General features: G+C 62.3%; 6 protein-coding genes across 8 annotated transcripts; 3 read left to right on the plus strand and 3 right to left on the minus strand.

The window, feature by feature from the left end:
- Positions 1-6,328: 6,328 nt before the first annotated feature.
- Positions 6,329-71,573, plus strand: ASIC4 (acid sensing ion channel subunit family member 4). Of its 2 annotated transcripts, none has more exons than XM_037398726.1 (10): positions 6,329-6,987; positions 66,363-66,507; positions 66,674-66,801; positions 66,893-67,052; positions 67,469-67,525; positions 67,622-67,775; positions 68,202-68,293; positions 68,614-68,693; positions 69,043-69,147; positions 69,424-71,573. In XM_037398726.1, exons 1-10 carry the CDS (start codon positions 6,334-6,336, stop codon positions 69,541-69,543), a joined length of 1,695 nt encoding a protein of 564 aa, XP_037254623.1. In that variant the 5' UTR covers positions 6,329-6,333; the 3' UTR covers positions 69,544-71,573. The 2 variants fall into 2 exon arrangements, with proteins under 2 accessions (XP_037254623.1, XP_037254624.1); XM_037398727.1 differs by lacking the exon at positions 6,329-6,987 and adding an exon at positions 41,129-42,815.
- Positions 71,574-77,518: 5,945 nt separating this feature from the next.
- On the minus strand, positions 77,519-82,785 carry CHPF (chondroitin polymerizing factor). Its single transcript, XM_037398532.1, has 4 exons — positions 82,403-82,785; positions 80,684-81,248; positions 80,305-80,487; positions 77,519-79,802 (listed from the first exon to the last, which is right to left on the minus strand). Exons 1-4 carry the CDS (start codon positions 82,711-82,713, stop codon positions 78,540-78,542), a joined length of 2,322 nt encoding a protein of 773 aa, XP_037254429.1. The 5' UTR covers positions 82,714-82,785; the 3' UTR covers positions 77,519-78,539.
- Positions 82,786-85,409: 2,624 nt separating this feature from the next.
- On the plus strand, positions 85,410-90,745 carry TMEM198 (transmembrane protein 198). 2 transcript variants are annotated; one of them, XM_037398707.1, is made up of 5 exons: positions 85,410-85,532; positions 87,505-87,755; positions 87,863-88,438; positions 88,674-88,882; positions 89,327-90,745. In XM_037398707.1, the coding sequence occupies exons 2-5, from the start codon at positions 87,566-87,568 to the stop codon at positions 89,471-89,473; spliced, it is 1,122 nt and encodes a 373-aa protein (XP_037254604.1). In that variant the 5' UTR covers positions 85,410-85,532; positions 87,505-87,565; the 3' UTR covers positions 89,474-90,745. The 2 variants fall into 2 exon arrangements, with proteins under 2 accessions (XP_037254604.1, XP_037254605.1); XM_037398708.1 differs by having other exon boundaries at positions 85,412-85,532; positions 88,674-88,864.
- Positions 90,746-90,849: 104 nt separating this feature from the next.
- OBSL1 (obscurin like cytoskeletal adaptor 1) lies at positions 90,850-106,401 on the minus strand. The gene is given in 37 exon segments (XM_037398706.1): positions 90,850-91,450; positions 91,580-91,684; positions 91,857-92,018; positions 92,111-92,264; positions 92,428-92,540; positions 92,893-93,159; positions 93,442-93,708; positions 93,803-94,072; positions 94,231-94,497; positions 94,580-94,855; positions 94,988-95,263; positions 96,060-96,341; positions 96,611-96,886; positions 96,974-97,249; positions 97,473-97,748; positions 98,079-98,351; positions 99,083-99,155; positions 99,157-99,356; positions 101,764-101,787; positions 101,790-101,816; positions 101,819-101,863; positions 101,866-101,993; positions 101,995-102,025; positions 102,158-102,280; positions 102,283-102,342; positions 102,345-102,382; positions 102,384-102,425; positions 102,514-102,670; positions 102,673-102,742; positions 102,745-102,794; positions 102,920-102,957; positions 102,959-103,014; positions 103,016-103,131; positions 103,134-103,226; positions 103,585-103,845; positions 104,052-104,321; positions 105,089-106,401. Coding segments are annotated over 37 exon segments (6,945 nt in total). The 5' UTR covers positions 106,173-106,401; the 3' UTR covers positions 90,850-91,031.
- A 2,411-nt stretch (positions 106,402-108,812) lies between these two features.
- Positions 108,813-111,149, plus strand: INHA (inhibin subunit alpha). The gene is made up of 2 exons (XM_037398258.1): positions 108,813-109,210; positions 109,880-111,149. The coding sequence occupies exons 1-2, from the start codon at positions 108,844-108,846 to the stop codon at positions 110,611-110,613; spliced, it is 1,101 nt and encodes a 366-aa protein (XP_037254155.1). The 5' UTR covers positions 108,813-108,843; the 3' UTR covers positions 110,614-111,149.
- Positions 111,150-111,714: 565 nt separating this feature from the next.
- On the minus strand, positions 111,715-116,301 carry LOC119152944 (gap junction gamma-1 protein-like). Its single transcript, XM_037398747.1, has 3 exons — positions 116,217-116,301; positions 112,806-114,004; positions 111,715-112,678 (listed from the first exon to the last, which is right to left on the minus strand). The coding sequence occupies exons 2-3, from the start codon at positions 113,977-113,979 to the stop codon at positions 112,671-112,673; spliced, it is 1,182 nt and encodes a 393-aa protein (XP_037254644.1). The 5' UTR covers positions 113,980-114,004; positions 116,217-116,301; the 3' UTR covers positions 111,715-112,670.
- Positions 116,302-116,660: the final 359 nt, after the last annotated feature.

A 116,660-nucleotide genomic window follows, 5' to 3' on the forward strand; every position in this document is an offset into this window, starting at 1 on the left:
CCCATCCTGCACATGGAGCCAACACCCCATTTGCTCAGCCCTAGCAGAGGACACGCATCCCCGGGGCAAGGCAGCAGATGGAGGTGCCCCAGCCCTGCAGGGCACAGCCGGTGCCACCCCAGGGGACCCACGCACCCCTTCGCCCCTTCGCTCACCATATAACACAGAGCAGATCTGTGGTCCCCAGATCGGTCCTGCACCCTGGGCACAAACCTGGGAGCTCCAAGGAGGGCATAGTGGCCCCAGCAGTGTACAGGCAGGTCCATGCCCGCCCAGGGACAGGAGGGGGGCACTTGCCAACCACCCTGTGTGTGTCCCCCAGCTGCTTCCCCCCTCCCAAGCCACCCTGGCTTGGCCAGGCATTGCATAAATAGCTGTTTGTGTCTCCACTCGGCCCCTGCGTGGGAAATAATATCGGCTGATGGAACATAATGCCCTGCTTCACATGTTCAATTTTATCATTTTCTGAGGCAGGCAATCTTCGTTTAAAGCTGAATGGGCTGGGGAATGTTAATGAAGCGCCGGCGCTGCTCTGCACCGCGCTTTATCTCTTCGAGAATAATTTGGGTGAGCTCGGAAATAGAGTTCCCAGTCCCAATTCAAGCGGCAGCAGCACCGCGTGCCGATAAAAGTGTAATTCCTGGCCAGCGCATGGCCCTGAATACATGACAACTTAACCCTTGGGGCCCCACAGGGAAGGTGCTGGCCACAGCTGCCTGCCTGCATCAGGCCCAGCTGCCCTGCGTGCCCAGCTCTCAGCCCGGGCAGGATGGGGTCTATCACTCCCGCTCGCCTGGGCCATGGAGCGAAGTGTGCAGCTTGGGGAGGCGAGATAAGAGGGCAGCAGCAGTGCTGGAGGAAATCAGTCTCCCTGGACAGACAGGACCCCACAGGCGGATGGATCTGTCGCAGTGCCAGCCTGCAGGATGCCTGGGGATGGGGGCTCTGCTGGGAGAGGGATGCCCTAGATCGAGGGATACCCAGGCAATGGGGGTCATGGAGGGATGGGGAGAGGCAAGGGGGTAGGAGCTGACCTGGAAGACCAGGCTGGAGGGAGAGGGCAGGGGACATGAGTCCAAGGGAGTAGCCCTGCATGAGCATCCCATCCCAGAGAGACTGGCAGAGCAGGGCAGGTGTTCATGGGCCAAGGGCATACACCTGCCCCAACAGCTGAGTGAGGGGCTCCCCTTTCCTGGACCCAAGTGCTGACTGAGGGGAGCAAGATGAATTTGCAGGAGATGTTTGCTGGTCTGCGGAAGGAGAAATGCAGGTTGGCAGGAGCAGGCACCTTGTGCCCCAAGAAGAAAGTCTTCAGTGGTCTGCCTGGTCCTGCTCTGTGCCTGGCCATGGGGCTCCCACTCCTGCTAGCCGTGGTCAGGACACAGGGTCCCTGTGGTCCCTGCACAGGGTGACTTGGGACCCTACCCTCCTTGTTGTGTGCATAGCTCCCTTGGGCTCCAGATGCAGTGGATGGGTGTTCCCAGGGTAGCACAGCACCCTCCAAGCAATGGTCCCCCATGTCCTGAATCATCCCACTCCAAATATGCTGGGAAGAGGGTCTTGGCTCAGTGAGGGGTCAGCAGAGCCCTTTGGGCACCAGCCTGGGCCCCCTCTGGCAGGACAGCAAGTGAGTGCTGAGACAGACCCTTCCCCAGGGAATGAGCAGAGTGGGCAGGTTTCCAGCACCGTTAATCAGGGCTGCGAGAGCCGGGATTAATGTGCACTCCAAGGCTCTCCAGTCCCAGCTGTGATCCAGCCCTCTGCTCTCAGCCAGAGCCGCCTCCACCGCTGAATTATCAGCCTGAGTAATTAAGTGGAGAGCTTTGTTTTAATGCAGACATCTGATGCCTTCGCACCGAGGAGCACAACAACTGTCATGGGTGTTTATGCTCTGTGCAACACATCTGGCTCACAGGGAGAAAATCCATCTCTGCTGCTGTGCAAGATTAAAGGGAATGCGGCCTGGGTGCGGAGACAGGAGGGATGGCCTCGCAGCCAGCATGCCAGGCAGGATTTGTCCCTGAACATTGCCCCACCAGCTAGCTCCTCAGACCCTGCCAGCAGGAGACTGTGGTCCAGGGCTGCCCAGCAAAGCACGCATCCCCTCTGCTCCTCAGCACGCAAGGCAGCATAATACATTGTGAGATGAGGGATAATTATGGGCTGGGAGATAAATGGAAATAGGGCAAAATAAAACATGGGTTTATCTGAAGTAGATGGTGCCTGGCTCACCTGATACCTGCTGCTGATAAGAGAGCTGGCTTTCAGGGGAGGAGGGATGCAGATCTCAAACCAGCTGCTGTGCGAGGCAGAAAATAGTTGCTTTGCACAGATTAGCGGATTAGCACCAGTGTGAGGAGCTGGAAAGAGGCTGGTGCGGGAAGAAGCCAGGCTGCAGTGGGAGAGGAGATAGCGGGAAGGAGAGGCTGCTGCTGGGACCACTGCGGATGTGCCTCACTTCATAGCTTCCTCTATCACCCCAAAAGTGAGGGCCATGGGGGAATCTGATGATGCCACAAAAACATAGGTCTTTTTCTCTCTGCGTGGTCCCCAAACCACTGGTGCTTTGCTCATCACACCCACTTGGGACATCTGAATGGTCTCACACGTATTTAGTGCCTTTCTTATGGAGCAGCTTGGCTGGCCAGGTGTTGGGGTGAGCTATACCTTCATGAGCCCCTTCTCCATCAGCTTCCCCTGGCATCTCGTGGCTCTGGGGACCCCATCACTTTGTGGACGCTGTTGACAGAAAGACTCCCTCGCTTTCTGCCCCATGGCAGGGCTAATTCCATGAGAGAGCCTGCCATCGCCTCCAGCCCCCAGGTCCTTGGCACTGCTGGGACAGGGGAAGGTGCTGTCAAAGCTGAAGGGGACAGCAAGAAGGACTCCTTGGTGAAGGGAAAGGCGGCTCCAGCCAGGAATGTAACTGCTGCATGTGGTGCTCCCAGTGTGAGCATCAAAGGAACCCTGTCGGGAGAAACTGTTCTCAAGGAGAAACCTTGTGCTCCAGGTGGTTTCCAGGGGAAAAAAACCCCCACTCTGGGCAGCTCCCCTGCTGAGAAAAATATGTCAGTATTTGGCCTGGGACCTCTGACCCTGCGCTGATCCAGGCAAGGAGCAAATGCCATTGCGGTTGAATGAAGCTGCCTGGCTGAGGCTTGTCCAGCTCCGAACACATGGGCTGGCACAGCTCTGCTCCCAGGCAGGGCTGCCCGGGGCACCGGGCGCTGGGAGATGCTGCTCCTGGGCACAGGGACACTCGAGGGCCTTTGTCAAAATCTGGTGACAGAAATGGAGCTAGGGAAGTTCGGACAAGCGACACAAAATCAGCCAGCTCTCAGGGAGCCCGGGGTAATTTGAGACTGGGAAATTCAAGCTGAAGCAGCAGGAGCCGTACGGCCACCTCCGGGCAAGCAGCCTGATTTATTGCCTGTATGAGCCGAAATTGCAGCCCATGCTGGGCAGAGAGGCAGGACCAGATCCCCCGCCTGGAGGCACTCATGGCAGAAGATCACAAATGCTGTGCAAAGGAGATGGACGGGAATGGCTTGAGACATCCCAGCCAGTCGTGCCTAGCTGGGCATGACAGCTGCTCACCCTCAGTGCCGCTTCCCAGCCAGAGCTCTGAAGGCAGAGCCCACGGCAGGAGCAGGAGAGCCCTGAAGCTGCAGGATGGCCCTGAGCACACAGAGGTGGTGGGCCTGAACAGATGGAGTGGGGGCACTGGGCTCTCTATGGGCACTGCCCCATAGGGCTGCATCCAGCTTGTCTGGATGCAACCCTGGTGCTCCCAGCACAGCCACCCTGGGAACCAGGTCACAGAGCGGGGGCTGTGGCACATTCACCTGGAATGGGAGAAGAGGGGCTGCCCCTGCTGGTGCTGTGTACACCCATGTCACAGGATGCCACCATGCTCCTCCTTGTGCCCCAGCACCACCCTCGCTTCCTCAGCTGCACCCAGCCCGGGTGGGGGAAGTCTGTCCCTACCAACTGGAATTAATTCCCTGAGATGCTATATCAAATGATTCAGTAAAAGCCTGATATATCACACTTCTTGTCTCCTTTCCATCAATATATTTAGCAATTTTACCCCAAAGAGGCAATCAAATTGGACAGGGCAGATTTATTCTGTGTGAGCTCTGAGCACATCTTTATTGCTCCCTGTTCCCTTGCTCTTGAGGTCCTCAGAAGCACTTTTCTCTTAATATTTGTTCTGTCCTTTTACTAGGAATGAAGCTCTGTTGATGGGCAGTGATTGCCTGGGCTGCCCTGCCTTCCTGTGATGAAGATTGGTACCTTACCAGTGGCTGCCTCCCGATACCCTCCTCTCCTGTCCTTCCTCAGCAACATTATTGACTAGGAAAGTTCATTAACAAACCTCTTAATGACTGCAGCCACACCAGCCCAGCCCACGACCCTAACCTCTCTCATGGTTTCCTTTGGTGGCTGATTGCAGGAGGAGACATTGCAGGATGTTTTCTGCATCTCCAGAGCCACGTGGATGCCTGAGCCACTTCTGAAACCCTGCTGACTCCCCTTGCCAGCAGATGCTGTCCCTGCATGGGCTCTCATGCCTCCTGTTTTTGGGGACTGACCACTCCAGGCAGGCTGTGTTGGCCAGGCAGTGCAGGGGAGGTCTAGGTCACCGGTGGTGGAGAGCTTTTGGGGGTTCCTGGGAGCATCCCTGAGGCCGCCCGGCCCCTGGCAGCGCTCCGTGTGCCGGTGTTTGCTGTGCTGCCTGCTGTCCCAGCGCCGGCAGCCTTGTGAGCCAGGCTGGAGCCAAGCCAAGGCGATGCCGGGATTAGGCACTGCCTCCTACAAATGAGCTGTTAATTATCATAATCTGGTAATTGAGAAAAATCTAATTATGCAAAGCTAATGGATTTAGAGCTGTGCTGGGGAGCACAGGCCAGGGGAGCGCAGCTGGGCAGGGCCAGCATTGCCGGCACCGGGGCCTTGTGGTGCCTTTTGCTCTACTCTGGGGCCCTGCTGGGCGCCTGGCCAGGTCCAAGCATCCACAGGAGAGAGCCCAGCCCTCTTGCTTTCTTCCAGCCTCACAGAGCCTAGACACTACCTCCTCCCTGTGCCCAGGCATCCTTGCCTCTGATTAACCCATCTGCCCTCCCAGGAGGTTCCTGTGCCCAGTGTCGGGAACAGCATGGGGGAATGCAGTCCCTCCTCCCAGCTTGGGCAACCACCCCCATCCTGACCTGTCTCGTCCAGCCCCATGGACGCAGCTCTGCTCCGCAGCTCCTTTGCTCCCACTGCCAGCAAAACAGCGCTGTGCGATCTACCCAGGTGGGGGTGTGTGTGGCAAGCCTGGTAGGGAACAGCAGTATCTTTTACTAGACTGAGATGGTTCAGAAAGGGAGACAAGCTTTTGGGCACACAGGTGCTTCTCAGTGCTCACAAGCAACTGTTTTCCTCAGCTATATTGCTGGCCTCGTAAAAGATTTTGCCTCTTCCTGTGCACCTCAAGGACAAGGGATGCTGAGCTGCAGCAGACCCAGCACCGCACCAGAGCTCCTGGCCTTAAGACACCATGCTGGAGAGCCTGGCAGCATCCCCATGGTGGCATGCGGGGTGGTACCAGCACCCAGCACTCCCCTGGGGTCTGTGTCACTGCCCTGCTAGTGGCCTGCCACCTCCCACCTTTGCCCTGTGCTCACGGGAGCCTGACCCCTCGCAGCTTTTGGGGAGCTCAAAGGAGGTGCTTGGGTCCAAGGGTGCAGGAGCTGTGACAAGAGTGACACTTGGCACCTCAAATCCTTGGCCAGCCCAATGTCTCAGAACTGTGCTTCTGCAAGGCTGGTGCAGGGTTTGGGGTCCCCCCACGTTCCTGTGGCCAAAGAACTGTTGCCCCTGAGTCATGCCTGCCCACTCACACCTTCGGAGCCCAGGCCATGCAGCCCTGCCTGGGCAGCTCCTACATGTCCTGGCAGGGGGATGTGAGGATTTGCCTACCCCTCCCTCCCTGGGGAGCCCACGCTAAGTGCACAGAGATGGTGGAAGCGAGCAGGACTCTAGCTAATTGCCCGCACCCCCAGGGGACAAGCGGTGAGAGTGCCCCAAGCTTTCCAGGATGTTTCAGCCTCTGGCTCCAATTCCTGCAGGATGCGGCAATCGCTAAGTACGTCTGTGGTCTGGGCACTCAGAGAGCTTCCCGCTTGGGCAGGGTGTGGGCAGCACCATGCCGTGCTGGTCCCACCCGGCACTGGCACACGCCGGCTGCCGCACAGCCCAACCCACCCACCCGTCACTGCCTGGTCATCTGCTCCTCAAACCGCCCCCAGCGCCTTGGGCTCAGCTGGAGAGGCAGAACCGGGCAGCAGCATGTGGCCAGAAGAAGCCGGGAGGCCCCCCCCATGCCCCTGGAGTCCCCCCCAGCCCTCAGCATCCCTTCCCGTGGGGGGCTGCCCTGCCAGGCACCCAGCATGTGATGCCCCGGTCCCGCAGCAGCACCCATGCAGCCTGGAGGAGTTTGCTGGCCGCTCCACCCTCCACGGCATCCAGCACATCTTCCGGCACCAGCGCTACACTGCCCGTAACCTGCTGTGGCTGCTGGCCTTCCTGGGCTCGCTGGCCCTCCTCATCCATGCCTATGCCAAATGCATGGGCTTGTACTTCCAGTACCCTCACAACACCCAACTGGAGGAGGAGACGGAGCGCAACAAGACCTTCCCTGCCGTGACTCTCTGCAACCTCAACCCTGCCCGCTTCTCGCGGGTGTCTGGCCATGACCTGTACTGGGCAGGGGAGATGCTGGGTCTCCTGGATGGGGCTGGCCAGCCCTTGGTGCCAGAGGGAGCAGAGAGGAGCAGGCTGGAGGCCCTCCTGGGGACGCTGGCCATGACCAAGGAAGAAAAGAGCCACCCCTTTGACCTGGAGGAGTTTTATGGGCGCGTGGGCCACCAGCTGGACCTGGGCGAGATGCTTGTCCACTGCACGTTCATCGATGAGGATTGCAATGGCAGTGACTTCCAGACAGTAAGTGCCCAGTGGCAGGACATCCCGGGAGGCAGGGAGGGCTGTACATGGTCCCTGTGCTGGCACCCACAGCCCAGGACACTGCTGGGGTACTGGCAAGGGGATCCTAGCCCCTGGTGACTGGGGATCAGGGAAGCGGAAAGCTGCCAAGGGCCAGTTTTTGCAGGCTGTTAGGCTGCCTGGTGTGACATGGGGTTTGTTGGGGCTGGGGCGGAGCCCTGTGCACAGCAAGGATGTGCTGAGCTGGGCTGGGGATGCTCCAGCAGGACTTGTGCTGTGAAACTAAGCTAAGAGGTGCCGGGAAAAGGCGGGCTGGGGACCCCAGCCCTGGAACTCAGTCAGCCTGGATCAGCCCCAGCAGTGGCAGGCTGTGATCTGCAGCCTTGCTCCAGCCTGACTGGGAAGCCTGGCTCCCTACCCTCCCGTGGACTCTGGGGGAGAGCCAGGTTCCCAAGGGCTTGTGGAGGGAAGGAAGGTAAATCCCTGCCTGGAGGGCTTTGGAAGGGAGCAAGGCATATTCCATTTTAGCAGAGCAGGGACCAGGGGATGGGCTGCATCCAGGCAGTAGCATAAGACAGCAGAGGGAGGCACAATCCTGCCCTCCCAGCCAGCACTGGGATTTGCCTGCAGGCACCAGCACAGGGAGGTGACCTAACTGTAGTGTTATCGGAGCTGGAAGAGCTACAAAAGCTTATGAAAGTCCCAGTGATGGATGCCATGCAAACGCCCTTGCCTCAGATGCTTAGCACAGGTTTGTTTGCACAATCCCAGCTCGGTCAAGGGCGAGAGAGAGCCACAGTCCCATTGCACAGGTCCAGGGAGCCACCTGAGCCCTGCTGGGATGGGGAGAGCTGGCACACAGGGGCAGAACCAGACAGGGCTGTGTGAGGCCAGCACCCCACACGGGAAGCTGGCACCCCAGCCCTGCTGTGCTTCTGGCTGGTGGGCAGCCTGGGGCACCGAGCTGGCACCCGCTGCCATGCTGGGCTGTCCTGGCTTGGCAGATGCAGAGCTGTGAGCTGGGAGGGTCCCTGATTTAGCGTGATGGCTCCACTCATCACACAAATGAGAACAAAGCAGGGCTGCCACGCAGGGCCCTGCGGCCAGGTGTGGGGCAGCTGGTGGGAGACACAGCCACCCACCAGGCGGGTGTTGCTGGCGAAGGGGGACCCACAGCCGCCGGCGTGGGCCATCTCATACGGGGCCATGGCCTTTACCACAGCTGAGCTCCTGCCACTGTGCCACCCTCCATGGTCTCCCCACAAGCTGTGGAGAGCCCGGTGCCCAGCCAGATGCCGCAGGGCTTGGGCACATGTTAGCCCGCTGCATCAGAGCCAGGCAGGCATTGCGCAGGGTTGCAGGCAGGGCAGAGGCAATGCCCAAGAGGGAACCACCTCCTCCCTCCTGCTTCTTTGCCCACCTCCCCCCTCCTGCTTCTTTGCTCCTGAGTCAACAGCTGAGGATTACGGGGCTGTAAACAAGGGGATCAATGGTGCTGATGGGAACATTTCCTAGTAATAGCTCGGCCTGTAAAACACAGATCAGGGGGAGGAAGGGGAGGCTCTGCTCTCACAGCTGTTAACCCTTCCCACCTGCAGCCATGCGCTGGCTTCTTGGTGGTGAGGGCTTGGTCTGGGGCTCACTGGGGCTGGGCTGGGTGCTCCAGGCCAGGCAAGTGCTGGGTGCTGCTGTGCCCCAGGGGCAAAAGTGCCAGCAGCTCACAGGGCTGTTGCCATCCTGGGGACCTGGGTGACCAGCTGCAGGCCAGGCTGATGTGCCTTGGCTGGGACAGGCACCCTGAGCTGCTGGTCACATGGCAAGGTCAATGTCTGCTTGGTGGTGGGATGCAAAGCCAGCAATGCTGGAGGAGGTGTCCTGACCTCTGTGACTGAGGGGCAGCTGGCCTGTGCTGCTCGGAGATGGTTGCGAACAGGCAAGTGCCATCCTAAGGAGGAGCTGCCAGCACTGATGGGAAACGTTAACGCCGTCGTAGAAGGATACTCAGCTCTCCTCTGTGGTGCTTGGGAAGACAGGGGCTGCTGCAGGCAGATGGAGAGGTGGGAGCAGCCACTGTGGCATTCCCTGGCTCCTGAGCAGGGCAGAGAGTGCTGCCAGCCCAGGCTGCAGGGCTTCAGACGGGTGAAGAAGCCTCTTTCTGCTGGTTGCAGGGAAGGGTGCCCATGTGGATTTCCTTCACCTTCCTTCGGCATCTCCCAGGGCACCTCTGCTGGGGATTCCAGCCCTGCCTATTCTCTTCACTACCATAACCCTAGGAGGAATGAGTACTCCAGCAGGCTCCAGGCTCAGGCACCAGCCCTGCCCCGAGCTTACCCTCCTTCCCATGCCACAGCTGCCCACCTTGCTGCCTGCCACCCTGCTGCCCACATCCATGCGCAGGCAGCCCTGAGCACACCACAACCCTGGCCCACACACCTCCCTGCCCCATCGCTCTAGCATCGATGCCTGCATGTGCCCTGCACGTAACCCTGCCTCGGTGGGACTCCCTGTCACCAGTGCAGGGACACTGCCCTGCAGGCACACAGCCACACAGCTGCATGCCACATGCTGTCCCTACAGCCTAAGCAGGACAGTGGCTGGTGAGTACCTGGCACTCAAATGGATGCCTGTATCCCTCAGTGGACACAGCCTGGTCACGGTGCCCTCTACCCACTCTGCTCAGGGCTGGCAGGTAAATGTCAGCTTATTTTTATCTGCTCCCCCATGGGGCAGCTGTTCCTTCCATTTGGCTGAGCAGATGTACCTCCATTTCCCATCCCGCTGGGGACCAGGGTTAATCTCCCTTAAATTCACCTTCCCCGCTTCCCGGAGCTGCCCTCCCTGGGGCTGAGCAGTGGGGGATCACAGACTAATCCTCCTGAAATGAGCCGGGCTGCGGTGGGCTCTCACCATCACAACGCGGCGGCTTCTGAGAACATCACCTGCGGGTGGGGAAGGCCAGCTCCCCCACCCTGGCTGGCAGGGGCTGCCTCCTGCCCACAGCTGAGGCAGGCTGCACGGGGCCGGGCTGGCTGTGGAGGATGGAGAAAGCACTGAGGTCAAGCAGGGATGTGTTACGGGGTTTGCTTGGTGCTGGCTCACTGTGGGGCTGGGGACACGGGACTTGGAGGGTGACCCAGGCAGCACTGAACAGCATCAATGCAATGCGTAGCCAGCAGCACAGGTAACGGGGCTGCAGCTGAAACACCCCTGGTGAGCACGATCTGTGTAATTATATCTGTTTCTAGGGGTTTTCCTGGCCAGTGCAGTCTGAGATGCTGCCGAGGGGCTGGCGTGGTGGCCGCAGCCACGCACTGAGTGATGGTGTGTGTAATAGCAGGGCTGGCAGGTAATAGCAGCCTTGGAGTCCATCAATAACCCTGCTTTCTGACTGATGCTGCCCTCCCCTCTCCTGGCACAGCAGGGGATTAGTCACAGCAAAGCTTGCCACCTTCCCCACCGTGCTGGTACTGGTAGCGCCAGAGCTTTTGGTGGGACCAGTGCAGGTCACCCAGGCACCCTCACCTTCCTTCACTCCCACCTCTGTGCTTCAGATGTGAGGGGGTATTTTGGTGTTCTATTAATGGATTTACCTCCTTAAATTATTGATCAGAATTTATAGCCAGAGCTGCCAGTGTAACAACAGACTTTCTCAGGAATCGGTCTGTGATTCTGCACAGGAGATCGGGGGCAGCAGGGAGGGTGGGGGGAGAGCTGGCCGGGCTGGGGGCACAGCACAGGGCTGGGCATGGGGGGCAGCATGGTGTGGGGCTCCCCAGGTACCCTGCTCACCTGCCACCTCTGCTGAGCTGTCTCAGGATGATGCTCCCAGTGCTTTTCCTCTGTGAATGCCAAGCCCAGGCCCTTCCTTCCCGGCTGTCAGGTGCCAGCAGACCCTGGGCAGCCAGCGGGGATGGCACCGCTATCTCTGCCGCCCAGCCACTGCCTGCCTGCTCACACCCAGCTGCCTGCGGGAGCATCTGTGCTCGAGCTCACCTCTGTGAATTATTTAAAGCTTCCCCGGGTGCAGCAGGAAGACGATAATGTCGGAACCAGGGATGGATGGGGAGCTGGAGGTGTGGGGCAGCCAGTGGGGAGCTGTTTCTGTCAGTGCTTGGCGTCTGTGCCACCCCCTGGACAGGCCCCTCTGCAGCCAGGCTGGCTTTGGGGACGGGGCTGACCCCACCAGAGGAGCTGGCATGGGGCTACAACACTGGAGCTGGCAGAGGAGATGTGACCAACACAGGAGAGGAGCGTATTGCCCCCACCCATGAACACCCAGGACTACCCCCAGGGGTGCAGGCAGGCAGATCATGCCCGCAGGCAGGGAGCTGAGGCAGGCAGAAGCGGCAGGGCCACGCAAGGTGCCCTGGTGCGGGGAGGGCAGGAGGGGCTGTGCAGGTGGGGGAGCCCCAGGTCCTCTCAAGGCTGATTGCGGATCCGCCTGGCAGGGGATGCGGAACCAGCCGAAATAGCGGATTTAATTATCTCCGTGGAGCAGCGGGAAACCAGCAAGTGGGGAGGGGGTGGTGGGTACACGGGGACGGGGAGTCTCAGAGGGGGGCCAGTAAGGGCTTGATCTAGCAGGGCCATGCCCCCCACAGCAGCCACCCACTGCTCCCACGCCAAGTCCCCTCTCCCGCCTCCCCTGCAGGAGGGGCACAGCCCTGTGCTGCAAAGCCACCCCCCTAGTCAGGGTACCCAGGCAGTGCTGGGGACCCCTCGGCCATGTACTCCCCTGCAGCCCCCTCCCCAGCCCCAGCCCTGCTCAGTATGCTGCACGCTCCCTCTGGGCACTGGGCAGGAACTCTTCATTTCACACATCGTTTCCTGCTGCTGCTGCAGAGCCACCTGCAGTCCCACCCCTTTCCCCCCTCGGCTGCCCCCCATTTCCACCTCCTCAGCATCAGCCCCTCAGCTGGCCCTGGGACTGCTCGGTGCACACCGATGTCTGTGTGCCCTGGGCACCGCCCGTGGCTACCACACCCTGTTTGTCCCTGGGCACCGTCCCTTTGTCACCACCTGCCCTCCCTGTACACTCAGCACTAATCCCTGGCACCATGCCCCATCCCCTCCGTGCTGTCCCCTTATCACTGCCTGCCATCCCTGTCCCCTTGGCTTCTCCAGTCCTCCCCCCTCTCCTCCCCCCCGGGCTTGGTCCCTCTCCTTGCCAACAGATGCTCCCCATTGCCAACCCAGCCAAATTACCCCTGCCTGCCCTGTGCTGAGCCCTGGCTGGGAAAATCCTGCCATCCTCCCAAGAGATGGGCCCTGGCATCCCAGCCAGCCTGGGCTGGGGGTGCTCCTTGTTGCCCTGGCTGCTGCAGCACTGAGGTGTGCCTGGACACGGGGGCTCACAGGTTTGGAAGAGTTAACAGGCAGGGCTGGCTTGCCCACCTCACCAGGCAGCCAGGCAGCAGGGGCTGGGAGGTGAGGGAGCGGCAAGAGAAACCGGGAGTGATCAATACCGTGTGCTGGAGCCGCGCACAAATCGCAGCTCGGGGCCATAAATCTCCCTCTCGTCACAGGCGATGAGGATGAGAGGGGAGCTTATCTCCCAGCCACCGCTGCCAGCCCTTCCTCCCACACGTGCCCCACCGCACACCGCTGCGGGACCGCCGAGCCAGCCGGGAGCGGCAGCCGCCCGCCCTGCCAGGACCCCCTGGCCCTGCAGGGGCCGGTGGGGCAGCGGTGCGGGGGCTGGCAGCTCCCGGCTGCGGGTACAGCCGGGCTACATCCCCAGGGAGTGCCTTTGTGGGAGCAGGCGCGCGGGTTCAGCTGAGGGCTGGAGGCCAGGGTGATGGGCTGGCTCTGGAGGAGACATCCCAGCTCGGCTGAGGCAGCCCTGGCTCTCTGGCTGCTCCTGCCAGACACCTGGGATGAACCACCCCGAGGTGAGCGTCTCCTGCCGGCCCCCCTGGCCTCGGCCACCTTGGCAGCAGGGCTCAGCAGCAGCATCTGCCGCTCTTCCTCACCCACCCCTCAACACAGCGGTGGGGCTGCGGCTGCTCAACTTTCTGCAAGGGAAGCGCAGCATAGGGGGACGTCCAAGGGCTTGGGGAGGGACAGACAACACCAGGGGCTCAGCAGGGTCCCCAGGAGTGCTTCCAGTGTTCCATGTGTTCCTTTCCAAGCCAGATGCTGGCTGATCCCCATCAGAGCACCAGACGCTCCAGGCAGGCTCGGACCATGGGCACGTGGCAAGCAGCCTGCCACTGGCGTCTGGCCGGGATCAGTTTAATCCGTCCAACCCGAGGAAATCCAGCTCAGCCAGTTCTGGAAAGCACTAGCGCCTGGAGCAGCAGGCAGGCAGGCTGTGCTCACAGCCCCATCCCAACCCTGGCCAGCCTCCAGCTGTCCCGGTACGGCATGGCTGGTCACTCGCTGGAGCTGTTAGGCCAGAGCTGCTCTCACTGCAGCTGGCTCCCTGCAGGCAGGCTGCTGCCCTGAGCATCCCCCAGCTCAGCCAGCACACATTCCTTGTGCCCAGAGGAGGGCACACATGCTGCCGCTTGCACTGGTGCATGCAAGCCCTGTCTGGCAGAAGCCCTAAAGCCCAGTCCTGTGCAGGCAGCGTTGGGCACTGGTGCCCTGGCCGGGGGAGGACAAGGACCCATCACTGGGTGCTGCTCAGACCCAAGCAGAAGGCAGTTCTGGCTGCCAGGGGCTGCCAAGAGCCTGGGCTGGCATGGGTGATGTGTCACTAGCCCAATGTGGCATTAGCCATGAGCTGAGCCCCCGAAGCAGGCAGGGCTGGATGCCAGGACCCTGTGCCTCCCCAGGATCTCCCAACCAAGCCTGCCCAGGAGCAAAGAGCTGTGCAGTCAGCAGCTGAGCCAGGATTGATTTATTGATCTGGCTTCCATAGGGGCGGGAGCTGGGAGGGGCTTGGGCTTTGATCAACCTCCCGCAGATGAGGCAGACATCAAAGGCTGGTGCGTGGGCAGTGGTGGACTCTCTCTAGGACAGTGGGGAAATCTGGTTCCTGTCCTGCTGGGCACAGCCTGTGCTGGTGGCCCAGATGCCCATGGGGAGCTGGGGCTGGGCTTGGGCAGCCAGAACCAGTGTCCCCACCCTTTCTGGTGGTGCTGGGGAGAGGAAAGGGCTGGCAGGGACCCAGGCATCCCTTGATGAAGCTGATCCCTAGGGAGGCAGGGGGTGCCATGAGGGTGGGCAACCAGCCTCCCTCTCTGTGCTGCTGGCACTGGGGCATCCGTCATCCCTGGGAGTAACAGCAGATTGGACTGCAGCTGCATCCCAGGGGATGACGGGCAGTGGCATTGGGCATCATGGGTCCCAGGGCTGTGCCCAGCTCTGCCCTGAGGGTGAAGGAGTGGGAGAGGTGAAGGGAGCAGGGCAGATGTTAGTGCAGCTGCTAAGCAAGGGTGACAGGTGGGATAAATGAGCACGGGCTCTCCAGGGGCCAGTAAATTAGAATCAATAGGAAGCAGGAATAATTTATTTGTTTGATATCGCCTGTTAATTAACTGGGCTGATGTGTGTGATGGGGAGTGGAATGAACCCCTCCACCTGCTCAGCTGGTGCCTCTCTGTGGGGCTGGGAACGGTATGGGGAAGTCCCATCCCCAGCACCACAGCATCCGTCCCTACTCTCAGCAGTGGAGCAGGACAGGGACAGGAGGGCATGGCATGTGAGAACTCCCTGCGATGGCCTGACTGCCTGTGACAGTGCACAAGGTGGGGAAGGGATCATGCATGGGGATGCTGCATGACTGGAGGGCCAGCATTCCTGGTTCCCAGCATCAACCCTGGCTCAGCACCCCCTCCCTGCCCTGGGATGCTGCAGAGATCAGGGGCTTGGGGCTGCAGGCGCTGCCAGACCTTGGCTCCTGCACCTCCCTGGCTGCTGGAGCACCAGTGTGGGCCATGTGCACATCGCTAGCAGAGCGTCCCTCCAACTGAGGCCACCTCTGCAGGCTGCCTCCACATCCTCCCTCATCTGCTCTGTCCCCAGAGCAGCTGGTGGACACCCTGGCAGGGTGGCTGGCTGGGCACTTGCCCACGTGTTGCCTGCGCTCCCAGCACGCGTCCTTGGCTCTGCTTCGCCCGCATCCTGCTGGACTAGCATGTGTCCTTGGCAGCTCTGGTGAGAACAGATGCAAGCACAGCTGGCTGGAGATGTGTCCCAAGGCAGCTGCACCCTTGCCGGGGTGCAGGCACAGAGCCGTCCCCAGGCCCCTGCCAGCGGGGGGGCTAGCCTGCCCCTGCTCCAAGGTCCTGCCTCAGCCCTCTGGCCCCGGGCAGCACTATCACCTCCCTCTGTTTTTTTTTTTAAAGAATAACATTTCTGCTAAATACTTTAATCAGATTAGTAGCAGTGTGTCTGCAGTGCTGTTAAATCAATGCTCCCCAACACATCTCGGCGGCTAGAAATCAATTACTGTTTAAGCCGTGCCTTGGTCCCTGGCCTGCGATCAATATGGGAGATGTATTACTCTCCCAGAGTCTTTCCCACTAAAACCCTTTCATTTGTATAACAGGAGCTCAGGCAATATGCTGGTGCCCTCCCCTCCCGCCTGTTTGCTGGGGACCAGGCAGCCCCATCCCAGCCCTGTGCTGGACAGCTGCTAGGGATTAGCTGGCTCAGGGGCTCTGTGCCACCAAGTTGGGACAGTCCCTGCTCCATGGGGAGATGTGCAAGACCGGGTGTCTCGAGCCTCCATGGCTTCCTGGCCCCTGCTCCAGTGTGGCTGGATCCCCTGCCTGCCCCAATGCCTGCTGCCCTGGTTTCTGCCCATCACTGCATCCTTGACCAGGGCACTGTCAGACCCAGACATCTCACAGAGAGGGTAGTGCACCACCACTGCCCCTTGTGCCCCTGCCCATTCCCCAGAGCTTTGCCCCCCTGCAGCCCCCTCTTTCTACAGGGCTTTTTACCCCCTCCTCCATCCTTGTCCCATAATTTGGAGAGTGAGCTCCATTATTCATGATAAGGATCTTTAATTAGCTGTGAATATTAACAACTTACTCTGTAATTAATCATGCTTTGCATGCTGGGGAGAGGGTAGCTCCTACCACCACCATGGCTAAGTATGGGTGGGGAGAACCGCTCCAGCAACAGGGGCAGCTCTGGGGTTTCACCCCATCCCAGGTGAGATGAGAGGCAGGGGGCAGGTGGCATGGGGTGCTGAGCTGAGACCCTGCATGTGGGGCAGGTGCCACCAGCCTGTCCTACAGCTTTGGGGTCGGCACACCTACCTGCGCCATGGTGGAGAGGAACTGGCCCTCCATAAACACACTGGCAGCTTCCCAGCTGGGGGTCCAGCCTCCTACCCCAGGCCAGGGCTGAGGGGTGCTGTGAGGCACAGCGGGGTGCTGCTCCCACCCTGCTCCCTGCCCCAGTCCTGCTTCAAGAGCTGGAGCAATCTGGACTGTGCTGGAATCATATCCCCCCGCCCAGCTCCTGGAGGTGCTGGGTGAGGGATGAAAAGTGGCTTTCAAGGCATCACGTCTTCTTCTGCCCCATGCAGTGGGCTCCGGCAGGCTCCAGGCTGTGTTCTGCCTGGGGACGGCTGAGCCAAAGCACCTGCCTGTGCACGGCAGGTCTGCATCTGCCAAATCGCAGCCTCACCCCTATGCAGCTGCACGTACCCTGCCTGAAGCAGGCAGGCATCGTCCTGCCTGCACATCGCCTCACAGCTCCTGCTGGCAGGAAATTTGCACAGTCCCAAGTCCTGCCTGGCTGCCGCAAATGTGGCTCCCACCTTCCCTGCACCAAGGGGAAAATGGAGGCACTGGGGCTGGCAGTGCAGGGGGAGCCCCCACGCCAGTATCATACGCCTGTCCCCATCCTGGCATGACAGGGACGTTCCAAGTGCTGGGTGGGATGCCAGGGCTGGCTGCCCCGGCTGCCCTGGCGGCGGGTGGTGAGCGCAGGCGCCTGCTGCCCGCTGGATTCCCCTGCCTGCCCATGCCAAGCGCTCCCACGAGGGCAGAGTTTGCTTAAACAGAGACAGATTTAACTATTTCCATTACAGCTAAATGATGAGGCCCATAAACTTTATGGCTCCGTGCGCGCAAGAGCAGCTCTAATGGCCTTCGCCATCTGGAGGAGACAGCTCCACGGGGGACCCGCCGCCCGCCCACCGCCAGGACCTGCGCGCCGAGCCAGCACCTTCCCGGCACCAGCAGTGGCGTAGGTCTGCCAGCACCGACGGGTGGTGTGATGCCACCGGTGCTCCGTGCAGGGCTGGCTGTGTTTGACCCTGCTGTGATCCTGCCATGAAGCAGATGAGCTGGATGTGGAGGTGGCCCAGTTAACACTAGTGCCTGTAGGGGTCTGCAGCCCCACCTGCATCCACACTGCAGCAGGGTGATGGGAGGGCACCCCGGGTGCCTCTTCTCCCGTTTGCCCCACTGCTCTGTGGGGGTGGGCTGGGGGTAGCTACTTGCTTTGGTCCTGCCTGCACCTCCAAATGCTGTGGCCTTCAGCACGCTCCCCGCCACTTCTGCGCTGGTGCCATGCCACAGGATCCGTTGCTGGCAAGCGCAGGCAGGCTGCCCGGCGAGGCTCTGTGCTCTGCCCGCCCGGCGCCCCTCAAAAGGCCCTTGCTGCTGCCCCTGCTGATTGTGGAGGGAGCGCAGGGGGGCTGTGGGGTGCCAGGACTTATGGCGGTATCGACGTGATCCATACAGGGATGCTGCTGGGCTGGCAGTCCAGGCAGGGTGCTGTGGGCACAGCCCTCTCCTCTGGAGGGGTGGAGGGACAGACAGGTGTAGGTGAGGACTCACAAACCATTGCTTCCATGCTGCTGATCTCTGATTTTTTGTGGCTTCCCATGGCAGCACCCCCAAGGTGCAGAGCATTCCCCCATGATCATGGGCTAGGCTTGCTGTGGGGCAGCAGGACTAGTGGGTGCGTGGCCGCACGGCCACTGCTGGCCAGGGCAGAAGGGCTCTGGGGCTGCCAGCTGCTGGCTCTGTGCTGCGAGTGAGGGCTGCTGGCACGGTGCTGCAGCAGAGGATTAGGTTTGGTGCAGGAGAGCCAGGCAAGATGCTTTGAAGTCTCATGAATATGAATCAGTGGCTTGGGGCGGGAGTGGAGGGTCTACAGCTAATCTCTCCCTTGCCATGGTGACAGGTGTGACAAACATCATGGTGGCCAGGAGGCGAGGGCAGAGAGCCGGCAGGGGACAAGGGATGGGGCTGTGCTGCTGGCATGAAGGTCATCCCTGGTGAAGGGAGGGCAGGTGGCTGAGGCATGCTGAGGTGCTGCACCCAGCGCTTTGCAGCACACCCCGCTGAGCCTCCCACATCCTTGCACCCACCCGAGCTCCCTGTCCCCCCACCCCAGCAGGGTGCTGTCCCCATGGATGCTGGCACCCTGCCAGGCTGTGGGTCCCAGGGAAGAGGTGGCAGTGCAGCCACTGGCAGTGCCTGGCTGGCTTGGCACTGAGGGTGCTTGGGCTTGCCATCAGTGGCCAGGCACGGAGTGAAGTGCAGGCAGGATGTGGCCCCTCAGGGCCAGCTGCGAAGGCAGCAGGCAGCTACCTCAGCTCAGCCCTGCTGGGTGCTTGGGCAGGGGTGCAGGCACAGCTGCAGCCAGGGGAACCACAGCTGGGGAAGGGAACCCCCCTGTCCCTGGCTCATGCCACCACCAGCCCTGCCCTATATGAGCCGTTAGAGCCCCCACGGGACCTGACTGCGTCCCATCGATCCAGGCCCCGGTGCCATCTGCTCAGCAGCGCTGTGTCCCTGCCTGCCATACCTTGGGCTCCATGGAGATGTCATGTTTGGGTCCACTCCTCCTGTGACAGCCTGAAGCCTTCGGTGCTCTCCTAGGAGACAGTAACTAGAGCGGACGCTTGTTCCTAGCAGGACGTGACTGGGGCTTGCAGAAGAGTCTCAGAGATCAATTTGGAAGTTGTTTTGATGCTCTCCTGGTTGCAGGATGGTGGTGGCAGTTGCTTGCTTAGCCCAGGGGACTGTGCATGGACAAGCACTGGCTGGCAATGCACAGTGGGGCTCAGGGAAACTGTTTGGGCTGATACAAGCCACACAGCAGGCTGTCAGCTTTGCAGCCCTGTGAAGGCTGTGGGTGCTGGCACTGAAGCTACTGTTTGCTCTGAGGGGTGCCTGGAGCTGTCCTCTCTCTCCCAGTACCCATGGCCTGGGATGCTGTGCCTCCAGAATGGGGCAGAGCGGTGAGCAGGGGATGACGTCCCCGTCCGGAGTGCTTGCCGGAGGACAGGCAGCAGAGAGCGAGGGTTGAAGCGACGTCATGGCAGGAAGGCACACAAATGCAGAGCAGATGTTTAATTATCAGCACAGTGTTTTTGGATCCCTGGAAATCTCTGCATCCAAATGTAGATATTTTATGAGAGCATACACTTCTGCTGAGAGCTGGAGCTGTAACACAGTGCCCACAAGCCAGTCACTCCACCTCCCCACAGACGGTGTATCGCCGGGCCAGCGCAGTTTGCCTCTGCTGTGGATGTGGCACCCATGGGGCTGGAGCTGGGCTAGCGAGAGCGACCAGGAATCGTGTGCAGCTTTTAGGGATGAAGCGCTGCTGCAGACTTGCAGCCCCAGAGGCACAGCCCTCTATCCATCCTACTGCATCCTGCTTTGCACGGACACGCTGGGGTGCAGCGCCTGGCTCCAGTGCCCAGTCCAGAGCCCAGCCAAACACAGGGGAAAAGAGGTGCTAGAAACTGCCTTCTCCTTATATCCATCACTTCTCACAGCTGGTCCCTATTGGCCCAGGCAACTTGTAGACATTTCTTCTAGTCCTTTGAGATCTTTGAGGTCTCTCTTTTATACTGTGAGAATTGCTGGGTGTAGGCGTGCATGTCATCCCTGCGGACAGATTGTCTCTCCCATATCTCACATCCCTCCCGTGGCCCTTGGCTGTTCTCTGGCATGCCTCAGGCAGGTGGAGGGCTTTGCTATCAGCAGAGCAGGAGCTGGGGGAGGGCACAGGCAGGGCAGGCAGTGGAGCCACCCAGGGCTCCAGGCTGGTCCAAGCTAGGCATACTGCTTGCCTCTTAGCTGCTGGAGGAGTTGGAAAGGCTGTCTGTCGTGCCGCAGGCCATGTGCCGCTGTAGGTCCCTCGAGACAGGGACGTGCTGCAAGCCCCTTGAGACACTGCAGCTTGAGGCTGCAGCCAGACATGGGGCTTTTCGGCACAGACCCTAGTGCTTTGTCTCTGTAGTAGCATCATCCAGGCAAGTGCTGGCTGAGGCCAGCCCGTCTCCCTGGCTGGGCACATGGGCACAGGGAGCCCAACTGTGCCAAATAAAGGAGTCAGCAAGAAAAAAGTACAGGCTGGTCCCCACCCACAGGGCAGAAAGTGTTGAAGACCCCTCTCCAGAATCACCACAAGACCTCTGCAGCCCAGGGGAGCCCCCCATGCCAGGGCTTTGCCACAGGAGTGGGTTCAGCACTGGGGCATTGGGCCACCCTGAGTGTCCCCAGCTGGTCCCGCAAAGCTGCTGGGGGGATGCCTGTGATGAGAAAGGGATTTCCAACAGCACATCAGGGATGCTGTTGGTCTCTCCCCGGCGTGGCCAGCTCATCCCAGGCAACCCAGCCTGCCCTCCCTGCTTCACAGTCACCATGTCCCCTGAGGCTGTAAACATTTTGGATTCCCTGTCTTGCCTGCTCAGGCACCTTACAGATTCAGGGCATGTTGCTGTCTTAAAATCTATCAGGTTTCCTGTCACCTCCCGGGTCCCATGAATCTGCAGGCTGGCGGTGGCGCTGGGACTGAAATGACCCTGCAGGGGAATGGCTCTGTGCACCCCCTGCACTACCTCTAGCTCCCAGTGCCACTCCTCAGCCTGCAGGTTTGTAACAGCCCCCAACCCATGGAAAACTGCTCCAGCCCTGCGGAGGGGAGAGCAGTCTCCAGCATGCTGGAACTGGCTGCTCTTCCCTGGCTCAGCCAAAGCTCCTAGGGACATCCTGGACCTTGGGTACCACCTCCAGCTGTGGCCAGCGCTGCGCCCTGGCTGCCAGCTCTGCCGGTGGGCTCAGAGCTGGGGCAGGCAAAGGGCCCATCACTTCCGCCAGCCTAATAAGCCAGGACTTAGAGGCCGGGACATTTTTCTTGCTGCTGTCATGACGCTTGGACACGCCAGCTGAATCCCTGCCCTCGGGGAGGGGGGAATTAGTGATGCTGTGCGTTCCAGAGCCCTGCCAGGCGGCACGGGCTACACACACAGCCGACAGCCCCAAACCCTCATAAATCTCCCTCGCACGGCCCATGGCTCACCTAAGTAGATTTGATTTGTCAAATATTAAAATTAATTTAGGAAGGAATGGTGGCCTGTGTGTGTGCCCTGCTCTCCGGCCTTCCCCCCGCTGCCACCTCTGCTCCTGCCCAATGCATCATCCCCAGCCCCACGCTCTCACCCGAGCCCGGGCACCAGGAGCCGGGATAAATCATCCTGCTGCCGTGCTCGAAGATGAGCCGATTGCTTGCTTGGCGGCAGGGGATCACAGGGGAAATCACACCGCGTGCCGCCCGCTCCGTGCCGGGGGCGGGGGAGACGCCACGCTTAGGCAGAGATTTATTTATTTGATTTTACTGGGCTGGGATTTTTTTTTTTTTCATCTCTCAAACGCCCACCAGGGAATTGCAGCCACTGGAATATTAATGCCACGCAGGACACCAGCTCGTTAAAATGTCACCTGGCTGTAATTTCTCCTGTGCTTATTATTCCCCAGGGAGCGCGAGCTCCCATCCCTCCCTGCCTGCGGTGGTCCCGGCACGCGGGGCAGCCCTGCCCGTCCCCTTTGCCGCAGCACAAGCACTACTCCATCACGTCACCCAAAATGTTCCTGGCCCTCTTCCACCACCGCAGAGGTGGGCTGCACCGCCTCCGGCATCTCCTGCTGAGCTGAGCCCCAGGGACCGATGCTGGGAGAGGCCTATGCCACCGGCCAGCGCCAGCATGGTGCAAACCCAGCCTGGCCAGCGCGAGGGACGAGGGGTGCCAGTGTGGGCAGGGTGGGGACAGGCAGGAGGTCGGCCAGTGGGCAGTGCTGGCATGGACTGGGGGCAGGGTGGCACAGGGAACAGCTGCCTTAAGGAAACTTTGGCTCAGTTCCTGCAAATTAATGTTTTTTTCCCAAACAGTTTCCTGGCGCTAAGCGCGACGCGGGGAGCAATTATCTTTAGTGTCGATGTTATTACCATAAAAATTGCATTGAGGACTTTTCTCCTCCGATTAGAAAGTTAACGATCATCACTGCCTTCATTGTTCCCCGCACCGTGCTCGCTCTAATAAAGAGTCTGTGCACTTTACTTTTCACTTAGCATGAAAATTACCCAGCTGCTGCTGTGCACGGCTGTGCAGCCCCCACGCTCACCTCCCAGTGACGGGCCCTTAGCAGGTACTGGTGGGGAGCAGCCTCTGGTACGCTGGGGCTGGATGGGCTGACCTGCAGGCTTCCATGTATGGCGAGGGCCAGGGGTCAGCTAGGAGCAGGGGTTGCCAGCATCAGGGCTGCCCGCCCCACGTGTGTGCCATGGGAGTACCTAAGGATCTTTTCCATGTGCTCTCCTCCAGGGATCTGCTGTCAACATGACCATCTGATGGGCATCCCCAGCCCACCAAGCCCCAAATCTGTGGGGTATCACCCCTGCTCCCCTTACCAAAGTCTTGGAGTGGCTGGGATGGGCCTTGCCATGGAGGTCGCATTCCCAGCATGAGCCTCCGCCACGGCTGAGCTGAGGGTCCCTCCCGGCCGTGCTCTCATTACCTCTCAAGGACAGGGGGTGAGGGGTGAGCCCTGCTGCTGCCAGCTGCTTGCCTGCCCTGGCATGCAGGCAGCACAGCATCGCTGCTGACAGCAAGCCGGCGCTGTGCCTGCCTGTGGACATCCAGGCTCTGGCACTCGCCGTCAGTCCCACTGCCTGTGATTTTCACAGGGAATATTTGTATCATTTTGCTCGATACCGGCATAGCTATTTAAATTCTCCAAGTGCTGTAAAAATCTTAGCTAATCTTCAGAGAGCTTTTTTTTTTTCTGAAGCTCTTCATTACTCCCTAATTGTTCAAACTTCTCTTCTTTTCCTTCTGATTAAAAGCAGATTTTAAAAGTGCAGTTCAGTTTCTCAGCTATTTTCAAGTCAAATGGATTCCATCCCCCTCTCCATGTATTAATAACCTGTTCTCGTGCATCCCCCAGTGAGCCAGTAAAAGCCCTTCTGAGCAGAGACAAGGTGACAGCAGTGCTCCAGAGGGAGCGATTGGAAGGGGGTTACAGCTTGGAGGGAGAGAGATCCATCCATCCAGCTATCTATCATCCACCCCGCTATCATCCATCTACCGGAGAAATAACATTTGCAATTCCGCTTTAGCTCTTCCTAATAATCATTAATTTTTTTTTTTTTTTTTGCCTTCCCAACCTGTAACAGGAGGAGATGCAAGGGTTTGGGGTGTGGGCAGCTCTGTGGGGCTTGGGGGTGTGAGAGGAGGGGGGTACGGTGGGGTAGAGGGGTGGGTTGCAGAGGCTGGTGTGTCTGCATGCTGGTGTGCAGGATGGTTGTTCAGCTGTGTAGCTAGATGAGGGGAAAGCAGGAGAACCCGGTGCTGGCCCCCAGAGCATCCTGCAGCAGGAGGGAGGGTGCCAGGCTGGAAAAGCATCTTTCTGAGGGGACTGCGGGATGCAGGGACTCTGTGGGTGAAAGGCAGGCATGGTGCTGCCCCAGGCTCTGCTCCTGCCCAGCAGGGTGAGCCTGGTGCCAGTCCTGGGTGCACATGGTTCAGTGTGGTCAGAGAGCACCCAAAGGTGCAGCATGCATCATCCTCTCACTGTCCCCTGGGACTGGCCCACAGAGTCCCACTGCCCCTGGCTGGTAATGCAAGCCCCACCCCTGCAAAGCCCTGTCCCCCAGCCCAGCTGGCCTGCCACTGGAGAGAGGACAGTGATGGATTGCAGCACTTACACATCTTCCCAGGGAGGAAATGCCAGGTCCTGCAGGGTTCCGTCAGCTGTCCGGCTGCAGCCACGCTGGGGAGCAGGTGCTGGTTTCCAATGAGCGGTGCAGAGGGCAGGAGGGAGAATCCTGGGTGCCGATACCCAGCCCAAGCGCCTTCCATCTCTTGGGCACCTTCCCTCCTTTTAGTTACCACCACACAACCTGCCTTGGGCAGGGAAGCACCATAAAGGTGCCTGAAGGAGACCCCAGCACGACTCAAGGGAATGAGCTTCTGAGGTTAATGATCCCGCTCTCCAGGGAGCTTCAGACCTGCCTTCATGTTGGTTTGCACCATCTTCAAGCCATGTGCTGCTCTTAGACCATCACATGCCAGTGCCAGTGATGATAACATTTTAGAGCTTGTGAGCCATCAATTTGGTCACCAGGGTTCCTCAGACCCAGGCTAAGACATTCCTCTGCAGCTCTCAGCTTTGATGTCCTGGAAAGGTACACCGCACCCTTGAATCCCCAGCCACATCCATGGCAAGTCCAAGATGTCCCCTGAGCCCTGCTGGAGAGGACTCCTCTTCAAAGGTCTCCTCATCCCTCTGGATAACTCAGGCCACCCTTCACGCTTCCCATGGAGAACAGCAGGGCAACAACAGGGATCTGATGGGGCTGAGAGGCAGGAGGGCCGGGGGAGTTACCAGAGGCTTGCATCAGCACTTGGGAGAGGCTGCAGGCAGGGTCCTCCACACCAGGGTCAAACCTGCAGGTGATGCCAGCATGCTCATGGCTGTGGCCATGCCATAGGTGGAGGGATGCTGGTGGCCCAGGCATGGGGAGAGCTGCTGTGCACCAGGGTACCAGCATCACCTCAGCTGGCCTGTCCCGGCAGATGGCAGCAGGGACGCATCACAGCCTGGCAGCGCATGGGGACCTGCCTCACACCCCGACCTTGGAATAATCTTCAGTAGGATTAAGAGCTTAAATGTATCTGTGTAATTGCCAGGCCCCTGCTGAGCTGGAGAGAGTGTGAGTGCCAGCACAGGGAGGCAATGCCCAGGCATGCCTCTCTTCCTCCTGCTGCCTGCTGCTGCCTGCTGCCACTGCCACCACTGCAGGCACCACTGGGAGCTGCCACCCCGAGCACGGGTAGCTGGGTGCAGGCAGGTGGCTCAGGAGGAGCGGATACTTGACATGGAAAGAGATGATGCACAGGCACCACTGGGGAATGGACTCCACAGTAGGCTCCAAAGGAGGACGCCGAGTGTGCAGAGAGCCCTGGGTGTGCTGCCCACACCTCCCTGGCACCCCTTTGGTCCTCACAGGCGCCTCTCCAGGCACCCCTCTGGCACCCACCAGCTCTACGCTCAGGGATGGATATGGGGCTGCCCCTGTGTACCTTGAGGAATAAGGAGGGTTGGCCAGGATGCTGGGGGCCAGGGGACTGTGTCCTGCACGGCTGAGCCTGCCTGGGTGGATGATTTAGAAGGATTTGTTCCCCTGCCCAGGGGGAGCAGGGCACATGCCTGTTGGCGTCTGGAACTGTGGGATGCTCAGCGTGGATTTTCAGCACCCATCTGCAATCAGATGTTCAGGCTTGGCAGAGGTGCCAGGGGGTCTCAGACACCCCTGAGGGGCACCCAGGCAGCACTGGGCTAGGGACACCCAGAGCACCAGTTTGGCCCCTGCCCAGCCATGCCAGGGAGGTGCCAGCACCCTGGTCCTGGCCCGTCCGGCTGGTGCAGGGCTTGGCACAGAGCAGGGAGCTGCCATCCCAGCCCCCTCCCTGTCTGCCTAATGGTCCCTGACATTTAAATGAGATTTAGTGCTCAGCCCGATGCTGAATATTCATGAGCCCATGCGGCCCTGACAGCCCGGCTGGGGCTGCTCTCATGATTAATAATTTGTTTTTCCCTTTACTGTAAACCTCACCTGCACTCGCTCCTTGCTCTGGCACTGCCAGCCCCATTGCTGCTGAGAAGCACCCATGCCTTTGCCCAGTGGGTCCTTGGCCTCCCTGCCTGCTGTGGGGCATCTGCTGCAGGGCCGGGCAGCCCCCCAGGGACCCAGCCAGGGGGTGAGTGGCATCTGCCAGGCTGGGAACCCCTTCATTGCTCTGAGTGGGCCAAGCCCTGCACAAGGGAAGCAAGCATCCTGCCTGCTCCTGGCATGGAAGCAGCCCTGGATGCCCAGCCTCTGCAAAGGAGCCCTGGAGATACTGCACGGGCCACCCCAGGGAGCAGTCTGCAGCCCACAGCAGTGCTGTCCCTTGCCGCCTCCCTGTGTCCCGAGCTGAGTGTCAGCACAAGCCCATGGTGGTGGGTCCTGGAGTAATTCCAGTTGCCCCCAAATAGAGACACCCTGGAGAGACACAACCAAGTCCTCTCGCTGTTTGCATGCTAGGCTCCATCTCTGTTGGCACCAGCCCAGGCAGTGCCGAGGCTGCTGGGCTCTCCTGGGTGGAATGGCAGTGGGCAGGCAGTCCACAAGCCCAGCATCTGGGACCCACTTTTGGTGCTCTTTGTGTGGTTTGTGGCTGGTGCAGGTGTTCCCGCTGCAAACCCAGCACAGCAGTGCCCAGCCCTGCCTCAGACACTCTGCCCTCCCTTGCATCCATGCCCAAGGTCACTGCTCCCAGGACCCTCACCTCCCATCTCACTGCCCGCCGGCTGCAGTGTGGAGGTGTGTGCAGTGACATGACCAAGCGGGACCAGCCCCAGGGAGGTCCCATGGGACCTGGGAGGGAGCCGTCTCCCCTCCAGCTCAGCAGCTTGGCTCCGGCAGCTCTGTGCAAATTGCATAAATATTCATGGCCAACCGAAGGAAATGTGACTGTCCCGGCTGATTATATGCGCCCGTCCTGAAGGCTGCAGCTGCTCCCCAGCTACTGCCGGCCAAGCACCTGCCTCACGGTGAGAGGCAGCGAGGGCACCCTGTGCTGCCCACCTGCAGCATGGCATGGGACACGAAGCTGCTGGCACCCCACACAGGGCTGGAACAAGGGCTATGGACTGGGGACATGCTTGTCCTCAGCCCTTCTGCAAGCTCAAGCCAAGGATGAAGCTTTTCCAGAAAAGGTCCCAAGATACCGAGGGACTTCCCAGGGTGTCCAGCCAGCCTGGCTACTGGGCTCAGGGACTCTCCTGAGTGCAGTCATGGAATGCCCATTCCCCGGTGACATGTCACACCCACTCTGGTGACACTGGCACATTCAGTGCTGCCTGTGCTCCCCAGTGCTTTGGGCAGATGTGGGCAGTGAGTAGGACAGAGCTCCCGGGAGGAGCCCAGGGAGGCAGCCCAGCTGGGATCCCCCCACGCTGCAGAGATTAATCCCCTGCAGACCTGAGCAAGGTGCTGGGCTAATAGCCTGATTTATTCCTTCCGTCTCTCTGGAGCACGCGAGGTTCCCCACTGTGTCCTGAACGACCTCATGCATAATACCATGAACAATCCTATTAACGCCGCCCTGCCACGCACTCCCTGCTTAGCGCCGCCACTCGCCAATGCAATTTCCCCATGATATATGGGAAAAATAATTGAACTATATTTGAAAATATATTGAAAATTACAGCTCGCACCCGGCGGGATTTATAGGGGCCATATTTCACAAAACCACAGCCCTGCACACCAAGGCACCCGGTGCTCCCAAAGAGAGACCCATGGTCATGGTGGGTGCATGCCCAGGGCAGACAGCGGGGGGATGGGTCCCACCACCCTCATGAGGCTCAGCGTGTGCCCATGGGAGTCAGTGCAGGGCACAAGGGGGTTCTGGCACAGCCCTGTGCCCTGGGAGCAGGGTCAGGGTGCCATGGGAGTGGGCGGTGGGTGCAGTAGGCATGGAGCACCCAGCTGCGCCTGTAGCCGAGGCAGCAGCTGCAGCCACGGGTGCAGCCATGTGGGCACAGCTGCTGCCAGCCAGAGCTGGGCTGAACTTAATCCCCTCCCAGCGGGAGAGAGGAAACGCTCCTGGCATCACGCTGCCTGCTCAGCTGCATGGCTCTGCTCACCATGCCAGGTGGCCAGTTAGCCGGACACCGGTGTCCCCTTGCCTGCCACAAGGTGTCCCCTCGAGGGGCTGGTGGCTCCCTGGCCAGGCGAGCCCCCATGTTGAAGGAGGCAGGAAGGGGTCTGAGAGCTCTGCACAGAGCTTTGAGACCTGCAGCCCTCTGCAGCCACCCCTCTAGCCACTTCGGCCCTGGTGCTGCCCTGCCTGCAGGATGGCATTGCCCTGCCTGGCTCTGGATGCCCGACGGAGTGACGGTGGCGGTGGCTTCGTGCCCAGGGGACATGTCCCTTCCCTCCTCATGCCCACCTCTGCCTCTCACACAGCCCCCCTGCTCCCTGCCCACATGCCCCGGGCACCCCTGCCCCAGCCCCCCCAGCCTAGTTGCCATGCCAGGCACGTCCTTGGTACCGTGGGTGCTGCTGGCACAGGTGCCTCGGGGAACATTAATCTTTAATTTCCTGTCAAAGCCTCTCGCCGGAGAGAGCACGCCTGGTATGGGGGTGCAGCAGATGCCCACTCTGATCGGGGGCTGGGAAGCAGGCTGCTCCAGGACACAGGGGGCTCAGCTGGGGCACCCAGACCTCCACTGCATCCCGCAGCTGCACAGCCCTGTGCCCGAGGCGGGCAGGGGAGCAGCATCGGCAGATGTGCGCCCCTGCATGGGGAGGAAGATGAGAGAGGTAGTGATGCTGCCCAGATGGAGAAGCTCCCCCGGGGCCACTGGCTGCCCAGGCTGGGCAGAGTGCTGACCGCGGGAAGCCCACCTTCTCCCTGGCCCTGGCTGACCCGGCTGTCCTCGTAGCTGCCCCTGCTACGCATGCAAGGATGGGGCACATTTGCGAGCAGCTCTTAGGGCCTCGGAGCTGGAGAGCCTTCATTGCTGCAGCCCATTGAAGGGATCCCAGGGCATCGTCGTCTGGAGGAAACTCCCGGCGTGCCCTGGGGAAGGGGAGCTATAAATAGCTGCACAGCGAAGGGCGGAGGGAGACTGTTTGGGAAGCCGTTTTGTGATCGGAACAAAGAAGAGGCGTCTTTGCACTTGCTCTTCATTAGCTGCCTTCCTCTGGCTGGCCGGGCCAGGATGCGCTCGCATCGAACGACAGCAGGATGTAGCTGCCGGTGTCAAGGACGCGAACAATAAGGGCTTTAAATAGCAGCGTTGCCTTTGAAACCCGCTTGCCTGCACCAAAGATGGAGCCTGGGAAAATTGTGCGGCGCGAGAAGCCAGGAGATGTGGGAACGTGGGTGCCCTCGCTCCCAGGAAGGGTCCCCCACAGTGCCACGGCTGCTGCCTGTGGGCAGGCAGTGCTGCAGCCAGGACACACAGACACCTGCCCAGGAACGACCTGGGATGCCTGGGTAGATCCATCCAGCTCCTCCAGCAGCTCCCAGAGCAGCAGAGTTCAAATCTCCCCCTGCATTGTCCCCTGCATCCCTAGGCGTGTGGTTAATTAGTAGCACCTCCCTGCGCTGCCAGAAAGGTGTCCCTTGGTTGCTCCTGCTTTCCTCTCCCTCTGGCTTCAGGGCTCTGATCTCTTCCCACCTTCCTTCAGGAGATGAAAGAGCCCTGTGGAGGCTGACAGCGGTGTCCCTGCCATGCCCGGCACAGAAGCAGTTTTTCATCCTTTCCAGGATAAGCCAAACAGCCAAGTGGCATCCAGCGGTGCCAGCAGGGATTTGGTGCCATGTGAGATGGAGGAAGAAGGTGGTCTGCTGTCTTAGGGAGCCCAGGTCCATGCTGTGCCAGTGCAGGTCGTCCCCAGCCCTGGGTAGGGCATGGCGTTGGGCACCCAGGAGCTGCACATTAGGCTGATGCAGAGAGATCGGAGCCGGTGGGCCACGTGCGGGCACGTGCATGTGCACGGGGGGGCCGGCTGCGCGTATTAGCAGGCCCTTAAATCAACACAGCACTTCAGACAGGAAGGAAATAGGCTTTGCCGACGGCAGGAGCGGCACTTGCTTTGTGCACATTACAGAACATCAGGAAAATGTCAAATTTACATAAAAATGATACAAACTCATTGGAAGAAACATGCATCCAATTATCGGCCCCAGCGCTGACACGGCTCTGCAGCCAGAGGCTGGCCGGCCGGCTGGCTGCAAGGGACCCAGCCCTGGGGCACGCATTTCATCTCTGGGTGTTTAACATCAAAGCAGCAAACAGGCTCGGCTCTGCGGGCCACCCTGCTCGCCTGCTCCCTCCCGCCAGCTGCCTGCTGCTGCACAGCCCCGGCACGACGGGTGCAGGGCAGGGGGCACGCCGGGTGCACGGCTGGGGTGGGGGCTGGTTCTGCTCCTGCCAGGGAATGGTGGGGAAGGGGCTGTGCGGCTGCAGCACCCCTGTATGGCAGGGGCGTTGGGGAAGTGGAGGCACCGCTGAGCAGCCCAGAGTAGCAGCGCTGGAGAGCCTGCTCACGCAAAACCCCTTCGGAGATTTTGCTGGCACAGCATTGAGATCCCGTTCCTGGCTCTGTGCCAGGCTGTGCCGGTGGCCCTTTCCCTCCTTCCTGCTCCTGCCTGTCCACCAGCGTCTCCAGGGCTAGGAGAAACCACATCTGACACATGCCTCCTGTTGTGGCCCCACAGCTGGGCAGCGTGAGCTGGGCATGACAGCCTGCATTCACTCTGGGGCTAGGGGCACCCAGAGGGACAAGGGCTGGATGTGGGGACACAGGAAGGGGTGTCCCCAGTGGGTGCTCTCTGGCTGTGCCCACTCCTTGCTCATGCTGGCATCCCACCCAGCTGCCCAGGATTGATGGCCCATCCTGCGTCCCCTTCCCGGCACGGTGAATGCTATGTTTCTATCCCTGCCGCCTGCTGGGATTGATGTCTCACTGAGCGCAGGCAATGGCCGTAACTCACACCCAGGAGCCGGGCTCCCGGCTCATTACTCACTGGGCACCGTCACTGCATGAGTTACAGCTCTGCTTCACACCGGGACACCTCAGCAGCAAGGGATCAGGGCAAGGGGGGACATGGCTGAGGCAGGGCTGGGACAGGGGACAAACCTCTCTCTCCAAGCATCCCATGGGCTGGCAACCCCAGACACCCATGCCTCCTTCCCTGGCAGTGGGGTAGGAGGTGGGCACACGTGGCCCCTAAGGTGGGATGCTGAGGTCCCAGCCGGGGGCAGAGGGTGGCACCGCAGCTGGGATTCCCCACACTGAACCCGCCAGCTGGTGCCCGGCTGCAGCGCTCGGGGGAGGCTGACGAGCTGTTAATTACAGGTGCTGCTTGGCTGGTGCAGCGCGTCTCTGCTGCTCGGCTGGCAGAGCCGTGCGGCGGGTGACACACTCCATGATAAATTGATATCCCGTTTAGCATCAATTTTCCCTTCTCTGGTGGCAGACAACTGTGCTAATGGGATGGGACAAGTGAAAATGAAATAACAGGCCCTGAGCACACCGGCACGTGCCGCACCACTGGCCCTCCTGCATGGCTGTTGCTTCCCAAGAGACAGGCAGGACCCCACACACCCTGGGGTGGGGGAACTGGGGGGCCAGCAGCCAGCGGGCCAGCTGCAAGCAGCTTGCCAAGTTGCTGTAGCACTCCTGGGGCAGGTTTGCAACACACGGTGTGCCAGCGTTTGGTGCCACTGCCAAGTCTGGTGTTTGCAGAGCACACTGTGCCTGGGGGGAACTGCTCTTTGCATCAGGCTTTGAGGCAGGCATTGGAAGAGGGCTGGTTGCAGCATGCCCAGCTCTTGGTGGTCAGCATGGGAGTGCCTGGTGTCTGCGTCCATGTGGTGTTTGCAATGCGTTTAGAGCAGAGTACCTTGGCACATTTCATTTATAGCACAGCACATAACAAGGAGCCGGAAATGCATTTGGTTGGCATTCAGTGCCCATGCTGTGTTGCATATTTGCAATGTACACAATGCCCAAGCTGATATATGCAGAATCTTCAGTGTCCGTGCCAGGTTTGGTGTCTGCCTTAGCCCGTGGCACTCTATACCCACACTCACATGTTCTTTTTGACATACTCAGCGCCAGCCACACACTTGTTATCAGGAGCGTATTTGTCAAATTGGTGCCTGCGGTGTGTTTGCGGTTGCGGTGTGTGCAGTGCTTGATGCCCACGGTTTGCTTGATAATTGCAGAGTGCTCAGCACTTAATACCTGTGGCATCATTGTTATTTGCTCAGCACTCGCACTCAGTGGCAGCAGCTCTCAGCACACATGGTGTGCTTGGTGTGTGGGACCCGCCGCCGCTGATGTTTGCAGCACCTTCAGCATTTGGTGGCAGCTGCGGTTTCATGTTTGCCAAGCACCGAACAATCTCTGCAGGCAGCGTTTCATATTCAAGGTGTGCCCAGCGCCTGTTAGACTTGGCACTTGCGGCGTAGTCAGTGCTTGCACTGGCCTACTCTCTGTGCTGTGCTCGGTGTTTTGGTTCCTGTGGTGTGATCAGTGTTCACAGCAGACTCCTGGCACTGTGGATGGCGCTCAGTGCCAGTGCTGCATGCAGCGCCTGCAGTGGGCTCAGCCTGCGGCACCCGCAGCATGTTCCCGCTGTCCATGCGCTCCCTGCTTGCTCCTGCAGGTGTGCATACTTGCCACTTGCCCTGCATCCAGCCCCCAGTGCCTAACGCGCTGCCCATTTCTTGTGTGCCTTGTGATCACAGCCCATGGTGTGATAGGTACAAGCTTCCTGACGCTTTTGCTATTTACAAAGCTTCCTGCACAGTGTTGGTGGTGTTTCTGCTATTTAGCCTGTGCTTGGTGCTAGATGCCAGCCCACCTTGGAGTGGCAGCATGCTCTGTGCATACTGCTATTGCTGGCTCTCGCATTAGCAGTGCTATCAGTCTGTGCTTTCCCTGCTGAAGCTCGCTCTGCAGCACACTCAGCACCCACAGCCTGCCATGCATCCCATGTTCACAGCACAGTTTTCAGTGCCTGTGGTGCACGTGGCACCGGTGGTGCCCTCAGCACTTGGTGTCAGCTGCCCGTTTGCAGGGAGCTGGCACTCGCTGCCTGAAGGTGTCGTATTTGCAATGGCCCAGCTCACATTTGGGGTCGATGCTTCCAGGATGCTCAGCGGTCAGATGCTTTCCCTATTCTCAGCATGCCCAGGATGAAGCCCAGCAAGTTCCACTCTTGGTGCCAGTGGTATGCTGGGGGTTTGAAGCACACGGGGTGCTGAAGGCACCCAGCTCTGTGGCGTGTTTGATGTTAGCCATGTGCTCCGCAGCAGGCGGTACCCGCCTTGCTGTCAGTGCTCGTGGCCCATGCTGGGGCTGATTGATTTGATATGCTTGCTGGCCAGCTGCGTGCCGTGCCCTCAGCACACGCAGCCCGGGGGCCCGCCACCAGGCTGGATCCCAGCTCCAGGAGCTGAGCTGTGGAGCTGACATTGGGACTTCCCTACGGTCTCCTCTGAATTCTTGCTCCCCCCCGGCCCGACCTGGTCCAGCCACTGCCTCTCTGCCAGCCGCTGAGGCAGGGGCAGTCCTGGGCTTGGCTCCCAGCCCCTTCACCTAGCAGCTCGGGGACGGTAGGTAGGATGCCCCTGTCACACATGCCGTTGGTGGGGCCACGGCATTAAGGTTGAGGTTTTAATCACACAGATGTCAGGAAATGGGGAGCGATGGTTCCCATGGTAACACTAACTCTGCCCCTTGCCCGCGGCGCGGCGGCTGTGCATGCAGGGCCATCATGGGCACCATGCGGCTGAGCTACAGCTGCTCGGGGACCCATAACTTCCAATCTTCTGACTTGGGTGCATTTAAAACCTCAGCCCTATTGCTGCGCTGAGGCAGCTCTGCTGGCAGTTTATGGCTCTGTTGTTTTTAGGAAAGGCAAGCAGAAGGCAGGAGCTGCCTGGGAGAAGCACTGCAGATGGGGCAGGAGGAGCAGTCCGGGGCAGGAGGGAGCCACTGGGCACAGCCCAGGCACAGGTGCCAGTGGCTGCAGGGGACAGGGCAGGACAGGGCCTGTGGGCACAGCTGAGCATGAGGGAGCAGCTGAGTGATGTCTCCCAGAGCACGAAGAGCGGATCTGCATGCTCTGCTGCCTGGGCACACTCCCAGCCCTCTTCTTGCATCCCCTGGGGCCAGGGCCAAGACAGAGGAGCTGCAGTGGGTGGGCACCAGCCCTGCTGCCCAGTGTGGGTGTTGCTGGAGTGCCAGCATTACCTGTGCCCTGCACTGGGGCTACTCACAAGTTGCACCTCTCTAGAGCTGCCTAAAAAGCCTGGTGATGGGCTCCCTGCCACTGCTGTGCCAGGCTCCAGCCCTGCAGCATCCATCACCCTTCTGCTCCCATGCCAGTGCAGAAGAGACCTGCTCCCTGGTGCAGGGTCAGGGCTGTGAGGCGTGGGATGGGTTCTCATGCTCTCTGTGTGCCACAGCAAGGCTGCACCCAGCTGCACCCTGCCCCTCCAGTGTGGCACAGCTCTGGGCATGTCCCTTTGGCTATGAGATGCCCTCCCAGATGTGCCCATATAGGTGTGTTCAGAAACACCCCTACCCATGCATGCAGCTGTGCACGCTGGCACGCCAGCCTTGACAGTGTGCACCTGGGCTGGCGCTGTCGAGACAGGACAGGGATGCCCAGCTGACGCTTGAGGGCTACACACGGTGGCCAAGACTCATCCCAGCAGGGAGTCCAGTGCTGTGGGGGCCTCCCACCACTGGAACCATGGTGGTCCCCCAGGCTCAGCCCAGTTCATCCATTTAAGCAGCCCTTGACTATGAGTCAGAAACTGCTGGTAGGCTGCTTTAGGGTGTCATGCTCCCCCCAATTCCTGGAGGTCTCCGGGCCTGGCTTATGATCAGGGAGGACTGTGGCCAAGGTGGGCTGCCCTTCGTCCAGTTGTCTTTACTTGGTTGTTGTTTAGGAGGGAGTGAAACAGGGGGTGCCCTGCTCACAGTGGGGCCAGGGGAGCCTTGACCATCTCCTGCAGTGCTGGCTAGAGCATCTCCCAGCCCTGATGCTGCCCTGCCTGCCTAACTGCTGCAGCTCCTATAATGTATTCATCCCAGGGTGCCCTGGTGCAGCTGCAATATCATTATTGGAGTTTATTACACCATTAGCTTTAAAGTTTTATAAACCACCAGCCAGGTAATAAGCAGGGGGTGGGGGGGCTCATGCTGCAGGTAAAGGGCCTGTGGATAGCACTGGGGACTGTCCCAGCAAGGTGCTGAGACCAGTTTCCCTGCTGTGCTGGTGCTTTAGTGGTGCAAGCCCAGAGGCACCCCAGGCACGTGCCCTACTGCCGAGCTGCTCAGCACAGTGCGTCCACGTGCCAGCCTGCCCGGCTGCCCTCCTCAGGATGGCAGAGACCAGGGAAGATCAACCAGCTGCAGCAATAAAAGGCTATAAAACCAAATGAGTGACTGCACGATGCAGTGATGGCTCCCAGGATGCCTTCTCCTTCCTAACAGCACTGAGGGCAGGAGGGACCACGCTCACCCCAGTGCCCTGTGCTCAGAGCCGGTGCTCCTGCAGCCGCGCAGCCACTCTCCGGGCACATCTGCGACTGCCTTTCCAGCCGCAGGTGATGCTCTGAGCGTGGCGAGACTGTTTCCTCCACTCCTTCCACTCAGTTCTGGAGGGCAGCATTAGCTGAGCCTGACCTCCTGCCAGTCATGGGCCAGCGAGCACCACCAGACCCGGAGCCTGGAGATAGGTGCTGGGCTGAGCATCCTCCTGGGGATGCTAAACACTCTCTGCTGAAACATGTGCACATTTTGCTAGGAAGGGAGCTCTGCTTTGCTCTTCTCCATGGATTTGGGAGGCTTTTAGATGTGTTTTCTCTCAGTGAGGATGTTTGTGTGGTGCAATCAAGTGGCTGGCTCTGTTTGGGGGTGGTTTGTACTGAGAGGGTCAGAGCAGAACACGGATAGGGGATGCTGATCACAGCTGCTCCTCTTGCTTTCAGCACGGCAGAGCCAGGGTGGTGCAGGTCCATGGCATGTTGATTGTCTCAGATGGAGACCAGGAATGGGGGCTGCTGGCAGGGGTGGGCAGCCCACAGTAGTCGCTGCCTGCTGCCTCTCCAGGGGCAGGGGGGCAGGGGCTGGCTGGGCTGGGAGCATGGCTGACCATCTTTGGCTGGAAGAAGTCAGGAGGGCAACCAGCAAAGTCTCAGCCATTCCCTGGGGCTAAATACCATGGAATCAACCTGGGCCCAGCACAGACCCTTCTCTTCTTTGAACTGGGCTGGGATCTGTCCCATTATCCCACTGAAAGTCCATGGGATTTAATCCAGCTCTGATGTGGGCAGACAATGTCCTCTCAGCCATGGTGGATGCTCCTACACCCAGATCCTACCGAAACCCACACCTTAAATTCCTGGAGGCAGGACCCCAAAAGCCGCATAAACCCAGCATTTTTCTGGCAACAGTAAAAGGTGTACAGAGCACCTTGTGCAAGCTCATGCACACAGCTTACAAAAGTGACTTTGTAATTGAGGTTTTGCGCTTAATGAAGGAATAAATTGCATGGGAGTGTTGTCCTTAATTGGGGTGTTGCATTAATTAAGGTATTGCACTTAATTGGGGTAAAGCATTTAATAAGGTATTGTGTTTAATGGGGGTAGTTTACGTAAATGGGGTCAGTGTGTTAATGGGGTGCTGCATCGTTGATGCATCTGCTGGTCCTGGCAGACGTGTCATCTGCTGCTGTGGGCTAAACTGGAGAGCAGGTCCCCACACGTGGGGGAGCCCAGCCCAACCCAGCCACCGCCTGACAGGGAACTAGGACCATCAGGGAGGCTGGTGTGTGGCACCAGAGCTGCTGTCCTCCCCATCCCAGCACCACGCGGCTGGTAACAGTGTTTGTACAATGGCTCCGCTCCCTGCGCTGGTGCATACAGCCCCCTCCTGCCCTTCCCAGCCCCGCCGCTCCCCACAGGCTCAGGAGGTTGTGCAGAGATTTTGGTGAAGTGGGGTGCAGGCAGCATTACCGCTCCTGTGGCTATCCCACAGCCAGCTCCATGGCAGGCGGTGATGCCCAGCATGCTCATCACACCGTTGCCAGCCCTGCTCTCCTGTAATTGGAGTGGACATCTTGTCATCCCACATCTCCCCACAGCCAAGGTACTCATCGCCCTCGCCACGGAGCCTGACCTGCCGGGCAGGCGCTGGCAGCATGCCGAGGAGGCCATTGGAGGAGGCTGTGCTTGTTAAGCTGACGTGTTTGCAAGGGTCTCGGAGGATCGAACTAGTGCGAGGCAGAGCCAAACACTGTGGCCAGCTGGGCTCCACGGTCACGTTTCCTTCAATTAGATCAAAATTAATGATCGCCCCAGATCCACTTCCCTCTGGGTGCAGGGCTGCGGCCAGCACCAGCTCCAGAGCGTATGGAGCTGTTGAAGAAGATGCAGCAGCCAGCTCATGGCTTGGGTTGGTGGCAGAAGCAACCAGCAAGCAGGATCTACGTCCCGGACAGCTCAGACTAGCAGGGCATCAGATGGAGGCTGCCTGCTGGGGGTCTCCCCTTGGGCAGATGCCTGCTGCCCACCCAGGGCTGTAACTGTCCTGTCACCAGTGTTCCTCATCCGCCTGGGCTGCCCCAGCCCCAGCACCCCTCGGTCCCCTGGGCTGACCCCCCTGTGCTGTCCCTGAGGACTCGCAGCCCCGCAGGGTGGCCAGGAGGGTGGGCTCACTGCAGTGGCACAGTGCCAGTGCCGGTGTGCAGTGGGAGGTTGTGTGCTGGTACAGCAAAGAGTAAATCCATCAGCTTGGTGGTCAGAAAATCACAACCAAACCCTCATCCAGACAGGCCTAAGAATAGAAACAGAGACAGTGTCTGTGTCTTGGGGGAGGGGGTGAATTATTACGAGGGTGCTGGAGGGCATCACAGCAACATCAGTCCCACCAGGCACCCCTCCAGGCTGTGGGACAGCTTCTCCCACATGGAGACTCCACCTGACCCCTGCTGTCTTCTACAGTGTGTCAGGGTCTGGTGCTCTAGAAAGCCCCCTTCCTGTGCTCACAGAAGTTATTTTGTCTATGGATGCAGCCTCTTAGCCTCCTTTGCTCTTGCCCAAACCCCCAGTGCCTCCAGCTGGTCTCCAGCATTGCTCTCTGTTATTGCCATCCTCTCGACTCTTTCCAATTAATTTGCATTTTTCTTGACGTGTGGTCCTGGATGAGGCACAGGGCTCCCACTGAGGCCTTGCCGCCAGCAAGTGCTTCAGATGCCTTGTGAATGATGCTCCTTCTCAGGCAGCCCTGAGCAATGTCCTCCTTTCCACCGAGCTCAGTGCAGTTGCAGGGCAGCCAGACATCCCATATTAAACTGGCAGATCCCATATCCCAAATGAATGAGGCTTCTCCAGTTTTTTCCTAGCTCTCGGCTGCTTTTCCAAACAGCTGCCTGGCTTCTGGGCATCTGGAAACGCAGCTTCTGCATGCACAGATAACTGCACCTGCACAGCACATCCTGCCTGGGGGGGTCCAACCCTCTGCACGCTTTGTTCATCCACCTGGGACTGTCCGGAGTGTCGGTGTTAAACTCGGACAAGCTGGTGCTGCTGCCCACTGCTGAGCCGGGGCTCTGCCCTGCCCTCCTGCTGCTCGCCCTCCGCTCGCTGGGCAGATTTGCTTCCCGCCCCAGCCCAGCTCTTGGCGCTTGTCCTTTTGAATTGTATCTAATTGTTTTCAGGCCATTTCTCCGATTTGTCAACATCATTTTGAATTCCAGTCCTGCCTTCCCCAGCACTCGCAGCCTTCCCCCATCATCTGAGCGTAGCGTGTGGGCCCTGCGCCAAGCCCCTGCTACTCAGCGTCCCCCCAGGCTGGGGGGTGTAGGGGGGAGCAGGAGGGATGCTCCTTTCCTGATCTGCCGGTGAGCCCTTGGCTGGCTCTCCCATCGTGTTGGCTTTCTTGCATGGTGGCTAGTGAAGTTGGTGCTCTGGAGCCTGGGGCATCAGGCTTCTCCTGGCTGTTAGCATCAAACCTAAGGGCTGGATGTGGTAGCATCAGCAGGCACAGGCTCTGCAGCTGCTCATGGCTGGGTGGAGGGGCAGACAAGCCTCCCTGAATGCTGCACAGTCCCTCCTCATGGCCTTGTGCCCCCCCTCCACAGGCATGCTGTGCTCAGCCACAGGTGGGAGACTCCGGTGAACAACTGTGAGCTGCAGACATGCTGCCAAGTGGCAGCACCGGCCATTCCCCGCTGGTGCTCGCTGCCTTGTCTGGTCCCAGGAGAAAGCAGTTCTTGAGCCCTGCTGTCTCTCCTCCCAGCCACGCTGCTTCCCCACTCCCTGTCCCTCCAGCCCAGCATCTGCCCTGACGTGCTCTCTCCCTGGGTGCTCCCTGGCTGCAAAGCCACAGCCCTCCCTACTCCATGGCTTGCAGGAGGCCTGCAGCCGCAGCTGGGGACAGGGCTTGTGCCACTCACTTGGGCACAGTTGATCCCAACCCAGCCTGGCTGCGCTTCAGCCCCGTGCTTTGGGTCATACTGCAAGGGGATGAGCCCCCAGCACCCATCTGCCCTTGCCAGGTGGCCAGGCAGAACCAGGGCACAGCAGGTGAAGAGAGGCAGCGGAGGAGGAAGGAGGGAACACATCTCTTTGGCTGCACAGGAGGGGGGATGCATGCTGTGGGGAGGGTGCTGAGAGGTGTCCCCAGCCCAGGTGGCAGTTGTTAATGGAGCAGAAGATGCCCAGAGCGAGCCTGGGTCTGTGGTGTCTGTGGTGTTGGGGCCAGGGCCATTCAGGGAGCCAAGACACAGTCCTGCTCCCATGCCATGACTGTCCATCACACAGAGGACATGGCTTCTGCTGATCTTACCCTCACACAGCCTGGTTTGCCCTGTACCTCAGGATCTGCATTTATGGGGGGGACCTGCCTGGCAGATCATGTGTGCCCTTGCAGCCCTCAGCACCACAGCACTGAGAAGCACAGGCAGGCACTCCACAGAAAGCTCTGCAGACCAGAGACCCAAACCTAGCCATTGCATTGCACCACAGAACCTCCTCACCGCTGGATCAGGCCCTTGGTGCGAGCAGTATTTGTGGGGCCAAGCACCCCTTGCAGCACCAGCAGCCCTGCAGAAGCGTCCTGGGGCTTGTGGCTGTATGGCCGGGGCCACCAGTGGTGGCGGTGATGCTTGGGTCGCCTGCCCAGCCTGCTCCCTGCTGTGCCTCTCCGAGCTGGGGACGCAGGTCTGGTGTACACTGCATCCACCGGGCAGGGCAAAGCAGGCAGCTGGGGCTGTGCGTGCTCCCCGCCGGAGGCAGCCTATCATGCTGTATTGACCTGCACAGAGGCAGGAACATGTGTGCCACGCACAGATCGATGAGAAGATTGAAGATGTGTGTGTGCTTGCTGGACGACTGGGGAAAGCTTTGCCGTTGGCATTGGCAGCACAGTGAAGGTCACGCTGACCTGCGGCGCAGTCCCTGGAGGGAGGCAAGGCCTCTTGTCGAGCTCATGGACAGCTGTCTCATCACTTGTCCTCCGGGGACCCTGGCTTCCCAGCCAGGCACGCACCTCCCCAGCAGAGCCACATCTCCTGGGTGTGTGTGGTGCTGGGCTCGTTCTGGAAGCAGGGAGTTGTTTCTCCTGCTGCTGTGCCACTAGGCAGGGTCACAGAGGGTTGCTTGACTTGGGGGTGAGGGGTCCGGCTCAGCCTTTCTATCAAAACTAACCCTCCATCACCAGCTGGGAAACTGAGGCAGGAAGCTGGGAGACCATGACTTGCTGGCAGAAGGTGCTGTGCACGGGGAGCACCCAGGTCCAGGCGGCATGTGGCTCTGGTGCTGCAGGGCGAACCCATAACCTCGTCACAGCTCTGACCCCCCGAGCAATGCGGGCTGAGCCGCGCTGCTGTGGGCAGTGCCGGGCAGCAGGACGCTGTCTCTGCGTGCGGGGCAGGGCTGCCACGGGACCTGGGTCCTGCGTGGGGTCTGTGCGCGGGGGGGGGGTGCGAGTGCGCCGTGGGGGGAGCGGGGACAGACCCGAGGAGGGGCAGGGGCTCAGCAGGGCAGGAGCGGCTGGGGGTCACCCTGGCTCAGTCTATCTCACAGAGCGGCTCTCTGCCTGCAGAGACCCCGGCTTCTCCTGCGCTGCCCTGGGGACACGCGTAGCCCAGCGTGCAGCAGAGCGGGGTGGGGGGCAGAAATGAGGCCGGGGGAGCCCAGCCCGGGCGCGCAGCCGGCGCCGCGGGGAAGGGGGTGGCGGACGCGGGGGTGGGTGGCGGTGCTGCCGCCCTCCCGACTCCGGGGCACCAAGGGGCACCGGGGGCGTGGTGGGGAGCGAGGGGAGCTGCAACCCCGGCGCCACGTCCGCGGCCCCGCTCCGGCGGCGGCTTGTCGGCCGGGTCTTGGCGGAGCCGGGGCCGGGACCGGGACCGACGGTGCTGGGCGCTCGCCGACTTGGGGCGCGGCGGGCCGTGGCAGGGAGGCGGTTAACGGCCAGGGAGCCGCCGAGGCAGGAGGAGTCCGCAGGCGGGCGAGCAGGAGGGGGCCGCTGGGCGAGCTGCCCGCAGGCTGCCCGCCCCCGCCGAGCCGCGCCGCGCCGAGCCGAGCCGCGCTCTGCCCCGGGGCACACGGGCCGGCGGGGCACGGCGGGGCGAGGCGGCGAGCGCGGCGGCGGCGGCGGGGGGGCAGGCTCCGTGCCCCGCCCGCCTCGGCACGGCACGGCACAGCACGGCTCGGCACGGCTCGGCGTCGCGCGGCGCGGCGCGGCTCGGCATCGCACGGAGCGACGCGGCTCGGCAGGGCACGGCTCGGTTCCGCTCGGACGGCACAGCTGGGTTCCGCTCGGCTCGGCTCGGCTCGGCTCGGCTCGGCTCGGCTCGGCACGGCACGGCACGGCACGGCACGGCACGGCACGGCTCGGCACGGCTCCGGCAGCTCCCGAGCCATTCAAACAAGTGGCTCCGGCAGCACTTCGGAGCCGGGGCTGGGGAGAGGGCGCAGCGCGGCTCCCTGCCCCGGAGGCGCCGGGCCCTTCACACTGCCTCTTTTCTCTGCCGCTCGCTCTTTATTTGACGATGAAATAATGTTGACATGTCTTGAATTATTAAGTATTCCCTGGATTTTATTAGCACATGATGCCTAAATGCTGCCTGTATCTGCTGGGGTCTTAACCAGAGAGGAGCGAAGGAGAGAGGCAGAGAGACAGAGCGAGGGCGAGGAGAGAGAGGGGTTTTTGACAGCTGTATTTGTGCTGATAAGCGAAGGCACAAGGAGACGATCGACTAGTGAGACAAGAGGGAAGCGGCGGCTCGGAGCTGCTGAGAGGGGCTGCGCTACCCTCCCGAGACGGCTCGGCCCTCCTGGCGCCGTGCTGGGGCTTGGGGGGGACCCGAGCCCCCTCCCAGCGCCTGGCCGGGCTTTCCGCCGGTGCCCGTGCCGGGGGGCAGCTCGCTGGCTGGGCACGCCGGCTGCACGGGGCAGATGCCGATTGAGATCGTATGTAAAATCAAATTTGCTGAAGAGGATGAGAAGCAGAAGGAGAAAGAAGAAGGGGATAAGGAGAGCCTGATCGAGGAGCCTGCCCGGCCCCGCTCCCGGGACCTGGCCACCTTTGCCAGCGCCAGCACGCTGCACGGCCTGGGACACATCTGCCGGTCAGGGCGGCTGGGCGTGCGCCAGACCCTCTGGGCATTCGCCTTCCTGGCCTCGCTTGCCTTCTTCCTCTACCAGGCGGCCAAGTCAGCGCTGCTCTACCTGGAGCACCCCCATGTCATGGCCCTGGACGAGGAGGCCATCCGCGAGATGGTCTTCCCTGCCATCACCATCTGCAACATCAACCGCTACCGCCACTCGGCGCTCACCGACGCTGACATCTTCCACTTGGCCAACATGACTGGGCTGCCCCCCAAGGACCGGGACGGCCACAAGGCCACGGACCTGCTCTACCCTGACCCCGACATGGCCGACATCGTCAACCGCACTGGCCACCAGCTCGATGACATGCTCAAGAGCTGCAACTTCAGCGGCGAGAACTGCTCATCCCATGATTTCACTGTGGTGAGTGCACACCTGGCTCAGTTTCCCTGGGGTCCCCTACCGGTGCAGGGGGCACCCACCTGGCTGTGCCTTGCTGGGGCAGGGCTCCCTGGCTCGCTCCAGCTGCTGAAGTTTGCATCTTTCTCTGTTTGAGTTTCCCTCCAAGTTTCACATGGAGAGAGAGAGAATCCTCCGTGGGAGCTCTCGGCAGGGCTCTGTACCACAGGACCAGGCTGCCGGCAGGTCTGTGCCTGAGGGGCTCGCAGGCAGGAGCCATGGCAGGGGGACAGCGGGGCTCAGTGGTCCCCTGGGTGGGTGTGCTGTGGGCAGGGAGAAAGCTGTGGTGTGCAGCCCTGCTCCAGCCTGTGCTTCTCTCTAGGTTGAAGTGCTCTGTTGCAGGGTGCTTTGCACAGCGAGAGCATCTGGTGGTGGAGGGGTACGGGCAGAGACACCTTTGCACACAGGGGAGCCTTCCCGCATTTGGGGGGGTTGATGCTGGGATGCCTATCAGTCTGGAGGTTGCCAACATCGCACATGCATTGGGCACACACACACGTATGCCGAGTGGCTCTGCTCCGGAGGCATGGCTGCAGCTGGGCAAGTGGGGGCTGCCTGGGGCTACCAACTCGCTGCCCAGGACTTGCCAGCAGGGCCTCCTCCCGGCAGCACCCGCCTGCCCAGGCAGCGAGCTCCTGGCCCGGGTGCCGCCAGCATGCAGCTCTTGCTAATATTGAGGCTGGAATCACAAATCCCTGCTGTGGTTTGGGAAAATAAATGTGCTGAACGGGCGGAATACCTGATGGGACCCTTTTCAGACCATAATGACTCTGGAAATGAGCCGCCTCTCTCCTACAGCTGCCAGGGGCTACTGCTCGGCTGGCTTGATGCGCTCCCGGGAGCAGTGCTGCCAGCCAGAGCCTGCTCCATGCCGGGGAGGGGGATGCGATGCCACAGGCTGTGCGGGATGCTGCGGGGGGAGAGGAGCCTTCGTGGGGCTGGAAATGGCTGATGCAGCATGTCCTGTTTCACTTCATGCCCATCAGTACAATGCCTGCTTGCTGTGCCGGGTGATGCTGTCCCTTGGGAAAGTGCCACTCCGGGAGGGCTGCCCTGTGCGGGGGGGTGGGGGGTGGCATGAGGCACTGCAGCGGAGTGGGAAGGAGCAGGGGGCGTCGGGGGGGCAGTCCCATTCCTCCCGGGGTTTTGCTGGGCTCTGTGCCTGCTCTGTGCCAGCTGCCTGAGTTTGCCGGGGAGAAGTGCAGTTCAGCAGGGCTGGGAGCAGGGAGCTGTGGTGCTGGACAGTCCTGCACACAGCTCAGCCACGCTAGCTCCAGCCCCGGGGTCCTCTTGGGGGATCCTGCACAGCTTTCGCTTGGGGGGGAGGCAGCCAGTCCATCCTTGCGCCAGGCAGCGGCATGGCATGGCAGTGGGATTTGGCTTGTGCTGAGCTGTGCTGTAAGGCTGGCAGGGCAGAGCTCAGGCGGATGGAGCTGGGTACAAGCTTCCTGCAGCGTGGACATGGTCTGTGGTATGCGCCATGCTGTGTGGCAGCAGAGGGTGACTGCCAGGACAGTCACTGGGACCCAGTTTCTCAGTGGGTGGCTGTGCAGGACCAGCGGGCCTGCCTACCTCCTGCTTGCGTGTCTGCCCTGGGGATGCCCAGGAAGACAGGCTCTGGTGTGCCAGCACCTTGCACTGGAGCAGGTTCCAGGCATGAGGGTGGTCAGCGCCAGCTGACCCCTGGACTGTGGCACAAGGAAGGGGGGCCCTGGGCTCCCACAGCCTCCCCCCCCTCAACTTAGCCCTCCAGCCTGGCCTTTGTGGCATCAGGGGCTGTCAGGAGAAAGGGGTGTCCCTATCACCTCTGGCTTGCCTGGAGCAAAGGGATGAACCTGGGACAGGAGACGCTGCAGGGCATGAGCATGGGGAGGGATGGGGGAAGATGTGACCTCTCTCTGACGCATACCATGTCCCAGAGCCTTGCCAGGAAGCAGTGGGACTTGTGGAGACATCACACTGTTTGCAGCTGGAGCCTCCTACTCCCGTTCCCTGAGCCGAATCGGTCCCTTGTGCTGCCTGAGAATGACTGAAATGCAGCACGAGCTGCTTGGCAGGCAGGGTGAGTCCCAGCTGTGATGTGTGGGCTTGGGTGCTCCCGTGCCTCCCAGCTGTGGCCCTGACTCAGGGGCACCTAGGCTGCCCTGCACCCAGCAAACATGCGGTGGAGAGCTCCAGGCTTCATCGGTCCCAGTTGTGGGTCTTAAAGTGTGCTTTTATGTTCGGAAAGCTTTTGTACCCCCGCTGCAGTGGGTGGATATCGGGCGGATATGTGAGTCACAGCATGTCCCAGCAGTGATGGAGGGCTCCCAGACTGCAGCACATCCCAGTGGGGCAAATGGCCTGGAGTCCCAGGGTGCTCAGCTCTGGTGAGCAGCCCCTGGAGCAGAGGTCATGTTCCTAGGGATGCCGGAGAAAGGAAGGAGCTTTTCCTGCCGCCTGCTTGCAGGAGTGCTGGGCACTTTCCCTCTGGGCATGAGGTGGACTTCATCCAGAGGCTGGAGTTTTAGAGCATGAGGGTGGCCAAGCCGTGGGGCTGTGGCCAGCTTGCTGCCTGTTTGGGAGCAGGAACAACACCAAGGCTGGAGAGTGTCCCCGTGTGCTGCCGCTTGCAGCCTGTGTGCTCACACAATAAATAACTTGTGCGGATCCTTTAAGTAAGAGCTGCGAGTGGTAAATGATCTTCCCCTATTTAACGTCACAAATCCACATTCTTTATGGGATAGCAAATTAAGAAACTATGGGGGGAAAAAACCCAGCGTAAGCATCTTCCGTGTAATAAAGCCCGGCTGGGCTGTAAATCTCCCCAGGCGGCAGGGACAGCCCTGAGTCGCAGCAAGGTTCCCCTGCAACCCTGCTGACAAATGTGCCCCCTGTGTCGGCTGCGGGAGGTCCATGTCGGAGCCCTGACGAAGCCTCTTCCACCGCCCCCCGAGCCGTGCCGTGCTATGCTCTGCAGCCCCCCGATCCCTGCTCTGCCGGGAGGTGCGGGGCTGGGCTGCCCCTGCTGCTGCCCTGTGCCTGATGCCTTGGCGAGGGTGGCGGGTGCAGAGCCCTTCTGCCTGGGTGAGCGCAGCTGCGATGCCGAGGGTGCAAAAGCGTGCGGCGCCGGTGTGGGAAATCAATAGCGCTTTTTACGTGCCATTAAGCGGGAGGTTGGGAAGTGTCCCCACGGGGCTGAGGCTCAGCTGCTGCAGGTGGCTCGCACCCATCTTCACGCCTATGTCTGGCACCCTGCTATGGCCACAGCCCCAGGCCGGTGCTGGCCAACTCAGTGGGCATTGTGGGGAGAGCCCTGTCAGTAGTGCTTTGGGGATGGGGAACAGGCAGCTGGAGTATTCAGGGGTCTGGGGGATGAGGGAGGAAGCATGTGGAGGTGGTCCCCCCCGGCTGGCAGCAACATCCCGCCTGCTCACCGGCAGTGGCTGCGGCAGGAGGCTCCGCTCATGGCCAGGCAGGAGCCCGGTGCCTTTCTCAAAACCGCGTCCCCTGTCAAAAGCCTTTTGTTTCAGATGTGTGGCTGCCAAAGCCAGTTCTGCCAGGGCTAGAGGTTGGGGGGGGGGAGCGGGGAGGTTGCTGAGAGCTGGCAGCGCCTCTTGGAGCTGGCACTGGCCCCGGTTCTCCAGGCAGGGCCTCCTGCCTGCGCGGGACAGGGTTGGTATGGGGGGTCTCCCTGGCATCTCATGCAGACCCCAGAGTGGGGAGCCCCTGTGCTGAGCGACAGGGAGCATTCTCAGCTGCACACCACGTGCACCCCGAGAGATTCTGGCTGGGGTATGTAGGCAGGGGACAGCAGGCCATCACCCCTGCCTCCTCCCAGAAAGGCTCTGCTGCCATCCCTGCTTCGACCCGCGCCAGTCCCGATGCGGGGACTCTTTTTGACCTTTCCGCCAGAACCGTACTTAATAAATGTCACATTTTCATCCTATTTTTACACTGGGTAAAAGAGCTAGACTCATTACTCTTCACCTGCCCTGCCCCACCTGATGCCTGCTCAGTGCCTGGCATTCATGCGCCCTGTTTCCCCTCTCCTCCTGCGCAGGGCTGAGTGTGCCCAGGGGCACAGGGGGCTCGCCAGGGCCCCTCGGCTGCTCACTGGGCTGCAGGCACTGCAGGACCTGCTGAGGCTGGGGCACAGAGGGGCCCTAGGCCAGGCAGTGCCATACAGGTCCCAATACAGATTCACCCCTGCTGGAGGGTGGCATGGCTGTGGCTGTGGTGGGTGTCCTGCCGTGCATGGCAGAGACTGGCTGGGCTGAGGCTGGTGGTGTCAGTGCCCAGGAGAGCCTGGAGCATCCCTTGCTGATACCATGCCTGTGAGCTGCTTGGCTGAGCCCAGCTGTGCCCATCTGGGTCACCGCATTCCGCTCACCGGATCCATGTCCTGCAGCCCTAGCCCGGCACCTGAGCAACCTCCCCAGGGACTTGTAATTCCCCATCCTCACAACCTGGCCACTGTGCTTGTGCATCCCCAGGTCTGTGTCCCAGGTAGTGCAGGCTGGTCACACTCCTGTTTGGAGTGGCGGTGGCAGCAACTCCAATGCTGTTACACATGAGCTGCCCAGGCATGGCTCAAGGCACTGCTTGTGCCAGAAAACGGGGGACTTTAATGCAATTCGTTGCCATTTAATTTTACACAATTCCTGCTGCTTAATCCACTGAGAAATGCTAATTTATACAATTCACGTCTAAAAATAAATGTCAGTCCAGCAGCTCCCAGCAGCATGTAGCTGCGCCCACCAGCCCCCACTGGAACCTTTTGCAGGGACCCCAGCCAGGAGCCCACCTTGCTCCCAGCCAGCTGGGCTGCTGTTCCTCATCTCGCAATGTCCAGAATGTGGCAGCATGTGGGTGGATATAGGAGTAATGAGGATTTAGGGTACCATGGTGGGACAACAAGGGGTTGGCTGCACCTAGGGGTGTCACCACAAAGCCCCTCGCTATGGTGAGTCTCAGAACACCACGGCAAGGAGACACCAGGTCTCTTGGAAATCTATCTGTCTTTTGGATGACTGAGAAAGTGTGAGGGGCATGGGGCTCCCAAAGTGTCTTTGGGATCCCTGCTCCACCCTGGCTTCCCCCAGGAAAGATGGGCTCAGCCCCATGGGCAGCTGCAGCACAGGCTGCAGCTGGTGGTGCATGGCGTGAGAGGGGGGTCCCATTTTGAAGGGCTGGTGTGGGGCCACCTGGGCTGCACATTGAGGGGTCCAGCCATAGATCAGGGCAGCCTCCGCCTGGCTGGCAGGTATTAATTGGTTGCAAAGAGCCATTAATGAATGTGGGAGGGGACCAAAGTGCACACTGCTCCTGCCTGGGGAGTAGGGATGCATCATTAGGTCCCTAAGGAGTCTGCTCTGCAAGAGAAAGGGAGGGGGTCAGATCCTGTGGGGAGGGGGACCCAGGGCTGTGAAGAGCCTGTACTCATCTCCCCACATCCCTGGCTCTTGCCCCTGAGCATGTCCATACCCTGACGCCCTCCTCCCCAACCTTGCTGGCTCTTGCATCTCACCCCCATCACCTTCCCTCTCCCACCCCTTTGCTGGGCAGATCCCCATGCTACCTCCATCTAAGTGGGTGGCACCAGCAGTGACACTGGGGAGGGGGTGCTGGGGTAGCGGGGTGGATGGTGAGGACCATGGCTGTGGGTGCTGACTCCCCACAGGAGGGGGCTGAGGCCGGGGGAGCAGGGGGGCGCGGAGGCGACACGGCGGGGGAGCGGAGATGCTGGAGGAGCCAGCGGCTTTCCCACTGTCTCCCTGATTGAGATCAGATCACCGTGAGCATAAAAAAGCTCTCTTCATAATTATATTTAATGAATTGACTTTAAAAGCTCTTACGCTCTTATCTGGGTAATTTAATATCACACACTTAATAAGCCTGTCTCCGATACAGGGGGGAGCCAGCGGCCAGGACGCCCGCGCCTGGTGTGGCTCCCTGGGGATGTGGGACGTGCCATGAGGCTGGTCCCAGGTGCCAAGCTGGGTGGATTGGGGACACTGCTGTTCCTGGGGCCGGAGCACCTGTAGGGTGTCTGTGGGGCAGTGCTCCCCCAGTGCTGCTGGCTGCAGAGTGGGATGGGCACTTTGGCTGGCTGCAAGAGGGATGGGGCCAGGGCACCCATGGGAGCTTGGCACCAGGAGTGGGTGCTTGCTGGTGTGTGAGGCGGCAAGACTGTGGGGCCACGGGGCAGTGGGGATGATGGGGTGCAGGATGAATGGCTGGAGGGGGTCATGGGGTGCAGTGTGGCTGGCTGGGCATGGGGGCTCTGGGCATCGGGCAGGGCTAGCTGGGGTGCAGGTACCCTGTGTCAGCACAGTGGTTGGATGCCACGTGGCACTGTGGCTGGCAGGCCATTTCTCTGACCCCATCCTTGGTGCCAGTGTCACCTGTGGTAGGGGTCCCACAGCCAGGCAGTGCTGGAGGCAGCCACGGGGCAGAGTGCACTGCGGGTGCCGGTGCCACGGTGCTGTTGGCTCCCTGTGTCCTGCCGCCTTCGGCCATCTGCCCACCTGGGGCAGCGGCTGGGGTGGCACAGGAGTAAATGGAGGCTTGTCACCATTGGTGTCTGCAGCTCTGTCTCCCCAGCTCCTATGCTGCCAGCCGGGGTGCCAGCTGCCTCCCTGCAGGCAGGCATCGCTGCAGGCACGGCAGGAGTCCCCGGCACCCCTGGGACCCATCGGTGCATGCAGGCAGGCGCCTGCGGCCAGCCGGAGGGGACAGGCTCTGCCATATGGAGCTGGAGGCTCCAGGGACCACAGGAGCCCGAGCATGGGCTGGGGCTGGGACCTGTGCCCCATGGCCGTGGGGGCAGCCCCTGGCATTCTGCCCACTTGCTGGGCAGCGGGTTGGAAAGCCACTGGCCGGGCTCATGTACCCTGCATGTCAGAGCCTGAGCTTTGGGGAGCCAGCCTGCCCCCCAGCCTGGCAGTCACCCTGTGCCCTCCCGATTCCCGAGTGATGGAGGGCAGAGCAGCACCTGCCAGCATCCCAGCCGGAGCTGCCCCAGGACCCGTGGCCGGGACAGGGAGGGTTACAAGGGCAGGGTGTGTGGCGCTGGCCCGTGGGTGGCTGTCCCCAGGCGCTGGGGTGCCTGGCAGTGCCGGCTACTGTGCCAGCACTCGGTGCCAAGGCTGGGCAGGCTGGAGGCAGGCATGTGCCAAGGTGGCAGTGCGGGGGGATGAGGACACAGCTGCCACCTGGCTCTGCGGGGGGGTGGGAGGGCAGTCCCCGGCGGAGCGGGGACCCCGGACTCCCTGCTGGCAGCGCGGGGCACCAGGGCAGCTGTGCCGGGTCTCCCTTCACGGGGGAGCGGCTGGAGCAGGAGGTTTACGGAGCTGCACTAAGTGACGCAAATGGTTTGAAGCCCATAAAGAGAGACGGTTTTATGTAAGACGACTATATAAAGCTCTGCTGTTCTGCCATTGATGAGATATAGGCCTTTATTTATAGAAGGCAATGTTTGCGGTGCGAGCACTGAAAGCCAGCCAGGGACCCGCAGATAGGGCGTCAAGTCATTTTACATGCAGCTGCCGTCGACACTGTTCACACATTAAAGAAAAAAATTAACAAGTTTGCAGCCAGTCAGGTGGAAAAAACAATAATTGTTGAAAACTGTGTTTCCCCCTTTTTCCAATAACAAATAGCTGGAACGCTGCTGGTGAGGCTTGGGCTTGCTCCGGGAAAGGACAGGCTGAGGCTCCAGCTAGGCTGGGAGCTGGAGCAAGCAGAGGAAGGCAGCCATGGGCAGAAGGAGAGCCCAGGCAAGGGATGCAGGGACTGCTGCCAGCACCCAGGCAGTTGGCGGGGGGAGATGCCCCTGCCTGGGCATTTATACGTCCAGAACCAGACTAACAGGGCCTGCAGGCAGGGACGATGGTGCTGGCAGAGCAACATGGCCATGTGCGTCCTGGGGTCTGGGGAGGGGGGCAAACACCGGCAGCTGAAGGTGCTCACTGCATGGGGGGCTGCAGACCAAGCTCCGTTGGATTTTCCTTCCTGGCCCAGCATTGTCTTTCCCCGCCTGCGCACACAGGGATGCTCTGAGGTTATTTCTTTGCCAGATGTGGCTGGGTTTTTACTGGAGAGCAAGCAGCAAGTCCCTGTGGTCAGAGCGCCCTGCCAAATTTTGTTTCATGCACGAAAGGAGGAAAAACTTCTCATGATTAATTGTGCAATAGGGGAGAACATGCATCTTTCTAACCTGCTCCTTGCTGGTCGCTGGCCTTTTCTCCCAGATGCTGCCCCAACACAACAGGACACACAGCCAGGGAGGTGGCAAGCTTGTCCCCAGGGCATGCTCCCTTGCAGGGTCTGCACAGCGAGGGTGTGAGGGCAGGAAGGTGCCGACACCTCTGCCACATCCTAACTCCGCAACAACGGCTGTGAAGAGGAGGAAAGCCAGCCAGGGCTTCGCAGCACGGGAGCAGAGTCAGGCTCATGCTTGAGCAGCTTCCCTGCAGCTCCCTGCACGATTCTGTGGGTGGCTGTCCCCTGCTTACGCTGCAAAACCTTCCCTCTGTGCTCTGAGCCGTGGCCCGGTGTGCTGCACCAGCAGTGGTTACAGGCAGGGTGCTGCTGGCTCCATCTGCGCACAGCTGCATCGCTGTGCTGGCAGCAAGCGGGAGGTGAGGACGGCCCCACCGCTGAGCCAGGGCACATGGCACCATGCCCCCGGACTTGGGGGTGGGGGGCTGGACCTGCACCCTGACTTGCTGGGGCTCAGGGCTCCCACGTCTGCCTGCCCTGTCCCTGGGAGACGTCGCTACTTGCACAGGTGGGGAGGGCCCCTTGGCAGAGGCACCCCCAGCTCGCCATGCCCCTCTCCAGGTGCCGATGCAAGCCAGAGAGCATTTTGCACCTGAATGGCTATTAAGAGCCAGGTAAGCTCAGCTGGACTCAACAGGTTTTCTTCCAGCAGAACAAAAGGTTCCCTTCGACTGCAGCACCGAGAAGGCAAGCACAGGAGGAAGGGGGGAGGAGGAAAGCCAGAGGCTGGGAGGACCTGCAGGTGCTGTGTCCCAGTGGCATGGGGGCTGGGGACCCCTCTGTGTGTTGGTGAGCTCAGCTGGGCTGCAGAGCTGGGCTGACCCCTGCCCACAGTGGCTGGTCAGGCAGGGAGCAGGGGCCGGGGGGACCCACTGGCCCGCTGCCAGCCGCCAGCCCCGGGGATGTGCAGAGCGGGAGGGGAGTGGAGGCACACACCTCGTCAGAGCAGAGCCCCTGATTAATCCCTAACTGCCAGCCCTCCAGCGAGCAGCTCATTAGTAGTTTAATTCCCGGTGCCTGGCGTGCTGGAGGGCTGCGTGTGGCTCTGATTGAGCCGGCCGCACTCATCTGGGCAGCTGCAATCAGGCCGTGCCCCCCCTGCCCCGGTCACAGGCACAGTTAATGGCCGTGGCCACCGTGCCCTGGGGGGACTGGGCGGCAGGTGCTGCGGGTGCTGCAGATGCTGTGGGTGATGCATGTGCGCTGGGTGCTGTGGTCGCGCACAGGTGAGGCACATTGTTGACAGTGGCTGTCGGGCAGCCTTGGGGGCAGGAGTCATGCCAGTGTCTCCTCCTGTATCCAGCTGTGCCTGGAGCATTGCTGTCCCCACGGTTTCATGGGGCCAGGCACAGCTGTCAGCTGTGTCACGGGCCATGGCCAGGCACTGCGCTCCGTTGCACGGGGATATCTCACCAGTCTGTCATCCCCAGGGGGCAGTGGCACCCTGTACGTCCCCGTACTGTCCACCTGCACCCACAGTGTGGCAAAGCAAGGTCTGTAGGTGGCACCCAAGTCCCTGCCTGCACCCTGCTGTTCCTGCCCCCACCCCAGGCTCTTTCCTGCCCTGGCTTTTCTTCTTCCCGGGCCAGGGCTCAGCCTGGGCAACCCCTCCAGGCATGGGCGGAGGATGCTTACTAGGGCCAGGGGAGCAGGGCAGGGGCAGGAGGGAGCTGGATGCCCCAGGAGAGCAGGCACCAGTTGGGGATGCTGCCCATGGGCATCATACCCCATCCTGGGCATGCAGAGGTGGGTACAGCCGTGCCTCCCAGCTGCAAAGGGATGTTTGCAGCTTGGCCACCCCCCTTTGCCCTCCAAACCCTGCTGTGCCCTTCACTCCTGAGCTGCCGTCCCCGCAATTTCTTTGCAGTCTGAGGAGGGAGGGAGGGACCGTGCCACAGGGGAAAGCATCTCCATCTGTCTTCAATGCTCCAGTGGTTGGAGCAGGGCAGGGTGGGGGCCTGCAAGTGTCCTCAATGTGTGTGTGTGGGTGGGATGAGGAGGGATGGGGTGCACATGGGGGCAAGTCAGGGCCACGCGGAGGCTGTGACCCCCACGGATCCAGGTAGGGCTGGCCTGGCATCTGCTGCTGCTGCTCCTGGGAAGGGCACGGAGCAGCCTGCCTTACCAGGCAGCACGGGACCTAGGGCACTATGCAAATCCAGCCAAGATTGATTCAAGTATTAATTATGTCCAGACAGCTCAGCTCCCGCCCAGCGAGGCAGGGTGTTGGATGCCACGGCTGCTCGCGCAGGAGAGATGGGTTTGCACATCTGCTATGCCTGTACCCCTGTCCCCAGCCTGCTCCCACTGCCCTGCTGCACACCATGCTGTGTCATGCCAGGCCAGCCCTGCTCACCCAGCCCCATGGCCCAGCCTGGCCCAGGGGAGTGCAGCCGTGACCAAGCAGGGAGATGAACAGTCCAAGGTAGGAGCAGCGCAAGTGCTGTCAAGCAGCCTGGTGTGCCTGGCTCTGAGGCCCTGATAATCAAAGAGTGTCTGCAATTACATGTGCTAATTACGGGCAGAGGTTCACAGCGATTCCTGCCCTGCCGGCACGGCGCTGGTCGTACTGGCGGTGGTGCTCCTACGCGAGGACAGGAGCAGATAACTACAGCTGCTCAGCCAGCTCTTCCTGGCATATCACAGCCGGGCCCCCTGCCCATCCCCAGCTCATCTTGTACTGGATGTGGGTCACTGGACCCACCAGGTGTCTGGTGCTGTCCTTGGAGTCCCTATGTGTGCGATTATGACAGCCGCTCCGTCCCCAAGTGCCTGGCTGGTCGCATCTAGGTGGAGTTGCTTTTCATACGGAGTTTTTCAGACTTTGACCCCCCTGCAATGCTGCCGCTCTGACATCCTGTTTCCTTATCGCCTGACATGACCTTAATTAACTCCCCAGGCTGATAACACTCTGGGCTTCTCCTCCAGGAGCTGTATCTCGGCATCATGCCCTGCCTCGCCTGCTCGGGGACTGCTGCAGAGACTGCACAGGCAGCATGGAGCAAGGGAGAGAGGGGGCTGCGTGGTACAGGCAGGGCAGGGCCAATGATAGCTGGGGGCACTGGGGTGACATGGAGAGAACGGGGCAGTACTGGAGAGGGGAGGTTGGTGCTGGCATTGAGGGTTGCAGGGGAGGTGCTGACCAGGGGGAGATGGCTGTCCTGGTGCAGAGGTGGGGGTGAGGGCAGGAGGAGGAGGGGCTGTGGTGATGCGTGGGCCAGGGTGGTGGGGGCAGTGGTGCCATGGCAGCAGCATCCATCCCAGGCAGGCAGAGATGCTGCACAGCAGTGTGGAGGAGCCCTGGTTCTTCTCGCACTGCTGCAGGCAGGGCACAGGGAGCTGGGAGCAGGGGGCTCGGGGGGGGCTGAGCTGTGAGTACCCTGCCACCCCAGGGGGCTGGCAGCCTGCCTGGCTGCCCCTCTGCCACCAGCCTGGGCAGATTGAAATGCCGGCACTGATGACTTTTGTAGCCACTTTATCTGCCACACTCGGCAAATATTGGCGGAGGGAAGATGATTCAATAGTGAGGTTTGCAGATGGGAATCTCGGCGTGTGATATCCCGCTGGCTCCGTGCCGTGCAGCAGCCCGGCTGCCTCTGCAGCAGCCGCTGCTCACCAGGTCCAAGCCTGGTGTGGGCAGAGCCTGGGGCCGGTGGGGCTGCTCCCAGCGCCTTCTCCCCACGGACTGGTTCCCAGCTAGGCACTGGCCAGAGCTCCACTGTGTTGCAGCTCGTGTCTCATCCTCCAGCACAGCTCGGGGGTCCTGTCACTCAAATGCCACCAGACTTGTAGGCAGCTCTGCCTGGCAGCATCTGGGGCGATGCTATGAGCCCTGCAGAAAGAAAAGGGTGCAAAATGCTCTCAGCCAGTCTCCTCCCGACTTGCAGCTACACAGTCCTCCTCCCCACAGCTCCTAGTCCAAAAAACCTTAATCCTGCCCGTCTCAAGGTGCTCAGCTCCCATCCCCAGGCCCCCAGCCTAGGCAGTGGGTAGGATGGGGGGCTGGTTGTTCCTGGGGCATCTGTGGGCAGTGTGCAGTTTGTCGCCTCTGCTAATGCCGCCTGCAGATGCAGTGGGAATTGCATTTTTCTGAAGCTGGGCATACAGCGGAGACCATGGGCATTATGGCAGTGTGTACAGATACTCCTGCTCACAGCATGTGATGTATGGGCTGCTGCAGGCAGCACACTGTCCTGAGAATGTGGTGCTGGCTCCCAGTAGGGGGAAGGGGAGACAGTCTGAAGGATAGAGGAGGTGGGAGCTGCCAGTGCTGCTCCCCAGTTTGTGGGAGCAAAGGAGACATGAGGAGGGGGAAGGAGTCCCCCAGCTGCAGGGGCAGATTGTGTCATCCCGTTGCTGCCAGGACATGTCCCTGCTCCCACAGCAAGCCCTGAGATCCAGGAGGATCCGGGGTGGGACTGGGGAGCTCCTGCAGACATCAAGGATCAGCACAAGGGCAGGGACAAACACCCTGGGAGTCCTAAGACTCCCCAGCCCAATGCCACCTGCATGGCAAGTGGAGGATGAGGATACAGGGATAGGGGCTGCAGGGTGTCCCTGCCGACCGGTGCCTGCACCTCCTCCCTGGCCCGGCAACCCCAAGGAGGGAGCCTCTGCCAGCGCAGGGTCTCTGTTGATCAGTCCCTCCGCCCAGGAGCGTGCAGGCTGGGGAAAGCCAACCCCTATCATGTTTGTTCCATTGATTTAGCGCCGCAGAGAGGGTTTAATCAGCCTTTAGCCTGCACGCTCCAGCATTAAGAACAAATCCATTAGCCACGAGATAACCACAAAGGGTTGTGCTGAGGCTGGATGAGGTCCCAGCGCCTTCAAGATGCAAATTGGCAATCAAAGATCAAAGCCACACAGCTCCCTAATCTCTACTAAAAGGGCTCAGCTATTAACGAGCCCTTTCCCACTGGGCTGTGATCACCCCACTTTGCTCGGGCTCCCAATGTGCTGGTGGGTTACACTATCACCCCAACTGCCCCCCCCCAGGCCCCTGAGCTGGCCCTGGGGATGAGGCTGCAGCTGAGGCTTGAGCTGTTTGTTTGCATGTTCTTTCCTTCAATTTTGACATGCTAGGGTCAAATCCATGTTGTCGGAGAGAGCAAAGCCCCCAGCATCGTCAGGGGGTCAGCAGCTGGAAGGGTGGAGAAGAGGAAAATGCAGGAGCTGGGATGGAGCAGGGTGGTGGGGGAGCTGTGCAGGGCTTATGTGATGACTTTGGGGACAGGGGGGGATACTGGCAGGTGGCTCCCCCTCCTGCAGCTCAGGGATTTAGCCTGGTTCAGTCCCTGCCTGGCTGCACCAGGTGGGTCAGGACAATTCCCGCTGCCCTCAGGGAAATCAGTGCCCTGGAGTGTGGCAGTAGGGGGGGCAGGCAGCAGGGTGTGGATCAGGGACCAGGGCAGAGCAGGGTGCCCTGGAGACAAATTCCCCTTTTTGGGGTATTCCTGCCAACCCCATGTTGCCCTGGGGTAGGGGATGCACAAGGCCCTGGTTCCCATAGCTGCCCTGCCAGCTCCCATGTGGTGCTGGGGTCAGGCTACAGCTTGGGGGCTTCCCCCTCCCTGGCTCCCTGCCCAGGCCATCCTGCCTGTGGTGGCTCCACACACAGCTGCCCCAGCAGCCCCATGAGTCCCGGCTGCCCTGCACTGAACCGGAGAGCTGCGAAGCCACCGAGCTGTGACAGGAGCTGCGCTGCCAGCACCATCAGCAAATCACTGGCAGCACAGATGTGTGCTCCGCTCAGCCTGGCTCGGGGACCAGCATCCCTCTGCAATGACAAGAGGCTGGGCGAGGCACCCTGAGCCAGGTGGGCAGGGGACCCATCAGCCCTGGCAGCGGGGAGCAGAGGGTCGTGCCCAGCTCTTCTCCCATCCAGGGACCCGCTTTGCCAGTGGCCACCCAACAAGGTGCTGCTCGCGGCTCGCACGGCACCCCCAGGCAGGCAGCACTGCCTTGCAAGAGCAGCAGGCAGTGAGGCACTGGCAGCACCTCAGCCAGGGTGACAATAAATCTTATCAGTGTAAACCCATCCGTAGGCAGCAGGATAACCCCTGTGACAACCCCGCTAGCACGGAGGCTTCATCTGCACCATGTCAGTGCTGTGGATTTACAGATAAATGCCACGTCTGCAGAGACTGTGTCTCTGACGGCACCTGCTGGCTCCTGGGGGGCAGCCCCCCCCTCCCCTCCTGCCTCCACTGCCCTGGCTGCGGGATCTGCCAGGGCCAGGCCGGTGGTGACCCAGTGACATTGGCCATGGTGTGCCTAGTGGGTTGAGCAGCCAGAGCAAAGCTGGTCTGGCACCCGTCAGGGGAGCACCATGGCTAGGCAAGGATGAAGGGAGGAGGACATGCAGGCCGAGATGGCATTGCCCTGGCTGTTGTCCTGGCCTTGCTTTGTCCTATGCACATCGTCCCATGGAGCCCTGCATCCTCCATCCACCTGCAGGGCCACGGGCATGGCGCAGGCTGGACCACCAGGGCACATGTGCGGGGTCAGAGACCAGGGAACATGCATGACACCAGCAGCACATCCCCGAGGCCGTGTGGCAGTGCCAGGCGTGAGCCAGCACGCTCCGTGGGTGCAGTCTGTGTGCACACCCCCTGTCTGTGCGTGGGGGGGTGTCCCGGCTGGGCAGCGGGGGGATGTGTGTGCCGGGCGGGTGCCCCCCCGCAGCGGGCCGGCGGGGGCTGCCGAGCAGGCGGCTGGCAGCAGCCCTGCCCCAGGCCAGCGCTCCCCGGCTCAGCTCCTGCATCTCCGGGCGGCGCGGCCCGCGCAGCCGTGGGAGCAGTAATGAGATGGAGCAGCAGAAGGACGGCGAGATAAGGCTGCCTGCGCTGCCCCAGCAGATTAAACGCTGGGATTAAGCAGGCGGTGCCAGCTCTGCTGCCTTTTTATCTCGCTGCTTCTCCCCTCTTATTCTCCCGCAGTCGATAGTGAACGGTCTCCGAGCTGTCAGCAAAGGAAATTGCTTGTTAACCCTTTGGGGACGGGCAGCAGCGCTCCCTGCACGGTTGCTTTCAAAGAGAAGCGGTCCCCGGGGACGGGGCTGCCTGGAGAGCTCTGCCTGCGCCTGGCAGGAGAGCAGCGGGGGCTGCGGTGCTGCGCGCTGCCTGCCCGCAGTGCCCCGGGCTGCGGAGGGCAGCGGGGCTGGGCTGGTGGCACCCAGCACCTGCTGCTGTCTCCCAGCCAAGAGCCACCAGCGTCCAGCCAGCACCGTGCAGAGGCACTAATGTACCTGCAGGGACATCCTGCAGCACAGGGGTCCCTGCGGGGTGGCAGCGGCCAGAGAGCAGAGACTGCCCGAGCTCCAGAAAGGAGACCCAGGGACCCCGTGTTCCCCGCTTCCAGGTATCCTTGATGCTCCCTGCTTCCTCCAGCCTGCAGGATGGATGGGCTCAGTGCTACATCTCTGTATGAAACCGCAGAGCTGGGGATCCTTCCCTGGTCCTGGGGCCAAGTGGCGCAGTGCTGCGCATGGCACTGGGTCTCCTCCAGCTGTTAAGAGGAGCCTGCTACCCAAACCCATAATTACTGCTCTCTGTGTATGTGTGTTTTGTTGGGTTTGCAGCAGCGAGGCTGAGTTGCAGCCCATCCTGGCACTTATCTGTAGCGTGCTGTGCTGTGAGCCTGGAGGCAGCGTGCTCGGCACCGGGGTGTCTGAGGATGAGAAGCTGGAGAGCACCAGAGGGTGCACAGAGTGGTGGCAGAGCTGCAGCTCAGCACAGTTCAAATCCAGGCCAGGGAGCACGTTAGCAGCTTGGCAAGCTCACTCTGGCATGTTTGGGCGTGCAGCTTTTGTGCACCTTTTCCATGGGAACCCTGAGCACCTCCTGGCTCTGCCCCATGGCTTTCCCCCTCTCCTTCCCAGGGGAAGCAGGAGGCAGACGTGGCACAGAAACCTCCTATAGCCCCAGAACCTGACCCACATGCTTAGGGACAGACCAGGGTAGGTAAGCAGCACGCCAGCATCTCAGAGAGGTTTGCTGGCTGATGACAGGCTGAAGTGGGCTTCCTTGGCTCCTGCACCCCTGCCTCTCTGCACCCCTGCACTGCACTGCAGCACAGCTCCCGCCTCTGCCAGCAACCCCAGCACATCATCTGCAATTCCCTTGGTGCTGGCTCCTTCACCTGCCCAGGTCACCTTTTGATGGGTGCTTTAAAGTGCTTAGTGCAAGCAAACCATATAAAAGCATAAAGTGCCGGGAGATCTTCAGGGTCTAGGTTAACTCCGGCAGGGGCAGTGGTCCTGACCTGAGTGGGATGCTGCCCACAGCTGCTGTGGAGTGGAGAGGGCGGAGTCCTGTGTCTGCATGAGCTGGGGACCTTGCCAGAACAGTGTGTGAGCCCTGGACAGCCGGAGCTGAGGAAGCTGCTGTGGAGCTGGAGCAGATGCGCAGGCAAGCAAAGCCTGAATCAGGAGAGGAAACCAGAAGCAATTGGCACGTGCAGGCTGGCAGGCTGGAGGCTGTGAGGGGATGGGATTGCTGTTTATAAATACATCAAGGGAGTAAACACAAGGGAGGGAAGAGAGCTATTTAAGCTAAGGGACAATGCTGGCACGAGAACAAATGGTACAAACTGGCCATGAATAAATTTAGGTTGGAAATGAGGAGACGAGTGAGATTCTGGGATGAATTCCCCCCAGGAGCAGCAGGAGGGGAAAACACAACTTTGTGACTGCACTTGCTCTGCTGCTGCAGGCAGCTGTGTGCTGCCGTGCCCATGCAGCAGAGCCAAGAGGTGAGGACCTGGGGTCCCCAGCCCCTTGCCTCTGTGTCACAGCAATGTTGGTTCTGTGTCGAACAGGCAGCACAGCCCCTTCTGGCTCCTGGCTTGGCTGGTGCAGGACTCCTGGAGCAATGGCTTGCAGGGAGAGCTCCTTACCTGGCACACAAGTTTAAGTGTGCTTTCACAGATGCTGCTCCTGAAAGCAGGATGGTGCCAATGTCCCCCTGCTTTACTGTTTCCACTGGCAGCACCGGGGCAGATGCACTGGGAAGGTGTCCTTGCCTGCGTGTGCAGTGCATCCCTCTGCCATGCATCGCATCCCCATGCTCCTGACCTGCAGGGAGCCCTAGTCGGGGTCCTGCCTGCGCCTGGGGGACACTGCGCTGGCATGCTGGCCCCAATGCAGCAGCCTGGCAGTGACCTGCTCACCCTGCCCACTGCTGGGGCTCGTGTGCCTCCTGCCACCCTGCCCGGCTGGCAGTGCAGCCTATGGCACAGCTGAACACTTGATATTCTGGCAGCGAGCCCGCTTAGCACAACAGGGGCTCTGCTGGCCCCACGCACCCATGTCTCCACTGCTGTCTTAGGCCTGGCCAAGGGGACTCAGCTGGCACAGGCTGGCCTGTGGCACAGAGAGAGGCACCTCTGTGGTGGCAGAAGATGTCCCAGCCCCTCTGGGAAGTGTCTGCAGCATTCCCTGCCCCCCCTGCTGCCCCATTGCTCTCCCTTCTCCTGGAGAAGTGGGTTGGGGTGCTGCGGAGGATGCTCTAGAGCTTGGCCCTTCACAGGATGGGGAAAACAAGGAGTCCAGCTCCAGTGCTGGTGTGCACTGCTCAGGACCGAAGGTGCCCTGCTCTGCCAGGATTGAGGCTGCAGGGCCCAGTGCCCCATGGAGGTAGGAGTCCCAGTCCCACAAGCAGGGCTGCAACCTGCAGGAGCTGACCCAGCAGGGGCAGGGGGCTGCACAAAGGGGCTGCTGGTGTGGGGCATGGTTGTGCTGCTGGTGGAGCTGGGGTTGAGCCAAACTGGCGCTGTTCCCCCACCCCTCCTGGGAACAGGGAAGGGAAATGGTGCGACCGTGCATGAGAGGGGACGTTGCAGAGGCGAAAACATCCCACTGGCTCAGAAAATTGCTGCAGAATCAGGCTTGAAATGAGCTGAAATTGCTGAATCCAAGCGGATCTCATATCCCGGGCAGTTGCAATGCTGGTGTCAGCGCTGCAGCTTCCCTCCCGGGGCACCCAGGTGGGGCCTGGCCATGCTGTGTGGGGGGAGCGGGCTGCTGGGGACGTGGTGGGGGGCTGCATCAGGGGGGCTGGTGTGGGGCTCCAGCAGTGCTGGGCTTTGGGCCAGGATGGCAGCAGCAGGGGACAGGAGCAGAGCAGGGAGCAGTGTGCGTGGATGTGCCATTGCCCTAGCTCTACTAGTGTTGTCCCAGTTTGGCCCCAGCTCCTGTGTTGTGTCTCCTGGCCAGAGGCATCCCTGTGCCTCCAGCTGCCTGCACTCACTCAGGAAGCAGCATTTCCAGTTTTGGAGGTTGCTTTCCTTTACACCACAGCCCTGCCCCTGCTAATTTGCTCTGTGGGCTGGGGTATCTGGAGATCACCCTTGAAGTTACCCCTGGAATGGCATCCCTGCCAAGCCCAGGGTGGGCAGCAGTCCAGTGTCTTCCGATCCATGTCCCCATCCCCACCATGCCCTGGTGATGGCTATTCTCAGAGGTGTCTCTGCTGGGCTGCTCACTTCTGCATGGTGTGCCCATGCCCAGGGCCTGCCTGCTAGCTGCAAGTCCCAGCAGGGACATGGGAGCAGGGCTGGATGTCCCAGCAAGGATGTGGGAGCAGGGGGCTGGGTGCCCTGGTGTGCAGAAGCAGGACCCGCTGGTACCGCACATGCTGCAGCTCGTTTCCTTCACATGAAAACATTTGGCTGGAAGCTTAGCACGGCCTCTTGTCTCCTCGGAGCAATCAGGATTTGTCGCTGCTTGCAATGTTTAACGTCGTCTTCCAGAGGCTAAATACCATAGGGAGCCGTGTAAGCCGCGGAAATACCTGTGTGAGCTGGGATCAGCTGGAGTCTGGCACAACGGGCTGGCAGCAGCAGGGATGGGGGACTGGGGGTGCATGGGGCTGGTCCTCATGACACCAGTGCTTGCAGGTGACCTGGCATGAGCCAGGGTGAGGATGCTGGGGGCCAGCACCTTGCTCCCATGGGGCTCCCAGCATCAGAGGGGCAGAATGGTGAGCCTCAGGGGGTTAAGGGGACTTGGGAGGCCCCAGAGCTGTGTGGGGTGGGGAGCAGGATGCCAGGGCCCCCAGTGATCTCTGGCTGGGATCCGCCTGCCAAGGCACAAGCAGCTATTTCTGTCAAGGTCAGCATGTCTCCACAGCAGAAAGCAGGGAAATGAGGAATCGTGTCGAGAAATTACCTCCCTAATGGGGTCTCCCCTGCATATGAGCGTGGCATGGGGATGCCAGCATGCGGCGGCTGAGTGAGGAGACCAGCACGCAGTGCGGGAATCCTGCCACCCCGGCCTGGAGGCTACGGCACTCATGGGTGCCTGGCAAGCAGAGAGCAGGGTGCCCAGGGGCCCATGCGCCGGGCACCATCCCTGGCAGGACTCATGTGCTTCAGCCCTGCAAGGCGCTTTTCTGGGTCAGCTGCAGGGAGGAAATCATGTTCATGGTGCTGGCAGGCTCTCCTCTGCCCTTCCTCCTCCTCCTCATGCGCTCCCTGTTATCTAATTGGGTTTGTCATGCTGGAAAGGCAAAGCCCTTCAGGACTGTGCTGTGCTCTCGCCAGTGCAATTTCACAGCTGGCCTCGGCACCCTCGCAGCCGACAAGTGAGTAACTCAGCTGGGCACCACGGGCACCCCTGCCCTCCCCACACGGCCCTACATCCATGCCTGCCTGTCTGAGGATTCTGAGGACAGAGGACAAGGCCACTGCCGGTGCTGGACCTTCTTCTCCAGCCCTGCCCAACACAGGTCCCTGTCCCCAAGCTGTCTGTCCCCATGTCCCCCAGCCTCTGCATCCTGTCCTCATCCCTCGCCCCACTCCAGGATGATTGTGATGCTGCCCAGAGATGTCTGAACTGACATGAGATGGAAGCGTTCAGAGAAATGACATTTCCTCCAGCCTGGGAAGCTCATCCTCCATTTAAAGAAAACTAATATAAAAGCTGCCCTGGTGTGCAAGGGGCTGATGGTATCAGGCTGGCAGCCTCCGGCTCTCAGAGCCACAATAAATCTCAGCAAGGAGCCCAGCCAGCTTGAGCAGCTCCACGCAGACGCACCAGCACAGGGCTGAGGCTCAGCCGTGTCCCCGTGATGGTGCAGGGACACACAGTTCAGGGTGGGGTGGGGTGACCCACTGGGCTGGTCCCGAGGGTGCAGAGAAGCAGGGAGCCCGTGCCATACGAGCATTGCGCCGGCTGGTGGCCGGACCAGTGACAGCTCGGGGGGGGGGGGGGGGGGGGCGGTTCATGTGGATGGCGAGGGCTGCTCCACAGCCTTGGCTTTGTGTCCCCGAGGAGCTGAGCTCTGTTCCAGGGAAGCTCTGTGGCTCCACAAGAGCGTTTGCTCCTCCAGCAAAGCAAGCAGCAGCGCTGGCATCCCGAGGTGGGTGGGACTGGGACGGTCCTGGATGTTCCCCAGGACACGCCGTGCCATGGGGCCAGCTGCTCCCTGCTGCTGCCTGGGCCACGCTGCCATCGGAGGGGCTGGGGTGCTGCCCTCACCCGCCCTGCCCTGTGCCGCGGCGTGGCCCGGCATGGCAGTGTGATGGGAGCCGGGAGTGCAGCGGGGCCCGGTCCTGCCCGGTCCTGCTCAGTGACCGTCCGGGGGTGGCGGGTCGGGCCGCGCCGGGCTGGGAGAGCGGGAGCGGGGGAGGGAGGGAGGAAGGGACAGAGGGAAGGAGGGACAGAGGGAAGGAGGGACAGAGGGAAGGAGGGAGGGAGAGGAGGAGGGAGGCGGGGAGGGTGCCCGGCGGGGCCGGCGCTGCGCGCCCCGCTCAGCCCGAACGTGGGTCCCTGCTGCCCCCTGCCGGAGCCCGGCCCTCCGCGCCGCGCACCCACCGCCCGCCTGCGCCGCCGGGGTACGGGGCTGCGGGGTGCGGGGGTGCGGGGGTGCGGGGGTGCCGGGGTGCGGGGGTGTCGGGGCGCCAGGGCGCCGGGGCCTGGCCCTGCCCAGAGCCAGAAAGGACCAGAGCTGGCACCCTAGGTGCCTTCGGGCTGGGCTTCTCGCTGCTGCGGGGCAGGACGTGCAATGGGGAGGGGAAGATCTCTCCACCCCCGGGCACCTGAGATGCTGCCCACACTGCCTCTGCTCACGTCCCTCGGTGACCTCCCTGCCCGCTCCATTCCCTGAGGCCAAGCCCCGTTTCTGACCTGCCTGGAGTTCTCCTGCACCTGTCAACAAGCCGCCAGCTTGGCTCCTGTGCAGGTCGCTGGCATGGCTGCAGAGTCGTGCCTTGCTCAGGCAACAAGGCTGGCAGCATTGATGGTGCTGGGAGTCACTGCTGAGGCAAGCAGGAGCTCCCTCTTTCCAGTCCCCCTTTCACTGCTGCCCTCCTGTCCAGCTGCCATGGATGAACAGAGATGCTGCCCTTCTCAGGGGGCACAGCAGCCTTGCCTTGTCCCAGGGCTGCGGAGGCTGCGAGAACCCCCCAGGGCCAGCCCACACCTTGGCAGGGCTGGTGCCAAAGGTGGGTGTCTGGAAGCGGCAGCAGCAGGAGATGAGAGGCTGCCGGGGAGTGCGGTGCTGAGCTTTGAAGGCACCCTGACAGGCTGTCAGGGCCCTCCAGTTGTGCTGACAGCCTGGTGCAGAGGCACCCCCCCACCCCCTGCTGCCGCCGCGCTCTGATCACAGCCTTGTCGTCACTTCAAAGCGCCCGCCAGGCTCAGGTGGGCTCCCACGCAGCCTCCCGCCCCACGGCTCTACTCGTCCTGGCCCATGGCCCCTTTTCTCCCACCCCACAGGGCCTATATCCACTGGGGTCCCCAGTTCCAGGGCAGGGGTTACCAGGGTACAGCACTGGGGACCAAGGTACATGTAGTCCCAAGCAGTGCTGGCAGGAGGTGATGGCTCCCCCGGCCTGGCACTGCTCTGCCTCTGTGGGGCAGGGCCCTCAGCCCCAGAGCAGCCATGGCTGGGGACTCTGGGTGTCCAGGCAGGGATCCAGAACAGGCTGCAGTGCCAGGAAGGGGACAACAGGGATGAGTTTGGCACAGCACCCCTAAGCACAGGGTTTGCACAGTGTAGCTGGGAGAGGGCATCCTGTCCAGACACGGGTGCCCACTGAGCTGGGGCACTGGGGGCTGCCAGTTCACCCTATCTGGGGTAATGCAACACACCGCACCCTGTCCCAGCACGGCTCAGGGAGGAATTTTCCATTCCCGAATGGAGGTTGGGGGAAGGCGTGTGTTTGTAGCAGCCCCCTTCTCTCCCTCCCCTCGCCCGTCACCGGAGAAGCACGGGAAGGCGTCTGCCACATTTGTCTCCAGGAAGGTTCAGAGCAAAAGCCTCCCAGGAGGGAGAGCTCCCCGAAGGGGACGAGGGACCCCAGGCAGCGTTGGGGGCATCCTGCACTCCACTCTCCAGAGGGGTTACCCTGCCTGCTGCCATGCCGCTGCCCCTTGCCTGCTGCCAGGACGGGGAAGCTCTGACAGTGGCTCAGGACGGTGGCACTGGCCAGCTCGCTGTTGGCATCCTGAGAGCCACCAGGATCCCCGGGCTGCATTACATGTGCACCCGGCCACAGTCCCGCCTGCGCCGCCTGCTCTGGAGCCTGGCCTTCCTGGCCTCCGCTGGGCTGCTGGCCACCGGCGCCACTGACCGCCTGCACCACCTGCTCTCGCGCCCCGTGCACACCCGCGCACGCCTCGCCTGGGCCCCGCAGCTCCGCTTCCCAGCCGTCACCCTCTGCAACCCCAACCCGGCACGCTTCCTGCGCCTCACCAAGCCCGACCTCTACTCAGTGGGGCAGTGGCTGGGGCTGGCCTGGGAGAACCACTCACTGGTGCCTGAGATGCTGGCCGTGCTGGGGGAGGACCAGCGTGCGTGGCTGATGCGTCTTGCCAACTACTCGCGCTTTTTGCCACCCCGCCACTCTGAGCGCACCATGCAGAGCTTCTTCCACCGCCTGGGCCACCAGATTGAGGATATGCTGGTGGAGTGCCGCTTTCAGGGGGAGCACTGTGGCCCCCAGCACTTTGCCCCTGTGAGTCCCTGCCTGACAGGGAGCAGGACAGCTGGGCTTCCACATGGGTGTGCTGGCAGCGATGCTTCACCCCCCCAGCAAGGGTGAAGGGGAGCAGAAGCGGGGGGGAGAAGGAGGGGGGAGGCTTAGATGAGCCCTTCCAAGGGGAGGTCTTGCACTTCCATGCAAGACTATTCCCCACTTCCAGCACTGCCTTGGAATTTGAAAGGGGTTCCTGGACCTCGTCCTGCTTGCAGAATGCCCTGCCAGATCCCTGCCCTCCCTCACTCCACCTTTCTTCATACCCAGGTCTACACACGCTATGGTAAGTGCTACACCTTTAATGGGGACCGGAGGAACCCACGGGTGACCCGCCAGGGTGGCATGGGCAACGGGCTGGAGATCATGCTGGACATCCAGCAGGAAGAGTATCTGCCCATCTGGAGAGAGACCAGTGAGTGGGGCTGTGATGTGGGCAGGGCACGGGTGAGGGGTGCTGGGAAAACAGGGAACCCCAGAGCGGGGCTATGGGGCAAGCAGGGCACTGGAGGGGTTCTGGGCCCCAGGGTGCAGGTGCTGGGTGGGTGCAGGTGTGCAGCCTCTCTCTCCTACTCCCACAGACGAGACATCGTTTGAAGCTGGCATCCGGGTCCAGATCCACAGCCAGGATGAACCACCCTACATCCATCAGCTGGGCTTTGGTGTCTCGCCTGGCTTCCAGACCTTCGTGTCCTGCCAGGAGCAGCGGGTAAGGCACGATGCCCCACAGCCCCCAGGGAGGTGCCCATGGGCACTCAGCCTGGCACAGCCCTGCAGCGATGCCCCTCTCACCGTGACAGCTCACCTACCTGCCTCAGCCATGGGGGAACTGCCGGGCCAGCGTGCAAGGGGAGCAGATGCTGCCTGGCTATGACACCTACAGCATCGCTGCCTGCCGCCTGCAGTGCGAGAAGGAGGCCGTGGTGCGGAGCTGCCACTGTCGCATGGTCCACATGCCAGGTGAGGGGATGCACATGATGGTCTGGGGGCACCCCACTGCCCTGACAGTCCTGCCCAGGGCTGCCCCGGCTCTGTACAGCCTGCGCCCAAAGATCAACCCTGCCCCATCCCTCTGCACTCAAGGGTAACCCCCTGCCCATCCCTCTCCACCCAGTGACCATCCCATCCCCTCCGCATGCTGGTTCAGCCTCTGTCCTACTCTCCTTACACCCTAGGTCAGCCCTTCCCTGCCTGCCTTGCACCCAGAGGCCACCCCTGCCCCAGCCAACCTGCAGCCAAGGGTCACCCATCCCCATCCCCATCCCCTCCGCACCCTGGGGCCACCCCTGCCTCACTGCCTTTAAGGGAGTCAGTCAAGGGTGGGGGACAGAAGCGAGCCAGACCCCCACCACCCCTGACCAGCTGCTTCTCCACAGGCAACGAGTCCATCTGCTCCCCCAACGTGTACATCGAGTGTGCTGACCACACGCTGGGTAGGTGCGGTGGCAGGCAGGTGGCTGGGCACCAGCCAGGTGCCCCCGGGGAGGGGCCGGGGGGGTGAGACCATGCCAATGGGTACATGCCCCCAGACGCAGCGGTGGAGGACAGCCAGGAGCGCTGCAGCTGCCCCACGCCATGCAACCTGACACGCTATGGCAAGGAGATCTCCATGGTGCGCATCCCCAACAAGGGCTCGGCGCGCTACCTCGCCCGCAAGTACAACAAGAACGAGACCTACATCCGGTGAGTCCCCAGTGCCAGGCAGCACACCCTGGGGTGGGCAGGGGACTGGGGACCTGGGCAGCCCCCACCCCAATCCTGGCAGTGTATGGGGAGCGGGTCCTGGCACATAGCATGCAGGGAGGGGATCCTGGCGCACGTAGTCCCTGCCACATCCTCTGTCCAGGGGTGGCTGCCACTAAGGCAGTCCATGTACACTGACCCATCCATGTCCTCCCAGCCCTCCTGCCATCATCTCCCCACCCCACGGTCCCTCCTGGCCTGGGACATGCCCCTTCCATGTCCCCACCACACCAGCATGAATAACTCATAAGGGCCCTGGGAGCACCTGGGAGCTGGAGGGCCGGGGGACAGGGGAGGTTTGGGGGCAGTGGGGGTGGGACAGTCGGTGACCAGCCCTCCTTGCCAAGCACTATGGTGTCCCCACAGGGAGAACTTCCTGGTGCTGGACATCTTCTTTGAGGCGCTCAACTACGAGGCTATTGAGCAGAAGAAAGCCTACGACCTTGCTGGGCTTCTTGGTGACTCCCCACCCACCTTCCCGTGGGACCCTGAGGCGCAGAGCTCTGGGTCCCAGCCCCAGGATGACGTGGGGCTTGTTGGGGAGGGATCACACAGGGCAGGAGCTGGCTGCAGGCTCACTGAAGGGTTGCATGCTGCTGACCATCCCCTGTCCCGCATGTCTCCTGCTCCCTCCATCCTGCTGCCCCTGTTCCCGTGACTGCTCTGCCCCCCTCTGTCCAGCAGCCCTGGCACTGCCCACAGCCCTGCTGGCCCACCCCAGACCCCCAGCAGGCTGCACAGCATCTCCCAGTGACCATCTCCCCCTTCTCCTCCCCAGGGGACATCGGGGGGCAGATGGGCCTGTTCATCGGTGCCAGCATCCTCACCATCCTGGAGATCCTGGACTATGTCTATGAGGTGTGTGGAGCCTTCAGGGCTGTGTCTTGGTGGTGGGAGTGGGTGAGGAGCAGAGCAGGGGCTGGGCTCCCTGGGGAGGGCATGCTGTGCATGGCCACCCCAGAGGGCTATTGCAGCCCCCAAATCAGGGAATGCACAGCAGGAGGTACTGGGATGAAGACGGGTCCTCCAGCATCCCTCAGTGAGCCGAGGACCAGGAGGATCGTGGGCAGAGGTGCTGTCTCCACTGTCGGCCCCGTGTCCCCGAGGCAGGCAGGGGGGCAGGCAGCAGGGCCATGCAGACCAGGGTGCCCACACATGGGGTGCTGCCTGCATGTGGATCTGGGGCTGACCCCCCGTCTGCACCCAGGTAATCCGGGACAGGGTGAGTCGGGTCCTGCGCCGCTCCAAGCCACCCCTGAAGAAGCCCTCAGGCAGCATCGCCACGCTGGGACTGGAGGAGCTCAAGGATCAGGTACCCCTGCGGGGTGGGCTGCCTGGGGGGCTGTGAGGACAGGGCCTGGGCATCATCTGACCCCACCCCAGGGGGAAGGGATGTCATCCCAAGGGCAAGGGACAGCTCGGCTCTGTGTTTGGCGCTCTCAGGCTGCAGAGCTGGGGTAGCCTGGGGTGGCAGGGAGCTGAATGCCCAAGGGGGGCTCCTGGGGACAGGCTATGGGGGGGATGGGGGGGCTGAAGGGGGCAAGGTGTATGGAGTCTGTGCCCACCTCACTGACTGTCATCACTGCAGAGCCCCTGCGAGACACTGGGCCGGCATGTGGAGGGCACCTACAACGCGGGTATCCTGCCCAACCACCACCACCGCCACCACTACCCTCACCAGGGCGTCTTCGAGGACTTCGCCTGCTAGGCCAGCTCGGGACTCGGAGGGGCAGCCCCCCGCCACTCCCCTCCCCACCATGTGTATGGAGAGGGACGGCGGCACCGGGCGCAGTGGGCACCGGCCCCTGCCTCCCCTACCCCACTGCTGTTTGCCCTCAGCAATGCCACCAGAGCTGCCTCAGCATCGGCACCAGCGTGGCCCCCCAGCCCTTTTGCCCATCCCCTCCACTTGCCCCCAGCACACGGGCTCAGCCCCGTCTCAAGCACACAGCGTGGAGGGGGGGACAGGCATGATGGGGGGGCTGGGGGAGCTGCCAGGTGCTGGGCAGAAGGGCCCTGGCAATGCAGAGCGTGCAGGGGGTAAGCTGGGGCTCCTGCAAGCCTCTCCGAGTCCTCTCCTGCTGGTCCCTCCTGGGTGGGTGGGGGTCTCCACCCTGCATGGTCCCCTCCAGGAGAGAAAGGTGCCTGAAACAGCTTCCCCCCTGCCCAGGGACCACCACTCCCACCTTCCTGCTGCAGGGCAGGGCAGTGTTGCAGGGCACCCCTCTGAGCAGCATGGCCCCCCCCCGGCCAGCCCAGGGACACCCCACCTGCAGCCACACCTGCATGGCACCACCCTGACCCCTGGCGCCACCACCACTGTGACATCCCCCCGAAACATCTGCCCTTCCCCAAATTCATGCAGCCTGCCAGAGCTGCAGCCCCTGCCCATTGCTGTTCCCAGCCAGACCCCTGCACTGTGACTCCCCTCCCACTCCAGTGTTGGCCCCGATAGCCCCCAGTCATTGCGGTACTGCAAACCTACTGCCTCCCCCCTCTCCTGCAGCCCACCATGCCCCCAGCCCTCCTTATCCTCTTCTTGCCCATGTATTGCCCAAAGTGGCTCGTCCCTTGGTGCAGCCACCCGGCATGGCCCAGGCAGCACGTGGGGGTCCTGCCCTCACTCCCCTGCCTGTCGCCGCTCTTTTGCACCATGCACGTACCCCTCGCCATGCTCCCATCCCCGGGTGCTGAGCACCCGCTGTGCCTCCCCCAGACTGTACATGGTTAGGAGGATGCCCCGTGCCCAGCACTGCCTGGGCAGCCACAGCCCAAGCCGCCAGCCTGAGCCTCGGCCAGGACTGACACCCACAGCCCTCCTGCCTGCCCCGAGATGGCAGGACCCACGGCAGGACCCACAGCGCTCCCCCTGTCATGTCAGACATCGCCTCCTCCCCCTCCACTGTAGCAGACACCAGCGCAGGGCAAACTGCCCCAAAATATCTCAGGAGGGGGGGCGGGCTGGCAAAGCCCCCCTCGACACACACATGCAGCAGAGAGGGGGACCCCAGGGCAGGAATTTGGGACCTCTGGGGGAGGCTGTGGTTGAGCCAGGCATTCCCTGGCCCTGACGGTTTGGTCCCCATCTGTGGTGCCCACAGACACAACACGGCCATGCCACGCCGTGGCCAAAGCCATAGATGCAGGGAAGAGCCATCGTCCTTGCCTCCCCCAAGGCCCCACACATGGGAGATGCAGGGCAGGGATCGGAACACCAGCCTGGTGATGTGCCTGGCAGCCCTGGCTCTGGGTATGCATGGCCCAACAGCTCCCCAAAATATGCACCTATGAGGAAACATGTTCCCCATCAGTGCAACCACCCGGTTACATGGTGTCTCATGTCCCCCTGCATGGGGACACAAACACCAAGACTCCCAGCAGGGCCGGCACAGCAGCGCTCGCTGGGGAGCCCCTCCAGAGCACCCTGTGCTAGCTCCCCATGGAGTCCCCTCCCCACCCACCTGCAAGCAGGAGTGTCCCCAGAGGGGTGCCACATGTAAACCCGGGGACATGCTATGGCCGTGCCAACCAGCTCTACACCAGGAGCTCCTGTGGCAGGCATCGGGGGTGCAGGTTGCGGCTCCCTCCTTGCCAGCAGGAGCAGCAAGCCCCAAGCAGGGTGGGCATGGGCACCATGGTGGGAGGGCCAGCGCGAGTGCCCTCGTGCTGGCGAATGTGAGAGATGTGTGTCACTGTTTTATAAATGTACAAATGCTCCCTAATAAAGAGGCACAAGTAGGTCTGGAGCCGCCTGCAAGGGCTGGGGACAGCAGGCAGGCAGGGCTGGGGAGGGTAGAGGGCGGGGGAAGCTAGTCCCACCCAGGGGGAAGGTGGTGGTGGGACCCAGGCAGCACTTTACAGCCCTGAACTGTGCTGGGCACCATGAGAGCCAGCGTGCTGGGTCACCCGAAGGTGAGCACCTCTGCATCGCTGCCTGCAGAAAGCCTTGCCTGCTGCCCAGCGCTTTGAGTCCTGGCTGGTGGCAGAGGTGTGGAGGCTGCCAGCTGGGCACCAACAGCAGGAACTGCCAGAGCTGTACCTTGGCTGCCAAATTGATCCCCAGGGCAGGGTGGGCACCCCACCAGTGCCTTACCAAGCTCTACCAGCCCCAATCAGGTGGTGAAGTGGGGAACACAGGTTCCTGCCCCCCATATGGTGCTGCAGAGTGGGGGGCAGATGGACAGGCAGAAACATGGGCTAGGGGTGCTTTCGGGGTTGCTCCATGGATGTCTTGTGCCAGAGCGGCACCCTGCACGCCTACCAACACCTAGGACCCCATGCAGCACCCACTCGCCCGTGGGGTACCCCCCTGCAGCAGCTGTGTCCCCTCCGCTCCTGTGCCTGTTAGCAGTGGCAGGCACAGCCCCTGTCAGCTGAAGGCTGGCGCTTGCACTGGCGCTGCCCTCACACGGGCTCACCAGCACAGTGCCAGCTCCTCTGGACCCACTGCGGGCCATGGGCACTGTTCCCCCAGTAGGGGCTACAGCACAGGGGAGATGCCAGGGGCACCATCAGCCATCCCACATTGGGACCTCCCGCAGGACCCCTATGGGTGCCATGGGCAAGGGGTGCAGGCTGAAACTGAAATGGGGGAGGTGGAGGATGGTTTGGAGTGAAGGAGAGCCCTGCTGGGGCAAGACCCTGGGGCTTTCCCTGGCAGAGGTGCTCCTTCAGCTCCTGCTTTCTCCAGACCCTTGTCCAGCCACCCCAGCCACCCTGAAGCACAGGGAGGGGGACAAAGCGGGAGGCATGGCCTGGCCTCACAGTAGAAGCTGCCAGCACCGGGCACCACAGGGCTCCCTCTAAACCAGTGAGGACTGGAGATGTCCAGGTTAACTGGGTGCAGCTGGGACACAGGACCCCATCCCACAGTTCATACCATGCCCTGGGAGGGGAGCACTGTGGCTGGGTCCTGAAGGGAAAAGCAAATAACTACATCCTCCACATTTCTCATCACCCTGTGAGAGGATCAGGTTCCTTTGGGGTCCCCTGGGACAAGACCGTCTCTGGCACCAGGTCCTGACCCATCTGCCACTCCAGGATGCCCTGCCACGAAGCCACCTTCCTCCACACCCAGGCCATGACAGGGAGCTTGTGCTGCCTCCTGCTCTGCGGTGGAGCTGCATCAGAAGAGCTGAGCGAGGAGGAGAGTATGCGGTGAGCCCAGGGCGTGGTGCTGGAGGTGCCAAAGGGCATGCTGAGGAAGGACCAAGTCCTGATACAAAACCTGAAGGTCATGGTGGTGCTGGCCAGGGGGAGTGAGGGCTGGGTACAGTGCTCTGCCATGCTCACTGGGATGTTCCTGCACCTTGACTCCCAGCTCTGGCAAGCAGCTTACTGGAAGAACACCCACAAAGCCAAATCCTATGCCTATGAGAAAATAAAGATGATTTTGGAGGAGCAGGAGTGACGTATAGCTGAAGAAAAGGCTGAGCCTCATGCATGGCCTGTCCCAGCTCCCCAAGGCTACCAGCCAAGCAGCCTCAGGACGGGTCCCGGGAGCCCCATAGTGGTGATCTAGTGAAGATTTGATGTAAAGTTATTTTTATCTGTCGCTTTCAGCGCCTCTGTTCTTTAACGTGGCAACTTCCCAGTGGCACCTACAGATGATGCATCCTGTAGGGTCTCACACTCCCTCCGAACAGGATGGGCAGGTGAGGTGACCCCAGCATCCCCCCCTTGCCTGCACTGTGCCCAATATCTTGGGGCAGATGGCACTAGGCTGAGGAGGACCAGTGGGATGACCCAGATTTAACATCCCAGGGCCAGCTCCAAACTCCAGCACTGTGGTCCCTGTGTGCCCCCTCCCGTGCTGTGCCCATCCAAGGGCCACCAGGGCTCTGGTTCTCCCCCAGGGATGGGGCTGCTGCCACCTGGGGCTCGCCAGGCTGCAAAGTGATGTCAGCCCAGCTCAGCACTGCTTGAATCACCTGTAATGAGCCACATGAAATAGCTGGGGCATAATTAGAAGCGGATCCACTATAGTGAAACAGGCCCTTAATTTTAACGAGCGCAGCCCTCTGGACAAATGCCAGGCACCCGACTGCGGCAGAACCTGCTGCACTGCTGACCGCTCCTGTCACTGTGGAGGTGACAACCCTGACAGACTCAGCTCCTCGAGGATGTGGTGCCGGCCCGAGGGAGGGGGCACCAGGGTGGAGAAACCGGTGAGGATCCCTTCTGCCAATGGGACAGGTATCTCCTAGGGCACTTCCCACCATGCCTCAACTGCCACGCACTGCAATTCCAGCTTCTCCCGGGGAAAAGACATGTTACAAAGGAAACAAACCACCTTGCTTGGGAGCAGAGAGTCTGGAAGTGAGCCCTGGAGTACAACAGGATACATGGCCTCACTGCTGTCACCGTCTCCCCAGGCACCTTCTGCCCAGAGATGCTGGTGGTGACAGGCAGCACCTGCAGAAAGAAGAGACGCTCAGCATCTCCTGATGACCTGAGCATGCCAAGCTCACTGCTTTCCTCCTGGCTGTTTCCCCATGACCAACCTTTGCTGGGAAAATGGACTGGTGGGGCCTGTCAGTGGGGCCAGGCAGGGGACGCACAGCCCTCGCTTTCTAGCGCTTGCTTGGCCCCTGACAGCGGGCAGGCAGGCTGGAAGAACCAAGGAAGCAATTAAAATCAAAATCCAGGGGAGCTGCCTGCCTCTACCCCCAGCCCTGGAGTCTGCATTCTGCCCACACCAAGGCTGTGTGTCCCCAGAGGGGACATCGCAGGGCATGGCTGGGTGCACTGATGCCTCCACGCAGGGAAACCCCTGTGGGCAGGCACACACTGGCAGCAGCCCTGCCTGCACTTACAGCTACCAGCTGTTTCCCTCTTCATCAAAAGGCTCTGATTTCCCCAAGCTTGGCCAGAAAAGCCCCTGGCAAAGCCCCTCGCACCCTCCAAAGGAGCTCAGCAGCATGCTGGGCTGGGACATGGGGCACTGGGCCAGACAAAGCCCAGCATCTCCCTGCCTGCTCTTCCTCAAGCAGAGCAGCTTTGCCCATGTTCACTTGTGGCCCAAAGGAAACGTTTGCTGGGGTTGGGTCCCGCTCTGCAGCTGGTGGAGCTGCTCCTGCGGGACAGGCAGTGAGGCACCACTGGCCCCTTCCCAAGGAAAGCACAGGGACAAAAGGGCACTGAGCTTCTTGTTGCCCTTCAGCCCACTCCTGGCACAGCTGTGCTTCCTATGTCCTCCCAAAGGTCGGCTATTGAGCTGATCAACATTGCCAGGGCTGCAGTAACTCTGCTGCAGGGTTTAGCGCAGCCAGAAGTGACCCAAGCAGGGCCAGAGCAGCAGGTTTTGCTTTCCCTGCTTGCAAGCCCACTGCTACATTTGCAGAGACGCACCTGCATGACTGCATGGGGGAACAAATGGGGGGGGGGGGGGGGCAGAACAGCACAGCAGCAGTTCGGGCTTTCCCCCCAGTTTAAGTCTTTTTCCTTGCCGTGGTGCAGGAAGGCGAGGGGAGGCAGGCACCCACCCAGCCCCAGTGCACCCAGCCAGCCCCTCACCCCAAAAGGAACTTGCATTGCTCTTCTCAAAGGCTGTGGTGAGCCACTAAGGCTTTTAGAAAATTTTCTCTAGGGAAGCAGAAGTCTACGGGCAGCCGACACATGTTTTCTCCTACCCCGCTAGGAAAATAGCCCTTTCAGTGCTCTGTCTCTGCAACTGCACCTGTGCAAAAATCCACATGTTGTATGGATGCACCAGTCAAACCTGAACAGGAACTGCAGAAAGTCCCTGTCTGCTCAGCCACCCACATCAGCACCCAGGGCTGCTCCTCCCTGCCTCTTTCAAGTGCCACCATCCTGGCCCAGTGCCCTGCCTGCACCTGCCAGCCCTGTGTGGGCAGGAGGGGAGCAGGGCACAGTTGTGCCTAAGTACCCATCATTGCAGGTCTCTGCCATTGCCCAGTGAACCCATTTACTTCACCCAGACGCAGGAAGGTTGTTTGGGGCCCCGACCAAGCAGGCCAACCTGCTCCCATCACCAACCCCATTCCCGAAACTTTGCGCATCCTTCCCCAGGGTTTCAGCATGTTTTGACACTGCAAATAACCTGGCAAACACCACAGCGGCTTCAAACCTTGCCAGCTCCTTTTAAAGAGAGCAATAACTGCTGGAAGTGCCAGGAGCACTGTCATTTGCTTGTATGTATGTCGGAGCAGGGGGGGCTTCGCTGGTGCTGATAGTGTGGAGCGTTAAGTATGTAAATAGCTCTAACTCAGTCTGGGCAAACAGCAATGAGGATGCAAAAGCAACTCTATCTAGACCATCTTGTGACAATTAAACAACAATTCCAGCTTTATTACCATTTGGATACTCTTCTAATGCCTAATCACATGCAACTCATAGGTCTGCTTTTCAGACAAGAAATGTATCTGTAATGCACCTGCATATGCTTCGCTCCCTCTGTCCCAGATTCACATTTAAAAGGAATTAAGGATGTGCTCGGGGAAGATCAAAAATAGAAATAGTTAGAGCAAGCTAACGGTTATCATCTGAAATATAATAAAATTGTATTTAAACACTCCTACACCATGGATATGAAGACTGGAGCAGGAACATATGAATGAGGTATCTTTGGGGAAGGTATGCCACAGCCCAGGGGCTTTCCATGAGTTTCACTGAGCAGTAACAGCCTTGAAAACTTAACAGTTCAGTTAATTTTCTTGAGGATGTCTCTTTGATGTGTGTGTTTCACGAGCACATAAAATGTGATGACCAAAGAGCTGGTGGGAAGAGCAGGTGGAGCCATGAAAATTATGCCTGGAGCAGACAGCATGGCCAAGGGACACAGTTCCTGCTCCTCATTATGGCAACAGGGGCTGTAGGTGGTGAAACAGTCCGGGGCAGGACCATGGTGCTCTGCCCGACACAGAAGTGGAAACCACAAGATGCTGAGAAGCCCTGAGATGCAAAACAGCCCAAAAAAGGGTCAAACCAATGCAGAGAGGGCAGGTCTGGCCCCAACGATCTGCCACAGTGCTCAGATGCAGTTTCTGGCCCGGGAGTTTCCTTCAGCGCTGATCCCAGATGCTGGAGAGCAGAGCATACCCCACTTGGGGAATCCAACCTCTGCTCTGACATGGGCCAGGGGTTCCCTGTTACTCACATACAACCCACAAAGGCTGTTGTGGAGACAGCGTGTGTGGCAGGACACACAACTGTACCAGCCCCTTTTCCACCCACAGCTGGGGCTGAGGAGGGCTGGTCAGTGGGACCACAAATTTACAGCACCAGGAAAGAGGGAATTACGCAGAGCTCAGCACACTGCACACAGGCACCACAGCCTCCTGTGGCAAGGGGCTCAACACCCTGCTGCACCACCAGTGACTTGCAGCAGGTAACGATAGTCGGATAGCCCCAGGAACTGAACCATGGGCATCAGATAAGGTACAGGACCCCTGCTGTGAGCCCCGAGGGGCTCAAGCCAGCATTTCCAAGTGTCTGTTTGGCCACTCGATGGGCTCCCCCTCACCTCACTAAGGAGATGCAGTCACCTTTCAGCTCAGGTAGAAGATGCTGCAGGTGGTTTTGGGGAAAGCAGCATTTCTGCAAGGAAGCTGTCCAGCCAGCCGTAGCCAGATTTTATACGAGCAGCCAGCACCTGCCACCACACAAGACGCCCAGTGGGACACCCAGAGGTGCCCTGGGGAAGAATCAGCCAGACCCACCAGTTAATCTCTCCATTTTATTAGTGTAAATGCACCCCTCCCTCCTCTCCCCCCTATTAAATACAAACCAGGAGCAGAGAGCGGCTCCTCAGTCACTTTCTCCTTAGGAGATGCGCAGCCAAACCTTCTGCTGTGCCCACCAGGGCCGGGCACTGTGTCCCCTGACCCTGAGGGCGCCCCTATGGTGGGGAGGGCTCCCACCTCTGGCGGAAGGCTCTCGTCCAAGGGCTGCGACCTCCAACGTCCTATCAATACTGCGAAGGCCAAAGCGGCCTGGGTCATGGTTCCCATGGGGAGCAGCTCACAGTACATGAATACAGCAGGATCACCCCCTGTGCCCACCAGCCCTAGGGGCCAAGTACCCCCCCACTCCAACCAGCCAGGAGCGCTCCAGCTCACTGCCAAGTGGCAAAACCCCAAAACCACCTCCTTATTGCTCTTTTGGGGTGGGACATGCCCCATCCCACTGTCCAACCCTGTGGCAGGTGCAGGGATGTGCCCCCCCCCCCCCCCCACCCCGCATGACTGGGCCGATGTTCTGAAAGAGTGAGGGGCACGGCCCTGCCCCAGAACGCTGAGGGAACCACGAGGGATCACCCCCAGCCCCATGGCAGTCATGGCCCCACAGCAAGGGGGCCCTGGGCTCTGCATGCCCCCAGTCAAGGGGGGACAGCAAAGGACAGGGCAACCCATCACCTCCCGTCTGGGCAGCGGAGCCAGGACAGAGGGATGGTGCCAGCAGCCAGCAGCTCTGGGGCGAGGAGCTGGGCATCCCAACTCACAGCTCAGTGACTCCAACCCCACCTCGCCCTGGGGTCTGCACAGCCACGGCCGCTCTGGAAGGACCTGGGCACCCTGGGCTGGCAGACCCCGGCCCAGGCAGCCCCAGCAGGACAAGTCACAAGCTTGGGCACCAGCAATCCCTGCAGTTGCCGGGAGAAGGAAGACAGATTTGGGCAGCAGAAGAGGCAGGGTGGGCAGGCAGGCACAGCAGGGCATGGCCAGCCCCTCCATGCCCCTGGGTTCAGGTGCTGTTCCCCTGCTCCTGCTCAAAAAGCACCATGGCCAGCTGGGAGCGAGAGCCTACGCCCTCCAGGCTGCTCTGCACACAGCGGTGGTAGATCTCCTCGCTGAGCCGGGGGTTGCAGGCCTGGTTCCGGTAGCGCTGCAGCAAGGCAGGCTCTACAGCCCGGAAGACATGGAGATTGGAGTACTTGATGAACATTTCATAGATGTCCAAGGTCTCCAGGATGTCCTCATTCTCCTGCACATCACCTGCCATGCGGGTGCGTGCTGCCATGTAGTCAGCATTGTAGAAGCAGGCTTCGTGGAAGACGTCGCGGTCGAAGCGCCCTGCGTCCCGCAGCAGGTCCAGCGTGGCGGGAGGCACCTGGTTGTGGTAAGCAATGGCAGGGTTGTAGCCCTGGAAGTGGATGGGGAAGAAGACCTGCCAGTTGTTGATGGTGTTCATGCGGCAGCGGTTCAGGAAGTCAATGGTGACCTCTGTCCCCACACCAGCCACAAAGAAAAGCGTGTCCACGGGATGCTTCTTGGAGATGATGTCCATGACCTTGATTTGGGAAGGTGCATCTGTCTTAACACTGATCCATGGGATCTTCACCTCTGCATACTTGCGCTCATACTCTGTGATCTGGGCCTTCACGGGGGCAAAGATGTCATTCTGGGTGACCTGCTGGGCCTCAAAGGGGTCATAGATGAAGAGAAAGGTGAGAACCGTGTTCTCACTGCTCTCAAAGGCAGCTGCTGCATAAGCCTCCAAGAAGCGAGCAGCATGGTCCCGGTCATGGGCCGTCAGTGGCAGGATGACATTGATGCGGCTGGCCTCTGTCACATAGGGCATGGGGATGATCTCCACCTCACTGAGGGGCCGCACCAGGTGCACACGCTTGGTGACAGAGCGGCTGTGCCCCTTCTGGGTGACCACCTCCACCTGGAGGTCCAATGTGTACTCCATACCACGTGTGGGGTCGAAGCGTCGGTACCCATTCACCAGCTGCTGCTTGCGGACATGGAGCACCGGCTGGTACTTGCGGTTCAGTTCTTCCATGGCCGTGGCCACCACATCAGCCACGTCTGCCAGATCCGCGCCACGCAGCTCGCACTTGGGGGAGCCATCCATGCAGGCGTAGACCTGCTCCTCCGTGAAGTAGTCCCAGCGCAGCACTTCAAAGCGGGTTTTGGGCTGGAAGGGGGGTGGGATGCCAATGGGCCACGTGGCACCGTGGTCCCCATCAGCAGACAGGCTGCTGGCATTCTGAATCTCCAACTGCAAGGGAAGAGATGGAGGAGTGAGTACCAAGGTGGGCACAAGTAGGTCTTCCAGCTCTGGCTGCTGGCAAGCTGACACGCGATGCTCAGGGATCAGCTACTCCCAGCCCAAAGAGCAGTTCCAGAACAACTCTGCCTTCAGCCAGACTACTGTCCAGCACCTCAGGTCTGCTCTGAAGAGCACCCTGAATATGGCACACCACTTCCATTGGCAGGATCCACACCCTCTCCCACCCTGCCCAGCCTCTGCTGACAGACCTTAGCACCCTGCTGGCTCCATCACCCTGAACCACCACCACAGCTCCAGGACCCGTCCAGGCCCAAAGCTGTTCTCCAGCCAGCACTGCTGCCCCTGCAGCCACACAGGCTCATCTGACCCCATTCCACAGCAAGTTCAAGTGAGAAACCCTCACGTTAGAGGGGAGACGCAACAGAGCAATCAGAAAGCCCACAGGTATGACAGAAGGAGCCTAGACTCTCCCAACCAAGCCAGGTCTCACCTGAAGCTGCTGGATCTCCTGGTATGTCCTCTCAAGCTCCATCTGTGCAAAATACTTGTGCAGTCGGTACATCTGGAGGGGATCCAGCACAGGGTGGACAGTGAAAGCGCTCTGGAAACGGAGGTCGGTCTCCCGCTCGGGGTCCATGTTCTTCCCCAGCTCAAAATAGTGGTAACGCAGGCCCTGTGCCAGCCAGGAGAGACAGGTCACAGCCAGCCCTGACTCACACTCCCATCCCACTGGCTGCCAGCACAGCAAGCTCAAAGGACAACCAGGTGTGAGGGCTGGTCCCCCCAGGACCTGGGAGTCCACGGGAAGGTGGGCAAACACACTGGGCCAGGATCAGGCTCTCAGAGGCCATCTCTGCTGCAGGACCTACCTCATGCTCCTCGGCACAGTTGATGGCTGTGTAGTCAATGATGCAGCGGCCCAGCCACTCGTCAGGCCGGGCACTAAGGATGTCATTGCGGCAGCTTTCCAGGTGCTGCTGCAGGAGCAGGAGGAGGCTGCGGGACAGCAGGTAGCCGAACCCCCCATAGCAGTACCGTCCCTCTGTGTCCCCACCGATGAACTCCTCGGGACGGCCCAGGTAGAGGTGGGTGTCGATGCTGAGGTGGGCGACCAGGCGGCTGATGCGGTGTGCCTCTGTGTAGGTGTCGTCTTGCACCAGGAAGAACCAGTCAAAGTCATTCACGTAGTGGTCCAGGAGGTACCGGATGGTTTGGTACATGTTCCAGATGGGCCGCTCGTCACTATGTGTCACCACCGTCATGCCATGGGGCACCTTGCGGCCCCGTGTGCCTGTGAAGTACACCAGGCGCTCCAGGTGGTGGGCTAGCGTGCGGTTGACAGCCACCCCCAGGGTGTTCAGCGTGCTCTTGGAGGTCAGCACACCCACGAAGAGCCGCTGCCGCATCCCCAGCTCTGTGCTGATGTAGCGGGTCCTGTAGGAGGGAGAGAATGTCTGGCTCCAGGGCACTGCACCCCACCTCGACCTCCATGCTCCCCCTCCCCCCACAACGGCACAGACCTTGGCTCCTCTGCAGGAACTGCTCTCAGGCTTCAACTACATGTGCGAGACATCACCCCAGTGGCTCTGGCTGCCACTTTGCTTGGACCAGAGGCACAGCACAGCGCCCTGCTGAAGTCCTCCCTGCCAGCCTGAAACCTCCCTTCCCATGAGCCAGCCAGCCTGGCTCAAAGCAGAGGCTCGCAAGGGGCCGAGCACGGCTAAGAGAGGGAAGCAGGGCTGCACGCCCCAGCTTCAGCAGGGACACAGACCAGCAGGCACCCAGCCATGATGCCAGCCCTGGCTGGGACAGCCGAGCTGGGAAGCACCTTCCTGCCCGGTGCAGCGCCCTGGCGCAGGCAGACGGGCCGTGTGCCCTCCCGGGGAAAGCCAGGCCCCGCTGCAGTGGCTGAAGCCAGCGTGGGGCCAGCTGCGTCCCCCTCCCCAGCTGCCCCACTCACAATGACTTTCAAGTTTAATTCCCGCAGCCCGGCGCGGCGGCAGGAAGCGACCCCCCCCCCCCCCCCCCCGCCCCGCCCGGCACACACTGGCCCCATTCAGACCCCTCCGTCCGACCGCCCGGCCGGGACAAGGAGGCCCTTTCACTGCCTGCTCCCTGCCAGCCCGGGGACGCCGGGCCGGGCCGCAGCCGGCCCCGGAGCGGGCTGGGGTGGTGGCGCGGGGTGGGGACGTGCCGCCGCGGGAGGGTCCGGGCCGGGGCTGGGGACCCGGCAGCACGTGCCGCAGCAGGCAGCCCTGGCACCGCGGGCAGGAGCGGGAGGCTGTTCCGAGCGCTCCCGAAACAAACGGCGGGGTGGAAGGAGCGGTAGAGGGAGGGAGGAGGCGGCGGGGAGGAAGGGAAGCAGCGGGGAAAGGCGCTTGCAGCGAGAAAAACCCGGCTGCAGACCGGGGCGGCCGCAGGGCGGAGGCAGCACACCGCCGGGTCACCGGGAAAGCCCCCCAGTACCAGCCCAGCGGGCAGGCCGCCCGCAGCCGGGCACCCCGAGCACCGTAGCCGCTCGCATCGGAAGCCCGGCTCCTGCACCGGGGCTCAGCTCCCCCAGCCCGGCCCGTCCCGGCCCCCCGCACCTGACGGCCTTCTTGGCGGCCCTGCCGGGGCTGGGCGGGCGGTAGGGTACGACGCGGGGCTCCCAGCTGTCGGCGCCCAGCCCGGCGGGCACGGCGTTGGGCCTGCGCGCCGCGTTGCCGTTGGCGTTGCCGGGGCCGGGAGGCGGCGCGGGGCCGCCGTCGGGGCGCAGGTGGGCAGCGGGGCGCGGCGGCGGCCCGCAGGGCTCCTCCACCCAGGTGACGCTGAGCAGGCTGAGGGTGAAGCCCAGCGAGACGCCGATGGCCACCGGCCCGGCGGGCCGCAGCACCGACAGCACCAGCGACAGCCGCATGGCCGGGACGGGACCGGGGGCGGCTCCGGCTGCCGCTCCCGCTGGCGGCGCCGCCGTCCGACGTGTCACCCGTTGGCCCCGCCCCGCTGCGCGTCACCGCGGGCGGCCCGCCCCGGCCAATGGGCCGCGCTCCCACCGCCGCGTCACGGGGCGGGGCGGGCCCCGCCGAGGGGAGCCGGGGCGGCGTGGGGGCGGGCCGCCGTCGCTAGGAGACCGCGCGGCCGGCCCCCGCCTCCGGCGCCCCCCGCGCCGACCCGGCCCTGAGGGGCGGGGCCCCCGCGCCGCTTCCCTCCGGGGCCCGGGGTCGCCTCGGCGGGGCTGGCCGCGGCACACGGCGTCAGCCCCCACGCCTTTTGCCCCCGGCCCGGCGAGCGCATTGGCCCGGCCCGCCTGAACCGGCTATAGCGCGGGGCTGCCCGGGCGTGTGCGGCGGGGCTGGGGCAGAGCCGGCTCTGCGCTCGCGGGGCCGGGGAGCAGCCACCGCGTTGCCACCCCCCGGGACAGCCCGAGCCGCCACGCTGGTGAACTTCCGGGGGTCTTGAAGCACGTGGTTGCCCGGGGGTCTTCCAAAAAAGCGTGGGCAGCGGCACCGGGCCCTACTTGCGCATCCCTGGGAGATGGCCGCGGCAAGGCAAGGGACACAGGGCTGCGGTCGGGAGCCTCGGAGGCCAGGCCATGGGCTGCCGAAGGCGCCTCGGGAGCCGGGGCAGTGGGCGTGCCGGAGGGCAAGCAGCGGCTGGAAAGCCTTTGGATGGGTGGCTGGAAAGCCTTTGGATGCAGAGCAGCAGACCGGTGCGGTACAGGAGGAGGGTGGGCAGAGTGGCAGGGGATCCCAGCAGCAGGGACCCTCATCCTGGGAGTCAAAATGGGACCGAAGAGGTGGGCCTTTCCAGCTGGCGGCCAGGTCACCGTCCCGCTATGAGCTGTGGTGCCAGCCACCATCCCACTGGCCACCGGCAGACAGCCCTCCGGCAGGCAGAGCTGGTGAAACTGGCTCAGGGCAGAACCTGCTGCACACACGGAGCCTCCGGTGCAGGATGGATCCAACCCAGAAGCTGCAAGGCCGGCAGCCCTATGTGGCTGCTCAGCGCCGGGCGCTACTGAATAAGGACGACAAGGACCCGTCCTTTCTGCCCATTCCCAGCCCATGGCTCTGCTTCCAGCAGTCCCACAGCTGTCAGGACTCTCAGATGCCCCTGGGTTTACTCTGGCTGGTGGGAAGCCCATCCCACCCTCCCCATGAAACACAGCCTGCCTGCCCCGGGGACTGCCGGCCGCCCACAGAGCACAGCAGGGCACTGAGGGCGGGCAGGAGCCTGCTTGGCTCCAGGGTCTCTTTCATATTCTGGAACAAAGCAGCCTGTTTTCACCAGGAAGTGGTTGGCAGCATCCCACCCCCCAGAGATACGGGACCATCATCCAAGCCCAGCTCATTTTCATAGGCCTTTTTCTCCTGAATAGGCCAAGAAAAGCAACAGGCAAAGGCAGTCACGTGGAAAGCAGTTTAATGAAGAACATATAAAAACTAGAAGCGGAGGGAATGCGATGGGACGAGGAGATGCCAGAAGGCAGAAAGATGCAGAAGTAAGAATGAGCACAGATTTTCATGGACAAAGGCCAAAAAGCAGGCACGATCATAAACAACCGGAGTCGCCTGTTTTCTGTACACAGAGGAACGTGTTAGGAAATAGATGTGTTTGATTTCCTTTACAGGTTGGAATATTTAACACTGGTCACCTTATACAAACCCGGATGATTTTGCATGAGTGATGAGAGGTTCATTCTGAAACGACCCTGCTGATCTCAACTTGCATTTAGGTAGAGGTGCAGGTTGGACAAAATCCTTAAGTTTTCAGAAGTAAAACTCTGAGCTCAGGAAAACCACACGGAGACAAAGCTGTTGGGGGCAGAGCGACCACCTCTGTAGGGTCAGCCTGGGCAGAGGCTACGTCCAGGCCCCCCTGCATGGCCCCAGGGGACCGCGCGGGGGAGGTGGCTGGTGGGCAGCAGTGCCGTTCCTCCGGCAGCCCCTTCGCAGCCCCCCACCAGCTGCAGCTCCTGCCTTTGTCTCCCTGGTGCTGGCGTGAGGCTGGGAAGGGGCTGCCAGGGGAACGGCTGCTGCTGCCAAGAGACTTATCCCTGCCAGGATTTCCCGGGGGGTCTCTGAGCGTCGCAGCCGGGAGGTGCCAGCTCCGGGGAGCTCTGCCTCCACAGAGCTCCGTGTCCTTCCGTCTGCCTGCCCCGCTTGCACCTCCCGGCCGCTCGCAGGGGGACCCGTGTGCACCTTTGCCCCCTCCGAACTCCGGTGCCGCAGCCCCTGCGGCACTGGCACAGGCCCCTTGCTCACTGCACACAGCCCCTGTGCCCGCCGCCCCCGGCGCTGGCAGCGGCCCCGCCGTGCACGGCGCTGCACGCACCTGGCACGAGGCTCCCCGCGGCGGTCACGCCCGCGCCCCCGCACTCCGGGCCCCGCCACCCCCGCAGGCCCCGCGCCTCGCACGCGGCCCTGTTCCGGCTCCGCGGCGCGCGCCCCACCACGCGAGCCCGCGCGCGGCCCGGGTCCGGGGCGCGCCACAGCGCACGTGCCGCCGCGCAGCCCGGCACCCCCGCCACACGCCCGCTCCCCCCCAGCCCCGACCCTCTCCCCGCCGAGGCCCCGCCCCCCGGCCGGCGCGGTGACGCGGCGCGGTGACGTCAGGCGGAGCTGTCCGCTCAGCACCGCGCGGCGGGCCGCGCCGCCAGCATGCGCGGGGGCCGGGGCCGGGGTCGGCAGCGCCGGGCGCCGCGGGGCCGCCGCCGCTGCGGGGCCGGGAACGCAGGTGGGAGCGGGCGGGGCGTGCCGGAGGCGGGGGGGAGGGCGGCACGTGGCGGGCCGGCGGGCGCGGGGCTCACCGGGTCCCTCGGGAAAGGGGTCGGGTACCGGGCTCCCGCCCCCCCCCCCCATCCCCGGGCCCGGGGAGAAGAGCGCGGGGCCCGGGCCGAGCGCGCAGGGCCCGGCACAGCGCCCCCGGGCCCCCCGCCCCGAACAAAGAGAGGGGCGGAGCGGCCCCGCGCCCCGGCGGCCTTGCGGCCCGTCGCTTAGCAACGCCGCGCCCGCCCCGCCGGCCCGGGGCCCGGCAGCCCGCCGGGGTGCGAGCGGGGCCGGCCGGGGGGCGGTGCGGTGCGGGGGAGCGCCGTGGCGGGGGCCGCTCCCCGAGCGCTGCCCCCGGGTCCCGCCGCGCCGTGCCTGCGGGGCGAGGAGCGGAGGGCAGGGGACCCGGGGCAGGCCGCGACGGCGGGGAGCCCGGGGCTGCGGGGAGGGCGGCAGCAGGTGGGCAAGTCCCGGCGCCAATGAGCAGGCGCTGGGCTCCCCTAGCAACAGTGCCCGCGCCAATGGGCGCCGGGCGCTGCCTGCAACGCTGCCTGCAACGCTGCCCGCAGCCTGCCCGCGACCCGCCGGGGAGCGGCTCTCCCGGGCAACCTCGCCCCACTGCCCCGGTACCGGCCTGCCGCGGGCCGAGGGGCAGAGCGCGGCCCCTCGCTGCGCTCCCCGTGCCCTGCCGTGCCCCATCCCCGCCCTCCCGGCGCGCCGGCCGGCGGAGCCCTGCTTCACCCCGCACGGCATCGGCCGGGCTCCGCGGTTAAAGTCCAATCCTGCTTGGCATCCCCCGCGGGGGCCCAGCGCTCGCTGCCCGCTCCCTGCCCGCCTGCTTCCCCGGGATTAGGCGCTGCGCTCGGCTCCCCGCGGGGATTTGCCCCGGCTGGTGCTGCCCTCCCCGGAGGGAGGGAGGCCGGCGGCGAGGGAAGAGGCGCTGGTGGAGCCCCGAGGTGCCGGGCGATAGGGAGCCATGTCTGCAGCCTCTGCCCTCTTGCCTGCACCTTCCCCGGGGCATCGGTTCTGGGAGCAGTCCTGAGCAGGCTGCTTTAACGCGGCACTTGGAAGGACTGGCACTGGCCCAGGGACGACCGGTGACAATAAACTAGTCCTAAACCAACTGAGCCTGGAAAGGGACCAAGGGAGCAAAGGGATGCTGGAACTGGCTCCAGGTGGGAGCAGGCAGACGGCGGCTGTAATTAGGTTTAAAGTGGAGCTGGATCAGTCTTTGCGGGGGATTATGACCCCTCCGTCTGAGTCAGCACTGCAGGGGGTCTGGCGACTGCCAATTTGGTATCCCAGCACACCCATGGCATTGCGGGTGAGCCCTTGGATGAGGGGCAGCACCAGCTGGGGCCAGTCCCCCTCCAGCCCCATGGGTCGGCGTGGGAGGGCTTGATCCGACGTGGAGGCCCACTTTGTTTTTACAAGGACACTAGGAGCTGGAGTGAGGATGAAAAATAGCCAGAAATATGATTAGAGGATTGGAGAAAATGCCTTGGAGTACAAGCTTAAGAGCTCAATCTGTTTAGCCTATAAAAATAGAAGACTGAGGGGTGACTTAATTACCGAGCATAATTACTTCACAGACAGAAAATACCAGGTAGTGGAAGTCTCCCTTTAATTGAGCAGGGAAAGGGTGCCGGAGAGCCAGGGGCAGGAAATTGAAGCCACAGACAAATTATAATGTGCTGCGTCCTGGCAGTGAAGCTCCCCAGGGGTGCAGGCGGGTTCTCTGGGGACAGTGTGTCCCTGCAGCCACCCATTGGGTGACGGGCTGTGCCCCCACAGGTGAAGCTGTTCCCCCATTCCCTTCCTTCCCACGCAGGAAGCGAGGGGACAGAGTGGGTTTTCTGGTGGCTGGGTGCCGAGCGGTGGGCTTCGCCATCAGGTGTGTGCCAGTGGTGCATCCATCCCCCTTCTCTCTGTCTCCCCAGCTGTGGCGGGTTCCAGGGTGCAGTTTTGCCGGCGAGCCATGGGGCAGGAGCGGAGATTTTGATGCCTCTCCCAGGAGTCCCCAGAGCCATGACTGCAACTGTGCAGACGCTGCGGTTCAAGCTGCTGCCGCATGAGCCAGGCCAGGAGTGGGGGCACAGCTGCCAGCAGGAAATCGAGCGTCGCTACCAGGTGGTGCCCTCGGTGGTGTGTGCCATGTGCTGCCTCTTTGGCATCATCTACTGCTTCTTCGGTGAGCCAGGCCAGCCTGACGGCTGGTGGGGCAAGCAGGGAGAAGGGCAGGGGGGAGCTGGAGGGGTGCTGGCCATCAAACCCCTGACTGCGGTGGTCTCTCTACAGGCTACCGCTGCTTCAAGGCCGTCATGTTCCTGACAGGGCTGATGTTTGGCTCCATCATCATCTTCATGCTGTGCTACAAGGAGCGGGTGCTGGACACACAGCTGAGCGTGGAGGCCTCAGTGGGCATCGGGCTGGGCATCGGTGTCCTGTGCGGGCTGGTCACCATGCTGGTGCGCAGTGTTGGCCTCTTCATGGTGGGGCTGCTCCTGGGGCTGCTGCTGGCAGTGGCCACGCTGGTGGTGATGGAGCAGTTCTACCACCCACCGACAGTGTGGATCCCCATTGCGCTGCTCCTAGGCGTGGGGATGCTCTTCGCCGTCCTCACCCTGCAGTGGCAGCGCTTCTTCACCACCCTCTCCACTGCTGTCTTCGGCAGCGCCGTCATGACCGTCACTGTTGACTACTTCATTGAGCTCTTCCTCCTGGTGCAGTACATCTATGAGCGCATCAAGGTGGCCCCTGCTCGCCCCGTGTGCTGGTACAGCTGGGTCATCCTGGGTGTCTGGCCGCTCCTCACCACGCTGGGAGTCCTGGTCCAGTGGAAGGTCACGGCCGAGGGCTACTCCCACACAGAAGGTATGTGGGGGCTGGGGGAGGTGGACGTGGCACAGGGTGAGTGCAGGAGCTGAGGGGTCTGGGGGCTGGAGTGGAGTTTCCCAACACCTGCTTTGCATGCACAGATAAGCGGTTTGGGACACTATGGGCACACAGCATACAAGGGGAGGCCTGGGTGTGTAGAGCTGGGTCTGGTTTGGGTGCCGAGCTGGTTTGGGTGCACTTCCTGGCACTCACAGGCCCCTCTACCCCACAGTGATCATCAGCCGGCAGCAGCGTCGTGTGCAGCTGATGCGCATCAAGCAGCGGGAGGACCGAAAGGAGAAGAAGAAGAAGCGGAGACCCCACCACCCACCGCCCCACCAGCACAAAGCCCACCCACCTGAGCCCGCCTACCGCCGCAAGCCCAACCCTGTGCGCCGCTTCGATGGGGACGTGCTCTCCCCCGTGAGTCCTGCACCCAGGGTAGAGATCTCCCCCAGCCTCTGCAGGCCTTCCTTCTCCATATGGGTGGACTGGGGTGCAGAGAAGGGAGAGGTGCCCAGGCACCAGCCGGCATCCAAGCTCCTCAAGGGACGAGGCTGGGGTATCCCAGGGACCAGGCAGCTCAAGAGGGGCTGAGCTGGCACGTGCCCACTGTGGAGCACTTCAGCCTTTGTGAGCAAATGTAAACTGGTGCCCAAAAGTGCTGCAGCTGCAGTAGAAACAGACAGTGGGCAAGGTGTAAAGCATGTGCCCAAGGGATGGGGCTGTGCACCCTGCTGTGGCCAGCCCCCAGAGGGCCTGAGTGCTGGGCTGAGTGGGATTGCACAGGGTTCTGGGGGGCTGCTGCAGAGCTTAGGGTGGAGTGGGATGGAGTGGGCCAGGAGCAGAGCCCCCCTCACTTTCTGTCTTCCCTCTCTCAAGCAGAGCTACATCCAGAGTTTTCGAGAGCGGCAAACAGGGCCATCCCTGAACAGCCTCATCGCCAGCTCCCACGCCGTGGTGGACCTGGACTATGACTGCAGCTCCACCGTGCCCCTCACCACGGGCTCTGGCCCCGCTGTGAGGGTATAAGCCAACCCAGTGACCTCGAGCGACACCAGCACCCCAGCCTGCTCTGACAGACCCCCTGGGACAAGTGGGGCTGTGCCCTTGACCCCAGACAACCAACTGCAGCTTGGGGCTGCAGATGGACACCCTTCCTGGGGACATGTGAGACTTGGCTGGGCAAGCCCTGGCTGTCCACGGGGCCCGGAGGTGCTGGGGGAGCCCTCCGGCAGGGACTCAGCCCAAGGACTGGGGACACCAGTACCCATGGACGTGTGGTGTGAGTGGCTCTGCTGGGGCGGGGAGTCCCTGAGCCCCTGCTGCTGAGCTTCCCTACGGCCTGGGCATGTTCGTCCTGCATCCCAACATTGCCCTCCCCATATTTGAGCCCCCCTTCCCTGAGTGCAGCTCCCTGCGCCTGTTCCCACCCCATCACACCCCCCAGCGACTCCCCAAGTGCCTGTGCCCCACATCCCTTCCTCAAAGAGCAGGTCCCACAGCCCTTGCCTCCCCAGGGACTTCCCTGAGCATGCGTGCCCTGTCCCACCCTGGCCCTGGGAGCAGCTCCCAGGCAGCGCTTCCCAAAACCTGCCTCCTCAGGAGGTCCCCCTGCTCTAGCCACCCTCCCTGCCTCCCAGAGTGGCTTGCCTCTCCCCACTTTTCCTGAGCTGGACCGGGGTGGTCCTGGGGCAGGGGCTGCCAGGGCCGAGTGGTTCCTGAGGTGATGCTGGCAAGTGGTGCCTGTCCAGCAGGAGCTGCACTGGTGGGGTGCACTGCACCCATCCCTCTCCAAAATGTTTTGATGGGAGACAGGACACTGGATCCAGCCTTTGGGCAGAGGCTGGGCTGCCTCAGGGATGCGGGGACCCCTGCAGCGTCAGAGGCCGTCGCTGTTTTGCTGGCGACTGGATTTTATAGTGGCTGGGGGGAGGGGGGCCCTGGTGTCAGGCTGAGCCTCCAACAGGGGCAGGGCAGGAGCCCCTGCCCAAAGCACCACTGTGGGCAGAGGCTACTGCCTTGTATATATTTCTCTTGCTGTGATTTGTATTAATTTATTACGGAGTGAGCCAGGACTTCCCCATGGCCAGGCAGGCAGGATGGTGTGAGACTGGACTGGGGTGTCCCCCTGTTTTGGGCCCCCCAGCCCAGCCTGGCCGGCCCCGCTGCCCCGGGAACTGCATGTTTCTGCCAGGCGCCCGTGTCCCTGCAGCGCCGTGCTGCTGTCCCCCTTTTCAGTCTCTTTTGTAAATGTGCCAAACGCTGCTGAGGCCATGGCCGCACAGTAAAGAGCCTTTCAGAGCCCGGTGTGTGGGGCTGGGGGATGTGCTGGGAGTGAGGGTGGGGGCCGAGGGCCAGGCTCCCCAGGGATGCTGGGTGCGATGCAGAGTGGTGCCACCACCCCTTCTTCTAACTGGAGCTTGGCTTGCTGGGGTGAAAGAAGCCATGTCGGGAAAAAATACTGTTTAATGCAGAGCCCTGCGGCTGGAGCAGACTGGGGATGGTGTCCCTGTATCTACATCCTGGGGGAAGCGTGACCCATCTCCCAGCAGCAGCATTCATCTGTGTCTGTGCAGCATGCTGGCTTCTAGCTCCCTGCGGGGACAATAGGAGTCAGGGAGAGCTGCAGCACCCCTGGAGCTGGTGGGGCGCCCAGAAGGGGTGTCCCAGACAAGGGGGGCACAGACCCCTGGTCCCACATCCAGCCTGCTCCCCCCACCCCAGTATTCGGACCCTCACCCTCCACAAGGAGCCGGGCGGTGGTGCGGTCATCGAAGGCATCACAGGTGTACGAGTCCTCGTCCTCGGGGCCCACGCAGTGGATGATGAGTGTGCGGTAGCAGTCCATAGCACAGATCTCATACTTGCCACTGGCAAAGATCTCGGTGTCTCCGCGGAGCCAGCGCACCCGGCCCCGGGCGTTGGACACGGTGCACTCCAGCGTCGCCTTGTGCCGTGCCAGCACCGTCTTGTCTCGCAGCGGCTTCACAATCCGGATGGGCAGCGCTGGTGGGCAGGGGGGTGGCCCGTGGGCATCGTGGAGTGAGCAAGCTCCCGTGGGGACCCCAGGGAGCTCAACCTGGTGCATCCCAGCCCCAGTGCTGGAGCCTGGGCAGCACTTGCACCCCGTGGTACCTTCCACCTGCAGGCTGGCCTCCGAGGCAGCTGTCCCTGCCACAAAGCGGATGAGTCCCTTGTCCTCCAGGCAGACACTGCACAGCAGCAGGAAGTGCCGAGTCCCTGGGGAGGGGGAGGCTGGCTCAAGCGGAAGGTGATGGGCACCCATGGCAGGCAGGGAAGCAGAACCCCCCCTGACCCCACCCCCAGCTTTTGTCCACACAAACTCCCTTTGCTTGAATTCGCACCCTCCCAGCCCCAAACAAGGTGTGGGGCTGCCTGCACCCCCCCCCACCTTCTTGCCGTATCTTCACCGTGCTGGAGACCTTGATTTTCTCCCCGTCTCGGAACCACTCGCCCTTCACGTCCCCATGTGACATCTCGCAGGTGAAGACGGCATTGTCACCCTCCCGCACCTGGGCATCCTGTAGTTCCTGCACGATGCAGACCTGGCGCTCTGCGGGCAAGGGGCAGGGTGCCAGGATGGCCAAGGGTGAGGGGGAGCAGGTTATGGGGGGGCACACGCCACCAGGAGCGGGGTGGCTGTACCTTGCACATGCAGCATGGCGGACGACTGGCAGTCACCCGCGTCGCAGGTGTAGGTGCCGGCGTCAGCCAGCTCGCAGCGGCTCAGCTGCAGGACGCGGCGCCGACCCGCTGAGTAGATGCGGCAGTTGGGCCCTGGCCGCAGCTCCTGCCCGTCCTGCCCGGGGAGAGTGTGCTCAGGGCTGCAAGCAGGCAGCGCTCTGCTGCTTTGTCCCCAGCTCCCTGCATGTAGCCCCCGCAGGGAGAGCAGCGGCCAGGGGGTGAAGCAAGGAGGAGGCCATGGCTGAGCAGCACTGGAGGGGATTGGGGTGAACCCTCACCTTGAACCACTTCACCTCCGCGCTGGGGCGAGACAGCTCACACTCAAAGCTGGCGACCCCTGTCTCTGGGACCCCCAGGTCCCGTGGGACCCTCACCATAGTGACTGGAGGCTCTGAGGTAGGAGAACACAAGGCAAGAAGGTTTGGTAGGGGAAAGACATGGGCTTGGGGCTGTGGGGATGGGGAGCTGTGCTGGGGGCACCTCAGCATGTGGTGAGGGTGGCACTTGCTGGGGCACTACCACGGGCACTCATGACTGGTGTCCCAGGTAACCCTGGACCCGGACCCTGGCTGGGAGTCTCCACTGCTCAGCTCACATCTTCTTCCATGGGGACAGGGAGACACCTGCCAGCATCTGCCCAGAGCAGCCCAGCTCAGCCCTGGCATCTACCTCGGGACCAAATGGCTGCAGGACCAGCAGTGCCGGTGCCATTTACCCTCCCAAGCCTGCTCCAGTGACTGTACCTCGCACAAGCAGGCAGGCGCTGCAGCGCAGGGTGTCAGTGGTGAAGGTGACAGTGCCAGAGTCCTCCAGCACCAGCCCCTCCAGTGTCAGGCTGTGCCCGCAGCCCTCAGCGGTGATCCGGCGTGTGCTGCTGGGCTTCACCCGGATGCCATCCCGTGTCCACACCCCATGCACGCCAGGGTGAGACAGCTCCAGGTGGAAGGTGGCTGTCTCCTTCTCAAAGGTCTCTATGTCTGCCAGTGGCGTCCGGATCGACACCTTCCGGGCTGCAAGGGACCTGTGTCTGTGAGTGGGTGCCTGCTCCACCGCAGAGCCCTGCTCCCTATCTATGCTTGTTGGAGCAATCCCCTAAATCCAGCCCTTTTTACCAGGCTCCTATCCCTGCCCATCCCTGACCCCCACAATCACCTCTCTGCTTGATGACCCCTTCCAGCCAAGTACCAGCTCTGCCCACACTCCCCCCTACAGCCTGCAGCATCGTTGCAGCAGGTGGATGCCATCCCCATCCCCACCTCCATCCCCATCCCCATCCCCATCATGGTACTCACGCTCCACGCAGAGTTTGGCCTGCGTGCGGTCGTGCAGGCTCTCGCAGCGGTAAGTGCCACGATCGGCAGGGCCAAGGCAGCGGATGGTGAGGGTGCGCCGGCACCCCAACTCTTGCAGCTGGTACTTGCTGCCCGACTGGAGGAGGACGCCCTGCTTCAGCCACTGCACCTCAGCGGCCTCGTGGCTCACCTCCACCTCCAGACATGCTTCCCCCTGCTCCTCCGCCACCACGTCCTGCAGCTTCCGCACGAAGAGCACCTGTGCCTCTGCACAGCCCATGCGCCAGGTCAGCAGCCAGCGCCAGGGCTGTGGCCTGGGCTCTGCCCCGGGCTGTGCCCCAGCCAGCTCCCTCCCTCTCACCTTGCACACTCAGCCGGGCCGTGCTCACCAGCCCCTCAGCGTTGGCTGTCACAGTGCCCGCGTCACCCAGCTGGCACTGCTGGAGAGTGAGGCTGTGGCACAACCCACTCCGTGTCACCAGCAGCCGCTCGTTGGTGGCCACTGGCTGGCCATTCAGCTGCCAGGTCACAGCCACGTCCTCAGGGGACACCAGGCACTTGAAGGTGGCGTCCTCCCCCTCTAGCACTGTCAGGCTCTGCAGCTCTGTGATGATCTCCACCACCCTGGGGACTACAGCCATGGTGTCGGGGCATGGCACTGGGGACTCCCTGTCCTGCAGGGCCACTGAGCATCCCCACAGCCACCTGCCATCACCATCCCTAGCTTCCTCACTGCCCCCACAGCACAAGGGTCCCCAGAGTGGTGGCCAAACCTTGGGCACAGCTCACCCTGCACTGTCAGCGTTGCCAGCGTCTGGTCGTCGTTGGACTCACAGCAGTACTCGCCAGCATCCTCAGGCTCCACGCAGCTCAGCACCAGCGAGCGCTCTCGCCCTTCTGCCATCATCTGCCAGCGGGGGCTGGGTGCCAGCTCCCGCCCATCCTTCCGCCACACCACGTCGCCCCGCGCCTTGCAGAGCTCGCACCACAGCACTGCCCGCTCACCCTGCCGTGCACGCACGTCCGACAGCCCACGCAGGAACTTCACCCGCAGCTCTGCATGGCCAAATGCCCTGCATCGGGATCTGCTGCCGCCCTGGGGCGGGGGGTCCCCGGGCACCCCCACCCCACTGCCCACCTCGGACGCTCACGTCGAACTGCATCTGGTCGTGGGGTGACAGGCAGGTGTAGACGCCGGCATCCTCCTTGGCCACGTTGTGGAGGACGAGGCTGTGCACGCGGCCGTCCCGCCGCAGCTCGCAGCGCTCGTCAGCCACCACGGCCTGCCGCGGGCCCAGCCAGGTGACATCTGCTCGCTCCGTTGAGGTGATGGTGGAGAGCACGACGCTGCCACCCTCCAGCACCAGCAGCTTCTCCCGCTCCTCACGTTTGTTCACGAACAGCACAGGCGCCTCTGCGCCAGGGGAGCATCGGGATCAGCCGTGCCCCAACCGGCACACCGCTGTGGGATGGGGGCAGGAAGTGTCCCGGTGCGGGGCAGGGGACTGCTCCTGCGGCATGGGCTGAGGGACACCTCCTGGCTCACCTTTCACATGCAGTGTGAAATGCACCTCGTCTTCACCGGCATCGCAGAGGAAGACGCCGCTGTCGCTCAGCTCTGCTTGCTTGATGGTGAGGCTGCGCGCAGGGCCCTCGCTGCACACCAGCAGCCGCCCACCGGAGCGCAGAGTCTGTCCGTCCTTCTGCCACTGCACCGCTGCCGTCTCCGGGAACAGCCGGGCCACCAGTGTCACGCTGTCCCCCTCCAGCACCTCCAGTGGGCTCTGCGCCTCCTCCTTGTTGACGATGTGCACGGGGCGGGCTGGGGGGAGCAGAGGACAAGGCAGGGTTCAGGAATGTCCCCACAGCACAGAGCGGTGCAGGGACAGGACTGCTGGAAGCGGAGAGGCAGCAATGCCCATAGTAAGTCACTGTGGGGTGGGAGGGCTGTGGGGCTGGTGGGGGTCACGGTGCATCCAGCTGCAGGATGCTGTGAGTAGCTGGGGGTTGTTGCTGGACTGGTTCGGGGTCACGGTGGAACCAGCCAGGAGTCCTGGTGGGGCATATGTGCAGGCTGGTGGGTCTGGCAGCTCAGGGTCCTTGTAGGGAAAGGGCCCCAGGCGGGGACAGCAGCAGAGCCCATTGCAGTGATGATGCATCCCTTCCTGCACAGGCAGCTCAGCTGCTGGGTTGGGGCCATTAGTTTTGGTGTATCCCTCATCCTGAGACCCTTGCTGGTAGCTGGGACACCTGCCTCCATGAAGCCCCCTCCCACCTTGCCCAGCTCTCCATCTCCAGCTGATAAGGGTCCCAGCTGAGCTCAGCCCTTGGCAGCAGAAGCAGGAGGAGTGGCGCCTGGGAGCTGGCCAAGGCTAAATTTAACCAGTCCTTGGCTGGGGGAGGCGAGAGGGACATGTCTCGCCACAATCTTGACATGTCCCTTTCTGACTAACGGCTCTTGTGGGGTTGGGAACAGGACTCCCACCCTCCTCTGCCATGCTGCCACCCTGGCCTCTGCCGTCAGTGGGGTCACAGAGGCATCCTCTCCTCTTGCCCAGAGCTATAGCACGATCCCATCATGCTGGGTGTCCCAGGGTGCTGAGCTCCTGCTGGCTCACCCGACACCTCCACGCTCATCACTGCACGGTCGCTGGCGGCGTCGCAGACATAGCACCCTGAGTCGCCAGGCTGCACTCCACAGATGGTGAGCTGCCGCAGCACCCCATGAGCCTCAGCCTGCACCCGCTCACCCAGCTGCACCTCCTGGCCATTCCGGAGCCAGCGCACGGTGGCATCGGGCCGGGAGAGCTCACAAGCCAGCACCAGGTCTTCTCCAGCCACCAGGCAGTAATGCTCTGTGGCACCCGTGCTGCTCACGATGGTCACCGGTGGCTCTGGGACTGGAGAGAGGGGCTGTCACCATGGGAGTGGCAGCCTGTGCCAGGTGCTGCAATGGCCAGATCCTGTCTGGACCTCCTCTGGCTGCAGCTGGGCAGCGCAGGAGTTTCCACAGAACCCCTACATAGGTGCAGCCCACTCCCTGTGTCCCCCCCACCAGCCTCCCCATGCTCGCTGCCGTCCAGCCCAGCCCCACACAAGCCTGGCAGCAGTCAGGGACCCACCTTGGTCCTTGCCCGACTGGCTGTCCCCTCCAGGACCTCCTGCTTACCTTCCACAGTGACAAAGAAGACGATGCTGTCATCGCCGGTGTCACAGAGATACTCCCCTGCATCCCTGCCTGTGGCACCCAGGATGACAAGGGAACGGCGTGCCCCGTCCTCCTCCAGCCGCACACACCCCGTGTCCTGCAGCTTCTCCCCATCCTTGTACCACTTCACCTCCCCATGGGCATATGAGAGGTGCACCTCCAGCACCATGTCCTCCATGGCCCGGCAATGCCGGTGGGTTGGCAGGATGTCCTTCTCCAGGATCCTGACCAGTGGGTCTGCAGCACCCAACACCAACAGAGTGGGGTTCTCTGGGGTCTGTGCACTCATCAGCCCCCACCACTCTCCCACAGCCTCTTATTCACCTGACACTTGGACAGTGAAGGTCACTGTATCATCGGCAGCAGTGCAGACATACTTTCCAGAGTGCTCGGCTTGGGCTGCGGGGATGAGCAGGCGGCGGTGGGCACCCTCCTCCTCCAGGACCAGGGTGCCCCCAGCCTCCAGCCTGATGCCCTCCTTGGTCCAGTGCACAGGCGCATCCGCGCGGGACAGCTCACAGCTCAGCGTCACAGTCTCCCCCGGGGACACGGTCACAACAGGGAGAGGTCTGTGGGGCTGCAGGATCTTCACCGGCGGCTCTGCAAAGACAGCGTGGCTGTGAAGCAAAGCAGTGCAGGGACAACACGGCCCAGGGGACACCTTTGCTGCCAGCTCCAGGAAAACACCCACGCTAGGTGGCCCAGGGGGTGGGCACCCACCATCTTTATCACCACGGAGGAGCCAGTACCGCTCACCCAAGCTGGGAAAGGCTCCACAACCAAGAGCCCTATCAGCACTTCTCTATTCCCAGTCCCTGCTGACCTGACACCTTGACATCGAAGGAGACAGCTTCATCCTTGCTCTCGCAGATGTACTCGCCCATGTCCTCCGCACTGCTCCTGGGGATGAAAAGGCAGCGCCAGGCCCCCTCTGCCAGCAGCACCAAGTTGTCAGTCTCATCCACCTCCAACCCATCCTTGAACCAGCGCACGGGAGCATCCGGCACGGAGAGCTTACACCGCAGCTCCACACGCCCTGGTGCCTGCACCAACAGCTCCACCGAGCGCTGCGGGGGGTCCAGGATCTTCACTGGTGACTCTGTCAGGGACGTGGAGGAAGGGTGTGAGAACTGCTCACCGCACCACTCCTGGCTCTGCTGTCCTTACTGTCATCTGCATCCCTGTGAGGCTGCACAGATGCTGCAGCCTCTCACCCCAGCACAAAGGGGCAGGAGCTGCTTGAGGGCAGGGGTGGTGGGCCCACAGTGCCAGCCCAGCGTGGCTGGAGGAGGGCACCCACCAGCCCTTGGGTGATGCAGCCACACCCCCTCCTCCACGATGCTGAGGGCAGGGAGCAGGGCTGGGGACCACATGGCACAGAGCTAGGGCAGCACTGCCCTTCCCGGGACATCCCTGCTCTGCCACCAACCTGCCACCAAGACATGGTAGGAGACAGACGCATCCCCGGTGTCACAGACGAACTCCCCTGCATCCTGCGGCCGGGCGCAGGGCAGCACCAGCCGGCACCGCAGCCCCTCCTGCTCCAGCACCAGGCTCTCGCCCGCCTCCACCTCCTCCCCATCCTTGTACCAGCGCACCAGGGCTGCCGGGCGGGACAGCTGGCACCACAGCTCCACGCGCTGCCCAGCCACGTAGGTGTGTGGGGCCTCCTCGTTGGAGCTGACGATCCTCACCGGTGCCTCTGCCAAGGGACACATGCGAGGGCTCAGCCACAGTGCTGGGTGAGCCCCACATGAGGATGAGCACCGCCCGGGCAGCTCACCGCTCACAGTCACCCTGAAGCTGGCAGCATTGTCCCCGTCATTGCAGGTGTACGTCCCCAAGTTGGACGGCGTGGCTGCGGGGATGTGCAGCCTCTCTGAGCATCTCTCTGAGCAGATGGCCAGGGCTTCGGTGGGGACCATGGCCTCGCCATCCTTCAGCCAGTGGACAGGGGCATTTGGGGGGGGGACACCTGGCATTCCAGCAGTACAGGCAGCTCTGGCAGGACTTCCTGGCGCTGCTGTGCCTCAGACTCCTGGGCAATGCAGACCTGCGGGGCTGAAAGGACCAAGACCCTGTGTCACTTGGCCTCCATCCTACCTGCCCTGTGGCCAGCAGTGGGGGGGTCATACCAGCCCTGCAGTGCTAGTAGCTGCGGGGGAGTATGAGGTGGCATGACTCATGGGCAGGCAGTGTGGCTGTGCCCTGCGGGCTGGAGGGGCAGCATGGCACAGGGCTCAGGGAGGAAACAAAGCAGCTGACCTGCCCCTGCCTGCATCCCCCTCCAGCCCAGAGGCCTGGGAAAGGAGCAGCTCATGAGGAGGCGAGGGGTAGCCGAGATGCTGCAGCCACTGGTGGGGCAGCAATACAGGCAGGGAGCCAGGGCAGAGGGAGAAGGAGAAGAGGACTGTAGCTGTGTGCTGCACCCACCTGTGATGGTGACAGTGTAGAAGACGGAGTCCCCGCCAGCATCGCAGACAAACTCCCCTGCATCCTGCGGCCGGGGCGCAGGGCAGCACCAGCCGGCACCGCAGCCCCTCCTGCTCCAGCACCAGGCTCTCGCCCGCCTCCACCTCCTCCCCATCCTTGTACCAGCGCACCAGGGCTGCCGGGCGGGACAGCTGGCACCACAGCTCCACGCGCTGCCCAGCCACGTAGGTGTGTGGGGCCTCCTCATTGGAGCTGACGATCCTCACCGGTGCCTCTGCCGGGGATAACACGGGGCTCAGCCAGCATGTAAAGACCAGCTTGTTGGCTTTAAGGCTGGAAGGCACCACCTCATCTCCATCCCGCAGAGCACAAGTGGCTGTGCTGTCCTACTTGGGGCTCCTTCTTCTAACCCGTCACACCCGGGAGAAGCACTCAGCTTCCAGCTGGCTGTAAATTGCTGCTGTGCCCTTGCCCCAGTGGTACTTGCCCTGCTCTGTCCCAGGATGGAGCTGAGGGATGTGGAGGTTGGATGTGGGTAGGCAAGCACCTCACTAGAAAGCCCCAGCATTGCTAATTGCCATCTGTGGTGCCAGCAGCCGCCCCTGTGGCTGCCCTGTTGGGGGTACCAACCCCTCTGCCTGTCTCTCCATTTTGGAGGCACCAAGTCCAGCTGATGCTTCTGCCTTGTCTCAGCCTTGGCTGACACTGCGGTGCAGGCGTCTGGTTTGCTTGGGGCTGGCAGCCCCATTCCTCGGGCTAGCTGGGACCCAGGACCCCATGCCAGATTGCAGTGCTCACTCTAAATGCCACCGTTAATGGGTTACACTCGAAATGTGTGCCACTGCTTACGTCTCCCCGCTGACTTGAGTCAGATCTTTAAAGGCAGAGAGGCTCTCAGTACAAGCTTTAGGTGACCAGCCCTCCTTTCTCCTGGGAGAAATCCAGGATGTAGCCCCCCCTGCAGCAGCCAACGCCACCTGCCCAGCCATGTGCATTGCAGAGGGCTGTAGGTGGCCTGGAGTCTGCCGTGGGTGCTCAGCCAGCCTGAACCTCCAGGCGGGCACAGGGCACAGGCAGCACCAGAGCATGCCGGCAGCCAAGCAGTGGCCTGCCCTTCCCACGGCCCACAGCTCCCCCATGCTGGGTGTCCGGGCTGCAAACTTCCCAGACAACTTCCAGCCACGATGCCCAGGCTCAGCAGCCCCACCGCAGCCCCGCAGCGCGCAGGAGTGGCGCGGCGCCGGTTGCAGCATTCAACCTGCACCACACTGAGCCTGCATCCGCCTGGGCTCCCTGATCAAACGCGCGGTGGCTGCCTGCCTCCCTGGGCCTGCTAAAAGCAATCAGGCTGCTGAAGTGCAGCTGGAGATGTTGAACGGCACCGAAGTGAGGAGGGGGCGATGTGCCAGCCCTCAGCGGGCAGCAGCGCTCTGGCCTCCAGCCCCACCACCAGCTCTGAGGGATCCCCAGCGCTGTGCAGCTGCTGCTGGAAAACCCAGAGGCACGTGGGATGGCTGGGCTTGAGGCAGGCGGACTCCGTGCCACAGCAGCCCCTGGGGGTGGGGGATAGCTGGGATGCCTCGGGGAAACCCAAGCGTGCCACACCAGTGCTGACTGCAGCGGCCAGCCCAGCAGTCATGCCAGAGAGGTGGCACCCTGAGCCTCCTGACATCCACACCCAGCCCTGGCTGATGACACCGATGACCAAATCCTGATCAAACCAAGCCAGCCTGTCTAGACCCTTCTGCTAAAGTGATGACAAGCTGCCTCAGCTGAAAGGCAGAGCTTCAGCAGATGGTGTTTGCCTCTCCCGCCCTAGGGGAGCTGAGCTCTCCATGGCCCTGCACACCCACAGAGCAACAGTGCCTCCTGCCTCTGCCCAAAGCCCACTGGACATTTGCCTTTATCACACTAAACCTCCTCCCTCTTCACCCCACCAGTCACTTCACTGACTTACAGCACCTTATCACTCATCCATTCACTCCTACATCCTCTGCCATCAACCTTGGCCTTTCATGTATTAACACCGTGGAGAGGCTTTACCACTGCGGTCACAGGCCTTTTAACTGGGCTTTAGCTGCCCCCAGTCATTCCTGTGGTTGTGGGATTGTGGGTTGGGGCCAGCAAGGGGAAGTCTTTCACTTGTTTTCAACTTCATATTCTCTGCCAGCCAGTAATGCCAGCAGAGCTCCACAGCCGGGCAGCTGCTGTGGGACCCTGCTCACGTCCAGCAAAAAACACCCAATTGTCAGTATCCAGGCAACTGCTAATTTTCAGGTCAGCAATAACACTGTTGGTCAAAGTGATGTCCGACCATGAGTCATCCCACACCAGGTGCCGGGCCCACTATTTGGACCTTGGAGGAGGGCTTGGTTATGGCCATGGCAAAGGTCCAGCAAACACCCTGGCGTGGAGGTCCTGGGTGCCCTGGGTGCTGAGCAGTTCAGATTGGCAGAGCAAGCGTCCCTTTTGCCTGTCAGTCTGGGTGGTTTTAAGCACCAGAGCTGCCACAAAGACCCTGACCAACCGACCGACTTGGTGAGGATCTGGCAGAAGAGCATCTCTGATGGACATCCCCAGAGCAGCAAACGATGGCAACACTGACAATGACACATGCTTTGGCCCTCCACCACAAAAGAAAGCCCCCAAGATGTGACTGCTAGCCCTTGTATTATACCCACCTGTGATGGTGACAGTGTAGAGACGGAGTCCCCGCCAGCATCGCAGACAAACTCCCTGCATCCTGCGGCCGGGCGCAGGGCAGCACCAGCCGGCACCGCAGCCCTCCTGCTCCAGCACAGGCTCTCGCCCGCCTCCACCTCCCCCATCCTTGTACCAGCGCACCAGGGCTGCCGGGCGGGACAGCTGGCACCACAGCTCCCTCGCTGCCACAGCCACGTAGGTGTGGGGCCTCCTCGTTGGAGCTGACGATCCTCACCGTGCCTCTGCCAGGGTAACACGGGGCTCACCATGGGCACCCGACTGACAGCAGCTTTCAGCCCCATCATGAGGACAGAGGGCAGGAGCACTGTCAGGAGTTGGGGTCCAGACTCCCGCACATGGTCTCCCGCTCACCAGTCACGGTCACCACAAAGCTCACAGCATCATCCCCAGCATCACAGGTGTACACGCCGTGTCCGAGGGACCCTGAGCGGAGGAGCAGCCTCCGCACACAGCCTTCTTTCTGCACTGCAATACATCATCCAGGGGCACAGCCTCGCCGTCCTTCATCCAGACGACAGGGGCACTTGAGGGTGACACTGACACTCTAGCAGCACAGGCATCCCAGTCGGCACCTCCCAGCCGCTCAGCCTCAGGCACTGGGGCAATGTGGACCTGCGGGCTGAGAGACATTGTGGAGGGGTGAGAAGCACACTCCAGCATGAGAGCCCCTGCTGCTCTTCTCCTGGCACGATCCCAGGTGAGCGCACTGCTCACCTTGCACATGCAGTGTGGCTGAGTCCCGCAGGCTGCCAGACACGAAGGTGACCTGCGCCCCGCTGTCGGCCAGCCGTGCTCCTCGGATCAGCAGTAAGTGCTCTGTCCCACGGTGCTGCACACTGCACCGACCACCCGCCTCCTTGCCCACCTGGCTCCATCAAGGAACCAGGTGCCGTGCACTGTGGCTGACAGCTCCAGAGAGAACCGTGCGTCCTCGCCCATCCCTGCACCCGCCACCTCCTGCAGACCCTCTCCAGGCGAGCTGCTGGCGCTGGAGCACACGCTCACTCAGCCCTGGTGGCACCAGCCCAGCAGCATGCCATGGCACGACCTCCCAGCTGGCCCCTGGGACAGAGCAGCCTCCCAGGTGGGTGTCCCTGGCATTAGCACCCTTACCAAGATGCACGGAGCCAGGGAATCCACAGGGCTGCTCTGCCGTGCTCGTTGGCGGAACAGATGCGGAAGCAGTAGTTGGCCCGATAGTGCACACCTGTCACCCAGCACCCGCACGTGTACAGGCAGGTCAGTGGCAAGGCACTGCACCCACCTCACCCCCTGCCACCCTCCGCCGCTCCGCAGGTAGCGACTGTGGGGACGGAGGTGGGCACGGGCGCAGGGCACCAGGTCAGAAGGGCTGTATGCTCTTCCAACCACACTATACTAGACTGCCACCGTTGCACTCTTGGAGGGTCATGCTTCAAACCTGCAAGTCACAGCCATGTTGCCTGCTTGGGGACAGCAGCAAGGCTCCAGTGGGAGGCAGAAGGGCTGAGTGGGGCTACACAGCCTGTTTCTCTGGGGATCCTCTCTCTGATGGAGAGGATGGAGAGGATGGTCTTATTCCTGTGTAGCACAGTGCTAGTTACAGGGGTTGTTGAGTGCCAGCAGGCTGCGCACTGGGGCACTGCTAAAAAGCACCTTTCCCCAAAAAGCCATCACAGCTCACATCAACAGCATAGTGGGTGCCCATCTCATCTCTCCCCTGTGTCACCCCCCCACCCCCCCCCCACACACACACGTGAATGGGCAAGATGGAGGATGCGGGGCCCTCCAAGCCTTACACTTGACCCGGAGCTGGGAGGATGTCCGTGACTCCCCGACAGTGAAGGAGATGATGCCCGCATCCTGGCGGGTGACGTGCACCAGCACCAGGAGGTGTGTCCTGCCGAAGCTCTTGAGCACGGTGCGGGGTGACGCCCGTAGCTGCAGCCCGTCCTGGCTCCAGCAGGTCCCCTCTGCTGCCTCCCGCGTCTCCACACAGAAAACTGCGTTCTCCCCCTCCATCACATCCAGCTTCCGTGGCAGTCGCTTGGCTATCACCCCTACAGGAAGAGATGCATGAAGGCCAGGGAGGGATGCTGGGGAGCAGGGTGGGCTCTCTGGCAAGAGGCAGAGGAGGATGTTGAGGAGGGGCAGCAGCAGACCCCACGGCCAGATGGTGGGAAGGCAGATGCAGGGCACAGTGGGGAGCCTGGCAAGGAAGGGGATAAGAAGGTAAAGCCACACCAGCTAAAATCCTGACTCCCACCTCGGACAGAGACCTCGGCGATGCTGCGCCCCTTGTCCTTCATCTGGCAGAGGTAGATGCCATCGTCATCAGTGCAGGCATCACGGATGGTCAGGCGCCGCACCACGCCTTGCTCCTCCATCACATACTTGTGGCTGGGCTGCAGTTCCCTGTCCTCCAGGTACCAGGCAGTGGGGATGGTCTCCAGCGGCACCTGGCACTCCAGCACGGCATCCTCCCGCTCTGCCACCTCCACATCTGCCAGCTGCACCTGGAATCGTAGCCGGTGCTCTGCCAGCAGGAGAGATGGGTTGCTGAGGGCACAGGGGGTACAGCACCCTCCGGCAGCCCTTTGCTCAGGGTGTTCCCAGCTCACAGAGTGCCAAGCCCTTGGCCCTTCTCTGCCCCTCTCCTCTTCGGTGTGTGTGGGATGGATGCTGCACTTAGAAGCATATTGCCCAGAGTGGGGGGAACCAGGGCATAGGCTGGGGAGACCCAGCCATGCCCCAGCATCTCAGCAGGGAGTTTTGGGTGATGCGAGAGCATGCATGCCAACATGCTGCAGCAGGCATCTCAGTGGAGGGGAGCAGTGGGGTGCAGGCAGGGTATGCACAAGCTGTTGGGTCACCCCAGTGGTGAGTGTCCCCAGCTGGCGGGCCAGCTCTGGAGGACAGGGCTGCCCATCAGTGCAGACACTTGGAGCCATGCCCTGCATGGCTGCCCACCAAAACCACTCAGCATTTCCAGGGGAATATGTCACCAAGGCACTGTCCCCTCTCTCCACTCATGGCTGGACACCCGCAGCCCTGCAGAGATGCCACCTCTCTGTTCGCAAGGGGCGAGCGGCACAGAGGGGGACACAGGTCCCTGAGGAAGCCCAGCATCCCCTGCTTCCAGCCCACAGCTCTGTCTGGTGGAGCCGCGGGTGACCCCAACTGCGCAGGGCAGGAGGGAGCCAAGGGATGCTGGGCTTATACACAGATGCATCCCTGCCAGATGGAACGCCCTGGACCACCCCAGCACCTGGCCACCCCCGGCAGTACTTGGGCAGTGCCTACCTTTCACCTGGAGCTGCACTGCGCTGAGGGTCTGGCCAGCGGTGTTGGATGCTGTGCAGACATACAGCCCCTGGTCCTGGGGTTTGCAGTACAGCACCTTGAGGATGAAGTAGCCCTCCCGGTCCTCGTAGATGAGGTGCCTGCGGCCAGGTGCAAGGGGCTCACCATCCTTCTGCCAGACAATCTCTGGCTTGGGCTTGCCGGTAACGTAGCAGCGAAACTTGGCGTGCTTCCCCGCGCTCACCGTGAACGCCTTGGCTCCCGGTACCCTGGATGGCACCGTGCCATTGGGCACCCAGGTCTCTGGTTCGGCGTGCCGTCCCGCTGCATGCCGCCGCTGCCGCTGCTGCCGCTCCACCAGCAGCTCTGGGCCATCAGCAGGAGAGCCATTGGGGAGACTGTCTGGCAGCACCCGGGATTCAACCAGGAGCACAGCAGCAGCCAGGGCCTCCCGGGAGCCACTGCGTGCCCGGCACACATACACCCCCCCATCCGGGGGCCGGGCACCAAACAGCTTCAGAAAGTGCCAGTCGTCTGGCTCCTGCCCCACTGCGAAGTGGCTGCTCTCGAAGAGGTCGGAGAGCTTGTGCCCGTCCTTCTCCCACTCCAGCACTGGACAAGGCTGCCCAGACACCCTGCAGGCGAACATCACGTCTTCCCCCCGGCACACCCGTGTGGACAAGGGGGCGACGAGAAAGGTAGGTGCTTCATTGCTTGAGCATTCCTCCTCCTCTTGGGGCTCCCCCACCTCCACCTTGAGTGTGGCAGCTGCGTAGGTCTCACCAACACTGTTCTTGGCCTTGCAGATGTAGAGCCCGCTGTCCTGGGGGGTGACGTGGGACACCAGCAGGCTGTACAGATCACCCTTGGTTTCCACATGGAAGCGGCCCGAGGGTTCAATTGGGATCTTGTCCTTCTCCCAGAGGATGCTTGGCCGGGGGTCACCCGTGATCTGGCAGCTCAGGACTGCATCGGTGCCGCTTCGCACCGTGAAGGCACGTGGGTAGGCCAGGAACCTGGGGGCTCCCCCAAACCCCTCCATCACCACCTCCAGTGGGTGATCATCAGCAGCTGTGGGGATCATCAGCCTGGGGGATGCAAAGACCACTAGGGTGGGGGCTCAGTCTTCTGCAAAGGGACCGGTGTGGAGCACCACCAGGAGGGACCTGTGTCTGGAGGAAAGCGCCCAGCATGGAACCCACACTGCAGGAGCATCACCCACACCCCGAGCACCCCAGCCCCACAGGATATGCTCCCGTCTCAGCCCGAATAGCCCATTTTCCAGCCCAGTGGCAACAGAAGAGGTGACAAAACGCGGCTCTTTGCACCTCGAAGGGCCGGGGCACCCACAGCCTGCCCCCGGCTCACAGAGGGGACCCCAGATCTAGGGGTGGGGGACCCCTGCCCAGACAGGCAGCGCAGGCAGCTGCTCGCAGGGCTCTGGATGCTGGGGCCGGGGGAGGCTGGACAGCCCCGGCCCGCCCCCTCCCCACCCGCGGGGCATTCCTGCAGTATCGGGTGATGGCAGAGCTGCATTCCTGCAGCATCTGGGCTGGCTCAGCAGGCAGGTGCTGATACGGGGCTGCCGCGGGCGGAGGCACCCGGCCGGACCCGGGCGCTTCCTCCCCGGCTCGGAGGGGCACGGACCCCCCTGAGCCCGGTGGGGACACCCGCAGAGCCGTGCGCTGGGGCCAAGTGGGGCTCCCCCGGGAGCAGGTCTCCCCTCCAAAGCGTGGTCCCACAGGCAGGATCCAGCGCTTGGGTATTGAAAGCCACAGCTGGAAATAATCAGCCCCAGGGGGTAGGGGAAGGCTGGTGAGATGGGTCCCGCTTTCGGAGGGCACTGTCTCCATCCCCAGCGCTGTGGGAAGTCGTGCCCGCTTGTCACAGGTGGGAGAGGCATCGTGGCCAGGGCTGGGGCAGAGGCATCTCTGCCTCCCTCAGACAGGGGGAAGAGAAATGAAAATACCTCCTGAAGGAGCCAGAGGGACCGTGGGAGAGGGCTGGTCCCCAGGGAGTGGCAGGGCCCAGGGCCCATCCTCTCCTGCCAGTCCCCTACCCCCAGGCCAATGCATCTATTCAGAGCCACCTCCCCAGCCACGGTCCCCTGACCCCCAGGCTGCCCCATGGCAGCTCCTGCAGGCATACACAGCCCTGATGGCTTGGCCGCCCCACTGCCCCCTTCCCCAATCACTCTGCCCCATGCAGCCCTACAGCCCCGTCCCCTACCCCACACACACACACCTCGCTCTGCCGCCTCTTCCCCGTGTCTCCCAGTGCCAGCACCCAACTCCTGCTGCTTCCCCCCGCTCTGCTCCCGGGTGTCAGGACGCAGGGACCAAACGTTACAAATGCCTGCAGCTGCTGTCCCCAAAAATACCCTCTGATGACACGCTGGGTTGATAAGACTGAGCCTGCTCCATTCAGTGCCTCGCTGGGGCAGGGCTGGCCTACCACCTATGTATAGCAGCCCCACTGGAGCCACCCAGCCTAGAGCGAGCAGGCAGCGCCCCACCTCCGGAGATCTGGGGTGCCACAAACCCAGATGTGCCTTGGTGCTAGCTGAGCCAGTGGCAGGAGGCAATGCACTGTGTGGGGTGCACAGCACGGGGGGCATGGCATGGGGTGGGGTGCGCTGTTCGGCGTGCATGGCCTGGGGTGCATGGCATGGGACACAAGGCTGCGGTGAGATGGGACATGCCAGGCAGGACATGCTGCACAGGGTGGGATGTGGCACGCTGGATGCTGCATGAGATGCCAGGCTGCAGAGGATGGGGTGTGCCATACAGGCCGTGCTATGTGGGATGCCAGCAGGAGGAGCAGGAGGGGTGCTGAGGCTGCCCAGCATCCCGCGGGGCAGGCAGGGCTGCTGGATGGGGGGTGCCTGGCCCTGTCCCCACAGGCAGCAGTGGGAGGAAGGGCAGGACACGCTGGGTTCCCTTGCAACCTGCACACCTCCTGCAGCTCCCACCCCAGGAGCCAGCTCACAGCCAGCCAGCCCAAACAGCACTCCAGGATCCCTCTCTTGGCCCTGCTGTGGGGGTCTCCAGCTAGCCTGGCTCTGCCTCACCTCTTCTCCTCCCCCTCCCCCTGAAGCTGGCCCAGCTTTCCCCAGCCCCAGGCAGTGCAGGGACCTCTTGCCATCCCCTGCTTCATGTCCTCAGCACCTCACCAGCCTCCGGGCTGCCCTGGAGATGCCACAGCCCCTCGGCACCCCAGCCTGCCCTCCCCAGAACCCTGTGCTCACATCCCTCCCGGCTGCCCTGTGACCCTGGGGTATCCCAGGCATTCCTGGCAGAAGGGTGCGCAGCCTGCCTCCCCCGACATGCCCCCCACACCAGGGCCTCACAGGGCTCTGGACCCCATCAGGTCCCTGCTCAGATGCCCCTGCTGTGCACAGTCACTGCCACTTCCACTGTCCCCTCAGAAGCCCCAAATCTGCAGCTCCTCCACCATGGGGGGCACTCAGCACCAGCAGCTGCAAAGTTTGCCCAGGGTGCCCCCTCCATCCCCACCAGCGCAGCAAAACCTTCCTTACAGCACCCTGCCTACAGCCAGCCCCCCCCCCCCCCCCCAGCCCCATGCGCCTGCCACCCCCAGCAGCATCCCCTCCCACCCCCCCTGCCCGGGCGCCATCCCCCCCCCAGACCACACTGTCCTTGCAGTCCTCGCATTCCAGACGTCTCAGCGCTTTCGCTGCCCAGAGATAATATTCACGGCAAGCAGACGTTTGCGTCAGTGTCAGATAGGTCTCAATGCCACCCTGCCCCGGGGGGAGTGCAGCAGGCAGACGGGCTAGGCAGGCAGGCAGGAGCCTGCAGCAGAGCCCCACAAGCCACCGGCCCACTGTGCGTCCCATGGTCATGCTGCTCCTCCTGCACCTGCTGCCTGCCATGCTGCCCACCGCTGCCCTGGCCAGCTGCACCGGCGCTGGTGCTGATCGGCAGCTCGTTCTGGCCAAGGTGCGGGCTCGGGTGCTGGAGCATCTGAGCCCCCCGGTTCTCCAGGAGGAGGCCCAGAAGGAAGCGAGGAGGGTACACCGGAGACACGTCCTTGAAAACCCTGAAGTTGAGCCAGAGGAGCTGGAGGACACTTCCCAAGTGATCCTTTTCCCTTCCACAGGTGAGAACATCCTGGTGGGATGGAAAGGGGTGAAGCAGGGTGGGCGCTCAGGGCGACACAGCTGCAGCAGGACGGTGGGGCTGCTGTGGTATGCCAGGCTGAGGCATGGGCGAGGTTTGGTGGAGAGCCAGGAGGTTGAAAGGTATGGCAGGCAGGGACAGGCAGAGAGCACAGCCCGGGACACAGGCAGGGAGAGGGGCAGGTGGCACAAGGGGGTGCCAGGAAGCTGCATAATGACTGGACCAGGCGGGATGTGGAGACGTGGGGAGGGCTGAGGAGCAGGCAGGGTGGGATAGGGTGGGGTGCTAGGGGATGGGGCAGGATGCTGGGAAATGGGATACTAAGGAAAAGGTCGGGATGCTGTGGGATGGGGCAGGATGACCAGTTACGGGGCAGGACACTGCGAGATGGGGCAGGATGCTGGGGGATGGGGGCAGCAGTAACAGACCAATCTAGGTCACAGCACGGCTCAGCTGTGGGGTGCAGCGCAGCGGTTGTTGTGTAGCAGTAGACATTCAGCTCCCCTGCACCCTGCCACTGCCCACGCCAGCAGCCAGGCACCCTACCAGCACCTCAGGGATCCTCTGCAACATCCCACCTCCCACCAGGCATCAGGGACCCTCCCCTGGTTTGGGCATATATCCTGAGCATATTTGTCCCCCCCTGCAGACGTGCCCTGCGAGCCCACACAGCCGGACAAGCTGCTGGAGGAAGAAGGAATTTTCACCTACCTCTTCCAGCCCTCGGCGCACACCCTGAGCCGCACGGTGACCTCTGCCAAGCTCTGGTTTTACACCGGCCCCTCTGCTGCCCCCAACCACTCAGCCCCCGACGTGCTGACCCTGTCACCACAGGGCCGCATGCCGGTGACGGCCATGGTGGTGCAGACGCCCGAGCACTGGACTGTGTTTCACTTTGCCCCGGCACTGCTGCCCCAGCTCTTGCAGCCGCTCTTCGTGCTCCTGGTGCGCTGTCCTGGCTGCCCCTGCCTGGCCGAGGGGGACAAGATGCCCTTCTTGGTGGCCACCACCCAGGCCAAGGGCAGCGAGAGGGCTCGCCGCTCCACCATGCCCTGGTCCCCGGCTGCCCTGAGCCTGCTGCAGCGCCCATCTGAGGACCTGGCTGCCCATACCAACTGCCGCCGGGCTTCCCTCAACATCTCCTTCGAGGAGCTGGGCTGGGACAAGTGGATCGTACATCCCAGCAGCTTTGTTTTCCACTACTGTCATGGGAGCTGTGCCGAGGGCCATGGGCTGAGCCACCGCCTGGGTGTGCAGCTCTGCTGTGCCGCCCTGCCCGGCACCATGCGCTCCCTGCGCGTCCGCACCACCTCCGACGGTGGGTACTCCTTCAAGTACGAGACAGTGCCCAACATCCTGGCGCAGGACTGCACCTGCGTCTAGGGCATCCTGCAGCCTGGCCCGTGATCCCACCCAGGGGACTCCTGGCCCCATGCCACAGGGACCTGGTGGAGGGGTTTGGGCTGTGCCACCCTCCCCTGCACAAGTTGGAGTTTTGGGCTGCCCTGGATACGGTCACGCTGCCAGGTGGTGGGACAGGGACAGGCACAGCCTCTGGCAGAGCCAAGCCCCTGCCAAAGCCAGCCTGCTGTCCGCAGCCAGCTCAGCCCCTGTTTCTCTCCACCTGCTCCCTTCCCCCAGTTCTCACCCCGCCTCCCCAAAAGACTGGGGTCCTGCTCCTGCCGCAGAGTACAACAGCCTCCCCGTGCTCCCAGGCAGGGCCAGGCTGCCACAGCAGGGACGGGGACGTGCCAGGGCAAGGCCATGCTGGGACCTCACACTGGTGGCAGGGCTGGCAGCACACGTGGCACTGCAAGCGAGCCCTCTCCTGGCGGCACAGCCTGTTGGAAAGCTTGACGGGATAAGTGAAATAAACCTGTTCTCTTTACCAGAACAGCTTGGTAATGCCAGCTTCCATCAGAGGCAGCCACAGAGGTGGCACGCAGTTGGGTGGCGGGATGCCAGTTCCCTGGGGGCTTTTGGCTGGAGGAGGGAGGGGACAGGCAAGTGCTGCAAGAGGTATCCAGGTCCCAGAGAGGGAACTGGTATGTGCTGGCCAAGATCAGCATGGCGTGGCTGGGTTTGATCCAGCCCCAGGGCATGGGGCATGGGGCAGGGCAGGGCAACATCCCTTCTGCTCCCGGTTGCAGTAGGATGGGGAGGCATGGGGGCAGCAGTGGGATGGGGAGGCATGGGGGAGCCCCTCACCGGGCGCCTGGCCGGAGTCAGTACCGCACAGGAACGTGGCTGGAGCAATCCTGCTCCACCAGGCTGATGGAGGCTGCCCTGGCCACAGCCGCCTCCACACAGCAGGAACGACTGAGTCACCCAGTGCGAGCAGGGAGGTCCCGGGGCAGGCAGCCGAGCTGCCAGCCCCAGCCCAGCTGCGCAGGATTCCCTTCCCACCCCTTCCTCCCGAAGGACCGGATGCAGCAGCTCAGTACAAAACGTCTCCAGCCTTTACTAATATAGATATAAAAAAAAAAAAAAAGAAAAAGAAAAAAGAAAAAACAGAGTGACAATCATTTTCGAGTAAAAAACAATGCTACAAAAATCCCTGTGTGACCCAGGCTGAGATGATGAGAAATACCCCACTGGCTCCCAGCTGAGCCCGGCTCGGGGCGCTGCATCTCCCCCACCGTGGGACCAGGGTCCAGCCCTGCGCAGGGGGTCCTGGCCCCACGGCCAGAGTGGGAGGGGGTGGGCTTTGGTCCAAGGGCAGCTGGCTGGGAGCGGGGTGGAGGCATTGGGAAGGACAGCCCTTGCCCTCTGCACAGACATTTCTGAGTGGGCCAGTCCCACAGCTCACAACCCCGTGCCAGGATGTTGCACAGCATGGTCTCCCTGGCCACACCAGCACTTTCTGGCAGCAGAGCTGCCAGAACCTCTTGCGTCCCCTCTCTGCCATGTGCAATGCCAGCCCAGCACCCTGCCCCACGGTTCGGCCCAGCCAGCCGGACCCCCAGGCTCAGCACCCCCAAGCCCCTAGGCTGCAGGGGCAGCGCTGGCATCGCCAGCATGGCTCACACATGCAGCACTGGCCGGTGCACAGGTGGGTGGCAGCAGGCACAGGAGGGCACAGGGAGGTGTGAGGAGGACATGGTGCGGGAAACGGGTGTGGGAGGGGGAAAAGGGGGTGAAACTGGAGCAGGGGCAGGGCACAGGCCTGGAGCAGAGATTGGGAGTGGAGTATAAAAATGCCAGGGTGCACACACTGACAGGCTTATAAAAATGTACAAAAATAAGATATTCCCTTTTTGAAAATTAAGTAGGAATGTCCCCCAAGGCGCAGGTCCCCACCGCTGCCCACCAGGACAGGGCTGCCCAGCCAGCCGTGCCAGGCAGGCGCGCAGCACCCTCTGCCCAGTGCTCCCGGCAGGCTGCTCCTCTTGTGTGGTGGCGGCTGCTCCGGCAGGCATCGCCATTGCCCCTGGTGGCACTCACAGCCCTGCGGGGAGCAAGAGGCAGGTTAGCACCCACCCCAGGGGGAACGGCATCCCCTCCCCAGGGAGCCCAGTCAGCCCTCCCCAAACCCCTGCCCCAGTCAGCCGGATCCGCCCCCCTCCCTGGCTCACCTGTGGTCCTGTCGCAGGCGGCGGTCCCCTTCTCATGGGCAAGGTTGAGGCGGTTCTGCTCGGCAGCAATGCCATTGGCCTCGGGGCTGCTGCTGCGGGCAGGGCTGGGGGGCCGTGGGGCGGGCTGGAGGTGGAAGGCCACCTCCAGGTGCTCCTGGGCCAGGCGCAGGTGCTCACGTAGCCGGTCGAGCTCGTGCGCCGGGGGAGCCCCGGCCAGGGCGAAGCGCCCTGCCACCGCCAGGCTCTCCCGGTAGTCCAGCTTGCCATCTGGCAGCAGGGCTCGCGGCGGCTCCTTCTTCAGTGAGTGGTAGGTGGGGGGTGCGCCGGGGGCTTTCTTGGGGTACTGCGGCGCAGGGCTGCCACCAGCCGGGAGCGGAGGGCCGTCGGGCTGACTGAGGGCATCACGGATGCGGCCCACACCAAGGTGCACGAGCTCACAGAGGTTGAGGAAGAGGCAGAGCCCGCTGACAGCGTACATGACGAGGAGGAAGATGGTCTTCTCGGTGGGGCGGGAGACAAAGCAGTCGACAGTGTGCGGGCAGGGGCTGCGGCTGCAGACATAGGAGGGGCTCACCTCGAAGCGGTACAGCAGGTACTGCCCGAAGAGGAAAGCTGTCTCCAGCAGCGAGCGGCACAGCAAGTGCAGGACGTAGGCACGCATCAGCCCGTCCTGCTTGATGCGGCGCCGGCCGTCATGCTTCTCCCCACCCTCGGGGCTCTTCTCCTTCTCCACCTCGATTTCCTCAAAGATCATGGGGTCTTCTTCGTTATCATCCTCCGCCTCCTCATAGTCCCGCCCGGCTCCCCGGCGCACCACCGGCATGCGTGCCCGCCGGGCTGTCAGTGACCGGCGCCGCGAGGACTCAGGCATGCGGGCAATGCGGTGCATGGCAAAGCCCAGGTACAGCACTGATGGCGTGGCCACCATGATGATCTGGAAGATCCAGAAGCGGACATGGGAGAGCGGGGCAAAGGCATCGTAGCAGACGTTCTCGCAGCCCGGCTGCTGTGTGTTACAGACAAATTTGCTCTGCTCGTCGTAGTAGATGGACTCTCCCCCCACGGCTGTCAACACGATGCGGAAGACAATGAGGACAGTCAGCCAGATCTTGCCCACGAAGGTTGAGTGGTTGTTGATCTCCTCCAGGAGCCGTGTCAGGAAACTCCAGCTCATCCTGCCCAGGCAGTTGACTCAAACCCTGTGCAGAAGGGACAGGCAAACAGGCACTGAGCAAATCTGCATGCACCTCACTGGGCACCCCCCCCAACCACCAGCTGCCACCCCAGCTCTGTCACTCTCCCTCTCCAAGCACTGATGTCTCTTCTCTCATCCACAGGTCCAAAACCACAGCCCTGAGCAGGCAGCCATCTCCCCAAAACTGTGTCCCCTGCCCAGTGCCACATCCACACATTCCCATCCGTATCCTGTTCCTGCCCCACTGCCAGCCAGGTGGGTGGAGGGCACCTGGGGAGGAGGGGAAAGGCTGGGACGTCCCTGTCCCCTGCGGGACACATCTGGGGGAAGAATCATCACAGCCAGGGTAAACGCGGCAGCACGAGGCAGTGCCAGCTGGGGATTGTGAGAGGAGAGGCCTCCTCTGCCTCCAGTGCCATGGCACACATTTGCCACCTGGTCTTGGGCAGGTCCCCAACCAGCACCACACCCTGTGCCAGCACCCACACCCTCTCACGGGGGTCCTCCACTGGCCCCTGGAGGAAGGCAACACGCAGAGCCCCTCTGGCTCACTGCAGCTGCCAGCCCTGAGCCCCTGCTGAGGGGGTGTCCATCCCTGAGCAGTCCCCACCACATGTCCGTGAGCCAGCTCCTCTGTACCCCCCAGAGCTCTCCCTTGAGAGCCGGCAGAGACGCAGCGTCACTCTGCCCCACCAAACCGTCATGCTGCGCCCTCCCTCCTGCAGGGCCCCCACTCCCCAGTCCTTACAAGTCCCCAGAGCCTGCGGCGGATGGTGGTCAGAGCACCCGGCAGCCTGATGGCAAGGGCTGGCAGGGGGAGCAGAGCAGGAGAGCGGTGACAAGGGGCAGCACGGGGCAGCCAAGGAATTGCACAAAGTCCCGGCAAAGCAGCTGACACCGGAGGTCGGGGAGGAAATTACGAGGACTATGCCTCAGCTCCCAGCAAAAGGAGAAGACGCAAGAGGAGACACCCCACCACCGGCCACGGTTTCGGCAGTTTGTGCACAAGCTGATGCAAGGGCAGCAGGTGGCAAGACTGCCTGGGGTGAGCAGAGGGGACATGTCCCCACAGAGCCCTCAGCCTCTCCCACGCCTCACCTGCCCTCCAGGCAGCCCTGTTCCATTGCCTCTGGCCAGGGCGCATCCCTGCAAACACAGCTCCGCTGCACACGTGCAGCTATTGTCCAGAATAAGAGGATCTTTTTGGCTTATCTCAGCCTGCTTCCCGAGCAGCCTTGCCTAAACTGAAAAGCCCCTCCAGCATAAGCACCCATGCAGGGGACACGCTCTTGCTGATGGCCTGGTGCCCAGCAGAGCCTGCTGAGCTGCGGGAGGTGGCACAGGCTGGCACCGGGGACCCAAACCCAGCCCATCAGGGCCACCATCCTCCTGCAGTCAGGCACCCTACAAGGTTTCAATGCTGCCCCATCTCCCCAGTGTGCGGCCCTCTCGCCCACTGCCCCACTGGAAGGAGGATGCTTTGTGCCTGCATGTAGCCCTTGCCCGGTAGCAGCACAGTGCCCTGGCCCCAGGGCGAGGGGCTGGGGACAGAGGCGAGGGGACCAGGCGGGAGGGCAGCCCTGGGAGCTGGCACGCTCACGGAAAGTGAAAGCACACACGTGGGCACTGCCGTGGTGGCCAAGGAGGAGTAACAGGGATGGACCACAGGGATGGACACAGCGCGGGTCCGGCTCAGCCAGGGCGGCCCAGGGCTGCCCGCACCCACCCCCCGCCGGGGCCGCGCTGGGACCCGGGTCCAGCGCCACGTGCCTGGGCTGGGCCCCACGCACACCCCCAGCCCCACCGACCCCGCGGCCCCCGGTCCCCTCCGCCCCTGCCCGCCCTGCCCAGGCCCCGCAGCGCCGGGCAGCCCATCTCGGGGCTCGCCAGCCCCTGCCCGGCCGAGGACCCCTGTCCCACTGACCCTGGCCAGCCCACGCTGGGGCTCGCTGACCCCTGCCAGCCGTGGCCCCCGCCCCCCGGCCCCGGCCTTCCCAGCCCCCCGACTCCCGCCCGCCGCGGGCCTCCAGCCCCGTGACCCCAGCCTGCCCGAGATCCCCCCGCCTGCGGCCCCAGCCTCCCTGCCCGCCGCCCACGCCCGGGGCTCCCGCCGCCCGTCCCAGCCCTCCCGGGGTACCACCGCCCGCCCCACCTGCCTCCCCCAGCCCCACCGGCCCGCGCCCTCCCGCAGCCCCCCGCTCCCCGGCCCCACTCACGGCGCGCCGGGACGAGCGGCTCCCGCCGGCAGCGGCGGACAAAGCGGCGGGGCGGCGCGCCGCCGCCTCCCGCCGAACAAAGGGGCCCGGGGCCGCCCCGCCCCGCGCCCGCCCGCCGGTGCGTACCGACCGCCCCGCACCGACCGCCCCGCACCGGCCGCCCCGCGCCGGCCGGCGGCCGCCACTTGGCGCGGAGCTGCAGCCCCGCTCCGGCCCGGCCGGCCCCACGCCCCCGGTGGCTCCATCGCCGCCCGGCCCCGGCTCGGGAGGCCACGCAGGGCTTTGGGCTGGGGCGGGCCGGCCGAAACTCGGCCGAGCATCGCGCCTGTCGGCGACACCAGCCGCGGCGAGCCTCGCTTTGCCGGCAGCCGCCGGGACCCACCCGTGCCGCCAGCCCCGGCCGCCCCACGCACCCTGGTGGGCCGGCTGTCCCACGCCGCCCTC

This window comes from Falco rusticolus, chromosome 8 (assembly GCF_015220075.1).
Source record: "Falco rusticolus isolate bFalRus1 chromosome 8, bFalRus1.pri, whole genome shotgun sequence".
Taxonomy (NCBI): Eukaryota; Metazoa; Chordata; class Aves; order Falconiformes; family Falconidae; genus Falco; species Falco rusticolus.

What these genes read in the sequence shown, in the direction of transcription:
- ASIC4 (XM_037398726.1), top strand. Translation starts at nt 6,334, where the DNA reads ATGTGGCCAGAAGAAGCCGGGAGGCCCCCCCCATGCCCCTGGAGTCCC. An exon ending in ATGGCAGTGACTTCCAGACA is followed by an intron (nt 6,988 to 66,362) that starts GTAAGTGCCCAG and finishes CTTCATACCCAG; the next exon opens with GTCTACACACGCTATGGTAA. An exon ending in TGGAGGAGCTCAAGGATCAG is followed by an intron (nt 69,148 to 69,423) that starts GTACCCCTGCGG and finishes TCATCACTGCAG; the next exon opens with AGCCCCTGCGAGACACTGGG.
- INHA (XM_037398258.1), top strand. Translation starts at nt 108,844, where the DNA reads ATGCCACCCTGCCCCGGGGGGAGTGCAGCAGGCAGACGGGCTAGGCAG. An exon ending in GATCCTTTTCCCTTCCACAG is followed by an intron (nt 109,211 to 109,879) that starts GTGAGAACATCC and finishes CCCCCCCTGCAG; the next exon opens with ACGTGCCCTGCGAGCCCACA.
- TMEM198 (XM_037398707.1), top strand. Translation starts at nt 87,566, where the DNA reads ATGCCTCTCCCAGGAGTCCCCAGAGCCATGACTGCAACTGTGCAGACG. An exon ending in GGGCTACTCCCACACAGAAG is followed by an intron (nt 88,439 to 88,673) that starts GTATGTGGGGGC and finishes TCTACCCCACAG; the next exon opens with TGATCATCAGCCGGCAGCAG. An exon ending in CCGTGAGTCCTGCACCCAGG is followed by an intron (nt 88,883 to 89,326) that starts GTAGAGATCTCC and finishes TCTCTCAAGCAG; the next exon opens with AGCTACATCCAGAGTTTTCG.
- CHPF (XM_037398532.1), bottom strand. Translation starts at nt 82,713, where the DNA reads ATGCGGCTGTCGCTGGTGCTGTCGGTGCTGCGGCCCGCCGGGCCGGTG. An exon ending in GCCGCCAAGAAGGCCGTCAG is followed by an intron (nt 81,249 to 82,402) that starts GTGCGGGGGGCC and finishes TCCCTCCTACAG; the next exon opens with GACCCGCTACATCAGCACAG. An exon ending in AGGAGATCCAGCAGCTTCAG is followed by an intron (nt 79,803 to 80,304) that starts GTGAGACCTGGC and finishes CTTCCCTTGCAG; the next exon opens with TTGGAGATTCAGAATGCCAG.
- LOC119152944 (XM_037398747.1), bottom strand. Translation starts at nt 113,979, where the DNA reads ATGAGCTGGAGTTTCCTGACACGGCTCCTGGAGGAGATCAACAACCAC.